Below are 144,179 nucleotides of genomic sequence, written 5' to 3' on the forward strand. Positions count from 1 at the left end.
TCACTACGCATCACGTTGGTGGAGACCGCAGCTGTCCGGGTCCGATCGACGCCCCTGTGGGAACCAGGTGAGCGTAACAGAACACATAGCCTATCTACATGGCTAAATCCCTTTCTCCACTTGCAGGAGAATACTTCTACGGGTCCAGCAGACAAGATTAGGCGGGCCAGTCCAGACTGTCATCCCTTCACTACGCATCACGTTGGTGGAGACCGCAGCTGTCCGGGTCCGATCGACGCCCCTGTGGGAACCAGGTGAGCGTAACAGAACACAAAGCCTATCTACAAATCCCCACCCGGGTGTAATGGAGACCTCAGAAACCGACCAACTAGATCAATTGTTAGGAGAACTTAGGGCAGAAGTGCACTCCGCGCGCCCAGAAACTAATGCCCTCAGGAGAGAACTGATTGTGTCAAAGGAGCGCACTGATGATCTTGCCAGACAACTGCTGCAAAACCAAGCCGGGCAAACACCACTACCTGGACTTGGGGGGAATTCAACCCCCGTTTCATCGAGCGGCCCGGTGCAAGTGGTTCTACCAAGGAGCATTCCTTTAGCTCCACCCGAACGCTCTGCTGGGGACCCGAAAAGGTTCACCGTGGTCATGAACCAATGCCGCTTGCAATTTTTATGCAGACCAGGAGCTTTTCCAAACGACCAAGCCAAAGTAGCCTTTGTATTGTCATACCTTAGTGGCAGCGCAGCTGATTGGTCAATTCCATTAGTCAACCAGGATGACCCTCTTCTTCGGGATTTTCAGGGTTTTCAATTGAGCATGGAAAGACTATTCGCCAGACATTCACAGGGACAGGCCCTGGATAACAAACTTCTATCCCTACGACAAGGAAACCAGGACCTGCTAACTTATATCGCAACCTTCAATAGGTTGGTGGTGGAAACCGGATGGCCAGAGGTAAAGCGAATTACATTATTTCATCGTGGACTTCAGGGTGAACTCAAAGATGTTTTGGCCCAAGTTGTGAACCCACCTCATGATTGCGCAGAATATATGGACTTAGTGGTCCAGCTAGACCACCGACTTCAGAATAGAAAAGCTGATCGAGCTAAGTTCGAGAATCGGGTATTGGTTAAACCCAATGTTACTCCCAAAGGAACAGATGCATCAAAACCAATGCAGATCGGGGGGGTGGTTAAGGGACCCTTAACTCAAAAAGAAAGAGAAAGGAGACGACAGATGCAGTTGTGTCTGTACTGTGGTGCCTCAGGACATTTTCTACGGTAATGCCCTATAAAACCATCCAAGAAAGTAGTCGGAGTTGCTGATAGAAATCAAACAGAGCCTGATTCGGGAAACGACCATGCCCGACAAGCGTAGAGGTCCGCTTGCCGAGTTTAAAGAAGGACATTCAGACCTCGCACCTAATCATACCAATGGTCCTTATTGATCCAAGGCAGCCATCACGTATGCACGCATTTAGGGCATACATTGATAGCGGGCCGTAGGAAACTATGTGGACCACGAATTGGCTTCTAGGACGAATCTACCTCTCTCCAAAAAGACCACTTCGGATGTTATCACCACAGTCGATGGAACTGAAATTGCCTCTGGGTCTGTAACTCATTCCACCACAGAGATGACACTTTGGGTCAAGATGGGCATCGAGAGACTATTGTGTTTAACTTAATCAAAGCCCCGCAGTTCCAAATAATACTGGGGATACCTTAGTTGGAAACACATAATCCTTGTATTGATTGGCGAGAGACGAGAGTAACCTTCCCGGAGTGTGCACACACCTGTTACCCAGAAAAAACCTTGAACAAAAGCCTGGCCACAGTCGCTAATCCAGTCATGCAGTTACCTCAGGAATATTAAGAATTCCAGGATGTTTTCCAAAAAGAACAGGCAAACACCTTACCACCTCATAGATCATACGATTGTCAAATCGACCTCATACCCGGTGCACAACCTCCATGCAGTAGGATCTACGCCCTTACGGAACCCGAAAACCGTCATCTACGACAATACTTGGACCAATACCTTGCTAATGGCTTCATTCGTCCATCTAAGTCTCCCGCATCTTCAGCTTTATTCTTCGTGCCCAAAAAGGAAGGTGACCTCAGAACGTGCATAGACTACTGGGCATTAAACCAGATCACGGTGAAGAACCGATATCCATTGCCTCTGATCCCCGAACTACTAGACCAAGTAAAGGATGCTTGCATCTACACTAAATTAGATCTCCGAGGGGAATATCATCTGGTGCGTGTAAAGAAGGGCGACGAATGGAAGACTGCTTTTCGCACCAAGTACGGATTATTCAAATATCAGGTGATGCCCTTCGGGTTGTGCAATGCAACAGCAGCCTTCCAGTATTTTATGAACGATGTCCTTCGTGAACTCATTGACGTCTGTGTTGTTGTATACATAGACGATATTCTAGTGTACTCCTCCTCAGAATCAGACCATGTTAAGCACGTTCGTGCAGTCCTTGAGAAACTACGCCAGCACAAGTTATATGCAAAATTGGAAAAATGTTTTTTTTCATGCTACAGAAGTTGAATTCCTTGGATTTATCCTGACTCCAAAAGGAGTCCGAATGGACTCTCGAAAGGTGGACGCAATTCTCAAGTGGCCATCACCCAGTTCAGTTAAAGGGGTGCAAAGCATGCTTGGATTTGCTCATTTCTACCACAGATTTATTCCTGACTTCTCATATGTTGTACACCCCATCACAGCACTTTTGCAAAAAAACAAACGCTTCTTGTGGACCGAAGAGGATGAAAAAGCCTTCCAAGAACTGAAATTGAAATTCACGTCGGCACCTGTCTTAAAGCATCCGCGCCCTGAGCTCCCATACATAGTTGAAACCGATGCATCCAGTTTAGCCATGGGGGCTGTCCTGTACCAGAAGGATCCGGAAACCGGTCAACTTCATCCAGTAGCATTTTGGTCCAGAAAATTCTCGGCCCCCGAATGAAACTATGCGGTTACCGATAAAGAGTTGTTAGCCATCAAATCCACCTTCAAGGCTTGGCGGCATTATCTTCTCGGTGCCAGGCATACCATTACTGTAATCACTGATCACAGGAACTTGCAGTATTTAAAAACAGCCAAGGCCCAATCATCGTGTCAACTTCGATGGGCCTTATTCCTTGCCGAATTCCATTTCGTGACCACTTATCGACCAGGTTGTAAGAATGGTAAGGCAGACGCTTTATCCTGAATTGGGATGGGAGAAGCATATTCGAACCCGGAACCGGTGCCTATAATTCCTGAACAAAGAATTCTTGGGATAACTACTCTACAGACCTTAGAAGATATTCATTTAAAGATCCAACAACTTTTCGATTCAGCAGCCCTGCAGGACTGGGTTAAAAAGGGCCCAGATTATTCAGTTGTCAATGACCTACCTTACTATCAAGGGCGTCTATTTCTATCACACAAGGAACTACAAGAACAAGTCATCTCCAATTACCATGAAGCTCTTATGGAAGGGCACCCAGGTATTGCAAAAACTGAAGCTAAAATTAAAAGACAATTCTGGTGGCCCACCTGGCGAAAAGATGTAAAGTCATTTTTACTGTTTTGTGGCATCTGCGCCCAGAACAAAAGTCAAAAGAAGAAACCAGCTGGTCTTTTACAACCTTTAGATATTCCACCCACACCATGGCACACTTTGTCTTTAGACTTTATTACAGATCTACCGCCATGTAATGGATTCAACACCATTCTAGTTATTGTGGATCTTTTTTCCAAGATGGACCACTTTATTCCTTTAAAAGGATTACCTTCTGCTTCAATCTTGGCCAAGGAATTTCTCGAAAATATTGTTCGAATACATAGATTTCCTTCCGTATTGATCTCTGACCGAGGTAGTCAGTTCATTTCGCAATTTTGGCAGAAGTATTGTCAAATGGCACAAATCGACGTAAGGTTATCAACCAGTCACCATCCCCAAACCGATGGTCAGACGGAGAGAACCAACCAGACTCTTGAACAATACCTACGTTGTATGCTCCACCAAACCGAAAGTAATTGGAAGGACATTTTATGGATTTCTGAATACGCATACAATAACTCTGTACATTCAGGAACCGGACAAAGCCCCTTTTATACCATATATGGACATCATCCTCGAACCCCAGAACTCGATTTGCCCCAGCATTTAGAAATGCCGGCAGTAACTCATCTGCATTCTACTATTACACAAGCTTTTAAAGAGGCAACAAAACATTTGAAACAAGCAAAAGAGAAATACAAGAAAAATGCTGATCGACATAGAAGTGAGACCCCACCATATCGAATCGGAGACCAAGTTTGGCTGGCTACAAGACATATACCTCTGAAAGGAACTCAGACTTTTAATCCTAGATATTTGGGACCTTACACCATTAAGGCCATCATCAATCCGGTGGCCGTCAAATTAGACTTACCCTCTAATATGCGGATTCATCCTGTCTTTCATGTTTCACTTCTAAAACCAATTCAACCCGGGACAAGATTACCCAAACCACCTGACCCCATCCTAATAGATGGAGAACCTGAATTCGAGGTAAAAAACATCCTGGACTCTAAAATGGTTAAATCAAGACTTTTTTATTTAATCGACTGGAAGGGTTACGGACTACAAGAAAGGTCATGGGAACCTAGTGACCACGTTCATGCTCCTCGATTGGTGAAAAAATTCCATCGGGATTTCCCAGACAAGCCAGGGCCAAGGGGAAGAACAACTTTAGGAGGGGCCTTGGGGGGGAGTGCTGTCATGATGCCTACCCCCGGGCATCCGGATCGAGTCCATCAGCCCCGGGAGCAGGCATCCAGATACTCATTAAAACCACAACAGCCCCGGCTGGGGGCTGTTTGGATTCAGTCCTGGCGCCTTAGACGCCAGGCTCATCATAGAAATCAGTCCTGGCGCCATAGGTGCCAGGCTCATAGACTTTACTTACCTTATGCAGACCATGCTGCAAATGAGTCCAAGCCAACGTGAGGCCTGGATGGGACTATTTTATTACAGGGACTATTTTTTTACTCGGGTGTGGTTCTGGGGAACTTCTTACCTGAGACTACTTTGCAGGCTATTTAAACCACGCCCGAACAGCAGCTCATGCTTCGTGTTATTCTGCATCCAGCAGCGTAACGCTCACCGAGTCTGCAAGTCAGCATCCAGTCTTCTGCCACGCCCGCCTCGAATCCGGAGCTCCTAGACAAAAGGAAAAGAAAGGAGAAGAGGTTAGATCACGGACATTATTTGATTCCTTACCTGATTCCGGACCCAGCACATCTCGGAGCCTGGAAAGGACATTATTTCAGCACATGTCGCTTCGCCAGCAGCAGCGCCGCTTTATACTCACTAGTCCACCGCATCTTTCAACTCGGCGCTGCCTCCATCATTTTCTTCGTCGAAACCCAGCACCTGGGGGGAAAACAAAAGGAATAACAAGGTGAGCCGGTAAAACCGACAAAGACAATCTCTTGCCACCATAGGCTTACCTGCTTTACCACCAGAGGTATTATCCTTTAATTCGCCGCATCTTTCTATGCCGCACCTATAAAGGGAGAGGAAACAGCAAGTTAAACTCATGCAACTTTTACCGGACAGTGTTTGGTAATACAGACTCTTACCTGAACGCCATCAGCTGCCTCCAGGCAATATTCTTTTGGACCCAGCTGCAACCTAACGAGGGAATGGAACAAGAGTGAACATCGGACATATTGAACTCTTTGAACTTTATAGACACTGGAGTCAATATTCCTCCGGAACTCCTCCAGTACCTTCAAACCAGTGAAGTAACTGGTATCTACGCGCCCCTGCTTGCCATGCAGGATGGAGAGCTCATCATTTAAAAACATAAGGTGAGGTTACCAAGAGGGGATATCGGAGGTGATTAGTGGGGAGAACGAGAACAGTTGAGGGGGGCCATCACTAAAGTCCACGGGTGGCTAAATCCCTTTCTCCACTTGCAGGAGAATACTTCTACGAGTCCAGCAGACAAGATTAGGCGGGCCAGTCCAGACTGTCATCTCTTCACTACGCATCACGTTGGTGGAGACCGCAGCTGTCCGGGTCCGATCGACGCCCTTGTGGGAACCAGGTGAGCGTAACAGCCTGCCCATCAAAGGTTTCTCAGGTTTGCGATGGGCAAGGATCATTTCCAGTTCTGGACCTTGCTCTTCGGTCTGAAGTCGGCTCCATGAGTCTTCAGCAAGGTTCTGGGGCTGGTCGTCACCACTCTGCTCCTCCCCGGGATTTAGGTATTCCCATACCTCGATGACTGGCTCCTGAAGGCTCGGTCAAGGGTTCTTCTGCTGCGACAGCTGGAGTCTACTTGTGCTCTGCTGACCTCGCTGGGGTTTCTCATAAACCGGACAAAGTCTAATCTGCAGCCATCACAGGATCTTCTGTTCACTGGGGTCAGGTTTTGGACTGCTGGGGGCATGTTCTTCTTCCCCTTGTCGACACTTGCCAGAGACTTTCTTCAAGCTCAGGGGTACATGGCGGCGTGTTTCTTCCTTGTTCCCTGAGCAAGACTTCATCTACGTCCCCTGTTGCTCCATACCTACAGGTTCTGGAAGGAGTCGTCTCTGGACTTTGAGGCTCCTATCCTTGATGGTCCCTCCCTCAGGGTCCAGCTTTGTTGGTGGCTGCACCTGCCCAATCTGTTGTTAGGGTCCCCGCTTTGTTCGCCCGCTCCGATCATTGTTACCACAGACGCCAGCCTGGTGGAGTGGGGGACAGTGGCCCTGGGTCGGGAGCTGCAAGAGAAGTGGTCCCGGGGGGAAGCAGCCAGATCCTCCAACTGGAGGGAGCTCTTAGCGGTCAAGGATCTGAAGTCCTTTTGCCCAGTCTCTGCTCGGACAATACTGCCACTGTGGCGTGCATCAATCGCCAGGGAAGCTCTTGGTCTCGGGGGTCTCTTGCTCTTCTCCTCTGTACTTGGGCGGAGTCTCATCTTCTGTCGCTGTCTGCTTGTCACATCAGGGGCAGTGGGTGCTGCGAGAGGGGGTCTTTCTGAGGGTCTGCAGGATTCTGGAGACTCCTTGGGTGGATTTGTTTGCCTCTCCCCTGTCTGCGAAGGTCCCCCAGTTTTTCTCCCGTTTCCCCTCTCAGTTGGCATGGGGGGTGGATGCTTTGACCTCCCTGTGGCTGCTCGGGCTCCTGTATGCCTTTCTGCCCCTCCCTCTCATTCAGAAGCTGTTGCAGCGCATCTGGGACTCTCGGGCGGTGGTGATCTTCGTTGCTCCGTTTTGGCCTTGCAGGTGCTGGTTTCCCCTTCTCCTGGACTTGGCTGTCTCCCCCATGTTGCCTCTGGCTGGGAGTCTGGATCTGGTGGTGGGCCCCTTACGGGTGGAAGGTCGCAAGAACTTGGTCTGGGTGGCTTGGAAGCTGAAAGGGCGAGCCTCCTTTCTGGTGGGCTCTCTGATGAGGTGGTTTCTCACATTCAGGGGGACCGGCGTCCTTCTACCATGAGGTCCTATGAGAGGCACTGGGGACACTTCATCTCCTGGTGTCTGAGTCATGGTGGTTCCTCCTCCTTGAATTCTGGGGCTCCTGTGCTGCAGTTTCTTCCGGATGGGTTTAACTTGGGTCTCTCTGTCTCCACCCTGAGGGCTCTGTGGGCTGTGATTCGCGCCTTTAGGGGTCCGGCTGTGGGTGGTCACTCCTTGGTGGGTCACCTTCTCTGGAGTTTTTCTCTTACTCTGCCTGTCCTTGTTTCTGGGTTGCCCTCCTGAGATCACCCGCTGGCCCTTCAGACTCTGCTGTCTTCTTCTTTTGAGCCTTTGTCTGAAGTTTCCCTTCGGGTCCTCACGTTGAAAGTGGTTTTCTCTGATGGCTATCACTTCAGCGTGGCGGTTGGGGGAGCTTGGTGCCCTCTCTTGCAAAGCACCCTACCTGGTGGTTTCCCCCAATGCATTGTTTCTTAAGGGCCACCCGTCCTTTCTTCCTAAGGTGGTTTCTAAGTTTCATCTTGCGCAGGAGATTGTTCTTCCTTCCTTTTTCCCCTCTCACTCCTCCCCAGAGGAGGTTCATTGGGCTGCTCTTGATGTGCGGCAGGCGGTTCTGCTCTATTTGGAACGCACTAGGGCTTTTCGTTCCTCCCCTAGCCTCTTTGTTACCTTTGGGGGGCGGTCCCCAGGTGGAAGGTTTCTGTGCCCACCATCAGCCGTTGGCTCCGTGATGCTATCGATTTGGCCTACTCATCTGTGGGGTCTCCCCTTCCGTCTGGTGTGCAGTGCAGGTCCACGAGGGGGGTGGCTGCGTCCTAGGCTGAGGCCTGCAGTGTTCCTATCTAAGACATTTGCTGTGCCGCAACCTGGACTGATCCAGACACTTTCATTAACCACTACCATTTGAATCTGCTTCACCGGGAGGCGCAGGCCTTTGGGGCAGCGGTATTGTGTGTGATGCTCCTGTGAAATACGTTGTTGCTGCTTTCTGTATATGTGTATTTCAATAAATCGGTGTTGGTCGGGTTGCATTTTCCTTTTGGTGTTTTTCTTTGCGCTCGGCCTTTTCTCTCTGGAGTTGGCACGCCTCATTGATAAGTGTTGGGACGAGGAAGAGTGGACTTGGAGGTAATGCTCAGATTACTTACCGGTAATCTTCATTACTTCTAGTCCTTCTCTTCCTCGTCCCAGCACGAGTTTCCCACCTCACCCTTACCCGTGTTGAATGGGCCTATTGGGCAGTGTTACGTACTATTGGGTCTTGGGTGTTATGTCCTGGTCTGGGGGCACCCAGACCTGGTCATTCCTTAGCTGGGGGCATCCAGCTACAAACATGGCGCCGTCACGCAGGCGACTTCCGTGGCAGGGATCACCCTGCATACGTCAGGTGCACCCAACGTGACATCCAGGCTGGGGGCACCCAGCCAACAGCTACAAGACTGGGGGCACCCAGTCAGCCCATGAGCACACAGGCTCACATGTGGCTTGGGGGCAGCCAGGCCGACAGTTGCAGCAGATGCCGGTGTTGCCCAGCAGGGGCACCGGCTAGTGCCAGGTGGAGTTGCCCAGCAGGGGTTCCACTGGCATGGCAGGCAGTCAGGGCAGACAGAGTTGCCAAGCAGGTGCCCCGTCATGGTGGGGGGACTGGGGGAGCCAGGCCCTCTGTCAGCTACGCAGCACCAGCAGGGTGCTACTAAATAATGGCACAGGACACCAGGGCTGCATACTCAGGACTGAATGAGCGGGAACCCGCTGATACCTTTTTATTAAGAAGGTCACGTGGCTACTGTCACAAGCTCCTGGGAGATACCATGCTCCCAGGAGGGTTGATACACAACATCTCCTTTTCCCTGGGGAACAACAAAAATGACAAACATCAGTGGAGATGAGAACACATCGTAAACATCAATGCTTTGGCCAGGAAGTGCAAACACGGAACACAGAAATCTTACAAATGAGGTCACAATCAGCATGTACCCATATTAGGGTGTGTGGCATGTTGGAGGTTTCACCACATTCACAAAGGACCCTTTATTAACCTGGGTGATTGAGGTCTCACGTCACTGAATGGCACCAATGAGAGCTCATGGCACCACATAAAGCATTCTACACAAAGCGGATGTTCACAGCTTTACATTGCCCACCTTACACACTTTGGAGTTGCGGGAGACCAGTATGTGTTTTACACCAATTACAGCTCAGGACAGTCACACCACAGTCCAAGGGCTGGCAAAGCCGCACCTGGGGAGTCCCAGTGGCCAAAATCGGCCAAGTCCACATACCTTGGGAGCCACCCATGGCAGGGTGCTGGTGATGGACGACAGGCCCTTATTACACTTCTCTTCCCACCTGGGGCAGATGGCAGGGAGACACTGGTGGCATGGTGTCTGGGCGACCGGTGTAAGAAGGGCGCACAAGCACTCTTGAGAGTTGCAACCCTTTCTCTCTCCATTCTTCTTTTCCCTTTGACAAGTCACCACCACTGGGCCTGGGAATCAATTCAGGGCCTGTCCTGGGTACATGTGGGCAGCGCCGGCATAGAGCGCACACTTATTCCTTTTTTCTTTCTTATTTAGCTCCCAGCGGAGCAGAAATAGCACTCACCGCCAGTTGCCCTGGTCCAGCATGAACCGGTGCATATGTATTATAATGCACCAACACGGAGCAAGCTCAAACACCAAAGAAAAATTGTCCCCCTCCACCCTGGAGCACTTCTATTTTAATCGTGCTCCTGCATGGAGCACAGGCCTTTCACCGCCGGGCCCAGGATCACAGCGGGGGCTTGGGCGGTGGCACCACTCGGAACGGTGTTGCCGATCTCTTCTTCCTTTTTACGTTGCCCCGGCCCGGATCGGAGCACAACTCGCCGCCTGCAGGGGGTAAGGGGCATCTCGCCTCTCCCATGGACACGGAGGGTCCATACTTCGGGGCCTCTTGGTTGTTGCGGCGGAGGCCGCTGAGCATCCTCACGGGGGGGCTCTGCCTCCCCATATCTGTGGCCGACGCCGCCTCCAAACCATTGCGGCTGATGCCGCAGGGCAGTCTACCTCCCCACAGGGGGTGGGGCGTGCAGCTCACGCCCTGCCAGTAGCAGGGATGGCCCAGCGACTCCTCTCTTCCTGGTGGCGGGGCGTGGGGGGGCAGCATTCCCCTCTTCTATGCGGCAGGTGTCGCTGCTTCATTTTTTCGCTGCCAGAGCCACTTCACCAATTGTTGGCCCACAAGGGTGAGGTGGGAAACTCGTGCCCTCCTGGGAGCATGGTATCTCCCAGGAGCTTGTGACAGAAGCCATGCGACCTTCTTAATAAAAAGGTATGTGCGGCGCGGGCCAGCTGACATTTCCCTTCTTCTTCATGGGCGTAGGGGGACCTCCTCACCTCCATGGCAGATGCCGTCTCCATCTACGTGTGGCGGGGGAGGGGCATCTTCATGGCGGGGGTCAGCTCCTCCTCCCGATGGTGAGGGGCATGGGGGGCCCTTTCTTCCTTTTCGCCAATGTTATGTCCTGGTCTGGGGGCACCCAGACCTGGTCAATCCTTAGCTTGGGGCACCCAGCTAGACACATGCTGCCGTCACGCAGCGGGCTTCCGTGGCAGGGATCACCCTGCATACGTCAGGGGCACCCGACGTGACATCCAGGCTGGGGGCACCCAGCCAACAGCTACAAGACTGGGGGCACCTGGTCAGTCCATGAGCATACAGGCTCAAACGTGGCCTCTGTGCACCCAGGCTGACCGTTGCAGCAGACGCCGGTGTTGCCCAGCAGGGGCACCGGCTAGTGCCAGGTGGAGTTGCCCAGAAGGGGCTCCACTGGCATGGCAGGCAGTCAGGGTAGATGGAGTTGCCCAGCAGAGGCCCCGTCACAGTGGAGGGCCTGGGGGAGCAGGGTGTTGCTAAATAATGACACAGGACACCAGGGCTGCATACTCAGGACTGAATGAGCGGGAAGCCATAGCTCTAAACTCACACGCTTTTGGCGGGTGTCACCCGCCTTGTAAACAGATGACTCACCCGCCAAGCCTGCTGCACGCCCATTCATTTCAATGGGCCTCTCACCCGCCAAAAACAAAATCGGGTGGTTGCGATCTATGGGGAAGCCACTCATACCTTTTTATTAAGAAGATCACATGGCTACTGTCACAAGCTCCTGGGAGATACCATGCTCCCAGGAGGGCACAAGTTTCCTACCTCACCCTTACCCGTGTTGAATGGGCCTATTGGGCAGTGTTACGTACTGTTGGGTCTTGGGGAAGGTGGGCTGTTATGCCCGGAGGTGGGAAGTGGAGGGGCAGGGCCTGTAGAAATTTGAAGTAGAAAGAGGGTTCCTGTGTGGAGGTAGGACACCTCTTTGCTAAGTGCCAGGAGGAGGAAGAGAAGGACTACATACTTGCCAACCCTACAGATTTAGGCAGTAGGCTACTGCTTTTTAAGCAGTCCTACAGTCTAGATTTCAGTGACAGATCCTACTGCTTTTTATAGTGGCAAGTAATTTATGTGACTATAAGGCAAGCTCCAGGACAAAGGATGCAATACATTAATTAGTCTGTCTGTACAGTGGACTGGTAGGTGATTACTTTGATTGGGCTCAGACCAATCCACTGACCTGACAGCTACGTGACTATCCTGCACTCTGGCCAGGACAACCCTTGGGTGAACCACCAGCGAAGGCAAGTGGCAGAGTGTAACACCTTCACACAACATCTGCCTATCAGACTAAAGGGGGTATCAGTCACCATGTCATTCAGTGTTCAACTTGCAATAAATATGTACTGCCTGGGCTGCTGCTACAGAGCAGTGGCAAACGTTGCCCACCAGCTCTGTGTAATTACCTTCTGTGAAGTTAGGTAATTGAATTTGGTGTTAAGTTACCATTCAGAATTATACATTTTTAACATTTGAACATCTTTCCATATTGTGCTGTTTGATGGGTTGTGTATTTTATAATACTTCAATGGTGCCAACAATGTATGTTATGTATTTTCCCGTGATGTCATTGTTATGGGAATTAATTTTTGAAACTTCAAAAATACTACATCTTTTTGGTCACAGAATGTTGGCAAATTATGGGACTAGGAGTAATGAAGATTACTGGTAAGTAATCCGAGCAATAACGTTGAAAGCCACCTTTCCTGTTCAATATCACTGCTAATTTACATAGCATTTGCCTGAAGAGGAACAGATTCTAAAATACAATTTCTATGCAATGTGTAGATAGCACATGTGAAGGAAATATAATTTGTGTCACCCATTCCCTCCCGCCCTTACTCTTAAAATTCGTAAAAGCACAGAGGAAGGCCATGTTTGGTTGTAACTACAGCTGGCTGTATAGGAAGCTGAAGGATTCCAATGCTGCTTCTTCCACTAGCACACATCCTAATCACTTTCAGGTGGAATGTTAGCCCTCCAGTTCTTTATTAGAACTCGGGGTTGCATGGCTAATAATGTGACGTAAGAGGGCGTGGAAGCGAGTAGGACTTGCGTTGCATGTAACGTAACGTGTGGGTCACGTGAGGTTGAGGGCTCGTTCCCATGTCCTTTCCTCTAATGGGAACTAGCATTAGTAACAGTAGAGGCACGAGGAAAAAGATAAAAAAGGGTTCCGGGTGCGTCTGTTGAAGGTGAGGACTAGTACGATTAGTTGGAATGGTGTTGTACGTAATGCTGATGGTTTCTACTCGGTTTCCCAGCCATAAATGAATTATCCCATATGGTGACAGTGTTTTTAGGACGTGCTTGGCTGGCTGTTTAGTCTAGCCATATGCCGACGTGTCGCTCTCTGCATGCCAATGCTGCTGTGTCCGTGGTGCCGTCATATAATGCATATGCCTCGCATACAATAGCTACCGTGTGCTGGCCACAGCTTTCTTGCAGCTGAACCTAGAAATGTGTTTGCTTCCCAAATGTTTACATTAACAGTAATGTCAATACACCCATGACGGATTTTAAAAAGGGGTCCATACCTGCCTGAGTTTCACAAACCTTCACATTTGTTGTTTCGCTTGCAAACCTGAAGTAACACCATCTCATACAACTAATGCGTTCAAATGTTACATAAAGCTTGCTTGTCATAAATCAAACATATTGGAAATCCATATGTAGACTGTTATGTTGGGAGAATCTCAGCTCTGTTTGTTTGTTTTATTACTTGTATTGTGTACCAGACCTGTGGGTATCAGGGCGCGTTGCATAAGATAACTTACGGCTTAGTTACACATTGTCAAAAATTACACATAGATTACAATTTAATTACAACCTCAAGACAGGTCGTGTACATAGAAGTTATTGAGGAGAGAGGTAGCGTAAAACCTAAGGAGGCAGATGAAACAATACATATGATAACATTGACAATACAAGAACATGCATGCAAGAATAAAGATGAGCCAGAGATGGTCAAAAGTTGGCTGGGGTGGTTAGGTGGACGTGAGCGAGTAGAGTATACTGTGAGTAGGCACTCTACTATAGTTCAGATGGAGGAGAAAGAGAAAAACGGGGGCAAGGCATTACTTGACAGAATCTTTGAACCATTGTAGAGAGTTACATGACTCACTCACGTTCTGTGCCTTGCTGCGGTCACGCAGGCTTTGTTGATGTTTGAGTGAGCTGCCACGTGACCGGAGAAGGCAGTTAGAGACAGAGGCCCTCATTATGAGTCAGGCGGTGGACCATGGTGCTATTAGCACCATGGTCCATGCCGGACTCCGGCATGGTGGATGGCGGAATTACCGCCCCATTCCAAGGTGAGGGGGGGCGGTAATTCCCCATTTGCCCTTCCCTATTCCCATTTTTGCCCCATAGGGCATAATGGGAATGGGGAAAGGCGCTAAGTACGGTGCCGCAAATTGCGGCACCGTACTTGGCGCCAAGGTCACTTTGCGGCATGGGTTTTAACGCCTGCAAAAAGCAGGCCTTAAAACCCGGGACCTCTTAATCAGGCGTTAAGGGTTAACAGCTCCGACTGCGCCGTTAAACCCTTAACGCCTGACTTGTAATGAGGGCCAGAGTGATCAAAGTAGGTGTTGGCTCCATGGGGGCTCCTTGAAATAAAGAAAATCAAACTTACTTGGCTCGGTGCGACTTCTTCACATTGGCGACGAGGACAACCAGGAGCCAGCCACGGGAGTACGAGCGGCGAGGACACGCTGCACTCGAAGCGGACGAGGAGGTAGAGGAGCCGTGGGGCAACATACGCCTTGGCACGGTACCCTGATCGGACGCAGCTGATTGGGGCAGCGGCGCCAGCAGAGTCGAGTGGCGCTGCAGGGGGATAGTCTTCCCCGCTTCCAGCGTGAGGGAGGCAATATCGTTCTGGTTTTGGACCCACCCACTCCAGCTCCCATTGGATGTCAAGGTGAGGAGCAGGAAGGGGATAGAGTCGGGAGCACCAGAGGGGGAGGTCCACTCAAAGTTTTGGCGAACCGCTTCTCATTGGATGAGGGAGAAGCAGGACAGGCACAATTGTTAGGCAAAACAAGCTCAGATGCCAGACAAAACTGGTTTAACTTGAACAGGCCAAAGAAAAAGCCTCTGCAGATTGCAATTGTGGAAGAAAGGACTCAATTGGTGCAAGGACTAGTGGGCTGTAAATAAAGAGTAGTTTTGCTGTCCCCCACAGTACTTAAGTATTTTCAACAAAAATGGCTGCAGTGAGCATGTCCCCACCACTGCCTTTTCTGTCCGAGCCGGGCATTCCGCCAGTCAGGTGGGACAGATGGAAAAGGCTGTTTGACACCTACCTGATTGCTATAGGAGGGGATAAGTTTGCTCCGGCAAGGAAAGAGGCAATTCTGCTCCACAATCTGGGAACAGAAGGTAGAAGCGTTTATGATGGTCTACCGGAACCTCCGCAACAGGGGCAAGGGGACTTGGATCAATTTTCGGTGGCTGGGACAAAGTTGGAAATCTATTTTGAAGCTAAAAAGAACATTACATTTGAGAGACACAAGTTTTTTCAGAGGGCGCAGGATCATCAGGAGCCAGTAGAGAACTTCATTGCAGCCTTAAGGTCGCTTAGTCACACGTGTGAGTTTGGACAACTAACAGATTTGCTTATTCGGGACCAATTGGTCCGATGTACCAATAATATGAACATACAGGAGAGGTTGTTTTCAAAGGATGTGTCACTGGAGACAGCTGTGGAAACGGCAAGAGGTATGGAACAGTCAGACAAGTACATGTCATCTATGAAAGGAGAAAAGCAGGAAGGTGAAGTGGCTGCTGTGAGAGGATCTCGCAGGGGAATTCCTAATAAGGAAGTTAAATGCTACAAGTGTGAGAGCAATCGCCACTCCTCAGCAACACAAGAAGTGAAAACAGCCTGTCTCTTGCGCCCACCAAACACAGTGCACTCAACGTTCCTCCTGCGTTCCAGCAGAGCACGCTGGAAGGCATGTTCCAAAGAAGGCAACGTGACCTCAGTTGCGCGTTCGGCCCCTCCTCCAGACGCACGTCCGCCTTCCAGCTTTTCCTGTAATACGTGTGACGCAGGCTCAATCCTGAGCACCCCACGATAACACGTTACATCATCACAATAGTCCCACACACCGTACCGTTCACATGTCTGGCGCCCCTCCATAGTATAGGACCATCGGGAACCCGCCGCACTGAAATACGCGAGACATCGGCCTTAGATACGGGCACCTCCAGTTCCACCCCAGGCCCAACACAATTAAGGGCCATTCTCTGCCCGACAGCTGGACCACCCGGCCTCCAGCTGAGGGCACAGGGCCAGTCCCACGACCCAACAGCAGTACTCAATCACCGCCGTCAACAACCGGCTCACACCTAAACGGGTAACTTGCCCAGATACTCCCCCGCCTGCTGCCTGAACTCCACAAGGGAACACAGCAAACACTGCCTGAAACACTGAGCAGCACGGCAGGAGTACGCGCACACCGACAGTGTGCCACCAGGATCCCACAGTTGCCTTGGGGCAGGCGTCCTCGCCTGCGCTGCACACCGATCCGTGTACCGACAAGGCACTACTGTTCAGCACCACCCGGCATTGCTGAAAAGACACCTTAGGACCAGGTGAAACGGCTCTGGACCCTGGACTTCCTGACGCTTTAATACTGGACATGAATTCACCGGAGGGCAATGTTTTCTGGTTCTGGACTGTCCCCTCCGCGACAGGCATCCCATCCTCGTCGCCAGTGTAATAACTTGAAGGCTGAAGAACACCCGGACCAGCAGGTAAGTTATTAGGAAGGTTTATTGTAGTTCAATTGCCAGGAACAACATTGGCATGTCCTTTCCAAGCCAGCATACCTCCAACTGCCAAGCATAGGATGCAGCTTCTGATCACAACACACCCAACACTCCACTCACACTGACCTCACCACATTCCATGTACAGTGATGTCATCACTTCATCCAAGATATATTACAACAAAGTGCAAAAAGAAGGGACATTTCGTGAGAGTCTGTCGAGAATCTGGGCAGGTACAAAACATCGAGTCTGGCGGAAGAGTACCTGAACAAGACGAGAATTTGGCGATATTACAAAACATCCAGGCCAAACATGTGCTGGAAGTATCAGAGGTTTCAATCAAAGGAGGTGCACCAACGGATGTGTTCATGGTCAACGGTAGAGTGGTAACAATGAAGGTGGACAGTTGTTCGCCTTGGACCCTCATGTCGAAGGCAATGTTTGAGGGTTGCATGCAGGGTGATGTCAGAGTATTGGAGGAACACGGAATTGAACCGTATGCGTATGGCAATGTGAGAATTGGAGTTTTGGGGAAGTTCCAAGCTTCCATTAAATACAAGGGGAGAAGCTGTGATTCAGAAGTGTATGTTACTGAAGAAGGTTTGTCTCTCCTGGGGTGGGATGAACAGCGTAAATTGGGAATCAGGATACAAGCAAGTGCTGAAGAACCTGATGCTGTGGCTGAGCTGAGCGACAAATGGGAGAGGGAGTATCCGATGGTGTTTCAAGAGGAGTTAGGATGCTGAAGGGATTTGAACATGATATACGGTTAAAGGTTGGTGCCAGTCCTAAGGTGCACAAGATGAGGCCAGTGCCTCACGATCTGAGTGAGAAACTTAGATTGGAAATTGAGTCATTATTGCAGAAAGGAATTATAGAGAAGAGCGAGAGTTCAGAGTGGTTGTCACCGGTGGTGGTCGCTGCAAAGTCAAATGGAGGCATTAGACTCTGTGTAGATCTGCGGGACCTCAATAGGAACATTCTAATAGATAGACATCCCTTGCCAATAATTGGTGACAAGTTGTCTGTGCTTAATGATGCCACAGTCTTTTCAGTGGTTGATCTTTCCCAGGCGTATCATCAGATTCCCCTGAAGGAGGACTGTCAACATTTGACAGCATTTATAACAGTATTTGGAACATTTAGGTATTGCAGAATGCCATTTGTGCTTGCTTCGGCGGCGGCCGAATTCCAAAGGGCGATGGAGACTGTAATGAATGGAGTAAATAACATTATTGTGTTTCAAGATGATATATTAATATATGCAAGCTCCATGAGGGAACATGATGCGATCCTGAGACAAGTGTTAGGCGGATTGAGCAAGGCTGGACTGACTGTGAGAAGAAGCAAATGTAAGATTGCTGTTGACAGGGTGGAATATCTGGGGCCTGAGATTGACAAGAAGGGGGTGAGACCTAAAAGAGATTTGGGGAGGTGGTGAAAGGTGCCCCCGTGCCAGTGGATAAAGATCAAGTGAGATCATTTTTGGTGTTAGCCGAATATTATCATAGATTCGTGAAGGATTTTATCAAAGTGTCCATACCACTCAGAATGATGCTCAAGAAGGGTGCAAGGTTTGAATGGACTTCAGAGTGTGATGCTGCTTTTGAGTGCATTAAGCAGGCGGTAAGCGAAGCACCGTCAATTGGTAGGTTTGACCCCAAAGATAAGATTGTCTTGGTAGTGGATGCGTGCATGTTTGGTTTGGGTGCGACTTTGGTACTATTGTATATTCAGAGACAACACAGAAAGAGTCATTGCATTTGCCTCTAGGGCACTCGGAGGTGCAGATTGTAAGTACTCTGTTATCGAAAGAGAAACGTTAGCAATGTTCTGGGCCGTCAGTCATTTTAAATATTGTGGGGGAGAAGATTCATTGTCGGGTCGGATCACAAACCCATGATTACATTTTTTGAAAGCTCCTGGGCTATGGGCTCCCCTAGGATAAGTAGGTGGGGCTTAGGTCTGCAAAATGATAACTTTGTGAGTTATCTGCCCGGGAAGAGGAATGTGGTGGCAGATTGCCTGTCCAGGCTGCCAGTTGGAAATACTCTAGTAGACAGGAATGAGAAGGATGTAGAGGAGGAGTCGGTGGTAGCAAAGTTGCAAGGGGCTATTAGTCGGGAAAAGTGGGCACAGGTAGAGGATTCGGATTCAGACCTCAAATTGATCAAAATGTGGACTGTGATGGGATGGCCGGACAAGAAGGAGCTAGATAGAAAATTCAATGTGTGGTGGGAGATTAAGGAAGAGATGAATTTGTATGAAGACAGGTTAAGGAGGGGTCGATGTGTAGTTCCCCCATAATCTCTCAGATCCATGTTGGTAGAACTTGCGCATCAGGGACACCCTGGGGAAGGAGCCATGAAAAGGAAATTAAGGCAGAGCTATTGGTGGCCAGGGATTGACATGTGGGCGGAGAGGTATGTCAAGAATTGTATGGCCTGTCAGACTTGTGACAAGAGCAGAGTTGTAAGAGAAACTCCATTAGTTCCCAATATCATACCTGACCAGCCTTGGACTAAGTTGGCGGTGGACGTTATGGGTCTGGTTGCGGGTTTGGGTGAAGGCTTAAGATTTTGTTTGTTGTAGTAGACTTTCACTCTAAATGGTTTGAGTGGGAGGCTGTTAAAGAAGTAACAGCCAGGGAGTTGATTATGTTCCTAGAGAAAATATTCCTTAAAGAAGGAGTACCCGCTGAAATTGTATCGGATAATGAGTACAGTTTGTGTCTGAGGCCATGAGAAAGTTCCTTGTTGGTTATGGAATAACACACACTAGAACAGCACTGTATAATCCCAAAGCTAATGGTCTTGTTGAGAGAGAGTTGAGAGGGGGGTTTGCAGATGGCAATGAGTTTGAGACAACCTTGGAGGGAAGTGTTGAGTATGCTAACTTGGAACTACGTAACTACACCACATTCAGTGACGGGAGTTTCTCCATTTGTGTCCATGAAAGGTAGAGAGCCTGGGACAAGGCTCTGCCCAGGATGGCTAGGAATGGCCAGAGTTGTTCAAGTAGATCGGGATCGCATTATGAGGCTTATTAGCTTGAGTAAGGAAAGAAACAAGGAGTTGTTTGATGCCAGGATGTGTGTGAAAGATCGAGAGTGGAAGGTTGGGGAGATGGTATATGTTAAAAACCCTAGGTTGGTGAATAAATGTGTGGAAAGTAAGTTCCTTGGTCCGATGAAGATATGTACAGTAGAAAACAGTGTGGTCAAAAGGAAGGTTGGTAAGAGTGGTAGATGTGAAAGAAGATTCTGAGAAAGCAGCAGTGCGAAGTGAAAATAGTAATGCCGGTGTGGGGGCAGGAGAAGACTTGAATGGGGAAAGTTCTCATAGAACAAGATCAAAACCTGTGTGGATGATGGATTTTGAGTGTCAAGCTTACCTGGCTCGGTGCGACTTCTTCACAACCATTTTATGAGGTTCTGACAGAATTTTGTGTAGGGTTGATCTACACGCAGAAGATGGGGTAGAAAGTTCCATAGTTGGGGTGCCTTGACCGGAAAACTGCGACCCCCGACTCTAGAGAGTTTAAATCTTGGGACTGAAAGACAGTTAGTACTGGATAATCTGGTGAGTCTCTCTGTAAAATAGCGAGGTGCAGCATTATTCAAACATTTGTCGGTAAGAGAAGCAACTTTAAGCTGTATTTTGTCGTATGTTGACAGCCAGTTGTTGGATCTTCTAATTTTGGAGATATGTTCTCTCCTAGCAATTCCAAGAGCGGCTCCAAGAGCATTGTTTTGGTGGAATTGGATTCTTTTGATGGTCTCCTTGTAAGCTCCAATGTACATTGAGTTGCAGTCTGTTGAAGCAGGAGCCCTGGTACGTTACACCGGCCCGCTCAGGCCTACATACATCCACACAGCAAAAGGAAGACACAACCGTTAGGTAGAGTGCATAAACCCGGACCAGTGTGAAACGCGCAGTTCCGGTGATTCCTTTATTTCTGCCCCTGCGCGTGACCCGGTCTCCCGCGATAAACTTGACATCACATTCCTCCCAAACTTAGAATGCTTTTCTTTTTCCGACAACAAACAGTAACATTGTCATAGTCTATTCTAGTCTCTTACGAGCACGTGATAAACACCTTGTACGACATACCCTTGGAGGCGAGATGATGGTCGTGGCTTCTCCCTCCAATTGTAGCAGAGCTGGGTTCTCTCCGTCTCTTCCCCTCGAGAGGTCTCTGGTCGGGCGTCGTCCAGGCGGGGTGTCGGTTCACGGGATTCTTGGGGTGCGTCGTTCTCCTCGGCCGGCCTCGGGGTCTTGGGTCGATCTGGTGATTTTGGTTCTTCTCTTGGGCTCCTTGGCCCTTCTTGCCACATTGCCGCTGGGACCTTTCGGAAGTGGGAAATGTTTCTAGTCACGGTTTCACTCCCCTTGGTGGCTGTGATCATGCTGTGGTTTGTTTTGCTTAGTGTCCACGGTCGGGACCCGAACTTTAGCGACCTCTTCTTGCGCGGAGCCCGGTTCTTGACCAGCACTGTGTCTCCTGGCTGCACATCCCAGAGGCTGGCTCGTCGGGTGTGGCTCTCCTGTTCGTTTCGCATGATCTGTTTTGCCTCTCTGAGGGGAATGTCTGGATCTGGGGCTACCCAGTTTGGGTGTACTGGCAGTTCCGCTTGGATCGGCACCCCAAACATGAGGGCTGCAGAGCTGATGCCGTTTGATGAGTGTGGGGTCTGGCGGTGAATCATCAGGAATTGGTACACGGCAGTTAGCCGCGAGTGGTTGCGTTTCTTTGCGATGCGGATCACTTTATTCAGCGATCCCATAAAACGTTCGGCGTCCCTATTGGCTTGTGGCCAGTACGGGGTGATCCTCTTGTGCCGTATGTTAAGGTCTTGGAAGAACTGCCGAAGTTCTTGACCAGTAAACGGAGGGCCGTTGTCGCTCTTGATTTTGGTTGGAATTCCGTGTGTTCAGAATATTTTCTCAAGTGCCAGGATCATTGTCTCTGCGTTGGTGGACGCTACATGTTCGACCTCGGGATAGCAACTGAATTCGTCCACTAGGACCAGCAGGTATCCTTCTCCCACGATGGTGTAGTAGTCTTTGCTGACAGACTCCCACCTTTTGTTGCTCCTTGGTACACTGATGATTGGCTCTGCGGTTGCAGGTTTCCTTGTGGATTGGCAGGCTGCACAAGATTCTATGATGTCCATTACCCGCTGTTGCATGTGGGGCATCCACATTCGGGACCTCAAGTATGAGGTTGTCTTGACGATCTCTTGGTGCCCACTGTGGGCTAGCTTGAGCGCTCTATCTTCCAGCTCTATTGGTAATACATTCGGTGTCCTTTTAGTATTGCACCTTCAGGGGCTACGGTGAGCTTCTGGCGGATCCCAAATATGGCTTGTAGTTTCTCCTGGGCCGGCTTTGTGCGCTGGGCCGCCATGGCCAAGAAATTATTCCAGTTCCCGGTCTGGATGGCTTGTGTGGTTCGAGTCAAGATGGTATCTGCCTTGGTCTCGTCCACCACTTCTTGCGGTGTCAGGGTCCGCGATCGGGCGCAAGCGACGACGTGACACACGTGTTCGTCCGTCTCTGCGGCGTGTTGCCTCTCTTGTTCTGTAGCGGGTGGCGGGATAGATAGGCAGCAGGGTTATCAGCCCCGGCCCGATACTCGACCTTGATTTTGTAGGGCTGAAGTTGTAGCATCCATTTCTCAATTCATGCTGGGGGATGTGGTACGGAGCCCTTGAAGATGGAGATGAGGGGTTTGTGATCTGAGAACACCTTTGCTGTTTTGCCTAGTAAGTATACCTTAAAGTGTCTGCACCCCCCCAGAGGATTGCTAGCGCCTCCTTCTCAATATGCGCATAGTTCTGTTCGGTCTTGGTCAATGCACGGCTGGCATAAGCGATGGGCTACACATTGCCTTCTTTGTCAATTTGAGTTAGTACGGCCCATAGGCCCACCGGGCTTACATCAACAAGGAATTCAGTGTCCCTTTTGATGTCAAAGAAAGCCATCGTTGTGGAGGTGGACAGGGAGTCCTTGATTTGCTGGAACGCTTGCTGGTGTAGAGATGACCATTCCCACTTCTGGTCTTTCTTTGTGAGTTTGCAGAGGGGGCTCGCTAAGGTAGCAAGTTCCGGGATAAACCTAGCACAATACGTTGCCATGTCAATAAAACTTAGTATTTTTGTGGCAGATTGTGGGGGCTTTGGTGCTTTTTGATGTCATTCACATTCACCGGATCAGGTGACATGCCTTTGGAATTACAGATGTAGCCAAAGAAACGGAGTTCTTCTTCGCCAAACTCACATTTTTCTGCATTGAGTGAGAGTCCTGCGTCTTCGAGCCGCTGCAATACTGCCGCTAGGCGTTCATGATGTTCTCTGCTGCTTGCTCCGTATACAATGATGTTGTCACTGATGTTTGTCATCCCTTCCAGGCCGTTCAGGACCTTCATGTTGAAACTCCTCGGCGGCCGATGATATTCCAAAGTTCAGGCGTTTGTATCTCCTCAGGCCAAGGTGGGAGGAGAATGTGGTGATGAATGTCGACTCCTTCGCTAGTCAGAGTTGGTGATATCCCGACCAGTCTAGTTTACTGAACAGTGTGACGCCTGTCATCAATGGTTGGTGTGATGTGCTGCCCTCTCCCGATTGCTGCATTCGGGAGCCTCATATCAATGCTGATTCTCACAGCATTCGGTTGCTTGGGCTTTTGTGCCACCACCATGGGGGACACCCACAGAGTTGGTCCTGAAGTTATTTCTATGATGCCGGCCTTCTCTAGCTTTGCAAGTTCTCTTTCAACGGCCTCACATTTCGACGTCCTCCCTCATGTGAAAGGGTACTCGGCGATGTCGCACGGCTTTGGGTTCAATGGTGGGGTCAACGTACAGCTTGATAGACCTGTCTTTCAGGCAGCCGATGCCCTGAAACACTTGGTGATGTTTTCTTAGTAGGTCGTCGATCTCGGTATGTTGAATGCTGAACACAAAGTGAAGCAGCTGTAGTTTTTCAGCGGTCCTGCAGTTTAGGAGAGTCTCACAGCCAGCGTCAACTACGTAGATTCTTGTTCGGCAGGCTGTGTTGTTGTGAGATATGTCAGACCGCAAGGCATAAATTAGTTTTCAAAAATTGATTAGCAGAGTTTGCTAATTAAAATGTTTTTGATTAGCAAACAGACCCATTTGATTAGCAATGTTGTACTAATAATGTTAATGTCACGGGATGTTATTTGTACCCAAGACATGAAATGAGCAACAATACAGCAGTTTTGCTTACTACATTTGTGAGAGGAGTCAGGCCTTGCAAATTCTTTAAGCTTCAGCTAGACCTGCAGTTCGGGTAACTTAGTTTACCTATTCAACCTAACAGAAATGCACTCGAACCATAGCAACGGAAGACAACACATTTATAATGCGATTTCTGTAAAATGGTACATGTCACTACAAACCCACTTTGTTTGGCACACTGCTGACACCCAAAGCCCAGCCATGCACAGTGAAACTTTTATTTGACATTTACCACAAACAAAGTAGATGTTAAAAGTTTGAAACATTTCTTATAAATGCTACTCGCCCTTCATAAAATCTACTCGACTGAGTGGGCGAAACGACTTAGTCATAGATGAGTGTTTGTAAAATGTAAAAGGTTAGCTGCATGACTGGACACAAATAAATAGATATGATAAAAAAAGCTTGGAAAAAAGTTTGGCCAGCTGTCTCCTGCAGGTGGTATATAATGCAATCGCAAAGCAAAATGAGCTCAAGATGCTAACTACAGTGTATGGTATTGAAGTAGCTCTACAGACTGAATGGAACTATTGATCACTACTTTGCATAACCATTTAGTTCGCTTTGTATATTTATTATGTAAGGTCAAAGAAAGACTAAGCAGAGTGGATTGCGTAGCAGGCAGAGAACTGGCTAAACTAGGTGGAATATTGTAGTTTGTGGTCATCTCACTTTCAGGGTACCTGGTATAAAGCAACTGGGTGATAATCGAGAATGTCAAGGAGTATGCGTTCGATCATGGGTTGAGCACCAGTTGCAAGATTTAGATTTGTAACCTGTAGGTCACAGAACTAGGTTTACCATCAAAAGCATTTGATCATGTGATAATGTACATTTTCAAAGGTTCACTATTCAACATGATGCGTCTTCCCCCAAAAAAATTACATTTAGTAACAACTTACATTTCAGGAATGTAATTGCATGACTGGCTTTTTAAAGGATATAAAGTTGACACATGCTTGTCTTTGCCAGACAGAATATATATTTTGGAAGCTTAGTCAAATTATCATCCCGATTACATCTGGTTTGCAATTATTTGGAGAAAAAAAATCTTGCACTCCTACACATGCATTTGGCACTTAAGAGTGGAGGAGAGAATTACTGCTGCACTTTCCCTCCATTAGCACTTGAAGTGAACAGTGCAAAGAGGGTGAAGAGAGCACTGATGCAGGAGAGGAATGCAGGGCGAGCTGTGCTTTCATTGAAGAGGGCAACTTAAATGGCTAACTTTGCTACACAAGTGTTCATTTGATTAGCAAAACTACAGCATTGCATAGCAAATTGCTATGCAACACTGCTTATTTTATGCCTTGGGACCAGAAGGATCCTTGCAGCGGTTTCTTGCAACCATAGGTGCAAAGTCGTACCTTCCTGTCTTGGAGCGTCGGCCTCGGGCTGAGCTTGCTGAAAGACATCCTTGGCATTACGTTGACGGTTGCTCCTGTGTTGATGACCACTTTCATTGGTTTTCCATCTGACATAACGGTACAGGAGGACCTCTTCCGTTGTTTGGACTTCTGAGGTTCTACCGCAGAGATGAGTTGCACCGGTGTACCTTCTTGCTTGCTTGCTTTCTTTCGTCTTTGTCGCGCTTGTCGGGTGAGACGCTATCGTCGCTTTCATCTCTTTCCCTGCTGGCTGGTGATCTTTGCGCGTGGTCTATGGCTCTTGCCCTTTCTTTTCGGCTCGGTTGGCGATGGGTTTCCCATGGGGTGGATTTTCTTTGGTGCTCCTGTGGTTGTTGTGGCGCCTGCTCTCGGTCTCTTCCGCCTGGTGGATGCAGACAGACGGCAGCGTAGTGATTGAGGCGGTTGCACTTCCGGCATGTCGAACCCCATGTGTGACACGACTCCCCTCAGTGCCATGGGCCTCCACACCATTTGCAGGAGCTCTCTCGCCATTGAGGTATGTAATGCCGGGATGGGTTAGAGCCCTTGCTCCCGGTTGCTCTGGCGTCTCTTGATGGCAGCCACTTCCTCGCTTTTCTGGGGGTTGTCTACCGGTAGATGTTGGATCGCGGCTTCGATCACAGCCACTTGGTCGTCTGTGCGTTCACAAACGTCCCATTTCAAGGATGCGGGATAGCGCTATGTACTTTTCTGACAAACGGGCTCTCCTCAGCTTCTCTGACGAGATCTCGTTTATGATTTGGAATCGGATTGCAAATTCTTTGATGGGGGAAATTCACATCCTACCGCCATCTCCCACAGTCGTGCATGGAAATTGCCCACTATCTCGCTCTCGCGTTGTCTGGCCATGCAAAAGTGGAATCTCTCGTAGTCTGGATTGAGATTGGGCTTAAACTTGTTAGTCAGCGCAGCTTTGGCGGTGTCATAATCATCTGCATTGCCGTTGTTGGGAGCGTGTTGAAAAGGCCTAGTGTCGCCACGCAATGTTCAGCAGGAGGAATGTGTGCTTTCTTCTGTCTGTAACGCTTTCCCTGGCTTCGTGGTGCAGCTCGAATTGTTGTAACCAGATGCCCCAGCGGATAGCGGCACACATGGCAAATGGTGCCATGAGGATGGTCAGTGCCGGGTCTGGGCGATCTGGGTTGGGGTTGATGCTCCTTCTGTCCGATGGGCTAGCTCCAGCTCTCGTTGGACTCACATTTGTGCTGGACATGGCGATGCTTGAGTGATGCTCGGTGAGCGGATTGCTTTTTCACAGGATTTGGGTGCCCGACTCTCCAGTGCATGGGTGAGCATGTGCTGGTTGGTTGACTTGCAGGCGGTACCCAGCGGTGCTTCAGCTTGCATGGGATGTAGAGTGTAGCACTATATGGTGTGTTTTGGCAGAGTGAAACATCCGCTTATGGGTGGTGTCCTCAAACCATAGGGATACTGTGCCCAGATTTATGGTGATGCTTTGTACTGCTTGGAAATGCTGCTCACGCGTGTTAGGCTCAACTGGTATCCAAAGGGGCGCCACACGATGCTGGATGGTTGGTTGTGCACTATCCTGGACCTTCTCTGCTTCGTTATGTGCCTGGCAGTGGGTAGCGCCTTAGGTTTTTATGCGTAGAACTCTCCGTCCTGCTTCTCTGTGCAGGGGCGTGTTGTGGGTGCGGGCATTCCATTGGACCTAGTTTCTTCACTGGTCTGTAGGCCCTTGTGTTGGGTCCAGACCGGCTGTGACTCTGACTCTGCTTGCTGTCTTTAGGTAAGTAATCGTGTCTTTCAGTTTCTAATCTGTCTTTCTACTCCCTTCGTTTGTCCTTCTTTTTGATGTTGCCTTTTTCCACTATGCTATTCCTCTAATGTCTTTTTGTTTCCGCAGGGATGGTTGCGGTTAGTCTTTGACTATGCTCTGGGTGAAAATGAGCTTGCAGCGCCGGGCGGCGAACATTACGGGTGAATGTTGATGCGCGGAGAGCGGCGCTGTTTGTTTGGAATTATTGCCTGAGTTGCTAACCTGTATTCTCTTCCTCTTTCTTCATGCAGGTTGTGGTGATGTTCCGGAGTGGTGAGCGAGCGAAGCGCGGAATCTTTTCAGGATCCGCTGCTTACCCATGTAAGTGCTATTAATAATGCTGTCCTTGTTTCTTCACCTTTGCAGGTTTTGGTGAGATCCAGCGTGGCGGGCGAGGCAAATGAAGCGCAGGATGGATTCAGGATCCGTTGCTTACTCAGGTAAATGTGGTTCTTGATGCTGTTCTTGTTCTTCCAGGTCGGTGATGGCATCCGGATCGATGGCTTCAGGAACAGGCCGGAGACAAGCAGGTAAGCAGAAGCTGGACACAGTGAGCGTTACGCTTCAGGAGTGCAGAATAACACGAAGCGTGTATTCCAGTTTGGTCGTGGCTTATATAACCAGCCACACCTGAAGGCCTGACCACACCCAAAACACTGGTCTGCATAGTTCAGTTCTAAGAACTGAGCTGTGTTACAGGCCTCCATGTTGGTTTGAGATCCAAACTGGTACTTGCCCTATTCCTGATAATGAGCCTGGCGCCAGGGCTGACTCCACGTGTTCCTATGATGGTGTTTAAAGGCCCTTGGGGCCACTGTTAAAGGCTGTAGTCCCACTGTTGCCAGGGGGTTGTTATACCTGAGGGGGTTAGGGTCATGGATCGTGACCGCACGAGAGAAATTGAATGTACGTGTTTTGGCACGTTGAAGGAGCCTTGATACTGCGCTCGCATGCATTCGTGAAAAGCAGTGTGGTTACTTTACTTCTGTTTCTGAATCTTGTTAATCTGTGTACGATATACAGGCTCTTGATATGCAATGTATGGTTTGTTCAGAATGTTCTATGAGTGCCGTAGCGTGTGGTCCGTGGTATGCTGGGCGCTGCTGCGGGCAGTCACGTGTGCGGAGAAAATATTCGGAACGTTGGGCCTCTGCTTCCGATTTCCCTCTAGGCTGTGTTTGATGTGGGTTGTGCCCCCCGGTGCTTACTGGAGCGATGAGATTGGTCTAAGAATGTTCACGGGGAAAAGTTCCTCCCCTGGCCGTGATGCGCGGTGTGGGCCGCGTTAACTGCTTCCACAGTTTGGATGGCACACGTTGTGGGCCTCCGCCCTCGGCGCCAGTGTTCTGTTGGGAGACTCTCAGCTCCGTTGAAGCAGGAGCACTGGTACCTCACACTGGCCCGCTCGGACCAACATACATCCACACAGCAAAAGGAAGACACAACTAGGTACAGTGCATAATCCCGGACCGGCGCGAAACTCGCAGTTCCGGTGATACCTTTATTTCCGGCCCCTGCACGTGACCCGGTCTCCCGCGATACATGTGACATCACATAGACGTATCAATTTGATGTAAAATAACAAGAATCGGGTGTTCTGCACGTCTTCAAACCTCTAGACTGCACAGAACGCGTGCCTCGATGGATGATGAACACAAAGCATATTCTGACAAGTAGGCACCGGTGTTTGCTTAGCTTAATCGGCGACATAAGATTGTTCGCTTTACTTATTTTCCGTAGTTGATTGTTCAAATAGGTCTTACAAAGTGAGACTTCAAATTGCAGTGATTTTATCTTGATCGTTTTACAAACTATGCTATTTAAATTTGGCATAGTTGCAGTAAGTTAACAATGCCATGACAGAATTCCATGTTTGAATAAAAGCAAGGTGTTTTAAACACCTATGCATAAATCTAAAAAAAATGAATAATCTTGGAGCTAAACGTTATTTTTAAACGTTACTCTTGTGTTATTCTTTGTTAAGCATGTGGAAGAAAGCAATGCACACAGTAGTCAGTACCAAGATTGGGTGGAGTATTCATTGTAGTGCAAGCTTGTTATCTTGGCCAAACAGTCCACCTATAGCTTTTGTGCTGGAATCAAGGGGAACAATTGAAAACCGAATGTATCGATGCAGATCAGCCTTGTGTTCTTGAGAAAACACTATATTCTAAGATCATATATTTTGAAACTTGACACAATACTGTGAAGAAGCTATTCTTCCTGTGAGGATTCCTCCTCCTCCACCTCACTCACCATTGCACAGTGACATGTTTCTGTGACTTAATCTACCCCTGCATTCTCTTACATATATAGCATAACATTTACCATTGTACTCCCGAGTTACACCTCCTACACTGTAGGGGCTTCATGTCAGAAGGATACACTTCTAGCACTCTTTTCAAACCTACATTTTGTAATGTTTACGTTGGTTAATATTCAAGCCGGTAAAATATCTCAGCAGGTAGAGCACTCGCTGCTCTGATCTGTGGACGCACTTTCGAATCCCGGCAAGGCCAATTCAGCCTTTCATCCTTCTGAGGTCGATAAATGAGTACCAAGTTTGTTTGGGATGATGCATGTATGTAAATAGGTTCTATATACACCGCTTTGGCAAATGCGCTAAATACTGCACGGGAACAAGGAGGGGCTTTGATTCAAAGAGCCGAAAAAGGTTTTACAGTGTTGGTACTTTCCCGCTTTTATATAGCTGGTCTCGCTGCTAAAGTAATTTTAACATTCCTGTCTTACCAAGTGAAGGGGGCATAAGGAGGAGCGTTTTGGACAAATTGGGCAAAGTTGGCACACTTTTTGCTGCATGGTTTAATGTAAAAAAAAAGGGGTAGACTTTCATCGCGCATTGCGGGCGTTACTGTGTTGGCTGTTTCTCTAATCCTACTTGCTGCCCGAGCTCAATTTTATCTGCCATTTGCACTGGGGCTAACATTTCACCAGTGCAATGGATTCCCCTTCCCGTTCTAGCAACCCCCCGTACCCTCTCACCCCATATCACAGCCTCCTTTTAGACTTAGCACTGTACTCTTTGCACCTAGGTGCCTATAAATACAAAATGCAAATAACAGTAAACTCTCAACTTGTTTTTATTAGTGTTTGTTTCATTAGACCCTAAGCATCAATTCCAAAAGAAATGACCAAAAAAAGAAAATCCTACAAATGTACATACATTAAGTAGTAAAAGTTAAAGTTCATTTTAAATAAGTCCTCCCATATTAGTGTATCCACTCCTAAAATGCATACATGAATTAACATTCCAACATTCATAGTTCGTATTTAAAATTGAACCTTTAAGGCAAACACATCCTATGCATTTTTCAGACAATGGCCTCTCAAACATTTCATTAGTGAGCACACCAGAGACTCATTTTCATCATGACATTATTCACAATGTTAATTTGTAGGAGTATTGCTAAAATGATCAATCCAACAAGCTACTCATCTTTAAAAAGTGCAAATCTTAATGTTATGGAATAATCCTGGCCCATAGGACTTCTTTCAAGACAAATGAAGGATCATGGTTATGATATGATATGATATGATAAGGCATTTGTAACGCGCCCATACACAAGTGTTTCAAGGCGCGACGAGGCAGGGGGGGGGAACAAGGGGAGACAGACAACGATCTTACTAGGCCAGGTGTCATTCAGATCGCGCAAGTGCAAGGGTAGAGGGGAAGGGAAAAGTGCATGGGGGAAAGGGAGAGGGGAAAGTGCAGTACAGGGTTATTAGCATACAGCATACAGGATAAATAACAAGGGCCAGCTGGTGGCAAGTGCGAGGTAAGTGCAGACAAGTGCTGGGAAGGGGGGCTGTATGGATACAGACACAGTCCCGTAGTGCAGGGGTTGCCGTGGAGGCAGTGCAGGGAGAGTGGCTGGGCTGAGAACGGTGAATGGCCCAGTTGCAGATTCAGTGCAGTTTCAGTAGTATTAGCAGGGGAGAGGGGGAGAGAAAGCGGAGGCAAAGAGGAAGGTTTTGAGGTGCTTCCGGAACCAGAGGTGGTTCTCCTCAAGTTTCAGGGAGGTAGGAAGGCTGTTCCAGAGGGAGGCCCCTGCAGTGGAAAGAGATCTGCCCCAAACTCGTTGTTTGGAGAAGCGGCTGACCCTGAGGGAGTTGGAGGCGGATGAGCGAAGAGCTCGAGAAGGAAGATATTTAGGAAGAGAGAGTTGAAGGTATTTTGGCCCAAGGCCCCAGACGGCCTTGTGGACAATGCAGAGGGTTTTGAACTTGATCCTCGCAGTCACTGGGAGCCAGTGTAGTGATTTCAGTCCTGGAGAGATACGGTCCCTGGGCTTGAGGCCAAGGACAAGTCTTGCAGTCCTGTTCTGGATGAGTTGCAAAGGGCGGAGAGTAGAGGCGGGCAGATTAAGATGGAGGCTGTTACAGTAGTCCAGCTAAGAGAGAACCAGGGCACTAGAGACAGTGAGCTTCTGGGGGAAGGAGAGGAAAGGAAGGATACCACTGAGGAGGTGTAGCTGGTAGTGTGACTTCTTAGATACGTCGGATATGTGAGGAGAGAAGGAGAGTGTGGAGTCTGGTCATGTCAGACGGAACAGGAGTTCAAAGGAACCCAATCCCAGAACCTGCTTGCACTGCTCGGAGAGCCAACAGTCCGAGGACCACTTACCCCAAACCGGAAAGGGCGCCAGAGTCTTTCACCCACCAGAAAGCTGTGGTCGTCAGGACTTTGGAGGGGGGTACGCTGGTATGGCGGCTCTAGGTGTGAACAATATTCTCGAAACTTAGGAAAAAACCTGGTTGTGTCACCCGTCAAGGCTAAGTGTTTTTTTCTCTTTAATTGGATTGCCCAGTGTTCGGAGACCTTCGTGAACGTGTTTCTTGCCACACGCGACCACTCTGACACAATGTATCCTCAGCTTTTCCCCGTTCTTCAGTAATTGACAAGAAAGGGGTTGGAGACTTTTGAAACCATGCCTATTAAAGCACGTGACCTCCCTGATACAAAGTATTCACACACTCGTGCACCGGGTTTCCCATTAATTCATTAGAAACTCATTGTTTGTTCCAATTCTTATTGCAGCGCGGATCACACAGCCTTCTGGTTTTAGTGTTAGGGCTACAACCCTTCAGAGACCCCTCTAGTGGTTCTCTCGCACAGGGGAACAAGCACTTCAAGCAACGAGTAAAAGGGCAGCCTTCCTTCACGGCTTGCCTCACCGTGCTCGGCCAGCTCGGCCAGCTCCAGGGAGTCCCAGCTCCCCTGCCACGCTTCCATGGACCGCCCCTGTCCTTGGTCCCCAGCACCTCGGTGTCCTGCTCCTGCTTGCACTGGCCTCCTTGCTGCTTCACCTGTTGCTCTCACAGTTGCTTCTCCTGTCGCTCTCTCTTCCACTGTGCAGGTCTCCTTTTATACACCTGCAGTCCTTTGGACAGGATGCCGGTGTGAATGCTCAATTAACCCTGCCTGACCACAATCAAGGGGACATTCCTGACCTTCACAGATCTTAGCAGGCATGTTCCTCGTCCCAGTACCAAAGTGGTAAAAGAGCATAGTCTTCATTGCTCTTAGTTGCTTCTTCCTTGTACTGTCAGGGTTTATAGGTGGGGAAACCAAGGTAGCTGACTTACAATGACCTCTAAAGGTCGGGGAAGGGTTGGGTTGATCATCAGTAGGGAATGGGGATACCATGTCTCGCCTGCGGGCCCCCTATTCTTTCTCATCCTCCTTCTGTATTTTTGATTGTCATTTCTCCTGATGTTATTTTGACCGCAGGGAATGGGATAACAATATCCTACAATGGGTTCAGGGACTAAGGGTTCATCATGAAATGGAAAAGGGGAAATACTGTGTCTCACCCGAGTACACTACATTCCCATTCCCCAAGAGCTATCCACCCAAGTGATTCTGCCCCCCCCCCCCCACTTGGCTTCTTTGCCCTCTGGGTCAGGATCCAAGACTGATGGCCTTTCGCTGGCCACCTGCGCAGAGGATCCCAGGGGAATAGTTGTGAGGACGACCTCAAGTTTCTCACAATACACAGTTGAAACATGCTATGGTAATGCGATTCCAGGGTGGGTAAGATTTCCCGGCACAGTCCCTGATAGAGGCCAACATTAACAGTGACCTAAAAGGGCTATTTCGTCATTATAAAGTTATCCTCAACTTCCAGCTTCATTCCTTTTTAAAGCTGAAGCAGAAATGGGAAGATGTGGGTACACTGGTACTGGAAGATTGTCAGCAAGCCTTGATGTCCCTGCTTGAGAACCATCTCAGCTCAACCTGTACTAGTCCAATTGAAAATTCTTCACATGGTTTACTATGCATGTGATCTTTCTCTTTTTAAATGTGGTTGGGCCGTGACGCCAAACTGTTTATGCTGGCGAGCCTCCAAGGGCACTTTTTACCACATACTTTGGCAGTGCCTGTTAATCCAAAACTTCTCGAGTGCTATTTGTCAATGATATTCGGGCAGGAACTACTAGCCCTTGCTCTGAAAAGGTCTGTTGGGTATTTGGGGTGGTTCTGATAACTCTCGTTATGACAAACCAGTCCCATCTACCGCAGTAGCCCTGGCAAAATCGCAATGTTGTGGAGAGCACGTAAATCCCACACTGTCCAAATGGGAAAGAAATCTGGATAACTGCATGTTAATGGAGGAGCGGATAGGTAGATCATGGGGTTGTCTACAGAAATATGGGAACGTATGGGACACGTGGGTTGCTAACGGTTGCATCGTGTGAGCTTCGAGATGGGTCTTGTGAGTCTGTTTGTTCTGTAGGAATTGGATGCAATTTTGTTCCGGGTGTAGGTTGCTAATGACTATTCTGGCTACTTTGTCCCACCTATGTTATTGTTACTTTGTTTTGCATACAAATTCAATAAAGACATATTTTGAAAAAGTGCCAAAGCCATAACAAAGTATCGGTAACACAGATGGTGGCTCTGAGTACTATCACTTTCATGAGTGTACAGGGCTGGAATGATGCACTTTGACCTAGCTGGCTTGAGGTTATTAGCACCCCTGCCCTCCTCCAAAAGTGGTATTTTTATGTAATATTGAAAATCATATCCATGTCAGGCAAGGGCCATCTTGTCCACCAGAAGTTGACAATTGGCATACCTGCCACAACACCATAGTACATACTTAGTCTCAGGCTATGACTTTCCTTTCACATCGTGACCTTTTTGATTTATGAAACACGTGAACTTCTTGCAGAGCAAATGATGGGTCAATCATGTGGATCATACAATATATACGGCACTCTCCCCTCTGCAACACCGACTGCACCCATTTACACAGAGCCTTGCACTGAAAACACGTTTTCAGAACCTTTATATCATATCTATTTTTATTTTTTTGTATTTGATTTAATTATCATAAAAAAACATTTTTACAAAAGTCCCTAAAAGAAAATCTCTATATTCCAATCACTTCACCTAGGTCGCTATTTCATGTGGCTTCATATCTATCAGACCAGTCTGTCTAAAGAAGGCAACAACTGCTATCACCCATTTCGTTTTTTCTCCTCCAATAAGGCGGGCCCACCATTCTAGTACGTCAAGGGTATAAGCATTGTCCATGAGGTGACTCAGCCAAGAATGTCTTTCTCTCTTCTCTCCCGGGCTCAGTAACAAGAGGTGTTTGGTGGTTTCCACCTGATTGGGCATCTAGCAAAAGCGTCAGGAATTAGACTTCGCAAGACCTCTTATAGCTCGGATTTCATTAGTATTCATTAAATTCAGTCAGATCCTTAAAAAACTTTGCCAGAGGTGTTGGTTAGGAAATTTCAATAAGTAGAACAGGATTTCATTAAGTTTTTTGTGTCTGGAGGGGGATGTCTTTGGTGATCTTGTATCCTTCTGCCTCCTCCAAGGTTTCAATCCAGTCCAGTTCGAGTAAATTTTTATTCACGTTGTCTGGGTTCTGGATTAGTTCTTCCTCTGTGCTACCAATTCGCTCTAGGATGGTCCTGTTTTTTTTTTGTCTCCATCCACTGAGCATTATGTTGTTTGTGTCCTCCATTTCAGTTTTGATGAGTTTGAAGAGAAATTTACAGGGCACCTCTATGGTTTTCCTGTATAACATCAGGACATTCCTTCCGACAATTGCTTTGACAGAAGTTGTACCTAGTTCTCTACGAATTAGCGCCATTGACGTTGATTGAGGCAGGGTCAGAACACGTCTCCAGAACTGTCCTTACAATTTCTTCCAAATTGTATCTGGAAGGAGGGGCATGGCTTCAGCTCCATAAGTTAGACTAGGTACTATTTTAGCTTTGAAGAAGTCATTTGTAGGTTTTAAAGAGAAGCGACCACATTTCCGATTGACAACTTTAGACTGTGCTACCAGGGAAGGAATTTTCCCCTCCAGGAATTCCTGCATTGGATGTTCACTCTTGCTATTATTTAGAATTATTCCTAGGCATTGGAAGCTTTTTACCGTCTCCAGTTGGCTTCCTTTGGCGTAATGTTTTAGAGACTTCTGTACGGATGCACACTTACTGAGCGTCATGCTTTTTGTTTTAGCCTTGTTTAGTTCCAAGTTGTTGTCCTTTAAATAGGCGATAAGATTGGACAATTGCCTTTGGAGGCCCACTGATGTCTGGTCAATTAGAATGATGATATCGGCATAAAGGACTCTAGGGATTGCAGAATTGCATATTGTATGGGGGAATGTGCTCAGCCCAATCTACGTGTCCATATAGTCCGCTGTATAAGAATTATACAAAGCCGGGGCTAGAGGGCACCCCTGTTTGACTCTACTGCCATTGGACAGTAGGCTGGCTTCATTCAATCTCACTCTCATAGATGTTGAAGTATAAAGTGATTTGATGGGTCCAAGGACGGATTTTGGTCAATTATGATGGTTCAGTTGGTCCCATTCATTTTTCTCTGACCCGGTCAAAGGCCTGGACCAGGTCAACGAATACCAAATGTACAGCGGGTTTTCCTTCCAAGACCTTAGACTTCAAGGCACTCAACAGCAAGATGTTGGCTGTGGTATCCATACCCTTCACGAAGCCGGCCTGTAAAGGATCAAAATAGTTTGATTGTTGTGTCCATTTTTGAAAAATTTCCAAGGCGAAAGAGCCGAAGACTTTTCCTAGAGTATCCAACAGCGCTATGGGCCGTTAATGTCCTGGGTCATCTCCTGCCCCTTTCTTGTAAATTGGAACCACACAGGCTTTTGTCCAAGATATTGGAATCTTGCACACTTCGATGCATTTCTCGAAGACTCCTCTAGCAAATTCTGCCCAGGCTTCCAGATGTTTTTTTAATTCCAAGTTTGTAATCCCATCTGGGCCGGCCGTCCTGCAGTTGTTTAATTTCTTAATCTTATAAGTGATGGTTGCAATGTCAGTAGGGATCTCGCATCTACTTTGATTTTTGTTCTGGATCGGGGAAGACCTTCCCATTGGTTTTTTTATATAAGTCTGTGAAGTAAGTGACCCATGCGTGATCTGCCACATTATTCTGCAAGCTTGTATTGACGACTTTGGCACATGTTCTAATCAGTGCCCAAAAATCCTGTGACCTCTTCCCACTCAGGGTCCGAAGCATCCGTTCAGCGTCGGCTTGATAATATATCTATTTGTGTCCATTCATGCAGCTAACCTTTACATTTTACAGACACACATCTCACTAATGTCTCACATCAGCAGTACACAACGATGCTGTATTGGTGCTCATTTTATGTCTTGGGTACAAATAACCTCTGGTGACATTACAAATATTAGTACAAAATTGCTAATCAAATATGTGTACTTGCTAATCAAGAAATGTTGAATTAGCAAACTCTGCTAATCAAGTTTTGAAAACAAATGTGTGCCTTCATAAGAATGTGATTGAAATTGTATTTCTTTGAAAGGAAAGATTTTCCCATAAACGTTCAAAATTATTAAAAACATAAACCGGATCGTTTTCTTTTTGTTGTAGAAATGCATGACGCCCTATAGTTAACTTCACGATCCACAGCCCCCACCTCTAGCTGCCTGTGAGGTAAAGCAACAGCAAGCCATGTCAACCCCAGGGTACGAAGGCTAACATGTGTTGGCGACAGAAACAACTGGATGGATGTTTTTCAAAATGTTCAGGGTATTAAGACAAAAAAGAAGCTAAGTATGCATACATTATAAGGAATTGGATGTTAAGTAACGCACGTTGGAGGGGCATCTGCATGCCACTTAGTCGTTTAGGTTAGAACGAAGTAGACTACAAAAGTAGGTTTACTATCAGGTGGCAACACCTGAGAAATATAAATAATATTTGTGACAATTCCAATGAGTTGTAGGGGAACAAAATTGTATCATCTGTCCGGAACCCCCCAATACCAGTCGTGGGCCTTTTTTTAAGAAGTCATTAGTATTAAATGACGATTTAGTTCCAATTGGCCAATACCAGAGTGCATTAAAAATATACAGAAGACTGATCTTAATTTTAAAGACATTGATGCTTCTTTCACTTTTCTCATCAGTTTCTTGGTCTTATAATAATAAATCTGGTGGTGATGTCAGAGGGTGTCCTCAGACCCTGTCGGCTGCAGCCATTTTGTATAATCTTTGTTCTCAAACAGTGCAGCACTGATGGGTTCAGTTACGGAATCTGTACTATATTTCAGAAACTCAAAGTACATCCTTAAGATCATTGCCAGATGTTTTTGACTGCACTTTTGTGACAACTTGACAAACGCTTGCAAAACCATCGTTTTATTTTTGAGTAGTTAGAATATGACAAGAAATGCCACAGTTGGATAGGCCATGGGAAATTCACAACATTTCCCAGAAAGCAGTGTCGGGCCTCTTCTGTCTTTGTCTTTTAGATGCTTTCTGATTTTTGACTACGTTTTCCAGAAAGCAATGCCGTGAATCTTTTCTCTCAGGATGTCTTATGGATGCTTTGATACTTTGACTGCGTTGTATAGAATCCAGCCTTTGAATTTTTTTTTTTTTTAAACAACTTTTGGTTTTTATTTAACACTTTGGTACTTGAAAACAAATTCTCGGAATTCAGTGTCTGAGCTCTCCATTCAGTCTTTAAGACGCAATGGTACTTTGACCATATTTCCCGACATGCAGTGTCAGGGCCAAAATCATGCACTTTTCATCTTGCAGGTCTTTCTTCCACTTGGCCTTATCCTTGGGTACGCACAGTAGCCCTCATGGATCTCATGATGGCATCTCCAGCATGTCTTCTCTGGCGATGCAATCTCCTTGATTCTCTGACTTCTTGCCACATCTATGTCTCAAATCCTCAACCCGCATTTGTGAGTAGTCTCTTGACTTGCTTTTGCTGATCCCATTGGGCTACTGGTTTTTGTCCTCCTTATTCCCCAGCATTCTGAAAGTTTTCAATAACCTGGTATCGGGGCAGAAGTTTTTAAAACCTCAGGTCACCATCTTGAATGTCATGGCTAAAGACTATTTCTCTTTGTAGCTGTTAGCTGAGAGATGGCTGTTCTCTCTTCTCCTGGTTTACTGGGGGTGACTGGCTGTGTTTCCGCTTCCACCTCCGTTGGAGTCAAAACTTGCACTGGTAATCCAGTAGGGACAATACTACGGCTGGGCTCAAAGGCTTGTCTCTCCTCATATAGGCTCATCATGTGGTTTACCCAGTTAGTTTCTGGTATAGCCCCTTGAAGATGGTTTTGGTTAGTGGGCCGTGCATCGTCCATTAGTTCCCAGAACCTTTTCATGTGCCTACTCTTGATTGCCTGTAGCAATGAATCCCACAGGTCATTTTGATATTCACGTTTTTTCCCTTTGTCATTTTTCCTTGTGACCCACAGTGGTACTTTCCCTCCGGCCCTCACCACTTTAGCCTGTCTAATCAGGGCCCCCTTGGCCCTTCGGCACTCTGCATCATACCAGGGATTAGTGCGTACAGATTGGGGCTTAATGGTCTTCACCGGCTTGGGGGAGAAAAAGCCTCCCAAAGTTCTCTCCAGATCTTCGTTATCTCATGATTGCAATTTTCATGGTCTACAGTCGCTCAGGTGGATCTGAAAATGAAGGAGGGTTTGGAAGGGTTGGTTAGTAGGACAGGGCGAGATGGTGCAATAGAGATTTTGCTGTGCTGTTGGTAGCTTCAATAAGGAAAAACTGGTCACTGTGTATTGGGTTTGCTTCTAGATGGTATGGGGTTGGTGTTCTTTTGGAGTGTGGGTCTATACAAGATTGTTTTGTGTCTGTGGCGTAGTGCTGGAGATTTAGTGTGTTTGGTTCAGTGTGATTCTGGACCGGGTGTGCCGTTTGCATTGTGATTTCAGGTTTGTGCTGTGGTAGTGGTATGTATGTGGTGGGTTGGTGGTGGAGCCGTGTTTTTTTTTTTTTTTAGGAAAGTTGAAGGTTTTAGTAGGGTTAGTTATGAGGGAGGTCTGTGTGATATTGTAGGTTGGACTGTTTCAGTAAGGCTGAATTCCTTATTTCGTGGTTGGCGATATTATGCTGCCCTTTTGTTGTGCCAATCCAGATAGTTTGGGTTTTACAATGGTTTGTGGCGTTTGTTGCCACATTGATTTTGCCATATAGTTGGGGTTCATCATTTTTCGCTTAAAAGGTGGTGGCCGTAGGTTGCTTTGTCTTATAGTTAGGGCTATGGTGCCACAGTAATGTTTGACTCACAGTGCCAAGGTCAGTTCAAACTCATTTGTGGTGCTTTAGAGCCCCAATTACCTTTGGTCTTAGATGATACTTTAATATAATTAGTTTTGCACTACAGTGAACTTTGTGTTTTAGCTCAAATATGGTGCTTTGATGACAAATTGGCACTTAAGCACCTCAGTTAAATTTGGCTAACAGGGTTCACATAGCTTTGTCTCAGATGTGTCTGTATAGCTGCATTTGGTTTTGGCCAATGGGTATGAGGATGCATAGTTTTGGCTCATCAATATATTTTTCTCCTCAGTTACGCTTTGGTGCCATAATTGGTTGTATCTCCCCGGTGGCGCTTTGTCACCAGACTTTGAGAAGGATATTGCGCTAGATGTATGTTATATGGCATGCAACAGCCATTGCGAAATCATCAGGGACGTGGCTCGGGCCAGGGAAGTACAGGGGTGCTTCACCTTTCTACATGGGCACTGCTCCTTTGGCTGTTCAGGTTGCCTTCCTGGTCTATTTGACGCTTTGTAGGAAGTATGCATAGCCAAAGATATTCCCTCTAACAAAGGCAAAGCTCTTCACTTTGGCTGTGTTTGTTCTTGTTTCTAGAAACATTACTTCATTTTTCATACTCTAGATTATTGGAATGTACATCCGTAGAAGTTTTTATGTTCACCAACATGCAACACGTTTGAGCATTTGTGATTTATTCTATAGCCCAAGCAATGGTCATAGTTTTTTATATGCTCTGATCCTCCGCTTATCACAATATTTGTGATGAGCTTCATGCGCCGGCCCCTCAAAAATGTGCATATCGGTTGGCCACCAGGGGGCGCACGGATGGTATCGCTCTCCGTGTAGGCTCCGCGCAAGGGTCCTGAAAAGTGGGTTGATCCCCCACCACGAGACCCCCATCTGATAATTCATCGATGAAAACCAGCATCGGAAGTGTCCAGGCACCACCCGGAGAAAACCCGAAGCAAAACGGAACCTTTTTTGTGGAGAAAACTCCCCATGCGCCACACGCAGCACGAAGGCTGGAGGGGCCTGCGTGCCTCTTCCATACGCAGAGCCGTGATGCGCGCGGCACCGGGGAGAGCGCTCCAATCCACATCGCAGCTGGGGCCCACTCTAAAGATAGGTGGAAAGAACCGCAGTGCTCTGAGTACCGGAGATACGGGAGGAGGCCCTGGGCAGGTTTCTCCAGGCAGCAGAGGGCTGAGGGTTGGGCCCCTGTTTTTCAGGGTGTGTGCCCTTCTCGGCCCCCCACTCGAACCCTGAGGCTTACCAAAACGAAGTACACTGAGCATTGGGCCTCGGCTAGGCCGTGCGCATGAGGGTGGCCTGAAGAGGCTGTGCGTGGACTCCTCTCCTTGAGGGACCCGAATTGAAGGGTCAATACACCGAGCGAACGAGAACATTGGATATTGGATTCTCACAGGACATCCTGCTTTCGCACATAAGCTCATATCTTTCAAGCTCCCACTCTGGCGGGGCTGACCTCTGGCGCATTGTTGAAACCTACCCACTTCATCGACGGGGTCCCGCCGCCCATGAACCATAAGGACAGATTGGCAAAATACAAGTTCACACCAACCCACGAAACACTGAAGTCCCCCATTGACCTTAAGATGTCGACTGTTGGGTCTGAGGCCGCGGCAACCAAAGCGGATGTCGCTGATCTACTCGCGGAGATGCGAAGCATGAGGGCAGACATAGACAGCAAAATCGGCAAAATTTACACAGAGAATGGACAAAATGGAGGACAGGCTGGAGCAGGTCGAACATAATCAAACCTCCTTGAATACGTTGGAAGCCCAAATGGACCACCGCATTGCGGAAGTAGAACACAAGGAAGAGGCATTACGCCTAAAGGTTGACGATCTTGAAAACAGGGAATGCCGTAATAACATACGTGTCTTCGGCATCCCCGAAAAGGAAGGAGAATCCGATTCAGACCTGAAACAGACCCTGCACGCCATCCTGAAGCTCCTTTTTAAGGATGAGACCGGGAATGAACCCAAACTTGATCGCATCCACAGAGCCGCAGGCAGGCCAGGAGGTCCGCGTTCGGTCCTGGCTAGGTTTCACAACTATGCGGACAGAGCCAGGATTTTAGATAAAGCCAGACACGCCTCGTTGCTAACTCTCGGCGATGCTACCATCTCGCTTTACCAAGACCTATCATCGCTCACGCTCGCAATGAGGAAGAACTGCTCCCTGATTACGAAAATGCTGAAGGATAAAGGCACCAGGTATCTGTGGGGTTATCCGTTCTCACTCACCTTTGAGTGGGAGAGTTCAACAGTGAAACTGGTTTCGGAAAAGGACATTATCTGACATGTTGGGTACCCAGGAGGAGGGCCCCTCCCATGGAGAGTCGAGGAGGGAGGAAGGTGAATGGCACACTAAGGGCCCGCGGCGCAGACGGATCCAAGGCTCCAGGAAATTTCGGAGAATGAACAATTCACAGGACATGGAACACAAATCGGGCCACCAAACTGGCATGGTAGGCCGCTGGGGGCAAACAAATTCTGTGGTGAGGGATCCGGTTGAAGCTGGTTGATTGGGCGCTGCCCGAGGCAGAGAGAAGCGATGAGGGTGCGTTACACTGAAAGGTTCATGTATAACTTACACCAATGATGTGCCTGATTCTTTGGTCGCACCTTTAGACTCCAATGTGTTACTCGTTTCGTGCGAATGGTGAACTTGACCATGTATGTTTAGGATGCCCAGAAAGAAATACGAGGTAACACTTATGCTGGAACGATGCCTTTGGGGGTCGGAGTTCTTGTTTTTTGGTTTGTTGATAAGTTAGGAGCACATGGTTGGGGGCTCACTGTTATTGATGCCTATATTAAGATAGGACCGCTTGTTTTGCGGTCTCCACTGGTGGTCCGAGACCGACTGGGTGATGTTAACCCGGACGGGTCGGGCGCCGAACGTAGGGCAGGGGAGGGTGGGGTGGGTGGGAAACACATACTTTGTCACAACACAGACCTGAGGGGCACGAAAACACAATCTGGATACATAAAGGGACATTATACGTACTGGACGGGTCAGTTTTTGTCCTCCGAAGGACTAACTGAGACCCATTCTGAGGAATACGAACCACACACTGCAACATCAAACATGACACGGGCCATGAAGCAGACAAACTGGCTGCTTACACACTTACCCAAAGCTCAAGATGGCACATACACCCTATAAGGACACGTGACACATTTGCACACTCAATGTCAAGGGTTTGAACTCCCCCACAAAGAGATCCATGGTTGCGAGGGAATTTAGGAGATCAAATATAGATATTCTATTCCTCCAAGAAACGCGATATTGAAAGATTGAGGAGAGAGTGATCCCAGCAGGTATCTCGAAAAAAGCGGGAGTGGGGGATCCTGATCCGCAAAGGCCTCCGGATGACAATTCTTGAGACATGGATGGACAGGGAGGAGGAGGGCTCTCATAGTCGTGGGAAACATACGGGGCACAACAGTCACCCTTGCTACGCTTTATGCGCCCAACCAAGGGCAAAATAGGTTCCTCCACAAAATCTGTGAGAAGGTTTTCGGCATGACCAGGGGACACATAGTTCTCGGTGGGGATTTTAACACGTGGATGGACTGTTCAAGGGATAGACAAACTAAAGCTGATGTAGCAGATCCACCCAACACACGGAACGAGGCGGACATTAAACTAACCCTTAATCTTTATGGTCTCGTGGACTGGTGGCGCCATTTGCACCCGACGGACAGAGCCTTCACCTTCCACTCCCTACCCCATGACACGCTCACGTGTATCGACTACATCTTCCTCTCAGATGGCCTCTTGCGCACATTGCAAGCGGCAACTATATACCCCTCTGCTTGGACGTTTCATGATATGGTTATGGTGGATATACTTTGGAACGACCTGGCCCCCCGGAATACCAAATGGAGATGTAATGACTCCTTATGGGCTGACTCGGTCTTCAAGGAAGCTCTGGAAACCGAGATCGAGCAGTTCTTCGCTTCTAATGACACAGGGGAGGTAGGGAAGACATCCGTATGGGAGGCAGGCAAGGCAACTTGGAGGGGGGTGCTTATAAGGGAAGGGGCCCAAAAAAAACGAGAACGCGCCTTGATAGAGAAGGGCATTAGGGAAAGGCTCTGTAAGGCCCAGAGCCTGGCACAGTCCTACCCATCTGAAAGACCCAAGTAAATTGCAGAAGCTAAACTACTCAGAGGAGTTGAAAATACTTATCGCGGGCAAAACTGCCCAGACCCTACAATACCTCAAACAAAAATATTATGAGAAGGGCGACAAGGCGGATGCCCTCTTGGCGGCTCGTCTCCGTGCACAGAAGGCGGAGAGATGGGTTGAACTTATCGAAAGGACTGACGGCACCCTCATGGACACGACAGTGACTTCCCCCGAGGACGTACAAGAAGCATTTGCATTCTTTTATGATGATCTATGTAAGTGATCCCCCTCCTCCCGTGGGAAGCATAGACACGTACCTCAAGGAGGTGCAGATCCCCTCGCTCACACGCACGAAGGCCGATTCCCCAGACATGTCAGTCACAGAGGAGGAAGTTGTAGAAGCCATAAAGCGCTTGAAGACAAGTAAAGCCCCAGGAGATGATGGATTCACGCCCGGTTTCTACAAGATATTCTCCACTCTCATTGCCCCCTTTCTTGCATCCCTGTTCAACCACATCTTCGACACAGGTCACGCTCCTCCATCTTTCTCTCAGGCCCTCCTTGCAGTCATTCCGAAGGAGGATAGAGATCCTAAATACTGTAGCTCCTATCGTCCCATTTCTCTCCTCAATATCGACGCTAAGATTTATGCCAGGGTCATTGCGACCCGGCTTGAAACGCACCTCCCTAGGTTAATACATTCTGACCAAGTTGGCTTCGTTCTTGGGAGACAGGGCACAGACACTATGAGAAAAACACTTCGCTTACTCCACGAGGCACATGGTATGGGAGGGGACCCATCACTTTTGTCGTTAGATGCCGAGAAGGCCTTTGATAGGGTCTCATGGGAATTTCTGGAACAGGTATTGGTCTCGAACGGGTTAGGGCCAAAACTCCGCCACACCATCAAAGCGCTGTACACCTCCCCCACCACTTCAGTAGTGGTGAATGGAGGTTATTCACAATGGTTTCCACTGGAAAGGGGGACGAGGCAGGGCTGCCCACTGTCAGCAATATTATTTCTAATGTCCCTTGAACCGTTAGCTCAAAAATTGAGACACGATAGCAGAGCCAAAGGTATCGCAGTAGGTGATCGAGAATACAAACATGCCGATGATATCTTATTACACTTAACTGATCCCTTGGATTCGGTCCCGGCCGCGCTTGAAATAATTGAAGAATATGGTCAGTTTGCCGGCCTGAAAATTAACACACTGAAATCTGTCCTCCTCCTGATTGACAGAAGTAGAGACTCTGAGGTCGAACGCTTTGTCCCCCTAGGAGTAAAAGTCAGTCTCACCACGCTCCGATACTTGGGTATTAATGCTACCCGGGACCTAGGATCCCTATATGAAGCCAATTTCCCACCACTGTCACCCTTCAAAAAGATATTCAAAGATGGTCCAAGCTCACCATCTCTTGGCTGGGCCGTTTAAATGCCATAAAAATGGTGATCCTCCCTAAAATACTATATTTGTTCCAAATGCTTCCCATCAAAATGCCCCCAGAATACTTCACAAACACGAGAAAATTGCTACTCGCCTTCTTGTGGCACGGCCAAAAGCCTAGAATTCCGAGGTCCTTGCTCCAGCTTCGAAAAGATAATGCAGGGGTACGCCTGCCGGACATCGAAACATACTATAGAGCGGCCCAACTCCGGGTCCTCCTTCCACATGTCAGGCAGCAGTCAGAGCCACAGTGGATAGCCCTGGATAACTATCACCTCCGTTCCTTTATTTTGGGCGAATGGCTATGGGTGCCTGGGTCCCAATTACGTAATAGCATCAAATCTCATCCCATTATAGGTGCAATATGGGCAATATGGAAACCAGGCAAGAAAATGGTTGGAGTTACGACATGGCCCTCTCCACTGGGTCACATATGGTTCCCGGGGATCCGGGATGCAATCCCGGAACCTGGAAGCTTTGAGACCTGGTACCAGGCGGGCCTAGAAAGGGCAGGTCAACTATGGAGAAATGGCTCTTTTATAACCATTCAGGAGTTTCAGGAGACGCTTGGCATAGGCCCGCTCTCGGGTTTCCTGTACATGAGACTCAAGGGGGTATTGACAAGGCCGATATGGAAAGAACAATTGTAGAGGCACCTTACCCCATTCGAGAGAATTCTTGACACATGCATGGGCTCCAGAGGTTTGATAAGTGCAATGTACCTGGCATTGATTGAGGTCGATATTACACCCTCCCTGACACTCTAGGCAGATGGGAATCGGATATGGGTAGACAAATTTCACAGAAGTTATGGCTTCAAATATGCAGACGGACGGCAAAATCATCTATATCTTGTCAGTATAAACTACATGCTATCAAGTTAATGTATAGATGGCAATATGACCCAACCCAGCTTGCCAAAATGTATCAAGGAGTAAGGCCATACTGCTGGAGGGGCTGCGGGAAGCGGGCTGATTATTGGCATATGCGGTGGGGATGTGCAGTGGTCCAAGCCAATTGGTCAAAGGTGCTGTCATGATGCCTGCCCCCGGAAGACCAGACCAGGCCCAGCAGCCCCGGAAGCAGGCATCATGCCACTTGGAGCATGCCCAAAAGCCCCAGTTAGGGGCTGTTTGGGTGCGGTCCTGGCGCCTATGGCGCCAGGCTCATTATTGATAACTTGCCTGAAGCAGACCATGCTGCATACTCACCTGAGGCAGACCATGCTGCATGAAGACTCAAGCCAAATGAGGCTTAGGAGGGACTATTTTACTGAAGGGAATATTTTGTTACTTGGGTGGGGCTGTGGAAGAATACTTACCTGGATCTTCTTCCAAGGCTATTTAAACCACGCCCTGACAGCCACACGTGCTTCGCGTTATTCTGCTTGCTGCAGCGTAACGCTCACCGTGTTTTCAGCAGCTCCATTCTTCAGCCACGCCCGCTTCAGTCCTGGGACTCCTGAAACAAGAAGAAAAGAAGGATAAAGGTTAGAACAGGAGTTTTAACTTTAATCCTTACCTGAATCCTGATCCATTTCGCCACGGAACTGAAAGACAGAAGTCTTTGAAGCATTGCTTCGCATTCCTACGGCGCCGCGCTGAACTCGCCTGCTTGGCGGTACTTCAGCATTCCATCACGCTCTCTCCATCTCGCGGCTGCCCTCCGACACCTAAGGAGACAAAGACAGCAAGGTGAGCAAGGGGACTCTCTAAGGCTATACAAGCTACCCCCAAGGACTTACCTGATTTACCACGGGAGGTACTCCCCTCATCTCGGGTCGGCGCAGTCAACTCTGCTTCATCGCCGTACCCCGGCCCCTAAGGGGAGAAAGCAAAGACAATACCAGTTACCCCCCACAAAACTTACCTGATTTACCACGGGGGTCTCACCTCATCTCAGGTCGGCACAGTCAACTCTGCTTCATCGCCGTACCCCAGCCCCTAAGGGGAAAACCACAATAGACTTACCTGAATCTTACCAAGTGCCATTTGGAAATCTTCAAGTGGATTAATCGGCAACCTGCAAGGAATCGGACAGAGTGAAGATCAGACATTTGAACTCTTATGAACAATTGGACTTTAGAGTCAATACTGGAACTCACCAATTCCTCTACGCCAGTGAAGTAACTGGTCATCAACGCGCCCCTGCGGTCGACGCAGGTTGGAGAGCTCATCCTTCCAAACCATCAGGTGAGACTAAGGAGGGGACATCAAGAGTGATCTGTGGGAAGACAACGGGAGTGGGGAAGGCGGGTTGACACTCAATTCCACGGGTGGTTAATTCCTCTTCTCCTTTGCAGAAGAATATTCTTGCGAGCCAGACAAACTAGGCTGAGCGGGCGAGTCCAGTCAGTCATCTCGGCGCTACACGTCACGCTGGTGGAAACAACAGCGGCCCAGTTCCGGTCGACGCCCCCGTGGGAACCAGGTGAGCGTAACAGGTTCTTAGCTAGATTAGGGACCTAGAAGATGTCGAAAGAGAAACAACCACTGCTGATTTTGTTCGGTTTGATTGAAACGGAGGACACGATCATGAAAGCACCCAAAATGGTGTTAGGTCTGTTGATGGCTGCACGAGCCTCTCTAACCATGGTATGGAAAAGAGCCACACTCCCTAGCAAGACTGAGTGGCTGGGTGTTGCTCTGAGTATTTACAGAATGGAAAACCTGACTGCAGCCTTACATGGAGATCGTACCAATGTTGAGAACGCATGGTCAGAATTTTGTGCTACATATGTCACGTGAAAAGAATGTGTGCAAAACACTGCCGAATTTTTTTGTCATTTTAGTCAATTGCTGTTGGAGCCTGTCATGCCAGGGTCATGTGTTATGCTGTGCACACTTGCCTTATGTCATGTGTATATTAGCGGTTCTTTGGTAATGTTTAAATTTGTTTTCAATCCCCGGACGGTGACATGTGAAGAGGGGAGGGGGGCGGGGTAAAGAAAGTGAGTTTTGTTGACGTTATTGGTTAATTATTTGATTCCAAGAGACTTTATACGCTCGATATGAAAATGTTACTTGCTGTGAACAATCTTTTTCTTTCGACTCAATGTTGGAATTTGAATGTAATTGTCTGTCGAACTTTTACAAAACCAATAAAATTGAAATTTTATAAAAATGTGCATGTCTCAGTAAGCCGACCGGGTGTAGATGCGCAGGTATCGAAATTAGTATTTGTTGAACACCAGCAGCAGAAAGTAGTTCCTGGGTATTAACAATATCTGTTAGGCAGGAGCTATCTCTGGGGAACCGGGAGCCAGTCTCTACAAAACAGCAAATCCAATATGTGCGCAAGATTTAACATCTTAACCTTTTCTTCATTACATATTATACAATATTCTTTAGATGTCCCTTATTCTTCTTTAAAAACATTCCCGATCCTACACAGTTAATATTTTTTAGCTATCTGTGTATTGCAACACTTGCATGTAAATAGTAGCTCTTGGTAGCCATTCGTTTCAAGCTAACCAGACTCCCCTTTGCACTTTTTCCCTTGGTTTTTTTCCCATATTGACTACTGTTCATTTTTCGTCTCGGTTCCCTATAACTCTTCTGTTTGTCTCCTTTTTTCTTTACCCCCCCCCCACCCACTCATCGTGTTGCCTATTATCCTCCCTGCTTTCCAATTTCACTACTTCCCTTTGACTCTCGTCTTTTGTATCACTTTCTCTTGATTGTCTTCAAATGCACTCATGGTCTGGCCCTGCCCTACCTCTCTTCCCTGCTCACGTTCTATGTCCCTTATGTTCTCAGAATCTATTTCTCTTAACTGTTCCTAAGCCCCCCTGTGCCTCATCTCTTTTCTGCTCTTTCTGTTCTGGTTCCTAAGCATTGGAATGCTCTTCCCCTCGCTCTTCCTCTTCTCTTCGCATTTTCCAAACAAATCTTAAACTCTACCTTCTTTTGTTTCTTAAAAACTCTACTCATTTTGATTTGTAGCATTCTTTATTGTGCAGCTCCTTTGGCGAAAGGCGCTTTATAAATTTGATAAATTACAAATATAACCAGGAGCTAAATATATCCCAGCTCCTGGCAATTTCTTACCCTACTCTGTTATTGGCAACAGTTTGCCTATCATTTGGCACCTGGGAAAGAAGGCATATCTTTCACTTAGAACCTCAGCCTTGTTGCCAAAGGGCATTTGTAAATTCTCAGCTTGCATGTGGCAATTGTCCATAAATGCTTAAGCCTGTTTCCTTTTCATCATCTTCAAAGTCACTACCCCCATATGATCTTAAATAAACTTAAACTGAGTCTAACCAATGCTCCCAACAGTATTGTGTTCACTGCTACCGGGAGGTTCGCTGTGGCTTTGAAACTATGTTTTGTTTGCCTTGTTGTCCTGCATGCTCCGTATTGATCTGGAGCTGCCTTTCAAAGATGACTGTTCATTTTTGCCTGCACTGGAGTGCTGGGCTTGGTGCTGCTGGGAGTCCTTGATTGGTTGGCGCACGTAACATCAGGGCCAATGGGAAGGCTGGCAGGCTTGGCTGGCCCTCCTCACAAGGCCCACTCCTGGCCCTCCCCACTCTTTCCTCCACTACTCTTTCTACCTGATGGGGCTGCTGGAGCGGCTTCAGCCTTCTCCTCCACCTAACCTTCTCTTCGCTCCCTGCACTACGATCTTGGACACTTTGGAAGGTAAGCCCTTAACCATTGGGCCACATCAAGATGCACACGTGGGCGCTGTGAAACAGACCTTTCTGTAATTAACATTGCCTGCATAGGCATGTGCTAAATCTTCAAATTACAGACTCTGGAAGCCTAAAATTGCTTTGTTTCGTTTGCTTTGTTGTCCTGCATGCTCCGTATTCGTTTTTGCCTGCACTGGAGTGCTGGGCTTGGTGCTGCTGGGGGTCCTTGATTGGTTGGCGCACGTAACATCAGGGCCAATGCGAAGGCCGGTAGGCTTGGCCGGCCCTCCTCACAAGGCCCCCCCCCCCCCCTGGTCGTCAGTGAGTGGGTATGATTCGAAACCCCCCCCACCCCCCTTGGTCACCAGTGAGTGTGTATGCATCCCCCACCCCCCCTTGGTCGCAGTGAGTGTGTATGCAGCCCCCTCCCCTTGGTCACCATTGAGTGTGTATGCATCTCGCCCCCTCACCTAGGTTGCATGGTTGCTCACATGAACCCCTACTGGCCCCCACCCAGTCCAGCGGGGCGAGGTTTGTCAGTTTGAGGGCTTCAGGGACCTGACTACATGCATGTGAGTAGTCGCCGCCATACATCATTATCATCGCTCCTTTGCTGATGCCAGCTGATTTAAAACTATATATCTGTATGTACTTGCCACCTGCAATATGGGATTGGCCGAGTGATTGTATATGTAGAATTCTCAACTTGTTAGTATGAAGAGTGATAATCTGTAATGGCAGCTGTCTCCATGTACTTTACTTCTTTATGACCAGCTAACATGCGTAGTTTGCCGTCATGCAACATGTGGCTGGCACCATGCATTTGCTCACTGACTAAGACCCTGCATATATATGTATTGCTGCCACCATGCAACATGTGGCTGGCACCATATATGTGCCATCTGACTTTGACCCTGTATATGTATGTAGTTGCCACTATGCAATATGTGGCTGCCACCATGTAGCTGCCCACTATGACCCTATATATGTATTAATGTTGTAACTGTAAGCACTTTTGTTTTCTATCACTGTAACATTTCAATTTAAAGCGCCTTGGTACCCCAGGGTTTGGGCGCTATATAAGAACCATAAATAAATAAACTGGGACAGTGCTCTAAAAGAATATATGTGAATGGTATAAAGCGGTTAGGTGTTGCTAACAAGTCAAGTGGACTTTGAGGGACCTATGTAAATTATTTAATTAAAGAAAAAAAGGTTGGAAAACGACCTTTGTCCCTAAAACTAAGAGGGGTTCCCCTCCCGCTAAAGAAACTAATGAAAATGCCAGGAAGCCTGAAACTAAAAATAGTCGGTCCCTGTCGTGTCCGAAGAAAACATACTTGTGCCCCTAACACTAATATACTGCTATAACTGTGCAAGGAATGTCTTGAATTCAGATAAACAATGTTCTGTGTGTTCTTATTAAGCAGAAAAGTCTCCAGGTTCGCTGGTTAAAAAGTGATGCAAAATAATGTCCTATGCTAGGGCAAAGTTTCCTTCCCGTAGGTTTATTATTCTTCCAAGATGCTGGAAAGAACAAAAATAATTATCTCTTGTATTCACAATCCTTAAATCCCCCTAACTTGGCATGCTCCTCTACCAAGTATAGGTTTCACTTTATCAGTTCCAGAGTCTTTGTTCCCCGGGTTTCTAATCTTCTAGGTGGGAACCAGTCAGACTCGCAAAGGTGATCCTCACAAAATATCTTTTCCACTGGGTCCCAGACTTGCACAGGTTTGTTGTCCCTTTGTTCAATCTCCTGCCAAGTATGCAACTCCAGGGTCCTAGACCCTCTGCTTTTTGTTTGCTTATTTGGGTCCAGGTCCCAGACTCTCACACGTTCATTGCCCTTTGGTTCACACTCCAGCCAAGTATGCCACTGAGTCCCAGACCCTCTTCTTCCAACTCCAGCTTCCCTGAACCTCCACCAACACATTCTGGTAAACCTGTGCACCTGTTCTATCTCTCTTGACCAGTACCGCCATTTCCCCAGCTCTTGTGTTGCTCATTGAGGCTCCTGCAGTACCTTGTTGAATGGTGGGGTCTGCAGCGGTTCTGCAGGTGTTCTGTGGTTACATGTCCTGCTGCAAGCGCCTTGCTGGTGCCGGGGTCGCCAGCGGCTTGCTGGTGCCGGGGTCACCTGGAGGTAAGTATCGGCAACAACCCTATTGGTCCTTCTTGCTCGGTTTTTCTTCCCCTCGTTTGGTGGATTCCCATTCAACTTCTCTCTCCCTGCCCTATGCAGGTGTCCCACTGTTCGTTCTCCTTGAGCTTCACAGCTGAGCTCCTTTTTGAACTCCAACACAGGCCAGTTATGTTCATTCAGACCCCGGATATTGCGAAAAAGACTAGACGGCTCACTTTATTTCCTCAGAGTGAACCTCCTTGTCCCAATACTGGTTTTCCACTCTGAGGCAGGAAACTCAGTATTCTCTAATAGGTGAATAACCTTGTCACTAACCTTGAAAAAGAGTATATTGGTTCTGCCTTCATAGGGGGAGGAAGGGATTTGGTATCTGAGAGGAGACTGGGTGCATTAAAGCGGAAGAATACTGCGTTCTCTGAGAACAATCAACCCCAATTCCACATGGGGCTTCCCTTACCATGGGATCCTCCCTCGGTGCACCACCCCCAGGGGGGATTATTGTACCGTGGACGCACCTCCTAGGCCCTGTGGGAAAGCTCTCGCCCCTAGGGAAGAAGGTAGGATGTCCTCTGATTCGTCAAATACCATTCACCTTATGCTGCTGACTTCTTCATCTCCAATCATGAAACTGGACAAAATGTCTATATTACCTTGCTCTTTACATTTCCGGTGTTCTAGACGGAAGCAATATGGTTGGAGATCAAGAAACCAGAGCATATATCTGGGTTTAGTGTCTTTATGGAGGCTCATCCAAGTTAGGGGAGAATGATCCGTCAATAGCTGAACTTCCTACCCGTGAAGTATCCCACTGCCTATTTTATGGCTAAAGCCTCCATTTCGATTGTCGCTTAATTCCTCTGCCTGGGGAACAGCTTCCTACTGATGTATAGTATTCGTTGCTTTATTCCCACATATTCCGGCGATTGAACTAGCTCCTAGGCCAACCGTTGAGGCAGCTGCTTGAAGGATACATTCCTTAGTGAAGTTGGGCACTTTGAGTACCAGGGCACTGCAAAGGATATGTTTTAAAGTGTTGAAACAGGCTTTGCCAGTTTTATCCCATTTAAACTTTTGGGGTTCAGCGTGTTTTAATTTATCAGTAAGACATGCAGTGATGGAAGAATAGTTTTGAATGTTGAATTTCTATCGTATTCAACCATATCGAGAAAAGCTCTCGAGTCTCGTTTGATTTTGGGTACTGTGGCTTCCTGTACTGATCTTACTTTCTCGGTTTGAGGCTGCAGAAGTCATTTACCAACGACAACAAAATCCTAAACAGCGGACTGGCACAAATGGCACTTTATTGGACCTTCCCTTTTTAGAGCTCTGGTAACCTTGTAGAGGTGTAACACATGTTCGTCCCAGGTGTTACTTTGAATAACTATGTCATCCAAGCAGGCCTCCCAAAATCCAGAGAACGATCTTGGGACTTGATCCATTGATCTCTGAAAGGTTGTGGGTACCCTGTGAAGACCAAATGGGAGAACTTTGAATTGAAATAGTATGAGAGGAGTGGAGAAGGCAGTCTTTTTCTCGGTCCGAGGGATTGTGCAGAGGAACTTTGCAGATCCTAGTCGATCGATAAGTTTGTCTATCCTTGCGATAGGGTAGCTGTCGAGCTGGGATTATGCATTTAACTTTCTAAAGTCCATACAGAATCTCCAGGACTGATCCACTTCACTATGACTATGGGCGGGGCCACCTGTGATGGCTTTGTAATATTAGAAGCTAACATTTTGTCCACTTCCTATCGGACTATTTCTCTATGGGCCTCTGGAATCAGTAAGGTTTTAAATCAACTTTTATCATGAGGGGTAAGGATATGATGAAGAAAAAAAATATCTCCCCTCCCGGGTTCACTGTTAAAAACATCAGGGAATTGCTTTAGTAGAGTTTGCATATCCTGTTTCCTACTGGATGGTAAATCAGTAGGCAATAAACTGATTTCTTCGGCTTCATCAGTCAGGAGACTGGTCATCACCACTTAGTTGTCTCAGCTGGGTCCTCCCTCCATTCTTTTAGTAGATTGATGTGATAAACCTGAGTTTTGGCCCGTCTATCTGGTTGTGATACCCTATAATTACAGGGTCCCGTTTTTTTCTAAAACTTCATAAGGGCCTTGCCAGCAATAAAGCATTTTCTCTTCAGATGTGGGCAAAAGCACTAAAACATTTTGACCAAACGGGCAACTGTGGTCTTGTCTTTTTTTCTTGGTATTTATTTAGGTGGGTGTGAACTATGGACCTTACTACGGCCATGTGTTCCTTTAGACGTTGTGCAGTCTGAGACAAAGATAACATGGCCTCCTCCCATTCTTCCGACGTTTCCCTAAGCATTTCAAGAACATCTCTTGGGTCCCGTCCATACAACAGTTTGAATGGAGAGAATCTTAGAGAAGCGTGAGGGGTCTTTTGGCTAGCAAATGGGGCCTGGAGTACCATAGGTTGCCAGTTTTTCCCATCCGCTTAAACCAACTTTTTGAGAATAGTTTTGAATTGTTCCACTAGCCCATCTGTTCGTGGGCGATAAAACGAAGTTCTAAGAGTCTTCATTTGTAGAACCTATTTTGCCTCGCCCATCATTCGACTCATGAAAGTGGTTCACTGATCAGTAAGGATCTCTTTGGGAAACCCTAGACAACAAGGCAAGTAGATGCTTTAGAATTTGTTGTGTAGCGTTGGACCTTATGGGTATCTGGTAGATTACGATTACCAGGTGTGAGGGTCTAGGAGTAAGAGACGGACACAAAGGTGGCATGTTTATTGGCAAAGACATTTATTAATATCCAAAATGGGGGACTGGAGGAAATCCTATCCAGCTCTACTGCTAAGAGGGGTTTCCCTGCCACAGCAGAATTAGCTAATGAAACTGTGTCCGAATGTCCAAAGTAAAGTTTGCTGCCCTGTGTCTAAATCCTAACCTGTCCCTCACATGCTAAACTCAGTATAGCATGAAAAAAGAAATGTCTCTTTGACTGCCGACCTGCAGCCCGACTTTGCAGTTCCAAAAGGGTGTAGAAAACAAACAAATGTGCCACAAGACTCAAGGGGTTGTCTCCCTTTCACCAAAGTCTTTCCAGTTTCCAACTCCGTATCTGTGTCTTTAATAGATGCAAAAGAGTATTTATCTTTCCTTGATAGACCTGACTCCCAGGTCCTGCAATAAGGAAGAATGGCCTAGTCACCTTGACCGAGCCGGTTTGAGGGTCACAGACTCTAGTCTCAGCCTTGGCGCACTGTCCTGCCAGGTAGGATATTCCACGTTACTGGTTTCACAGTTTTGTCTCTCAGTATTTGCTTTCACCCAGAGCCTTGGTTTACTCTCCTGCCAAGGTCTTTGAGCGTTTCTTGTACATACAACCTCTGTATTCCTCTTATTTGTAACTTTGGGTATTCTACCCTTTTCTTGGTCCCAGGCCCCCTCCACATGATGTTTTCTCGGTTTAATCTTTCTTCCACAGCCTTGGTTTACTCTTCTGCCAAGGTCTGTACTTGTCACTGATGTTTGCCCAGTTCGTATTCCCCTTTTTTTCTATTCGGGGTATGCTTTGCTTATGTGGGTCCCAGACCCCCTTCACTTGCTTAGATACCATGTTTGTTCTTTGTTGGATTTATTTGTGCCTGCAGCGTGAGTGAAACTACACATGCCATCATTCCTACAGTGGCTGCTGGCCCAATTGGAGCATTTTGAGCTGTAATAATTCCAGGTGTGGAATGCTGAAGGAATGCACGCAAAACGCATCGCCATGATCCTGCAGACCGGAAGATGGATCCTGTTCAAGAGCTGGATGCCGTTGTGCCTGTCACAGGCTTGGACATGTCAATTTCCACTGGACAATAATATAGTAAGTGCAGATTTTGTCAGTCTTTAATCTTTTAATGACGGTAGCACCTGCCCGTATGCATTGGGGCAACAATAGGGTTGCCCACCAACCATTACGACTCCTGCAGTTGGTGACTGCTCCAAAATTACTAAATACCTTTTGGCACGCTCAATGAGCGAATCTGAGCCACACAATACTACCATCAGATGTGATGTTTACTTGCCTCCTATCTGAGTTGTTTTGGAAGCAAGTTGACAGGCTCTATTATATGCTTGGACATCGATCAGCCCTCTGCGCAGGGGTGCTTGGATGCAACTCTTATAGCTAATCATCAAACTAACTCTTTTGAGACTGTGATCGGTGATATCTTGGACAAATGTAGTGCGATTAGATAGTGAATGCGCACACGGCCATGTTATCTAGGTTGTGCTACATCGGTAGAGCTGTCACAAACGTTGCTTGCCCAATTGATATGCGAATTGAAGAGCCAGCTTCGCAACTGCAGTTTTTAACACCCAGCCTGAGCTATTGGGTTTGAGGGAGAAGAAGGGGGTGGGGGCGTTCTGAATTGTGGCCTTGCTATTGTACCTGTTGCTGAATCTATGTTGACTGATGTTGCTGTTGTCCGTGAGCTTCAACTCGACGACCCACTGCCTTGTATCACTGGTTTGGGTCCAAGTGTCAATCCGTTGGGAGGGCGTGGCAAACGCAATCCCGAGCCCAGATCTGATTTAGGGGGCTGTTTAATTGGCTATGGCCTGATGTCCCGGCAGATCTGGGGTAGCCGGTCTGCCAATAATGACCTTTCTTCTATATCTGCTACTACTAAAACTAAACCTAGGAAAAGGAGAGGGCTTGTCAAAAGAAATAAAGCAACCATCATCTTATCGGTTCCATGTGATTTCAACGAACGAAAACAGGAATAACGAAAACATTTTGGTCCAAAACCCCCAACCCGTTTTATTCCCTTAGCCCACCCATATATATATATAATTTGCAGAAGGAGAAAAAGATTCAATTTCTCCCAAGGGGGATAGCACTCACAGCAGTGCAGAGAACGCCGGTAAAAGAACACTTCCTTCGTAAAACCCAAAGATTAATGCATCATCGAGTCTGTTTGGTTTCCAGTTTTATTAGGCATCTGCCAACAATTAAAAGAACACGGTACAACACGTTTCACTGCTAGCTCGCAGGTTGTTCACGTACAAGTGAATGCTTAAACATCCGTGTATATATGCAAACATTCGGCCAGTCTCTATGGTCCGTGGTACGAATTGTCCTTTTTCGCTTTCTAGTTTTACCTTGTAGATTGCTTTGGTAAGATTTAGGTACAACACGACGGCCATTTTGAAGATAGCCTAGGTTTCCTTATTGCAATATTGATATTGGCTTTTGACACTGTAAAATGTATACCGTCCAGAATAAAAGACAGGTGATTTAACAGGTAATTAAGATTCTAGGTATGTTACTAGTTCCCAATTATATAATAATCATCAATTGTATCTGAGTGAACCCGGGTAAGGATTCTATAAACCACAGAATACAATGAAGCGAGGATTGCACACTCCCATCTGCAAGAACCATGCTTTGGATGTAAATTGCAAAAATATTTCTTTGACTAGCCAATGCAAACCCTGAGTTAGCCTAAGTAAAGAATGCTATTAGGTATTCTGTACCAATTGAATAGGAGGCGAACCTCAGTAATGAACAGCTCATTACTAGAAAATTGACTAATCGGCCATATTCTAGAATGCATGTTTATAACTTAGGGAATGTAAGCAGAGTAGTTAAAGTGCATAGTGCTCTAAAGTGCTGAAGTGCATCTTTAGCTATATAAAGCAATGAGATTAAAGTGCATAGTGCTTTAAAATACATGGTTACAAAAAAATGCATTTTATGTTGACAAATCTAAAATATGCATAGTTCTAAAACATTACTCCCCCCAACCCCATGGGTTGACTGTGATATGGTGTAAGCCTAAAAATCTCAAACGGTCCAATTTACCCTGATGTACATCCTTGAAGTGAACTGCCATTGGATAGGAAGGGTCAGAGTTTTTTATGGCTCGCATGTGTTGTAAAATTCTCAGTTTAAGTTTGCCAATGGTACTTCCGATGTACCAGAGGTTGCAAGGGCATAGGAGTCCATAAACCACAAACTCTGTATTGCATGTGATGTGACTCTGCAGTTTAACCAATTGTCCTGTGACTGGATGTGTGTAATTAGTTCTATTCAGGGCAAACTTACATGCTTTGCATTTAGTACATTCATAAAAACCACTAGGGTTAGTGTTGAGCCAAGAACTGTTCGAGATTTTGCATGGGGGGGGGGGCAAGAAGCTGCTGACCAATGAGTCTTTGATGGAAAGAGACTTTCTTATGGTGATGTTGATACGTTCTTTGAGGACACTTCATCTGATTGCAAAATATGCCAGTGTCGATGCAGTATTTTTCAGATGACGTTGGCATGGGTTCCGTACGTAAGAATAAGCCTTGTTTCGTCATTTTGTTTGTCTTTCTCTGGTATGCTATTTGACGAGAGCAGAGTAGTTGGATTGAGGTTTCGGGCTTTCAGATAGGCTCTCTCAAGAATGGCTTTGGGGTATCTCTGTTTGGCAAAGTTAGCAGCAGTAAATCTACATTCTTGGTCAAAATTTTCCACTGTGCTGCAATTTCGTTGCATTCTGACGAATTCACCATAAGGAATACTCCATTTTAGCGACTTGGGATGGTTATTAGTGGTGAAAAGTGGCATATTGGAAGTGGTGGGTTTGCGATGCAATTCAGTGATGATCTCTCTTTGGTTTGTCTTGACCACTACATCCAAGAAGACAAGCTGTTTTCGACTATGGGTCTCTGTGAATTTCAGGTTGAGATTGTTCACATTTAAGGTTTTGACAAAGTCGAGCCAATCATTTTCTTCACCATTCCAGAGAATAAAAAGATCATCAATAAACCTAAGCCATAGGATTACTCGGTTGGTGTGCTGGGTATTATGTTCTGTCCATACTTGAATTTCTCCCACCACCCCATTGTCAAGTTTGCGTAGGATGGAGCAAAACTTGTGCTCATGGCAGTTCCTCTGACTTGATTATAGAATTCATTATCAAACAAAAAGACGTTAGTGAGGCAAATCTCTATCATTTCAATTATCATTTCTCCATGTGAAAGATAATTTAGTGATCTAGTATTAAGAAAATATTTACAGGCTTTCTTGCCATCTTCATGCTGTACAGAGGTATATAGTGAAACAACTTCTAACGTGGCAAACATGTAATTTTCTTCCCAGGCTATTCCATCGATTTTTGCTGAGGAAATCTTTAGTATCTCGCATATACGATGGTAGGGTTAATACGAGCGGTAAAAGAGTTTGATCCACATATTTCAAAATGTTTTCTAGAGATGCTCCATTATGAGTTACGATTGGGCGACCTGGGGGATGAGTAGAATGTTTATGGATCTTAGGGAGAAAATAGATGGTCGGTATATTGGGAAATTGGTTGAAAAGGAATCTGCAGTCATCCTCGTCCAAAAGGCCCAAATTGGACCATTTCTTGAGGAGGCACTCCACCTTCTGTTTTATTCTCTGTTGGGTTTTCCTCAAGTTTTTCATAGCAACTGATGTCCAGTAGCTGTCTTTGTGCTTCCTTAACATCTGTTCGGTTTTGGATGACAATGTTGGTGCCTCTCTGATGCTTTGATTATGATATTACTGACTCTTTGTAGATCTTTCAAAGTTTGTCTTTTGAAGGAAAAATTAGTTTTCATTTTGATAGGTTTAAATCTTGCCTTTTGGAGTTCATGAATGACCAAGTCTTGAAAAGCTTCTATTTTCCCACCGGGCTGGAACAACGGATTAAACCGTGATTTGGCTTTCAGTTTGCTTTTCATGGGCCAGTCCGTCTCTATTTCTAGGGAGATATCCGGAGTACCTTCCTCTGAGTTTCCCATGGATTCTAATTCAGCCAAATCTAATAGAGCATCAACATCTTCAATGATTACTGCTGTTTTGCCTTGATGGATTTCTTTAGGTTTGCTTTTGGGTGGGTTCAAAATGAAAAAAAAATGTTGTCTTTTTTTACGCATGTATTTACCTGGTTTCTGCATAATCATATGAGGAAGTTGGACAAAAGTTAAACCCATACTGTAAGACTTTAATTTGGTCCGCATTGAGGGTATAGTTCGACAGATTGCTGTTGTCAGTATTAATGATGATCTTCATTTTGGTGTTTTCTTGCCAGAGCGCGTTCTTGGATTCCCATCTGACTCGGTGCTGCTTGCTCCTTTGTCCCCTCCTTGTTTTCCTTTTCCTCCTCGTCCTTGTGCTTTTCCACGTCCTTTGCCTGTGAATTTATTTGGGTTGCTGCAACCATCTAGCCCCAGCATCCTCATTTCTTCAAAAAAAAAATTGGGTTTTTTTGGAGCATTTTCATTTTCGTTTTCACTGGTGGATATTTCTGATTCTGATGTCGTGGCTACCTCGCTGGATATTGGGGCTATGCTTTCATTGCTTTGATTAATTTTGCTGAACAAGTTTTTTCTCAAGTGGTCGAATCGGCGAGCAAAGGTGTATACTCTTCCCTTCTCATAATCGTCTTTGTCGCGAAGGAATTTTCTTTGTTTTCGTTGTTTAATTTCTTCCTCATAGGTCTTAAGACCCACTTCAATGTTGGTTCTTAATTTGTTGCCCTCTTCGCTTGCTGGTATTTGGGACAATTGCTCGTTGATTTCTTCCATTTTTGTTAAGAGTTTTTTCTCTATCTTTACGTGCATACTTGATCAATATATTAAAAAACTGTCCTGAACATACATTCGTTGAATCTCCCCCCTCCCTTAACATTTCCGGGTCTTGTTCGTCGAAAGATGGCGAGATTAGGATTCTGAGGCCACGTGGAATTCTTGCAACATCCAAATAATTTTGGAGTGAATGTTCCTCCCACCATTTACTTACTACTTTTTTCTGAAGTTTCTCCAATGTCTTTAGTAGGCTAATTCATTTTTATCCACAGTACTGTCTCCGCTGTATTGGATATAGGTGCACTAGCATGCAGTGCTTCACAAAATAAAGTCTGTGCTTGTTCAAGTCGTGTCTTTTCTCTGTCAGACTGTGATGACATTTTTTGGAAAAAATGCACTGGAATGGACTGCCTTGGTAGATTAAAGTCCAGTCAATATTGACCAGATCAACTTGAAGGATGAACAGCAAAGTTCAGGCGTTCTCCAAACACTGCTAAATACACATTACATAAATGTGTAATTGTCCACAGAAGCGCATACGGACGTGAATGCAAAGATACGCAGGGAGCAAAAGAGAAAGTCTTACCGCAGTCACAGAAATCTGCGTCTATCCTCCGATATGCGCGGATGCCTCCGCTGCTGCAGACCTCAAAAGCTGCACCCGCTTCACTTTGCATTCGACTGTAAACATCCGGAATCTGGAGCGTTGTAAAGGTAGTCCGTTGATGACTCGGTACTCCTTTCGCATCGCAGTTAGGAACGGTGCACATCCAGCGCCTGTCACGGGGCGCAACGTGTATTTGCAGAAGGAGAAAAAGATTCAATTTCTCCCAAGGGGGATAGCACTCACAGCAGTGCAGAGAACGCCGGTAAAAGAACACTTCCTTCGTAAAACCCAAAGATTAATGCAGCATCGAGTCTGTTTGGTTTCCAGTTTTATTAGGCATCTGCCAACAATTAAAAGAACACGGTACAACACGTTTCACTGCTAGCTCGCAGCTTGTTCACGTACAAGTGAATGCTTAAACATCCGTGTATATATGCAAACATTCGGCCAGTCTCTATGGTCCGTGGTACGAATTGTCCTTTTTCGCTTTCTAGTTTTACCTTGTAGATTGCTTTGGTAAGCTTTAGGTACAACATGGCGGCCATTTTGAAGATAAGCCTAGGTTTCCTTATTGCAATGTTGGTATTGGCTTTTGACACTGCAAAATGTATACCGTCCAGAGTAACAGACAGGTGATTTAACAGGTAATTCAGATTCTAGGTATGTTACTAGTTCCCAATTATATAATAATTGATTATCAATTGTATCTGAGTGAACCCGGGTAAGGATTCTATAAACCACAGAATACAATGAAGCGAGGATTGCACACTCCCATCTGCAAGAACCAAGCTTTGGATGTAAATTGCAAAAATATTGCTTTGAATAGCCAATGCAAACCCTGAGTTAGCCTAAGTAAAGAATGCTATTATGTATATTCTGTACCAATTGAATAGGAGGCGAACCTCAGTAATAAACAGCTCATTACTAGAAAATTGAATATATTTGAAATTAAAAATGTGTTAGGGTTGTTGTATCACTGTATACCATCTTATCTACGTTGTACAATCCCAAGGTCTTATATCAGCCACGTAAGCGCAAAAGAATGTCCCGTTAAGTGGCTGTAGACAATTCTGTTATTATTGAAGATATGTACTTTGTTTGAATCACCTTTTTGGAGGCTATTGAAACACCCTTGGATGGTACATATCCCACCTTTGAATTTGTAAAATGCTGCTGCCACAAGCCTATAATCATCACATCCTTGGTTGGGTCGGTGGTTGCATCTAACCATCACCCCAACCACGGTCATTTTGGGATTGAGCAACGTAATACTTCTGATTGACTCCCCTAACTTGAATGGCCTGAATAATACCAGCTAAGGGTCTGAAGGTGGGAATCATGTTCAGACTATCAAGATTCAAAGTTTGTTTCCAAATTCTGATGTACTCACATTGAATCGCTCCTTATTTTTGGAACTTTGCAATTATGTGCCTCAACTCAGGGTCCTACATTCTGCAGATCAGAAATGAAGCTTGGATTCCGGACTGTCCTGGTCCCGCTACAATGTATGTGCACTTTCACGGGGACTTGCTGGTTAATTTTGTTGCTGCGGCTTAAGAGGGTTTCATTGGTCTTGTGTATTTTTGTAGCATCATTTGCCTCTTAGAGAATGGGGGGGCTTGTTCACTCAGTCCCATCCTCTTCTCATAGCCTTTGTGTAAGTCCGTGTACCCCTCCCGTTGAAAGCATTAAAGAGCACTCTTTAAAAAAAAAAAAAAAACGTACTCGGCGGCCTGATGAAAACGTTCCCATGACCTATTTTGATTTAACACGCTGTCAGCCCATGCAGATAGCCGCTAATGGCAAGGAAGATGGGTGTGAGGGGTCACAAATGAAAGCCGGACACAGTTGTCCTGTTTATGGTTAAAGATTTTATTCAACTGAAAATGGGTTGGGGAAAATGCCTCTCTGACCCTATTCTACAGAGGACTTTCCCCCTACCTAAAAAAACTAAAACTAAGGATCTGTCTGTGTCAGGGTGTCGGAAACTAAAAAGGCGCCCTTGTGTCCAAAACATCCTATTCTGACACTCGCACTATAAATAAAATAGGAAAGTGAGCAAGGTAATGTCTTCAACTTGATATTGGCAAAAAGTGTTCATAAATGAAATGTAGAATTACTCCAACGAAAATGTTCTCTATGGTGGAAAGACCTTGGATCCAGAGGATGGTTTCCTTCGCCTGGATTCTTAAATGGGATGGCAATGTCTCTTTTTTATTGACATATCTTTTGTGTCTCTCCTTGATTCACAATACTCCCGTTAAGCGGCAAGTTCTGTGGCAGTCTTTCTTTAACACACATTTCTTCTTTGTCTAACAAACACTGTCCTTTAACATTTCTTGTAGGTTGGCAAAAACGCCTGGTATACTCCCCTGCCAGGATTTCTCATGGGTTTTACAGTTCCTCTTTATCACCAAAACTGGATATACCGTTCTTGGTTTGGTATATCTGTTTGGTTCAATGTCCATTCAAACTTTTCGCCACACTTGCATTTCATGCATTTATGTTATTGGGGCTTGGATCTGCACTTTGCCTCTTCTGCATTCAAGCAATCTCTTGTTTCTGTATTAGCAATCTCATATGATTCAAATTGCCGTTGGTGCGGTTGCCAAAATGCCTGGGGTCCCCACTTGCTTTGGGCTGACTCACTGGCTCTCTGTAGCATCTTTGGTCTTGTTCGCTCTGCCACTCGCTTCCCACTCTGGGTTGTGCAGACGTCCTTCTGGCTTCCTTCGCAGCTCCGCTGTCACACACCTACTTCCCCTCAGGTCCCAGTAAGCAGAACGCTGCCTTTTCGAGCTGCCGAGCACCCAGGAACTCTCTCACTGCTCCAAGCGTCTCCACAGCATGTCCTGCTTGCACACTGCGCATCTCCTTTGCTGGCAAACTCCACTGCTCCGCCACACCACATGTCTACAGCGTTCGCAACCTTCTGTAGAGGACCCAACGTCTTCTCCTGCACTGCCACCCATCATAGTGCGGTTGCTATCTTTAAATGTCTGGCGCACAGGTGGATGCAAGGAGTTTGTTAATCAACTAGCAAGCACATTGAGCTTGAGGCTCCTCTTACTTTGTACCAGCTCCTTCATCCTCCTCGTCTCAGTACTTGGGTGGTTGTGGGAGCTCAAGGCAGTGGTTGTCATTGGATGTACAGTATTTGGGTAATCTCCCTCAATGGTTTTACTTAAAAGAACAGTTTCACATAAAGATGAACCACAAGCAAAAAGTTTTGTTGGAGCTTTTATCCTTCGGGTAATAAGTGGGAGTTAGACCTAAAGAATGCTCGGAAGGGGAAACATACACATGGGCTCTTCTCCATGGGTAACGTGGGGGATACCCTGCCTTATCCAATGAAGCCATGACATCTCCCCGGTAGTTGTCTCCTTCCATGTGATCCTCCCTCATATAGCCGCCCCCAGGGTCAGGATCCAGTAGCAGTTGCCAGCCCCTGTCCCCATAGGTGGAGATCACCACAGGGGAACAAATGCGGACTCCACTGTATTCATCACATAAGGCAGTTACCTATTGTAATAATTCTGGTGTAGGGTGAACCAGCTCGGTGGAGGATTGGTCCTCGTTGTCCACTTTCCTCTTTGGCAATCCCAATAGGTATTCCTAATTCTCCCTGCAAGATCTTATCATGGAACACCAGAGGCCACTCTGTTTATTTGTATAGCGCTCGGACCCAGGGGTATATGGGCGCTCAAGGATATGGTTACAGGACAAAGGTAAATACATTGGAACAGGTGTGCAGAATTTATACAATCTACAAAATAGTTATTGCAGATGGCAATCAGACAATGTAATATGTCGTTATACATTTATATAATAAGTACACAGAGATACGGGAGCTATAGAAGCTAGTATCGACGGACGCAGGGTGGTAGTGGGTGAGTGCTGGTATGTGTGTGAGGTGTCCCGAAGGACCTGAGGTGGTGGTAGTTTTTATTCAGTAGCCAGGTGATAACCTGGGTTCTGAATGGTTGAAAGGTGGGGATGGATTTGATGTCCATTGGAAGTGTATTCCAGAGTTGGGCGGCTAGAACCGGGAAACTAGTTCCGCCGGCTCTTTTTAGGGTGCATTTGGTCATGTTGATTTGTTTGGAGAGGTTAGTGTTGGTGTCTAGATAGAAACCGAGGGTTTTTACACTTTTCGCTATAGGTATATTATTACCATCAATAATTAAGCTATTATAGCTGGGCTTGAGTTTCAGGATGGTGTTGGATCTTGGATGGCCTGTTTAATGACAGCATTACTGGAGACTTGGAATACTGCAGAGATTATTTTGGAGTGTAGTGTTAGGATACAGACTACTGCGGGACCGATTGGGCACCCGAAAGGGAGATTGTTAATTACTTGTCCCTCGGTTTGCACATTGGTTAATTTGAATGTGGACTCTGAATACATTCTGGCCGGAATTCTGGGGTGGGACACGTTGGAGCTGATGAGCGGGAGTTGTTTGATCAAAAACATTTATGACCTGCTGGCCTCGATATACACTGAACATATTTGTGAAAAGGTGACAAACCTAATAACTCGTTTTGGTGGCCTGAGCCCAATTAGCCTTATGTTTCATTTTTAATCCCAGAATTAATTTGACTGAGGTACTGCCCTTGGCAGAATTGAAGCAAACTAAATATAAAAAGAAGGGTAGGGACTGGTCACAGTGTCTTACTGTCCTAAAACATTACATGTGAAATGCTAGGTGCAGGTCTGACTGTCCCGGCAATTACACAAGAGTTGCATCTAATGCGGTAAGCACTAGATTATATCTTCATGAACCTAACACTATTGGCTGAGGTGATTGAGCTCTGGATCATTCACTGTGAGGAGAGTGATCACTTCCTATTGTTGGGGATGTTGAATACCAATCCTCCCTGTCTATTACGTGTTATTGAACATTTCCCTCGCTTGCAGCTGATCAACGCAAATAACCGGCTAGTCTGGAATGATCAGAAATTGATTATTGCAAATAACTTTACCCTGTCTTATCCTTTAAATGACTTATTTGGCCCTGAGTTATGGCATGAGACGAGCGCTAATCTTGCTGGCAGAGATCATTACATTTGTCGTTCAGGCCAGTACATATAGGCTTGAGGCGATAATGTTTCCTAAAAGGTTTGATGTTCATGTTAGAAATGCAAAAAGACAATTGCGTCAAGATTTGAGGTCTATTGTCAACAGTCTTGGTGAATCTAAGGGGTTGGGAGAACAGCTAGGCGTACGGAAATGCGCTTACCATTCTTGGGTGGGTTGAGGGCTTACCAGTTACAAATTAAGCATAAAAAGCGTGGCAATTTAACGAACGGCAACAAAGTATTTTGGGTACTTGCCCGTTAGAAGACTAAAACGAAGTGCATCACTTCAGATGTTGGTAAGAAAGATTGGCAGGGCTTCCTGCGAACTAGCAATGGAAAGAAATCTAATGACCTTGTTCGATTTATCTGGGAACCGTCACTTGAGAGTTCAAGTTGACTGCGTATGAGATTAGTAAAATGATTTCCACTCTTAAGTGGCACTCTTTTCGAGCACCCGGTCCCGATGGCCTTGGTAATGCTTTATTAAGGTTAAATCCGAATTTGTGGGGTGACCTGCTGCACAACCCTTTTAAACTCATTTCTGAAATTAACACACTCCCTAGCACGTAGCAAGAAAGCATTATAGTTCAGATTCATAAAAAGTGCAGTAGATCTGACCCAGCAAATTACCGTCTTCTAGCGATGGATGTTACATTGAAGGTATTTGCGCGGGTCCTGCTGTCAGAACTTGATAGTTGGCCCATGGAAAACAACATTGTTCCTATATTTTAGACAGGGTTCACACGTGGAGCTGGAACACTCACTAACTTGTTGACCTTGATGAATGTGGTATGATATACATGGAGAAGTGCAAAAATGACTAGGTTCTGTGCTTTACTTGGATTTCAGTGCTGCGTTTGCTGCGGTCCCAGGAGCAAAGTTGTAGAGGAAACTACTGGACTGGGTTATCACGCAAGGCCTCTTAAGAATGCTAGTGGCCTTTTATTCTAACAATTCTGTTAGGGTGAGACTGAATGGCTTTGGTGGCACAAGCGATCCAGTCAAAACCCACATTGGTCTTAAGCAGGGGTGCATTCTTGCACCCCTGTCATTTAACTTATATTTGAGTGACCTTTCAGAGGCTCACAGGAGTCGGTCGTCTGCGCCGTCCAGACTGGGGATGCATAAAATTCCCTAGCTGGGTTACGCGGATGACCTCATCCTTGACTTGACTCAGCGGGGTCTACAGAGCACTTTTGATTGCTTAGTCCAGTATTGTGCCATTAATGGACTGAGGATCAATTTGGCTAAAACTAAATCTGTACTTCAGTGCTCCAGTCTCGCTTTTGTATCACTCTGGGTTTAATTGAGTACAACAAGTTGGCACATAGAGAGTGCGCTAGAGAGCCACCCAAGATGGCGGCCTCCCTGTGAGCTCCGTGAAGCTCCCCCGAGATCCTGATCAATCGCAGCCATCGTGATGGTGATATGAAGCCCTAACGCCAGCACCATTTAGACCAAGCGTTTCCGAACCCAAATCTGCGTTTAATCTGCTAGTTATCGAACACCTCGCCTCTAAACACACAGCGGAAAGAACCCCCCGCCCCTCTTGCAGGCCTGAAGACGCGGCCTCTGCTCGGGCGCGGAGGGCCGGGGGCACGGGAGGGCAGCCGGCTGGGAGGAGCCTGCCTCCCGATTGCAAAATCCGAGCGGCGCCCACTTCAGGATAAGATCCGAGACCGCTGGATGGGCCCCGCGGTCACCGCTGCAGCCAGGTGCAGCCTGAGAAGAGCGAGCGGCCCAACACCGGCACCAGGAAGAACGTAGAGGCAACTGGCCGTGACCCGCAGGAGCCCAGGTATGAGCGTCCTGCGCTCCCTTAGGCCACAAACACACGCACGGCAGGCGGGCTGAATATCCCGATCTCTCCCGTGCGACAAGCAAGCAAGCGACACAAGTCTCGAGGCTGCATCGGCCCGGAAGCCCGTTCCCTAAGCAGGTGAGCTGCGGAGGGGGCCCCGAGGCGTGACACCGGTGCACACGTCGGAGGGGTCAGCGAGGAATACTCTGCAGCGTGCGGCTCCTCCGGACTCGAGCAACGAAATATAGCGGGGAGGCCTGGTGGCCCTGGAGTTACTGAGGTACTATATACAGTCTGGAGTCCCGAAAATCTGCCTTGACGCCTCCGGGGACACAGCCGGCCCTGTCCACAACAAGAATGGGGAAAACCGATAGATCACAGAGAAAGCTGACCTTTGAAAGCTGCTCCTCCACCAAAACGGGGCCCCCCAACAGTGGATCGCAATCCCCCACCCAGGACCCACCGCATGACGTAGAAGCGACGCAGGACTTCGACATCAGGGAAATACTACTCGATCTTGAAGCCGGCATAGGTGGACTGGGAAGCAAACTGGATACACTCTCCTCCAAAGTAGACCAGCTCCAACACCGGTTGGACAAGCACGCTGACCGGCTGGATGCAGTCGAGCAGAGGGTCTCCGACCTCGACGACGGGCGTCAGCCCTGACGACCAGAGTGTCCTCACTCAAGTCACAAATGGGAGTGGTCATGGCCAAAAATGAGGAATTTGAATGTTGCTCCCGGCGCAATAACATAAGGATTGTCGTAGTCAGGGAGCACCAACCTCCTTCCAAGATGGAGGACCACTTGGAGAAGCTCTGCACTGACTTGTTTGGCCCTGAGATCCTGTCCAAGCTTTTTGTAGTTGAAAGAGCCCACAGAATCCCCAACTCAAGACCTATCCCGGGAGCGAACCCGCGTCCCATCATAGCTAAGCTACTAAACTATAAGGATTGTGACGCAATCCTCAGGGCCGCAAGGGACAAAGGGGACCTACTATACGAGGGAGACAAGAGACAGTTCTTCCCTGACTTTTCGCAAGCAGTCCAGACGCAGACACGGTCGTTCACAGCTGTGAAACGCAGGCTGCAAGAAAACCAAATCCAATATTCAATGATATTCCCGGCAAAACTTTGCATCCAATTCGAGGGAAAAACTCAGTAACTCAGTTTTTTAGCACACCTGAAGAAACCAGCGACTACCTGGATCGCACTGGCTGCAGACCAGCCCAAAATAATGGTCTCCCACAAAGGGGACACCGACCAAGAAGAGACCTGCCATAACGTTGCCTCCAGATGCAAAAACGAATCAAGGCTTCCATTTCTCCATCGATGCAATAAATTCACCATCACAAAATAAAAGCGTAACAGTGGGATGGAGCAAACCTCCTCTTGGAGGGCTACCAGCGCCCCTTGCACAGCAATGTTGACAGTTTGTTTTATTAGGGACTGTTCGTCATGGGCCAGTTGGGGGTTGACCACTCAAGGGAAGGATACGAGTTCAGTGCGGCCGCCTTATACCCCGCACTCGCATTCAACAAACAATCACGCTACACGAAGCAGTCCGATCAGAAGCCAAGTACTCCAGTCACTCATACGGATCAAGCAATCAGTCGCAATATCCGGACCTGTCAAACATGAACTCACCAGATCTCTCCGATGACAGTGCCAACACTTAAAGTCGCCACCTGGAACATCCGTGGGGGCAATTAACCAGGGAAAGCAAGGAGAATCTTCCAGTACCTCCGCAGACACAAAATCAACATTGCCATACTGCAGGAAACCCACCTCTTGCCACAGTCGGAACTGCACTGGGCCAAATCCTGGGGCTGTCACAGGTATTTCTCATCGTACTCTTCCTATGCCAGGGGAGTCGCAATCTTAATAGAGAAGAGAACGAACTTTCGTGTAATTGATTCGTAGAAAGACTCTGAGGGGAGAGCTCTACTGGTGAGCGGGATAATCGCAGGAAAGGAAGTAATAATTGTGAACTCCTACGCACCAAATACTGACAGCCCAAACAACTTTAACTGGGTGATGTCCCAACTAGGAAAGACCAACGCAGCAACCATTATATGGGGAGCGGACCTTAACACACCAATTGATCCCAGACTTGAGAAATCCCACAACACAGCGGGGAATCCGTCCAAAGCCAGCGCTCAAGTTCGGGATATCTGCCAGTCTTTTGGCCTATCCGACACCTGGAGGCACCACAACCGAGACTCGAAGGGCTACACATTTTACTCCGCCGTCCATAACACTAGCTCCCTAATTGATTACATCTTGGCGTCCACACACAGCCCATTCGAATGGGGGACGAGTCAAATTTTGCCACGCACCTTGTCTGACCACTCAATGGTCACTCTCGAGGTCTCCCTAGCGAACACAGCAGTTCCCGGCCTTAACTGGAGATTCAAACCAGGCACACTTGCCGATGCAGTTTTCGCAGATGAACTGCGCAAAGAATTAATGGCCTTCATCGAGACAAACGAAGGCTCTGTTGACTCGCCCGGTACCATCTGGGAAGCTCTAAAGTGCTTTGTCCGTGGCATATGCCTAGCTAAAGAAAATGGCTCATTAAAACGGATCCGCAAAGAGTTATTGGACAGTGAACAACGTCTGAAGACACTAGAGCTCCAGGTCCTCAAGACCCCAAACCCGCACACCCAAGCCAAACTAAAGGAAGAACTTCTGAAGTTCAAGGAAACGGCTGAACGAGAGATACAATTCTTGGGTCGCGGTCGCCAGGTCCGACAATATGGGGGAAGGACAGAATCCAGGCGCTTTGTTAACCCGGCTGCTGTCGATGGACAGAACCCTGACTCGAGTTGAATGTGTTAAAGACGATCAAGGGCAGCGAGTGTACACGGAGGGGGACATTGCTCTCACATTTCGTAACTTCTATCAGAACTGTACAGCTCCACAGGTATCTCAGATCCCAAAGCTATAGATGGGTATCTCGACGACACCCAGCTGTACTGGGTGGAGACAGACCTGCGAGAACCTCTGAACGCACCGCTGACTAGGAAATTCTAGAAGCAATAAAATCCCTCCCAAACTCGAAAGCACCAGGCCCAGAAGGGCTCATTGGAGAATTCTGTTATGCTCACCTGGCTCCCACAGAGGCGTCGATCTGAACTGGACAGCTACGGACTGGACTGGCCCACCTAGCTTAGTTTGCTTGGCCCGTAGGAATATTCTTCTGTAAATGGAGAAACGGAATTAACCACCCGTGGGGTTGAGCGTAAATCCCCCCACCCCCGCTGTTCTCCCCACAGATCACCTTTGATGTCCAATCTTATAGTCTCACCTGATGGTATGAAAAGATGAGCTCTCCATCCTGCATTGAGCGCAGGGGCGCGTTGAGAACCAGTTGCTTCACTGGCTCGAAGAAATTGGTGAGTTCCAGAAAAATATTGACTCCGAAAAATGTGTAGTTCGTAAGAGTTCACATGTCAGGTGTGGAGAGAAAATATGAAGTTCGGGGAATAATGCCTCCGGCGGTAAAAAGCGTGTGCTGCTCTTCGGGCGTGGTTTAAATAGCCACCAAAGTAGTCCCAGGTAAGTATTCCTCCCCAGCCCCACCAGAGTAAAAAATAGTCCCTTCCAAGCCTCATTTGGCTTGGAGCTCTGCAGCATGGTCTGCATCAGGTAAGCTTGCAGCATGGTCTGCATCAGGTAAGTTCTACTCTGAGCCTGGCGCCTATGGCGCCAGGACTGACTCTCCATATGAGCCTGGCACCATTGGTGCCAGGACTGCACCCAAACAGCCCCTAGCAGGGGTTTTTGGGCTTGCTCAAAATAACTTGATGCCTGCTTTCGGGGTTGCTGGACCTGGTCTGGTTCCCCGGCGGTAGGCATCATGACAAATTCTACAAAGCCCACGCGACCATCCTCGCCCGACTCCTGCTTCGCGTTTATAGAGAAGCAATCGAACGTGGAAGCCTTCCCCCCACACTGCGCGAAGCCAACGTTATGGTGCTGCACAAAGCCGGCAAACCCGCAGATGACTGCGCATCCTACAGGCTGATCTCCTTAATCAACCTGGACAATAAAATCCTAGCCAAAATACTCGCATCACGGCTCCTCCCTCTCATGCCGGAACAGGTGATTGGAGACCAAGCCGGATTCATCCCAAGTCGCAGCGCCACATATGGCATCAGGAGACTGTTCGGGGTCATCGAGGCCGTATATCCAACGCTACAAGCAATTGCTGTAATGCTCAATGGCGAGAAGGCGTTTGACTCTAGAATGGCCATTCATGATGGCGGCGCTTAGGCAAATGGGCTTCGGCAGTTTCTTTATCAAGTTAGTATCTCTGCTATAGAACGACCCACGGTCATATGTCACTATAGGAAACATTAGATCCACGAGCATATCATTAGAGCCGGAACACGACAGGGATGCCCGCTTTCGGCCCTGATATTCGCCCTTATGGAACCCCTGGCATCGAGATTACGAGAAAACCACCTGCACCGAGGTATTAAACTGGGCCCCCACAGGTTGATTGTCTCTCTCTATGCTGATGACGTCGTATTGTTCGTCAGTGACCCCCAAGAGAATCTTAACCCTGTAATGCGCGAAGTGATAACATTTGGCCAAATGTCAGGTCTCAAAATTAATCATTCCAAATCGGTAGTATTCCCCTTGACTCCCAATACAACTGAATTTATTGATGATCATGGTTTTAAATGGGAGCACTCAAAGGTGTGCTATTTGGGTATTTACATGTCACGTAACCATCATGAGATCTATAAAGATAATTATGTTGCCACATTAAACTCCCTGCAGGAACGCATACACAGGTGGAAATCGCTACCACTAACGCTTTGGGGTAGAACGTCCTTGACTAAAATGGTCGTTCTTCCTAAGCTTCTGTACCTATTCATAAACATCCCACTACTCCTCCCAAAATCCTTTCTCCAGAAAGTCAAGTCGGCAGTCCTAGAGCTAATATGGGCGGGTAAACCGGCTTGTGTCGCGTACAACACACTAGTTCTACCGACGTCGAAAGGTCGTCTAGTGCTCCCAGACATGGAAAAATACTATTGGGCGGCCCAGGCGCACTTCCTGAGCTTCTGGTATATGACTCACTTTGTTCGCCCACACGTGCAGGTGGAACGAGCCCTGGCCTCGCCCAACCTGCTAAGTGCTGTCATAAGTCAGATCCCAGTTCCATACAGCACGCTCAACACAGTCTTGTCTACATATGCAATCTGGAAAAAGATGGCGGCCAAATACGGTGTAGACGTAAGATTCTTCCCACTATTGCCTATCAGATTTATTCCTGGCATCCCCCTCACGAATGAAAAAGTATTCCTGATATGGGCTGACAAGGTTGATGTCCACTCCTTCGGAGACCTGTTCCCAGTGGGCACCACCTTTTTAACCCCACAAATGGCCAAAGATAGGGGCGGAGACACTTTCCTGCATGTATTCCTTAACTTTAGACTACGCCACACCTTACACAAAATATTCCTCTTATTTCCCAAACAACCCCCTACATGGGAGTTATTGCATAACACAATTCAGGCGCGGGGGGGGGGGGGGAGGTTAGTCTCGTTGTTATATAAATCCCTGGTGGTCGACCTTGGGGAAACCCAACCCTAAAACACGGCTCAAATGGGAAACTGCCATTCAGGAGACAATACCCACGGAGAACTGGTCCTATATCCTATGTCAAACTCAAAAGGTCGCACTAAACACTCGCTATAAACTAATACACTTCAATTTTGTACACCAAACATATTATACCCCAGTTAAAAAACACAAGCTTCACCCAGAAACGTCGCCCCAATGCGATAGATGCCCGGCGGCCCAGGCGGACTTCCTCCACCTAGCGTGGGACTGTCCTGGAATAAGGCGTTTCTGGGACTCGGTTTTGCAAACAATTGCCGACATCAAAGGCAAACAGGTGACCCCACTAACACTGGGGCCCCTACTAGGTCTCACTAAATACCTTCAACCCGCAGCACGTAAATTAGCATCCCTTCTTCTGGTGCTGGCCAAAAGGAGGATCGCCATGTCATGGAGCCGAGGCCCACTACCCAAATTAGAAGTCTGGAAAAAAGATATAACATACTGCCAGGACGTGGAAAACGAATTTATAAGAACCCTACCAGTGCATGCACGCCCCCTGACATTTGGGGACCATATATTGCATACCTGCTAAATTGTAATGAATCTTCTGACTCCGATTCAACTAGTACCTGAAAGGAGATTATGAAACTAAGATCCTCAACACTCCACTGAATTTTTAAAATATCGGACTATGATGAAAGACTGTTTCAGACTTTTCGTTTTGTGGGGGAGGGAGGGGAGGCGGCCTCGAAGGGGAACTCGGGATTGGGTAATGTTGTGTTATTTCTCTTCCTTCTACCTTCCCTACCTTTCCTCTCATGCCCCCCTCTTTTCCCCTCTTCCCCTTTCCAATGGTTTCGACAGAGCTCCATGTTGGTGCGTTTGTATTCAAAAATAAAGTTATTTTTAAAAAAAACAAGTTGGCACATATGAATAAACCTGTTCATCTTCCCAGTAATTGGAGAATTATGGGAGTTCCTAGATGATGTTACAACACATGGGATTGGAATAGTTCTGGTTACTGGTTTAACAATAAGGGACCTTGGAAGAAAGAGGTCTTATGTTGGAGCGGTGTGAGTAAGTGTCATGGTTGTGCGTTTGGTCATAAAAATAAGGTGGTGGTTCACTTCTCCCACCAGTAAGAACACATATCGGATTGCATGCTACGAAGGTCTGGGGCATCGGAGGGTCTTGGGCATAAGGGCGTCTTCCTCATGGGAAAGGGGAGATACCGTGTCTCGTCCAGTGAAGTCAGGTAATCTCCCCCGTATCTGTCTCCTCCCATATGAAACCACCCCCCATGGTCAGGATCAAGTGGCGGCTGCCTTCCGCTGGCCACATGGGAGGAGGTCACCTCTGGGGAAATCTGTGATTACTCTACTGGATTCATCACAGATCCCCTAACTACAACTTAGATGCCATATTCAGCGCCACAAACCTTCTAGCCACTCTTCCCACTCCGCAATCTGGGCAGATCACTCTGCAATCTTCTTCTCCCTGCCAACTTCCCCTCCCGCCCTCTCCCAGGTCCATGTCTCGCCATTGCCAACCGCTGTCCCCTCACCCCACTCTGAAATAGTCATCATCAACTCGCCCCCCGTGCACACTCTCCAGAAACGACCTCCTTCCTTCAAACTCATTGATCACTGGCTCTCCATTGCCCTCAACCCCCACACCCCTCTTCAACAAAACTGACCTCTGTGACAGGGCCCCACCCACCACTCGCCTCCATAAAAACTCTCAAGCACAAACAGGAACAGACTTGGAGAACCAACCCCACTCTCAAAACAAAACCTCCTTTGCACGACTGACAAGGGCCTACCGGTCAGAAATTAGAAAAGCCAAAAAAACTTCTATGGGAACAGAATCTTGAATACTCTCAACCCAAGCAAGGAACTGCACAGAGTAGTTTATGAATGAAAGTCTCAATTTTGCTCAACCCCTCCCCCTCTTAACTGTCGATCCCAATGCAACGTCTTGTGCAAACACTTTCACAACATCGCTATCGATGGACACAGTGCCATTCTTTCTAAAATAGCAATGATGCCCCTGGCCCTGCCCCCCCAGTCCCAATTCCCTCGCGATTCCAGCCTTCTCCTCTTCCCCATCTCGCACTAGGATCTCGTCACGTTCCTAGGACAAAGCAGCCAGTCAGGCACTGCTTGGGAACCCATGCTCATCCACACTCCTCAAGAACATCCTGACATCGACCTGTGCAGGCAGCATTGCAAGGCCAATCCTTAACCAATCCCTCACCTCAGGAATCTTCCTGAAAGCCTTCTAAACCTCCTATTTCAAACCCATGCTCGACCCACTCATTCCCCAGAACTACCGGCCCATTTCCAACACCCGCTTTATTGCCAAACTCGTGGACCGCACTGCATACGAGCAGCTCTGCCACTTCATCATAAGCCAACAACCTTCTTGACCTAGCCTAATCAGGCTTCAGACCCCTCAGAGGAATTGAGTGCTCCATGGTGTCTGTTTGGAATGACTTAAAAAGAACTGAGGACGTGGAAGTATGCACAGTGCGCATCCTTCTTGACCTTTTGGCTGCCTTAGATACCATTGACCACACCATACTCCTAGGCAGACTTCACTCCTTAGGAATCCAGGACACAGCTCTCACATGCTTCTCTGCCCTTTCACCTCCACCTCTCGCCCAGTGCCGAAAGGGGTTCTGCAGGGAGCATCCCTATCCATCTTAGCCCTCTCCCTGCACTCATTCATTCCCATAATCTCATCTATTACAACTATGCAGATGCCACTCAGATTATTCTCCCAATCTCATCATGCCTCTCTGTTATTGACCACTGGATGACGCCAAACACCCCCTCCTCAAACTTGGAAAAACAGAAATCCTAGTATCCTGCAAACCCTCCCCAGCCCCCAACCCCCAACAACTTCCACTTCAGTGAAAAACCTTGGATGCACGCTGGACTCAAATCTGTCCATCTCCCAACACATCAACTAGGTATACAGAACTTGCTTCTTCTACCTATGCAACCTTGGGCAAATCTTCCCGTACCTCACCTACCCACACTGAATCTCTGCCATCCTCAACATCATCCTCTCCTGCTTAGATTATGCAAACTGCCTTTATCTAGGCGCACCGGCTTTCCACTTCAGGAAACGCCAAAGAATCCAAAAGGCTGATATGATATGGCATTTGTAACGTCCCTATACACAAGTGTTTCAAGGCGCTGCATCCAGTCTCCTCATTGGTTCACCATGAGAACTTATTAGCCCCGCACTCCGTCCTACACTCGCTCCCTATTGGTCGAAGGACTAACTTTTAAAGTCATGTGCATCACTCACCGTGCCATCCACAACACTGGCGCCAAATTCCTCCAGGATATACTCATAACTACCAACCCACCAGAAACCTCGGCTCCGGCACATCGCTTCTCCTCATTATCCCCCGTTGCAACTCCACCAGATCGGAAGGATGCTCTTTCTCCATCCAAGCTCCTACCATCTGGAACACTCTCCCACTCCACATCTGCCGCATTGACAACCACCTCACATTCAGAAAGGCCCTCAAGGCTTGGCTATTCCCTCCTACCACATCCTGAATCCTTCCTCCCTCTGCAGTCCCATGACTGTCCTCCTACACAAGCACTGGCCCAGACTCCGAAACATCCACAGTTCGCGTTGCAGCAGATGCCGGCTGCTTTCGTGGAAGCCCGTCCTGCTAACCCCAACCAATTCCACTCTCGCACATCAGCCCCCCGGACTTCCTTCACTTCTAATTGGTACGCCCTGGTTACCAGACAACACCTCACAATGTGATGGTAGCATGTATGTTACCATTGAAAGGTTCTGGACAACTGGTCATGCTTCAAAATATGCGCTGGGGTCACATGCTAACACCCACCTCAGGTGAATACCTAAAGGCCCTGTACTGGTAGATCCTCGCGTATTGATTATCAAAGGGGCTTGCCCAAAACACAAAGAATGCTCGATTAGATGGATCACTGGAGGTAGCAAATGAGGTGCGCCTAGTTGGAGTATGGGGATAGAATATGATCTGCACTGAGATGGATTGTCCTATCTGATATCAAAGGGACTTGTCCAAGCACTCGGAATGCTCAATTCAGTGGTTCACTGGAGTTAGAATTAGGTGTGCCTAGTTCGATTTGGGGACAGGATACAAGGCATACATTTGTGTGTTTTTAAAAAATTGATCAGCAGAGTTTGCTAATTAAAATTTTCTTGATTAGCTGTTCTTGATTAGCAAACAAACCTATTTGATTAGCAATGTTGTACTTATGTTGTTATTGCCACTAGAGTGTCACCAGGCATTTTTAATGTCACCAGAAGTTATTTGTACCCAAGACATAAAATATGCACCAAAACAGTTTTTTTAATCGTTGAAGTAAGACATTAACTTAGTTTACCTACTCGACCGAACCGAAATGCACTTGACCCATGGCAAAGGATGACAACAAATGTAAATGTGCTTTCTGTAAAATGGTGCATAGCCCCACTATTTTTGAGTCACTGCTGCCACCCAGAGGCCAGCCATGCATATGGAAACGTTTATTTGGCATTTACTGCATAAAAGTAAATGTTTATATAAAAAAAATGTCAAACATCCCCTCCAAATGGTACCCAGCCTTCATAAAATCTACTCTACTATGCAAGTGGGTGAAAAGACTTTGCTGGCCCTGGAGGAGGGGCTGTAAAATGTAAAAGATTTGCTACACGGGTGGACACACAAAAATAAATTGATATGAAAAAAATAATCTCAAAACAGTCTGGCCAGCTCTCTCCCGCAGGAGCGAATATATAAGACAATCATAATCATAGAGTAAAGGGAGCTCTGGAGGCTATCTACAGTGTATGGTATTGCAGTAGATCTGTACATGTATGGACTCAAGGAAACTATTGATCACTACTTTGTGTAAACATCTAGTTTGTGCATTCATAATGTAAAAGGAAAGAAATTCAGAGTAAGCAGAGTGGATGATGTAGCAGGCAGAGAACTGGCAAACTAGGTGGAATATTGTAGTTTCACTTTCAGGGTATCTAGTATAAAGCAAAAGGGTCATGAGATAGAATGTCAAGTCAAAGAGTATGGGAATCGGCTTGTGGGTTTCACCAGAAGAATGCAACCAGCAGGTCAAAGAACTAAGTTTGCCATAAAAAGTATTTGGCGTGTGATCATGTACATATTTCTCGGGGAGTGGAAGTGGGACACTGACTGGTGAGATGCGGTACCCCCCTTCTTATAACACCTTTTCCCCAGCCTACCACATAGGGTGCACAAACACTCTACCCCCCCACTCCGCAGCCCCCTTTTCAGACGCAAACACTTTCACGTATCATGAAGGGCGACAAACTAACACTCGAGCCATTTACCTGACCTGTCCCAACACCAGGGTCAGGCAAAGTCAGGCAATTGACCAGAACCGCACACACCTACGGCCCTTCCCCACAGCGAGTTGAAGCACAAGAGCGCAATACGAGCAAGGCAGACCGCACGAGAGAGCTAACTCAGCATGGCAATTCAAGAGGAGAAAGACAGCGCAAACCGAGAGGGTGACCAGGAGAGAAGCAACCTTGCCCTTTCCGACCAAGGCCTGTGAAACCTCCGCAGAAGGAATCATAAGACAGCGAACAAAAGCCAGCATGTGTTGCAGCAGGTGTCAACGGTACACGAGACACCCCTCCGCTGATAACTAAGTTGGGGAGAGACGCTTGTCTCCGTGGTACCAACCTTGATTCCAAAGAGCAGGAAAGCCAAGCTGTTGATCACAGCCTGTGAGTTGAGGGGAGAGCTGATAAAAAAACCAAACTCTGTTGAACGAAAAGTAGCAAATGGCTAATTGAACTGTGGAAGCATAAAGAGCTGTTGTTGCTAAAAGGGGGGAAAACCAGAAGGAAGAGTTGGGCACCACGTGGGTGCTCACTCAGGAAATCTCTGGGCGATTAGCCAATAGTTGAAACCATCAGTACCAGAAGGCCTTGGCAAAGGCAAAAAAGGGGGTCAAAGTGGTTATACAGAGGTCCAGTAAAATCCTCTGTCCAGTTGAGACTTTGACCGACAGAAGATTGTGAAACTAAGGGAAGTGAATCCTGCATCATAAGAACTGATTGAGAGCATGTGCGATTGACAAAGTTGGCAAGAGTGAACCCGAAGCAGACATTCTGATAAACAGGGGGCAAAGTCTAAAGTCCTGATATACAGTGTGTTGACTAGTGAAAACGGCCGAGGGATGTCAAGAGTAAACTGTTCAAAAAGACAGTAAGATTCATGAATATCACAGAAGAGATTGTTTTGAGAAGCCGTAGTGAACCCGGGTGAGGGAAGCTAATATTGAGAAGAGTCCGAGCCCGGAAGAGGGGGGACCCAGTGGTGGAAAAGGCATCACCCAATGTACATGTGAAAAGGAACTTTTTATTTATTGTTTTGGCTACGTCTGGTCCACGGAGGCAACAGACTTTTTGGTAAAAAAGAGACTTAACCATCGAGAGCCCTGATTGCTAAGAACGGAACTGTTGGCTCGTGCTGGGGAACCTCAAGCGTGTGCTGTGCTCCAAAATCCTAACTTGTCCCGTGCTGAAAATGTGAGGAAGGGAGACCCCATCTGCTGCTTGCCGGCTTATTATTTGACAACACTTCCTGCTTTCTTACGAACATCCCACACTTCTTTTTGTATTTAGCATAAGGATTGGAAATAGGTTTTTTAGGATAGGCCCTTTTATTTGACAGACACCCCTAGGACTGCCTTATTCTTTGATGGTTCAAGCTTGCTCCCATCTTAGATTTAGGTATCGATTAGGCGTTTTTCCAACCTAACTATACAGTTAATAAACAACCCTTGAACTGTGATCACTTGTGTCTGTCTTTACTGTTGCTACCATGAGTTCCTTACACCACCCTGACCAATGTCATAATCTATTCTCAAGGGATATGTAGATTGTATAATGTCTTTCTCGCTCTCTCTGAGACGAGGGTCCGAGTGGGCCAATATGGGTGCAGTCCATTTCCAGTTTACAACTGAAACCATTATCAAGGCTCAGTTTACTGAAAGCTGTTGCCACGAGATCCCTTCGTTAAGACCCTTTACATGAGTTCCAAGCCTATAAATCGAGTGCTGTTCTCTCATGACCAACCTATTTTGAATGTCCCTTCCCCGTGGTGGAGTAATTACTGTCCATTCTCCTGTTGGAAAACGCATGACATTGGAGCGTGTTCCTTCCTAGTCTGTATACAAAATGTATGTTCTACGATCCGTTTCCTCATAGGTCATGCCCACGTACTGTAGGTTGCAAGGGCAATTTATCAGGTAAATTATATTGGGTGTATTACAGTTTGTAAAATGTTTCTTTACCCAGGGTGTGTGCCAGCCTATGCCAATACTAGTACTCGTGATGTCTGTTACAGACAGAATAGGACCCCCAGGAACTATGTCCCAGAACCCATGGAAGTGCCCCATAGTGTTTGTGTGTCTTCTGTACGATTATTGCCTGAATATGAGCGTACCAAGGTGTTGCGCAAGTTCTTCTGTCATTTAATTGCAAACCTCCAATTGAACTGTACCCACATTCGGAATTGGCCACAGTTTCTTGTGTTTTTAAAAAACAATTTTTATCTGATTCCTCATGGGTGAATACACTGCAGTAATGTGTTGTTCTGATCTACCACTTGGATGCAAGTGTGACTGACCGCAGGATGTTTCATGCTCTCTTATAAACAAGCCTGAAAGGTTTCTTGAGATATCCTAATTTCTGTAGTTGGGTGGTCAATTTCTGGGCTTGAAGATCAAATTCTTCTAGGTCAGAACAGTTGCGCATGTGGCGGAAATATTGACTAAATAGTAACTCTGAATCAGAAAAAAAGGCAAGAGCCTGGAAAGTACCCAACAATGCAAAAGTACTTGTCTGGGGTTGCTCTTTGTATCGTAGGTCAAAGGAGATTTACTTGAATTTCAGGCTGCAGTGCACTGCTCTTGTTTGTTTGTTTGTTTGTTTGTTTATTTTATTTATATTGCGCACCTGACCCAGAGGTAATTGGGCGCTAGAGGATAGTAATGGTTACATGGCATAGTATAGACAGTTGTGTACATGAATACAGTTTGAGCATTCAAGGACAAATTACAGTGGTACATATATACATATTAACATTATACATAGGTCATAGCAGAAGTATAGGATGGATGACACATACTAGTTGTGCAGACCACCTAGCGGTCAATGGTATCAAGAGCTGTTATGTTCCGTTTTGTTGAGTATCCATGTGATAACATGGCTTCTGAATTTGTTGAAGGTTTGAATGGTCTGAATATTCTGAGGGAGAGTGTTCCAAAGCTGGGCGGCTAATACCAGGAAGCTAGAGCCTCCGCCTCTTTTTAGATTGTATCTGGGCACCGCCAGACATGGTATGTTGGATGATCTTGTGATTCTGTTGGATACCTTCCATGTGAATTTATCTGTGAGATGGGGGGGCTTGGTGGTTAAGCGCTTTGTGAGTGAGGCAGATAGTTTTTAGGTAAATTTTGTTATGTATAGAGAGCCACCTGTCGTGCTTTCTAGTTTCTGATATGTGCTCTCTTTTGGGAATATTCAACAATGCTCTGAGCGCGTTGTTTTGCATGATCTGGAGTTTATTTAAGATGGTTTTGTTTGCTCCTAGATAAAGGCTGTTGCAATAATCCAATCTAGATTGTATGAGCGCTCTCGCCAGAGTAAGGCAGCTGTTGGGGGATAGTAGATTTCTACCGGCTCTGAACAACTTGCCTGTGTAGGCTGTGGCCATGTTAATCTACTTACTTAGGTTAGACTGGGCATCGAGGTAGAAACCTAAAGTTTTTACATGTTTGGCAATGGGTATACTGTTCCCATCGATGATGATATTTGTGTAATGAGGACTTAATTTGAGATGGTTATTAGATGATCCGACTAGGAGTAATTCTGTCTTATCATCATTCAGGCATAGGCCATGTGTGGCCATCCATGCCTGAATGATGATGCAGACTTTGTTAATCCGCGCAACGTCTATATCATAGGTTCCTGAAAGGGGTAGGAGTATCTGGGTGTCATCCGCATAATTTGTGTAAGTGAAACCCAAACGGTCCAGTTTGTCAATAGTGGCTTTGTAAAAATGTTGTACAAAGTGGGCGGGACGCAGGATCCTTGAGGGACTCCGCAGGTGATGGGGATGGGGTCAGCAGCTGCTGAAGGTGAGAACACGTGCATAGTTTTGTTAGCGAGGATAGATTGGATCCAGGCAACTGCAGAACTGGAGAAGTGGGACCCTGAGGATAGGTGGTTACAAAGTATGGAGTGATCCACCAGATCAAAAGCCGCAGAGAGGTCAAGAAGAAGTAGGATGGCCATCTTTCCTTTGTCTTTTAGTTCATCGATCTGGCTTTTGAGGTCGACAAGTGCGGTTTCTGTTCCATGCTGGGGTCTGAAGCCAGATTGACGGGTACCGAGTAATTTGTGAGCTTCAAGATAATCTTGTATTTGCAAGTAGGCTATTTTGTCCAAAATTTTCAGTAGAAAGGGGACTGTTGTAATTGGTCTGTAGTTAGTGGGTATAGCCGGGTCAAGGGTCTGTTTTATTAATAGTGGTAAGACCCAAGACTGTTTGAGATAGCTAGGAACGGAGTTGTTAGAGAAGGAGGAGTTTACAAGTTTAGTAATGAATGGGGCAAGGTCTCTAGCTGCATCTTTTATAATCCGGGCTGGGCAGCTATTGCCCTTACAGTTAGATGGTTTAAGGGATGCAATGATTTTGTGGACTTCAGGAATGGTGACTTTTTTTAATGTGAAACCTGAGTTAACGTGGGGGGTAGAGGTAGGTGCTGGTGTAATGACTGTTAGTTGGGATCTTTTGTCGGCTATTTTGGTCTGCAGTCCTTTAATTTTATTGGAAAGGGCATTTTGAATGCTGGTGCATCAGGTTTTATCCTTAGTGCATGTATCTGGCGGTGGGTTGGGGTTCTCTAGTTCTCTTAGGATGTTGAATAATTCTTTAGTACTGGAGCTGGCTTGGGCTATTCTGTCGTCATAGGTTTCTTTTTTAGCCTGGATTATCTTATTTTTGTAGGTGGCAGTGATAATGGCAAGGTTAGTTTTGTTTTCGGGTGTAGGGGTTGATTTCCAACGTGATTCCCATTTTCTTTTTTCAGTACGGAGTGTTTTTAGCTCAGGAGTGAACCACGAATTAAGATGGGCTTTGGGTTTGCTTTTTCGTAGTTTTAGCGGGGCAATAGCATCAATGGCTTTAGTCATGGTCTCATTGTAGATGTTAGAGTGTTAGTATCATTGGTGTCTGGTAGGGCGTTGAGTAGGGGGGCTACCAAAGGAACTAGGGCATCTGCAGTGATACGTTTATTCCTTGTGAGGCAAGGGGGAGCAATGATGGGTATTTTCTTTTCCAGGTTTTTGATATGCAATTCAAAGGTGATAAGGTGGTGGTCTGGCCATACTAGTGGAGTCGGATCTAGTAGGGTGATGGTACAATTGAGAACCGCAACCCAGTCAAGTATCCTTCCTTTTTCGTGGGTAGGTTTGGTGCTAATTTGAGTATAGCCTTGTTCTAGTAGTGCAGAGGCTAGAGAGATGGCGTGTGGGTCGCTAGTGTCCTTGTAACCGAGGTTGAAATCTCCTAAAATGATATTTTGTGCTGTGGGTTTGGTGGTGTCGGCTGCAAGGGCTGTGATATCTTCTTCAAAGGACCCAAGGGTCCCGGAGGCCTGTAAATGATGTGTAGTGTGATAGTGCTGTTAGGTGAGGTTTGTAACTTAACTGAGAGGAGTTCACATGATGCTAGCGACGTAGGGGTGGCTGGTCCTATATTGAGAGTGGCTTTAAAGATGATCGCTATTCCTCCTCCGCGAGCCGTGGGTCTGTCTACACGGAGAATGGAGTAATTATCTGGGACGGCTAGGGCAATAGAAGGGCCTGCTGCCTCATGCAGCCAAGTTTCTGTCATTACAAGGAAGTCAAGGTTATTGTTCACAATAATGTCGGCAATCTCAGTTGCGTGTGCTACCAATGACCTGACATTCAGTAATGCTCCCTTAATGGGCTTTGTTTGTGGGTCCTTCATTGGTAGACTGGGGCTAATATCCCCTAGGTTGTTCAGTGGGGCTGTACACCTTTTCTTATTGCGCCTTCAATTATTTTCAGTGCATCCAGGGCGATCTGAGCGTATGAGTTTATGGGTATATTCTACTGCTGAGTGCCTGCTGGATGGTAGTCTGCTGGTTAGTCTCTCGTTACGCTTAGAGATGTCAGGAGGGGAGGCGGTTGAGACTATAGGCACAGGGGGCAACTTATCATGTGTAGTGCACATAGTGGAGGTTGGATGTAGTTTGGTTGTGATTGGTGTGGGAAAAGGGGGTAGTGTGGGAAGGAATGGTGTGGGGCAGGGGATAGGGTGGTGACGAGGACATCTCAGTCTACCTAACCCTTCATCAAACTTAATGTAATGACCTCTAGTGCAGGGGGTTGCAGATGGTATAATGCAGAATGGGAACATAGTTAAAGTTAGCAGTGTCTGCATTCTATTATGATAATGGGCAACTTTAGCGTGAGCTTATTGATACTAGGTAATTAGCAAGGCACAAGTGTACTGCAACCTAGATTCGAAATTTGGCAGATGGGGCATAATCAACATGCAGTCGGCCTACCATTGATGGCAGTAAGGCGCTAAGCACAAGTATACCGCTGGGTTAGACTAGGCTAAAGTGCACGGAGTAGGTGCAAAATCGGGTGAGGCTTGATGAACATTAGTTTGGGCTAATTCAAAAGCATAAACGGGGCACACCTAGAATCAAATTTAGCAATGGGAGCCAGAATGGCGCTAAATCAAAAGCATAAACAGGGCAGATGAGCAGGATCAGATGGATATGCTAATTGGTTTCCTCTTGTATGGTATTGAGAGCTTGATTGAGGACCCGGTGAGAGTGGTGAAGCCTCTCGAACAAGTAATCTTAGATTTTGTTCTTTCCCCATAGGCTTCCCACATTGTTGTACAGTCCCCATGTTTACCAAAGCAAAACGAAACAAACTGCTACTTGTATATGATGGTTTAACTGGATTTTTCGGGATCAAAGACTTAGTGCTATGGGTTCAGGAATAGAATTGGAGGAATACTAGCTAACTACCAGACTCTAGCAGCACGAATAAGTGTTAAAGGAAATTCCTCTAGAAAACTAAGTAATAATGCAGTAAATGTCAAGAGATCAACACAAAATATATCCCTTTTCTAATGACGACCCATAGTGCATAACGAACTCTGAACCAGTAGTGGAAGACTTGTACATGTATGCTGTGAAGGACAGATTCACAATTAATAAAAGTAGTTCAGATCTAACCCATGTAATAACTATTTCCACCAATGTTGAAAAGGTGCTGTACAACTGAAAAAGCTTTCGGTTAGCATAACTAGCCAATATGAGAGGCTACTGCCACCACTGAAAGAAATTGAGAAAGATTTCATTTCCAGAAATGGAAGCGGTTATACAGCCATTAAGAGGACCATATTTCCGATGCTTATTTTTAGACTTCATTGTACAAATCCCCAAAGGGATCTTGAAAGACTGGAGTAGTGTATTTGTATTCATTATCGCAATACAAAAAGTCAAGAATGGAAGCACACCTTCAATCTCTTGGCAACTGCAGCCCGCCACCAAAAACATTGGCTATTCATGGATCATGCAGCGGCGGTGGCGGGAAACCTCTTTCTGGTCTTTGTTTTTTGGAATCCATTGCACTCCTCAGTCTATATCGAATCTCATGCAACATCCCACTACTGAAAATGTCACTCTCTCTCTGAAACGAGTGTTTCGTACGTTTTGCCCCTTTGCCCCGGATTATATATTTTAACCATGACTTTAATCTGGCTGTAGGATGGAAGATGGAAGGGTGCAGTAGGATTTGCCACATATTTTGAGGGGGTCAAAGACGGAATCTTTCCATCAATGTAAAAACGATTTTTCCATTTAGGACGTGCATATGCTCGATTTATCTTCAGACACACCGATATACATGGTCCAAAATGACAAACCATCATTTTGCCTGTGTGAACTACCCTTTCACTGATGGTTCTGGGGGGCAAGAAGTAGATTTCTCCATGGGAGATGTGAATATCACCACATAAATGTGTATATTGGGTTACATGCGTTTTAGGAGCTATTCCTAGGAATAATTGTAGTGTTCTATCACTTCTCTTGTGCTCTTACAGTGTGACATGGCGGAGGAGCCGAATGAGGAGAGGGGTCTGGCAGCCGTGAAGTTTGAGCTGGAGAAGGAGACTGAGCTGCGCTTTGAGGTGGATGCTGCACAGTCTGTTCAGCTGGAGCTGCTCTCTGGCATGGCAGAAATCTACGGCACCGAGTTGACCCGCAACAAGCGCTTCATCTTCGACGCTGGCTGCAAAGTGGCTGTCTTCACCTGGCATGGCTGCACTGTCCAGTTGAGTGGTGAGCCAGAGGTGGCCTACATCTCCAAGGACACACCCATGCTCCTCTACCTGAACACCCACACTGCCCTGGAGCAGATGCGCAGGCTGGCAGAGAAGGAGGATGAGCGTGGGCCTCGTGTCATGGTGGTTGGCCCCACTGATGTTGGCAAGTCTACAGTCTGCCGGCTGTTGCTCAACTATGCTGTGCGGGTGGGGCGACGTCCTACCTACGTGGAGCTGGATGTGGGGCAGGGCAGCGTCTCGATCCCTGGCACCATGGGTGCCTTGTACATTGAGCGTCCTGCTGATGTAGAGGAAGGATTCTCTGTGCAGGCACCACTGGTCTACCACTTCGGCTCCACCACCCCCGGCACCAACATCAAGCTCTATAACAAGGTGAGCAACACTCGTACTCTGCTGGGGTAGGTGCTTCCCGGCAGTCTTATTAGTGTGGGAAGTCCGTATCTGTTAGTTTCCAATCCCTCTTGGTGTGTCTGTCACTAATTTATCTGTTCATCTCCTTATTATTTTTTTTTTCAGTTCAATCTAAGACTGCCTTCCAATGAAAGGCTGGAGAGTGGCTAACTATTACTCTGGAAGTAAATTGTGCTATGTGCAAACAATATGGGCCCAACTTATTTCTTTCCTATGTGTTTCTTGTTCTCAATTACTTTGTTTTCTACTCTTGCAATCCCCAGTTTTATGCATTTTGCCTTTCTTGTTAGACTCACCTTCCACTATCTCCGACCCGGTCTGTCTTTTACCTTATCCGCCAAAAGTATTTCTAGAGCATTTATATCGAGTGTGGTCATTTCTGGTATTTATTTGATTCTGGATAGCAGCTCCTTCCAATATATTTGTGATCTGGGGACAGCACCTATGAAGAAGCATCAACAGAACATTCCGAATTCTTTAGTGAAGTTCAATAGTTTCTTTTACTATAATGGGGTGGGTTGAGGTTCACTCCTGTCTGGTGTAAGGCAATCCAAAAATACTTGTGCTAAGTGGATAGGATAGCTCAGCGGCAGCGTGCGCGTCTTGGAAGCAAGACGACACAAAGCAGCAACAGGTTCGATCCCCGGGTCCGCGCTTAGAAACCTCCGGGTGTTTAAGCGCGTTATAAATACGTAACTAAGACAAAAAAACACAATTACGCAACTAAGAAAAACAATTCCTGTAACAGCGCCTCGATGCCTGCGGGCTGTGTGAGCGCTTTATAAATGTAAATAAATAAATAAATAAATAAATAGTCAGTAATGATTAACTGTGAACAGTGCAAGTGAGTATCTGTCCTGTTGGTGTCTTGATTGTTTGCCTAAGAGCAGGGTTCCGGCCAGCGAGCACAGTCAGTCATCCAGAATCCTGCTACTGTCATTCACCATGAGCCTCAAAATATCTTTTGAGACGGTATGGCTGTTCGACTTGTTGGCCATGCTACTATGTAGCCTCTGTGGTGGGTGGATGTAGGGCTGTTGTATCAGGGGGTGCCCCAGAGTGGCAAATTGTGGAGCATACTCACTACACTCTTACTTCCTAACTGCTCTCTATATGCGGTGCAACATCACCCTCTGAAATTAGGAGACATGAAGACCTGGGATTCAAATATGTGCTCTGGGCAATCCCTTATACCTCCACCAATTAGCACATCCTTGTTCCCCTGAGTCTATCTTAGTCCTAACAGAGGGCCACACAGCATGCCTATGCCACACACGCAGTAAATTGCCTTGATTACCACATTGCCTATAGCGTAATGGGAAGCTAACTGGGCAAATCTTACTTGGTCTACAGGGGTCCATGTACCATCGTGGATAGAACGTATATATTTTCTTTGCGGTGCACCTGGATAATCAAGGGAGTTTAAAATTAAGACTTGATGAGCAGGAGCTAAAACTAGCTCCTGGATGTTGGGCATCGCCAAGCAAGCAGGAGCTACCGCTGGGGAACCCAAGAATGAGTGAACTGCGCACTGCAAATGTAACTTTAGATTTGTCTTGTAGATGTGTCCTCATTCTCCTTTATTTACGTTCTCAAACACTCAGGTAATGTCCCATCATCTGCATATTTGGAAGGCACCAGTTGATCCAGGGAGCCAAAAGTAGCTCAAGAAATCTGTTGGTTTTAAGGTAACCATGCTTGCTTCGGGCAGATGCAAGAGCTAAATAGCTCCCATCAATTTCAAACCCTGTATCCGGGCGGGAGGGTGCAACAATTCAAGTAGCAAACTATTAGCCACTATAAAGTCACCTGCCACCTCAATGCTGAAGATACACACAGCACTCAGTTTCTTACTCGCCATGAGTCAAAAGACTTGTTAGTGGCGAGTGTAAATGTTGCAACATGCTGCAATTTAGATTTTTTATTTTTACATTTTTAAAGTGGTCACACAGCCCACGGGCATCGAGGTGCTGTTACAGGATTTTATTTATTTATTTTATTTGTTTTTTTAGTTGCATATTTATACTGCGCTTAAAAACCCATAGGTTTCTAAGCGCGGACCCGGGGATCGAACCTGTGTTGCTTCGTGTCGTCTAGCTGCCAAGGCGCACACGTTGCCGCTGAGCTATCCTCATTTTTGCTCAATCTGCTTGATTGGACTATTATAATTGATTTCAATGTATTTTATAATTTATGTTGGTGTTTTTATGTACATTTGAGAGTACAAAATAAATTCTTAATGTGATAAAACCTTGTTGTGGAGGAAAGATATACTAACTAGTATTAATAAAAGGTTAATCAACTTGTCGCCAACCTATTAAACAAAAAAGATATTTGGACGAAGACAGGGGTAGTCTGCTTTCCTCCCAAAAACTTTTAAATTTATATGCATATTTACAAATCTGCTGCAGAGTTTCTTAGAATAATTTGGTCCCCAACGCCTCCTCCATTTCCACTTGTATTTTAGATTGTTATTCCATTAGTCTATCACAGTGTGCGCATCACCACCATAGTGGCAGTAAAGTGCCAAGCCTTGTCCATGTAGAAGTGAATAATGGCCCGGCATAGGGCGCCGGCCTTACTCTGGTCTTTGGGGTGAAAGGTGGCAGCCTCAAGGAGAGCAGGAAAGGGGGAGAGTGTGAAGTCAGGTGCCTCTTATACCTGTTAAACAGTTTGTGTATATAGACTTTTCTTTTTATATCCTGCTTCTTCAGTTCATATCTGTTTCAGGCTAGCCAATTTTTGAGAGAGCCTTCCTAGTTAATTATTGTTGCCACCATGTGGTAAAATAGATGGCTGTTGAGAAGATAGTTAAAAGAAGCAGTAGATTTTGTTTATGGCTTAATGGTCCAGGTCACGTTTAATTGAACGCATCAATGTAGTGGGAGACTGCATTTCAAATGGCAAGTTTTGACGCTGGGTTTTGGAAAAATTTTAATATTTAACATGTTTTATATTTGTTAATAAATTATGACCTATTGTTAGCTAGGGGTGTTACGGTATTAGTTTTATGACGGTACAATAACCTTCTTGCCAAATGACGGTATATCATGGTTATCGCGATATAGCAGGTGGAGTTAACTAATCTAACAAATATTTTCTAAAAGGTCATAAATTGTCAGATTTATCATCACAAACAAAACCAGGCACCCAGTGGCAGAATTGGGCTTTTCAACATACTTTCCACTGAAATGCCACCCCTTGATTCCACCAAACACAAACACACGTGTGGAGAGGAGGGGGGTGGGGGCGAGCCCTGCTGCGACTGGCAAAGCAAACTGAATAGCTTTTCTTAAGTGGTCATTTAGGCTTTTAGCTCCCCCACTGGCTACTGGTGAAGATGAACATGTTGCCATCTCGATAACCTGCATGTCACAGATCAAAGGAGTCTGATGGTAGTATACGCTTGTGCGCATGCACACGCACTCTATCTTTACGTTACAGCCTTTAGTTTACTTGCGGGCCAAAAGGTGTTCAGTAATCACAGACATGTTACCCTTTGGTATGGCAACAAGGAATACCCACAGAGATGAGTACATTTCGCAGTGTGACTTATATGTACATTCAATGATAGAACCAGGGAAATCCCCATTTTCATATGTTTATAAAACATTATCCATTATAAATATATAAACCCCAAAGCCTCCAACCCAAAGTAAACCATTTTCCTTCTTGGCACTGTATTTATTCTTCCTATTGCTAACATATTGATTTTGTGTCAGGCACGTGTGGTTTATGGAATGGCATTAAAAACTGCTCCAACTGAAACTACTTGGCAGACGGCACATCCAACAGTGCAAGACCACGCAGCACTTGCTTACTTCAGCCTTTCCAAATTAGATTGAAAAGCAACAGTATACCGGTATAAACAATGTGACGGTTATTATTGTTCAATTAAGTGGTTCACGGTATCTTTAACGGTATGCCTTAATACCGTTACATCCCTATTGTTAGCACTAATTATTAGGTTACCAGTTACTTTGTATTGAAGCCTTTTCTTCTATTGTATGCCACTGCCTACTGTGTCTCCAAACACTGTGGCACAGACAAGTTATCCTCTCACGAAGCCGAAAATACTACTGCTTTACGCCAACAATACTTATTCTGCAGTTCAAAACGCTATATCACACCACAGGAATTTGTTAATGCATGTTCTGACACATTAAGCCTCAGATGCTATTTGGAAGACAGTCTTAAACTCCAGGATAACTTCTGTGTCTACGGATAGTGACCACAGCTCTTTTTACACTGTGGTAACATGGGCTTGCTGTTACCCAATTAATAGACCAAACTTAAGCAACACAGGATCATGCTGACTAATATGTTATAGATTGCTAAACCTTCCTCTCCAAATCCACAGTTGAAATGTACTACCAGGAACACAAACCTCACAACTAAGAATTAATCCATCTTAAGATTCAAATGTTTTGTGTAATTTATTTAAGGTCATCCATAATTTTTCTATGTGCATGCTCCTAAAACACAGATATAACTTTTGATGACCCAGCTCAGCTTAAAACTCTTCATTCTTATTAATCCAAATAATTATTATAGACCACTTCTGTACCTCAAGAATCTTTAGCATTTTAACCTGCTTAGACGTTTTCAGCACAACTTGGACCTCTAGTCATTATCGCGACTAGCCCTATGATGCAGGTGACGCACCTAGACGTTCCACACTTATTTTTGACACTCATTCACTATAGAACCTCTGAGTGATGCAATAAACATTTCCAAGCCATCCCTTCCATGATCTCTTCCTTCAAAAATATGAAGACGAGGCATAAATTAGTTTTCAAAAATTGATTAGCAGAGTTTGCTAATTAAAATGTTTTTGATTAGCAAACAGACCCATTTGATTAGCAATGTTGTACTAATATTGTTAATGTCACCGGATGTTATTTGTACCCAAGACATGAAATGAGCAACAATACAGCAGTTTTGCTTACTACATTTGTGAGAGGAGTCAGGCCTTGCAAATTCTTTAAACTTCAGCTAGACCTGCAGGTCGGGTAACTTAGTTTACCTATTCAACCTAAGAGAAATGCACTCGACCCATAGCAACGGAAGACAACACATTTATAATGCGATTTCTGTAAAATGGTGCATGTCACTACAAACCCACTTTGTTTGGCACACTGCTGACACCCAAAGCCCACCCATGCACAGTGAAACTTTTATTTGACATTTACTACAAACAAAGTAGATGTTAAATAAAAGTTTGAAACATCTCTTGTAAATGCTACTCACCCTTCATAAAATCTACTCGACTGAGTGGGCGAAACGACTTAGTCATAGATGAGTGTTTGTAAAATGTAAAAGGTTAGCTGCATGACTGGACACAAATAAATAGATATGATAAAAAAAGCTTGGAAAAAAGTTTGGCCAGCTGTCTCCTGCAGGTGGTATATAATGCAATCGTAAAGCAAAATGAGCTCCAGATGCTAACTACAGTGTATGGTATTGCAGTAGATCTAGACCGAATGGAACTATTGATCACTACTTTGCGTAACCATTTAGTTCGCTTTGTATATTTATTATGTAAAGTCAAAGAAAGACTAAGCAGAGTGGATTGCGTAGCAGGCAGAGAACTGGCCAAACTAGGTGGAATATTGTAGTTTGTGGTCATCTCGCTTTCAGGGTACCTGGTATAAAGCAACTGGGTGATAATCGAGAATGTCAAGGAGTATGCGTTCGATCATGGGTTGAGCACCAGTTGCAAGATGTATGCAACCTGCAAGTTACAGAACTAGGTTTACCATCAAAAGCATTTGATCATGTGATAATGTACATTTTCAAAGGTTCACTATTCAACATGATGCGTCTTCCCCCAAAAAAATTACATTTAGTAACAACTTAGATTTCAGGATTGTAATTGCATGACTGGCTTTTTAAAGGATATAAAGTTGACACATACTTGTCTTTGCCAGACAGAATATATATTTAGGAAGCTTAATCAAATTATCATCCCGATTACATCTGGTTTGCAATTATTTGGAGAAAAAAAATCTTGCACTCCTACACATGCATTTGGCACTTAAGAGTGGAGGAGAGAATTACTGCTGCACTTTCCCTCCATTAGCACTTGAAGTGAACAGTGCAAAGAGGGTGAAGAGAGCACTGACGGCAGGAGAGGAATGCAGGGCGAGCTGTGCTTACATTGAAGAGGGCAACTTAAATAGCTAACTTTGCTACACAAGTGTTCATTTGATTAGCAAAACTACAGCATTGCATAGCAAATTGCTATGCGACACTGCTTATTTTATGCCTTGGAAGGACAAGGAGCCGGCACAAAACAAATGTTATAACCTATTTTTTGAAAAGTTTATATGTGTTGGTGCAGCGTCAAGAGCTCGAAACTTCGCCTTAGGTACATAATTGTGTCAAGCATGAGTTGAGGAAACCTTCAATTTGAACTATTCACAGTTGGCACAGAAACACTCCAGATTATCGAACAGTACATGGGATTTTCTTTTTGGTTTGAAAGTCCTAGGGCTGTCCCTCTTTCTTTCGTCTTCCCAGGAACCTCCTCCCTTGCCCAGGCGTCTACAACCCTTGGTTAGTTCTACTGAATGGTAACCCCCTACTGTCTTCTCTTCTCCTGTGTGTGGCTTTCCTATAAGTAGGCTAACTGTTCCTAATCTAGCAATAGCTTAGTGCTCTAAAGGAAGTTAGGTCAGTGCCTTGCACTTGCTCTTGTATTCAGGCTAGAACAGTCACACCCACTCATGTTCTCTCCACTACTCTTTCTACCACTCCCCTCAACTTACTCCACCCACCAAGTCTTCATCCTTCCAGTCGTTAACTTCTCCTACTCTCTGTTGTAACCACTCCTCCTGATTCGCCAACTGTTGTCACTTCTCCCCAGGGGTGAGCCCTTTCCTATGAAGCTAGGGAGGTGCGGCCGCTACCCAATAGTCCCCCTAGGGGTGGTTTAATACAGGACCACCTCATGGGGTCGGACTCGCCCTCTGGAGATAAGTATGACCACCTTGGGTACAACCTGTTTGTACAACATCACACCCCCACATTGCTTAGACCCCCCCCTAAATTTCAAACCACTATATTGAAAGTAAGGTAATGTATTTCTATAATACCTGGGGTACAGCAAAGACATAAAATACTAGGAGGAGGAAGTGCACAGAAAACATGAGTAATACTGACTGTTAGTACTGAGATGAGGTGGTTCACAGGAGGCATGAGGATTACCAAGGAACCATTGACAACAGGTGTTGACCTTACGCTGCAGCGGAGTAAGCCCTAAAAAGTGGAAAGTGAAGAAGGACTTGGTGTCTTCCCTCCTCGTTGGAAAACCCGGGAGTTTCAAAGTCTGCACTCAACCCAAAGAGGGGGCTCTCCAGAGGATGCTGGCGAGTGGTTGAGGAAGTCCGTAACTGGATTTGCATCGGCAGGACCGAGCCCAGCGGGAAGCAGGCTAGGCAGTGGCAGGACTTCCAGGAGGAGGTGGACCGTGCGGTCCCCTAACTGTGCCAAGACTGCAAGGAGCCACAACACTCTGGGTTGCTGCAGAAGCAGTAATGAAGCAGACGGATGCGGGAAGGAGACCGACCCAAGGCTGTGCAAGCAAATCCCAGAAAATTACGGGAAGCACGTGCAGAGCGGTAGGGACGTGGAGGTGGTGGGAGGTGGGTAGTGAGGTCTCCGCTTCATACCGGTGCAAGCGTAAAGGCCTATCCGAGCGCTATCAAAGGTCTGGGACACCAACAGAAGAGACCCAAGCATCTGAGGAAATCTTCCTCGTACCAGTGGCAGAGGCAAGCCCACTGACCACCAGGGAAGTGTCTGGGACCCCAATATAAGTAAAACGAGCATCAGAGGAAACCATCCTCACTGCAGTGGCAGGGATAAGCCCACTGGCGATCAGAGAAGGGTCTGGGACCCTAACACCACTGAAGCAGGCATCCAAGGCAATCTTCCTTGTTGCAATGGCAGAGATCAGTCCACTGGAATTCAGAGAAGGGCTTGCGACTTTGCTGATATAGTGAAACAGTGCCAAGATAAAACCCAAGTTGGCAAGAATCTCTCTCCGAGAGAAGGGAGCCATTCTCATGGTGAGAAAACAGAGTCCTTTCAAGTACACTGAAGAGACGCCAGGGGAAGGGAGTCATTCCCCTGGCCTTTTTGTGAACTATATTGGAGAGTGCAGACCAGTACCAGGAGAAGGGAGCCATTCTCCTGGTTCAGGAAGTTAACTGTACACAATGCTGGAACTGCAAGCAAGGGGAAGGGAACCTTTTTGCAAGAGAACATTTTCGGAATGCCCCCGCCCATACCCCACCCCCTGCCTTCAAATTCGGCATTTTGTGATTCAGCATTTTTTGCCGCGAAACTATGGGGCGATGGCGATTATCTATAGGAATTCTCCAGCTGTCTTGTTTTTTCTTTTTCTATTAGGTCTTCCCTGTGCTCTAATGACTTCAATACAGAGTCATACAGCCTCCCTGTGAGGGTTGTTTAATCTCAGGACCCAACTTGTCACCACACTCATTGACCAACTGAAGTGCCATGTCTCCTATCTAGGCTTGTTTAATAATGGTCGATTAAGTACAGTAATCCTCCTTGCTCTCATCCACTCGTCACAGTCCTTACTAAATCAAGGCTGCCTGCCTTCCTAGACAGAAGCCAACAAAGTTGCAAAACATTTGCTGAATTTCCCCTACTCCCTAAGAGTATAAAGCCCCATCTCTCCTTGTCCTCTGCCTGTGTTTTTCTGTCTCCCTGCAGCGACCAACGAAGAGGCTGGGACCAGGATGTTGCCAGTTACATTCTTAAGAAAGGTAAGAATGGGTTCAGAGGAGGTTGTGCTGTTGCAAACATCAACCGCTATGCTTCCCGCCCTCCCCCACCTTTGTGCTGTCTGGTTTGGGGGGGGGGGGGAGGGTGTATTTCCTACCCCCTAAACCCAATATAGGATTCTCTGTTGCGGGCTGTACAAAAGGAAAATATTAATGTTCACAGTTTATGAGATCACACGATGAAGGACTTTAAGGGTAAAACAGTGCCACATATTCGTCATTCTATTGGGTTCACTGTGGGTCACACATTGAAAAGCAAGCCATATAGCCACACCACACAACCTCACCTGATGCTGGGAGGTTGCAAATCTGGCTTTAAATCATTTGGTTGCTGGTGGTAGCCTTCAACCATGGCAAACCAACCACAAGAATATTTAAAAAACGGTGTGTAAGGGTCCATTTACAGGTTAAAATGGGCTCAGAAATGTCCCGTAAATTCTAACTGCAGTACAAGAATGCAGCACAGACACTACAAACTGAATAACTTTGTGGATGCTGTCAGCAGGTCACATACGGTAGAAGGTTAATCCATCAGTATTGAGCTTTGCACAGACACTGTTTTTCCTCCGTTTTCTGTTTGCAGTGCATTCAGGCAATGAGTGCTGCCTCCTAGTTTTGAAACACTAAGAGACACAGACAGTGGATTGCCAGGCTTAACGATGTACAGCTGGCTGTGGTCGTGCAGCATTATGGTCCTGCAACCAGACCTTTTTAACACATTTTAAATAAACTCCAGTCATAATAATTGTTTCTATTCAGAGCCAGCAAGTACCTTGTCTAAGGTGAAACATAGTACTCTCAATTCTCCCTGGAAATAACTAATGGGAGAATCTTTTTAGGCTTAAGTTTGTTTCTGAAGAGCACATACTATAGCTTCCATACCAATGCAAATGGAGTTGCAGGTTAAGCTTAATAGCCTAGACAAGTGATTTTGCTTACTCTGAACTCGAGGAAGTGGTTGGAGTCAAGGAAATGGTTGACCAAGTACATAGAGGAACTAGTGAAATCTCTGCAAATTAAAAGGAAGTTCATATTAACAGTTTCATGCATGGGCAAACTGCAAGGCATGGTATGACACTAACACAAGGGTTGCACGTTTTCAAAACCTTTTAGATTCTTGGGGTTTAGAGAAGCTCCTATTTTGCCCTATAGCTACGATGGGAGTAGTCTCTACCATCAAATAATAAGGAAAACACAGTCCTAGTCAGTATTTGTCAAATCAAAATGGCCTATACTAACAAAACCCAATTCCTGCATTATCTCTCATACAAAAAGTGTGTAATGGGGATATGCAAAGGAATATCAGTGTTCTCCAGCATGGGGTCTGGCGTGGATTCACATGCTTATGAATATTCCCTGTTAGGCTGGGAATCCTCGGTAAAAGAAAACAGTTTCCACACTCAAACTGTCTTCCTCTAAACCAATCACTGTCCTCTGGGGCATACTGCCACCGTCCAATGAAAGTCCTCTCCGTAAGCCCCGCCTTTGGCGCCATCTTCAGATTTTTACTGCATGCATCAGTGTTAGTCCTCAAGTTGCTGTCGGAGCTATTTGAATGTTTTTTTTCAAGTTTTCCAACGATAAAAGTTCAGTTTTTGTTCCGAAGAGCCCGTGTGCTCTTTTCCTCATCTGCCGGCAACAGCGACCCATTGTTGGTGAAGTTCTGCACCCCTCAATGGCGAAGATTCATCAAAGATTCTAGAAGGCCATCTTGGGCCTACTTCACGCCCTCTGACCATGTCGAAGGAGAAGCTGGGAAGGTCCCGCTTAAGGCCCTGCACCATATGCGGGCTACAGAATGTGTTTGTGGAAGCAAGCACCTACAATGCCTCTACTGCCTACACCTGGACCATAAGGTGGTAGAGTGTGAGCTATGCCTAGGTTTATCTAAGAAGACGACGAAAGACAGGCCTAGTAGACTGGGGGCATGGCTTAACTCAAACAAGTCCTCTGACCCATGCTTCGCGGAGGGTCATGCCTCATCCAGGACCAGCCGGTCCGAGGAGCAGTCTTCTAAGTCCTTTGAGGTTGCCCCATCCGTGGGGTCCAAGATAAGGCCAAGATCCGCAAGTCCGGGTCCACTGGGTTCGCCGTTGATGCAGGTCCCAAGTTGGATAGGTTGCGTTCAGCATCACCATCCGCCTCCATTGCCAGCCTACCGTCGAGCACCTCTTCAAAAAGGAAGTCACCCACCCCAGCTAAGCTGCAGGAGAAATCCAATAAGCGAAGGACAGAGGAGAAAAAGGCTGTGCAGCCCTAGCAGGCTCAACCAGGGCAGACAAAGTCCTTGTCGACAGCTGCTACTACCACTGCAGCTACGGGTGCTGATCCTGCAAGGATGGCTCCCTCAGCTCAATGTCCCTGACACCACGGTGCAATACTACCGCAGAGTCCTTGGCAAAGACTGCAGGCTCTCCAGATGGTCTAAAGGTACTGGCCCAGGTCCCAGTTCAGAACCCTCAGGGAGGAAAGGGGGGGGTGTAGAGGCAAGGAGGCCCCGAAACAGTCCTCGCAGGTCGCCGCTCAAACTGTGGAGGTGTCGTCCACGGACGACGAGGATCAAGAGTCAATGCATACGGTCCATCAGGATGAGGATGGTGGCGCAGGGGCGAGTTTTCCTTATTTGCCTGCTCAGCCGAGGGACATTTCATTGGACATCCTGTCAACTCTCCACACCTTGGTGTCAGAGATCCAGCTCAGAATGTAACCGGCACTGATACCTGCAGTGCCCCAGGCCCTTGATCAGCCTCCGTCTAAAAAGAGGAAGCATCACCTGATGTCCCAATATCAACCTCCTCCACCGCCTCAGGCCCCTACCCCCCCTGTCGGGCCCAGAGATGGGGACGGATACTGGCACAAGCCCGGATGAAGACCTAGTCCCAGCAGACAATAAATCACCACATTTGGATGCTCCTCACAGGGTTTCCCCACCGGATGAGGTGGGATCGTTCCACTCCATGATCGCCAGGGTTTCCGAACTATTTCAGCTGGTGCCTGAGGAAAACGAGGAGGGCTTCTTGTACCAAAGGTGAGAGGCCAAAAGGAAGACTATCATGGCTGTGCCTTTTCTGGACGACATTTGGGAGGAGGACCTGTCACTCATATGGCTCCAGCTAAGCGGGATAGGCTGGAAAAGAAGTATAGGGTGCCGGCACCAAAGTGCCTGAGGTCGCAACCGTCGCCGGATTCGTTAGTGTCAGCGGCTGCAAGGAAATGGTGGGCTAACCCGTCCTCATTGTCAGTCCCTCTGGACAGCGAGGGGAAAAATGACGGGCACCATGGGGAAGAAGGTGATTTAAACTGCGGCGTCCCCAATGAAGGTGGCCAACGCCCTGGCGATCCTAGGCAGGTATGACGGAATTGTGGTACAAGCTAGGACTGATCCCCGAGTTCTTCCCCAATGATAAGCAGATGGAAGCCCTCTTCCCGCAGGGGCCTGTTTCTGTACGCGTTCCCTCCGTTCCCTCTCCTGCTACTAGTCCTCAACACACTCGGTGTCAATGCAAGATGATGCTCATCGCCCCGGCGTGGCTGAGGCAGATTTAGTGTCCGGGCCTTCAGTCAAGTTGCCAGTGGTTCGGATCTGCTCACCAGAGAGGGAGGCACAATCCTTCATCACGACCCAGGATCGCTGAACCTGAAGGCTTGGCTCCTGCACCTTCAGCCTTAGAGTTTAGAGGTTATGAGTTGCCAGGGGACTGCAGGGAGGTCCTCGCCAGGGCGTCGTCGACTTTGAAGTGCTAAGCCCATAAGTGGAATTGTTTCGCTATGTGATGCCGCTCGCAGAAGGTTACCCCTCTGAGGGTCACGGCTCCCCAGAGCCTGCCATATTTGCTGTCCCTGGCAAAAGCTGGACTGGCTCATGCATCCATCAAGGTTCATCTGGCGGCCATCACCTGCTAGACCAGGTCCCCAGGGAGATTCCAGCTGTGATCCTACAGACACATCAAGGAGTTCCTCAAAGATATTTTCCGATCCTTCCCGCTGGTGAAGGCTCCGGCCCCAGCATGGGAACTCAACGTGGTTCTGACAGGGATCATTGGGGCTGCCTTCGAGCCTATGCATCCAAACCCACTCAAGTTTCTCTCGTGGAAGACTGCTTTCCTTGTGGCCATCACCTCTGCCAGACATGTAGGTGAGATCCAGACCCTATCCTGCAAGCAACCGTACCTGACTTTCCACGAATCAAGGGTGGTACTGCGTATGCGCCGCTCTTTCATGCCGAAGGTTCTGTCGGAATTCCACCTCAACAAGCCTTTGGTGTTACCTGTTTTCTTCACAAAATCTTTGACGCCAGACGTTGCTCATGCCTTGAAGTTCTACGTGACGCGCATGAAGAGTTTTCGCAAGACTTGGCAATTGTTTGTGAACTTTGGTCCTGTGAACCATTGGCAGGCCTTGTTCAAGGCTTCCATTTCAAGATTGCTCTCCGGCTGCATCATGCACTGCCATCGGTTGGCGAACTGACCGCTGCCCGGCCGTCCGAGAGCCCACCAGAGCGATCGCTGCAACAATGGCATTCATGTCTGGTGTGCCCCTGCTAGACATCTGCAGGGCTGCTACATGGGGTGACCCTATTCCAGTGGTAAGAGTTAATTGCTTCTGTTGAGCCTCGTCACTGCCCGTGGTTGTGTTTTGTTGTATTGCAGTGTATTTGTTATTCATGAGCATGTGAATCCATGCCAGACCCATGCTGGAGAACAATAGTTACAGCTAAGTAACTTGAACCTTATAACATAAAGGATCAAAGTGACTGAGTTGGCTCTCCTCCCCACGTTGGACAGCATGGAGAAAGGTGGCCCCCATAGACAGGATGACGCACTCTGGCTCAGGTTCTCAAAACAAAGGCATTTCAAAACATGGATCGAGGCCTTCCTGACCTTACATGTTAAAGTAATTTATTCCAGCATTCCAAAAGTTCTTTCACAGTTCAACAAAAAGCTCACGTAGGTCTCCCTCCGTCGGGCTCAGACCTTTAAATCAACAAATACCTGATTCAACTCAGAGCTCACTCAGCCGGGCTCGGACCTCACAATCACAGGACTTGCAGGGTTTCCCATCCCCAAGCTTAATGCACATTCGTTGGGGGAAGGGAACACCTATCTTATCACCCTTTCCGGTCTCTCTGTCAGACTCGGACCCTTTTCTGATGTCAAAGAATTTCGAATGTGCGAGGCCTTCACCATAGACCTCCAGAGGACCTTTTTGACTTTCTTCTCAGCTCACACTCTTATGTTATTTGCCCCAGTGTCTCATGGTATTGGTAGTTCAATATTATAAGCACAAAAGTTCAAAAAAATCTTTCTCTTCAAGCATTCACCTTTTCACTTCCCCTTTTGCCGGGCTTAATCTTGACCATTATACATTTCGGAGTTAGTTAACTTTGTTGCTTTCTAACAAAACATTTCACATTTGGGGAGACTTTCGAGTGGGCTGCTTCCTTTCGCGGGACCACACTGCTATCTGGATCACTGATTTAAAATGATTAACCACTTAAAAGTTCATCACTGGCTAGCTTTCTTTCGCTTCTCATGAGCATGTGCGCAACCTTCACTTGTGGGGGATACACTGTTGCAGCTTCAGTCTTCACTTGACACACACTGGTCTTTCAACAACTCACCGGTTGTGCGCGTTCCTTTCTTGTCTCTGCGGCTTTAATTCACGAGTCAAGGTTAATACCACAGGCATGGCCTTGCCTCCCTAACTCTGTCGCTCACCAGGGAGGTTCGCTGGTGTCCTTGAAATACAATGCAGGTTTCTTCTTATTTTATTTATTTGTTTCTATAGCGCCGAAGCCTGCAGGCATCGGGGCGCATTACATGAAGACGAGGACAACATGAAGTGATGGGACAGAAGGGCAGGACTACAGGTCCTGGGTAGATTATTTTACATGTTCTTTAGTGATTCTTCAGTGTTGCAGACAAAATTCTTGTCTGCAATTTTGCGCTCTCCGCGTCTCCCTCTGGGTTTCCTGGAAGCAACGACCTTCTGTATGGATCTTCTTCAGGGTTTTCCTACCCTTTGCTCTAATCCCTCAATCGGTAGTCTTGCTCCAGTAGATTTGCCTTCACCCCGGATGTTCTGCTCCTTCTTGTTTTCTACCGTGCTCAGTGTCTCTATGTTCTGCCTTTTTTCTGTGTGGGGAGAGCTAATGGGTATCAGATGTATGTGATTAAAGTCAAGTGCCTGACTTTGCCTCACCCGATTAGCGGGATATGTCCAATGAGATATATAAGTGTTAGCCTCCTTACTCTGTCGCCGTCTTCCTCGGCCCATTGTATTGAAGGGGGGGTGGGATGGGGGCGTTGGTGGATCCTATAAACTAGGAAAGGGCATGGGTACAGGAAAGTGGGAATACTGCGTCTCACCCCCACTCCCAGAAGACCCCTCACCCAGGTAATTATCCCGCACTGGGGATATAACTATATATATATATATATATATATATATATATATATATATATATATATATATATATATATATATATATATATATATATATATATATATATATATATATATATATATATATATACAATGTTTTTTTTTTCTTCTTCTCACAGAAAGCCAACATGGGCTATTTCTTGGGTGCCCAACACTTTCAGTGGCATTCTTCCAAATCGTCCAGTGCAAACCTTGTTTTACCAATTCCTGTCCCCTCAGGGACTCCATAATCTACAAAGCAATTTAAAAAAATGTGGCCAATAAAGTTCTAAACCCATGCTTAACAAGTCCTTTGCCTCAGATTAATCCATAAACTAAGACAAGTGTTCCAATTATTTACCAACAAGGGTTCATAAACCCTGTTCTACAAATCCCAGCACTAAGCTGAACTTGCTTATGAGACGTCTCTCCAAGCATTTACTCTGGCTCGACTCTCCCTTTTGGTCTTCCTGTTCTTGCATACATCTAGAAGTCACACAGGTCTCAGGCTCCTTAGACGTCTGCTTGGCTTCACCTCAGCCTCTCTGTCCTCTGCCTTATGTTTCAGCATTCATCATTGCAGTGTTGGATTTCTTGCCAACCTCTGGTACCTCTGTTTACCAGAAAGGTCTCTACTAGATATCTGCATTTGAGGCAGGTATTTTCCAGACCTCTGGGCTTTTGACAATCAAAGGTAACAGTTTTTTACAACCTGGATTCCTCCTATTCACTTGATCAGTATACCCCCCCCCCGGCCTTGTTTCTCAGAGTTTACTTGGATAGGTCTCTGCATTCCCTTGGTTAGATCTCACCACAAATTTCTTTCTCAGCATTCACTTGGGTCACATCACAATCTATGGTATGCTTCATACCCTTGTCGGTGTCTGGTTATTTTGTAGTCTCCCCCAAGCAAGGTAGCCACCATGCTGGGTGACGGTCTCACTGCCTCTGTCAGAAGTAGCAAGGAACATATCCTTCTGTTCCTGGTCTGCTGTGGATTCTATTCCAACGCCCCCTCCACGGGCCTCACCCAGTCTTTTATATTACTTTAGTGGTCTCTTTACTTCTAATGGCTTCTGGGGTTGGTTCAGGCTGCTAATTTCTTTTCTTGAGGTTTTGGGGTGGGGTCTCTCGTGTGGTTTCCCTTAACAGATTTTTCATTTGTTAAAATGAGTCTCTGCATAATGGTTAATTTTTTACTTCATCTCACCTGGCCTTTCCGAGTTGTAATGTTGGCACTACCTTTCACGTGTTGCCCTTCCACATCACTGTGCAACTAACATGCTGCCTTCTCTGTGCCTGAATTTGTGCCGTGTCTCGTTTCAGCATTCTGGTTGAGTTTGTTTGGGAACTCTTGCCAGGAGAATCAAACTGTGTGTTTGCAACAAAATGTGGACTTTTTCAGACACCATTTTAATTTGTTCATCAGGTGGTCTTTGTGGTACTCCCGTTTAGGAATTTTGGTTTTTGTGGTTCACCCCCTCATAAAAATGAATGGGGAGTTTGGCCAACTAAACACAGTGGTTGTTGCTGGTTTTATGGAGAGATGTGGGAGTGGGCACCACCCTATTATGAAAAGGTTATAATATAGAGAAATAGGTACTGTGAAATGTATCAGCAATTTTGAAGAGCACTGCAGACTTCCAAAAGGCACCATTGTCATATATAACCATAAAATGAGACTGAAGTATGTTGGCTCCAGTGCTGTGTGCTCACAATCTAGGAGTACTAAAACTGCCCCAAGAGACCATATAAAGGAAAAACTCAGAACAATTTCATATTGTAAAATAGATATAATGTAAATAAATCATATAATGTATTTATAGAGGAGAGCAGATATCATGGCCAATGCATTTCGGACATCCCAGTGTGCATGATCAGGGCACATCTACATAACAGAATCCAGTATGACAAGACACAAGTAGAAGAAAGGAAAACAAAAGGTCAGTCATGTTGCTGGTTTTGTCTCCTTCTCTGCGGACTCTCTCCATGATGGCAACCTGCATCACTGGCAAAATCAACCTAGAGTACTAGGCAACACATGACATCACATTTTCTGCACCCGATACTTTGCTTGAATGGCTGATTCTGACATTCTCGTTCCTCAAATTGTTTTCTAGGTCTTGGCATTGGAACTGGACCTGGTCATCATGTTTTGATTGTTTGCAGTTCATTCTCAAGAGCTGTGATTGAAGGGCATTGATATGGTTCTCAGTTGAATCAAACATTCCAAAAGAGAGCAGGGATGTTCTTGATTTCATGTATTGTGGCAACGAGTTTGGTTCTTAGGTTTGCTAACTAGTACCTGAGAACTTCGAAGTCCTGGTAAAGATTTTGAGAGGTTGTCCAGAGAGCTTCTTTGTAAGAAGCGTTCCTTGTGGGGCTCACCTGCATTGTCTTCCATATTTTTGTCATCTCTTTTGACCGGCCTTAGTTGTGTTTGGAGCGTACCGGGCTGTACAAAAATTCCTGCATTGGTTTCTGATGAGGCTTGCGTTGCAGGTAACAAATTTACCACTATGGCAAGGCAATCGACCCGCCAGTCATCCCGTCATCCTTTCCAGCATGCAGGATCTGGGGTATTCAGTGTCCTCCTGTCTCAGTTCTTGATTTACATGGGATTCCCTTTGGGCTTTTTTTGTGATAACCTGTCATGCCAACAGTCAACCTTTCTTTTAAGTCCCTTCCGTCACTGTACTTGGGGCTGTCAGTGGCAGGAAACCAGCGTAAGCGGGTTTAAACAACTAGAGAGGGTGCAGTGCTGGGCTCTTGGTGCACCCTTGCTGCGCAAGTCATTTTAGGCCTGTTTTGTGGTCGCCACAGACAAAGGGATGGCCAGAACCAAAAATGCCAGGAGTAGGGCTTAACACATGCATTACTATTTTCTATTTCTATTTCTATGTGTTTATACAAATGCTGTAAATTTGATATGATTTTGATTTGGGTATTTGTAACGCGCTCGAAACAGAATAAACCCTATAATGACGCAGATTACTTTTACTGAACGTATCTAGGATTGTAATGGTATCCCATTCCATTCATGTGTAGGATAATTATATCCGTAGGACACAATCATTTTAAGGGGCTGGCTAGATTTATTTAAACAAATAAGTTTTAAAGGCTTTACGAAAAAGACACAGGGACTCCATAATCCTAAATTCCCTCGGTAGGCTGTTCCAAAGTCTAGGACCAAAGACCGAGAATCTTCTGTCCCCTCTTGAAACAAATGTAGATGAGAGGATGACTATGAGAGCCTGGTGCTTAGATCAGAAGCATCTAGACGGTTGGTACCGCTCCAGTTTGTCTTTTAAGGAGTCTGGTGCTGAATCATTCAAACATTTGAATACTAGACAGGCTGTCTTGAACTTGATGCGGTCGTCAAGCGATAGCCAGTGAAGTGAACGGCGTGATGAGGATACATGAGAGGATTTGCTTAACCCACAAACCAACCTAACCGCTGCATTTTTGCAGCCTTTGCAGTCTACTAAGATGTTTTTTTGGGATACCCACCAGTTGGCTGTTATATGGCTGTTATAATAATCTAGGTGGCCATTTGTGAGGGCTCCCACCACTATAGCATGATCGCCTTCTGGAATATATGGGAGAGTTTGTTGGAGGAGTCTCAAGGAATAAAAGGGAGTTTTCACCTTGGATCCCACCTGACTCTCACTCCAAGATTTAAATGCAGCCTAAATTCTTAACTTTGGTCGAGAATTAATCTCCCAATAACTTGGGGAGTGGCTGATTTTTTAAAATAATAGAGCGATGCTGCTGCATTCAATTGCAATTGATTGGAAGCCATCCATTCGCTAATCTCCTGAAGGCAATCGCCAATTTTAGCAAGAGATTCCTCGACCTTATCAACTGTAATAAAAATGTGAGTGTTGTCAGCATATGCTTGGAAACATATTCCATGACGTCTCAAAATTTCCATAATCAAACGAAGATGTAGGTTGGAGAGAAGTGGCGATAATGATGAGCCCTGTGGAACACCACAGTCCACAATACATGGGTCTGACGGAAAGACTTATAATCTTAACACATTGTTGGCGATGTTGAAGAAAGGATCTGAACCATCGAATGGCCTGCTCAGAGACCCTCCTAACTGTCCTCAACCTCTCTAAAAGAATTGTATGGTTGACCGTACCAAAGGCGGCTTGCCCTGATCCGCCACCTTCAAAAGTTCATCATATACTGCCAACAGAGCTGTCTCTGTACTGAACTTTGGATGAAACCCTGACTGCAAGGGGTCTAGAAAAAGTTCCTCTTCAACAAATGCTTGCAGTTGTTGAGTCACTACTTTCTCCAATATCTTCCCCAGCCATGGAATACCGGCAATCGGGCGATAATTTTGGAGACCCGGTGGTTCCAAGTTGGATTTTTTTAAGAGACGGGTCAGTGCTGCGAGGATTAAGTTCAAAACCCTCTGCATTGTCCACAAGGCCTTCTGGGGCCTGGGGCCTAAATACCTTCAACTCTCTCTTCCTAAATATCTTCCTTCACGAGCCCTTCGCTCATCCGTCTCCAACTCCCTCATGGTCAGCCGCTTCTTGAAGCAACGAGCTGGGGGTAGATCTCTCTCCGCAGCAGGGGCCTCCCTCTGGAACAGCCTTCCTGCCTCCCTGAAACTTGAGGAGAACCATCTCGGGTTCCGGAAGCACCTCAAAACCTTCCTCTTCGCTTCTGCCTTCTCTCTCCCTCTCCCCTGCTAAACCTGCTTAACTCCCCACTGAATTTCTGCACTAAACCTGCATCTGGGCCACTCTCAGCGACCTTGGTCAGGGCCCAGCCACTCTCCACTTGCACTGCCTCCCTGGCTCCCCCTGCACTGTGGGACTGTCACTGTATCCCTACAGCCCCCCTCCCAGCACTTGCTCTGCACTTACCTCGCACTTGCCACCAGCTGGCCCTTTTATTTATTTTTTTATTTTTTACGCTACTTACCTTGTACTGCACTTTCCCCCCCCCCACCTCCCCCCCCCAGCACTTTCTCCTTTTCCCCTTACCTCTGCACTTGCGCGATCTGAATGACACCTGGCCTAGTAGGATCGTTTGTCTGTCTTCCCCTTGTTTCCCTCCCTCCCTGCCTCGTCGCGCCTTGAAACACTTGTGTATAGGCGCGTTACAAATACCATATCATATCATACATCTGGCACTGATCCTTGATCTAGTGATTTATTTACAAAAGTAGTGACAAACGGGGCAATTTCCTCAGCCATGCACTTTGCTGCAACTGCTGGTAGGGGCAATAGGCAGTCATTAGTAGGTTTCAACTTTTTTAACATTACGTGTATATTGTCTACTGTCACGTGGTGAAAATTTAAGTAAAGCTGGCTGTATCCCTGGTGAAGCCAAAACTGAAATGCAGCTATCGCTAGTCTAGGTCACAACACAGATGTAGGTAGATGAAATCACCCTGTGACCAAAATGGGAGCATAAAAGGCACTCTGTCCCAGGTGCCACGTAGGCTACCACATAATGGCACATCCAATAGATTTGCAGTGGCAGATGGACTTTAGTAGATGTCCCCACGAAAATAAGGTCAACAGGAAAAAGCAAAACGTTTAAGGGTTTCATGAAATGGGACGGCATAAACCCCAAACATGGCATTGTTTCCTAACCAGAGTTATTAAACCTCCTTAATTCAGATTGATACTCTCATCAATGGGTCTCTAGCCCACCTAGGGCAATGTGTAGAATGGCTTTGCTTTTCTTTTGGGCCTCCCTATGTACAGCTTTGGCGTATTTTCTGGAACTGGCCTCGAAGTGGTATTATGTCCTGTATTGTTGATGGCGGTGTGTATGTACATAATTCTTCCATGGTATGACCCTGCCTGCACACTACTTTTGTTTGAATTTTTAAAAATTGGGTCCAGCATGTTCTTTACTTTTGTGAAGGTGAGACTAAATTCCCTACCTTCAGGTCCAACTTGGGTCCTTCCTCTCCACTATCTTTTTCTCTACCTGTGGTGTACCCCAGGGGTCTAACCTCCCTCCCTGGCTGTTCAATCAATACCTGGCACTCCTTGCCCACTGCATCGCTGCTCTCTGCCCCAACTTTCAGTGCTATGCGGATGGAACCCCGCTCATTTTCAGGCTACCCTCTGCCGCCTCCTCCTCTCCTTCCCTTATCTCTGTCTGTCTGCTATCCAGGAATGGTGTGCCGCTAATGACCTCTGCCTTAATGCCAGTAAGACTGAGATTTTCCTCATCGACACACCCGCTCCCTCTTTCCCTGTAGCTCTCTGGCCGGCCTCTCTTTGCACTCTTCCTGCTCCCACCTGCAAGGTTAAAAACCTCGGGGTCATCTTTGACTCCACACACTCCTTCTCACCTCACATCTCTGACGTCTCTTAAGAAGTCACACTACCAACTGCACCTCCTCAGAGGTATTCTTCCTTTCCTCTCCTTCCCCCAGAAGCTCACTTTCTCCAGAGCTCTGGTTCTCTCTAGGCTGGACGATTGCAACAGCCTTTTTCTAAATCTGCCTGCTTCTACTCTCCGCCCTCTGCAACTTATCCAGAACAGGACTGCAAGACTTGTCCTTGGCCTCAAGCCCCGGGATTGTATCTCTCCAGGACTGAAATCTCTGCACTGGCTCCCAGTGGCTGCGAGGATTAAGTTCAAAACCCTCTGCATCGTCTACAAGGCCTTCTGGGGCCTGGGGCCTCAATACCTTCAACTCTCACTTCCTAAATATCTTCCTTCTCGAGCTCTTCGCTCATCCGCCTCCAACTCCCTCAGGGTCAGTCGCTTCTCCAAGCAACAAGTTGGTGGTAGATCTTTCTTCGGCTTGTGCCTTCCTCTGGAACAGCCTCCCTTAAACTTGAGGAGAACCATCTCCGGTTCTGGAAGCACCTCCAAAACCTTTCTCTTTGCTTCTGCCTTTTCTCCTCCTCTCCTCTGCTGACAACCTGGCTGTAACCGGAACTGCACTGGCTACCTGGACACCTTCTGATCTTGGGCCCAGCTCCCTCCCCCGCCAGCGTCCCACACCTCCACTGCCCACCTTGCAACCCCCGCACTTGTGGACTGTTTCTGTATCCCTACACTCCCCCTACCATCCCTTGACACCTGATGTATGCACTTACCCCTGCACTTGCCACTTCTGGGCCGTTACTTATTGTTATTATCTTTTTCCATGTACTGCACTGTCCCTGCCCCCTTCCCATGCACTTGCGAGATCTGAATGACACCTGGCCTAATAGGATCGCTGTCCGTCCTCCCTTTGTTTCCCTCCCTTGCCTCGTCGCGCCTTGAAACACTTGTCATATCATACCTCTAGCGTAATGTTCTTGAAGAGATTTGTGTGATGCAGACATTTGAATGAGCAGCAGTGAATAGCAGGATCTTGTGTCGTGATTGAATCAGCCAGTGTGTTGTATGATAGGTGTCCTAACGTGTGTGGTGAATCAGTTTTATGAGCTTGTAACATCCTGTGTGTTATGGTGGGGAATCCAGTATGTCTTTTTTTTGTTAACTGAAGGAGTATGTTTTGAATGCTCAGTTTCTTTTCACCTTTCTCGTCCAATTCCCCAACTTCTATTCCTCCTAGTTTTCAGTGGGCTTCACATTTCTCTCCCTCGTCCTTTCTTGTTGGCTTTGTGATCATCATTATTATTATATATTTTTTGTACTTTCTCCAATGTTCTCATTTTCTGCTTCAGACAATAGATGTGTTGTTTTTCTCTTCCAGTCAGTGTCACTTTTTTACCTCCCCCTTTTACCAAGGTTGGCAGAAATTGATCATTTGAATTTATGCTCCGCAGATCACGTCGCGGCTGGCAGAGGTCTTCAATCAACGCTGTGAGGTGAACCGCAGGGCATCAGTGAGTGGCTGTGTTATGAACACCTGTGGATGGGTGAAGGGCTCTGGATACCAGGCCCTAGTGCATGCTGCATCTGCCTTCGAGGTGGATGTAGTGGTGGTGCTGGATCAGGAACGCATCTACAATGAGCTTAAGAGGGACCTGCCCCATTTTGTTCGCACTGTGCTCCTTCCTAAATCCGGTGGGGTGGTGGAACGCTCTAAAGACTTCCGCCGTGAGTGCCGCGATGAACGCATCCGAGAGTACTTCTATGGCTATCGTGGCAGTTTCTACCCCCATGCATACGATGTGCGCTTTTCAGATGTCAAGATCTACAAGGTAGGTGCGCCCACAATCCCAGACTCCTGCCTACCACTAGGTATGTCACAGGAGGACAATCAGCTAAAACTTGTGCCAGTCACACCAGGCCGTGACATGGTGCACCATTTACTGAGTGTTAGCACGGCCGACAGCACAGAGGAGAACATAGCCGAGACCAGCGTGGCTGGCTTTATTGTAGTGACCAGCGTGGACCCTGAGCGGCAGATCTTTACTGTGCTTTCACCTGCTCCCCGCCCTCTGCCCAAGAGCATCTTGCTCATCATGGACATCCGATTTATGGATCTGAAGTAGGAGACGGAGACCAAGCATGCACCAGAATAACAACTCGGCCTTTACAGTAGTCTGCTGGTTGAAGAAAGTGTGTTAATCTAATGCTCTTCATACATGACTGACTTTTGTGGATTCCAAAGGCTTTGAAGTATTGCTTTCACTGCACGCCAGACTGTTGAGATTTTATTAAACATTTTTTACTTGGTTTCCTCAGACGTGAATTTTTAGGCATACATTGAGAATGAGAGCAAGGTGCTTTTTTGGCCTTTGTGGAACTGTACATTGGATGTAGTGCTATTTTTATATCACACTGCACTCTTGACAGCATTGAGCTATCTGCACCCCCCTCCCTTTACTCTTCTTACACTTTGGGCTGGCTCAAAATACTGCAAATATCACAATTGAGCTGGCGTGTGATACATGACTGCTGTTTATGAAAACTACAAGCAGCCGAGCAGTGACATTCTGCTAAAATGCATTTTTGGAGTTATTTTTTGTAGATTTTTAATTAAAATATTTTGGATCTTTTTGCCTTGAATTTATTTAATTGATTTGTTTATTCACCTATAACGATCAATGATGTTACTGCAGTGTACAAGGTCACTCCTTGCCCTAATATCAAAAATAATGTGGGGTCCAAGGTTGCTCTGAGTCCTGTAAACTTTGCAGGAACACAGGTCATTAAATCAAATTTGGGACAGTATGGGATATGGGTGATGTAAGCAGGAATACATTTCATACATGCTCTTGGCGTTCAAGAGCTCCCAGCCTACCTTAACCTAAGTAGTGTGGCCCACCTCCTTAATGAAGTGAAAGACAGCTCCCAGCAGTATTGGTGGTAACGGGCCATACCAGTGAACAGGAGCTGCCTCCAAACTTCTCAGTAATGGAATATGTTCATCGTAATTCATCAACTGACAATAATCGGCGGCTTCAATGAATCTCAGGAAAGCCTTTAAAATAAATGATACAAATATTCCCTGCCCTTTTTTAAATTACTTAATACAAACAGGAACATGGGTTTCGCAGAGGAACTGTAACTTTTCTCTTACAGTTGAAAGCCAGGGGGCAGGCACCCTTGATGCCCTGCTCTACCTCAGACCCACCTGCATTTTTAACTTGTGAGAAGATCCGTAATCAGGCTTTTAGTTGGTCCTGAGGTGCAGTTCTTTTCTGTGCATGTGCGTTAACATGTTTCCTGAAAGCTATAGGGTCTTTTTTACTATCTTTCTGTGCACAATTTTTTGCTCCACCTTTTCACTAAGCTGAAACAGCGAGATGGGGTTAGATTTATGGATCACAAGGATTGTGGGATTTCTGGAACACACTACTCAAATTATATATTGGTTGCAAATTCCTACTTGTTAACCTTTTTGCTGCTGGGTGCATAGGTGCAGCACCGCTGTGCATGTCACTTTTTGTCTGGGGAACTCGCAGGGCTTGGATTTGAGTGACTCCTGATCTTAGATTACTCTTCCTCTGATCTTAGTTTATGCCTCCTCCTCCGCTGATCTTTGTTTATGCCTCCTCCGCTGATCTTTGTTACGTCTCCTCCTCTGATATGATATGATATGATATGGTATTTGTAACGCGCCTATACACAAGTGTTTCAAGGCGCGACGAGGCAGGGAGGGAGGGAAACAAGGGGAAGACGGACAAACGATCCTACTAGGCCAGGTGTCATTCAGATCGTGCAAGTGCAGAGGTAAGGGGAAAAGGAGAAAGTGCAGGGGGAGGAGGTGGGGGGAAAAGTGCAGTACAAGGTAAGTGGCGTAATAAAATAATAAATGATAATAAATAAAAAGGGCCAGCTGGTGGCAAGTGCGAGGTAAGTGCAGAGCAAGTGCTGGGTAGGGGGCTGTAGGGATACAGTGACAGTCCCACAGTGCAGGGGGAGCCAGGGGGGCAGTGCAAGTGGAGAGTGGCTGGGCCCTGGACCGAGGTCGCTGAGAGTGGCCCAGATGCAGGTTAAGTGTAGAATTTAGTGGGGAGTTAAGCAGGTTTAGCAGGGGAGAGGGAGAGAGAAGGCAGAAGCGAAGAGGAAGGTTTTGAGGTGCTTCCGGAACCGGAGATGGTTCTCCTCAAGTTTCAGGGAGGCAGGCAGGCTGTTCCAGAGGGAGGCCCCTGCTGCGGAGAGAGATCTACCCCCAGCACGTTGCTTCGAGAAGCGGCTGACCATGAGGGAGTTGGAGACGGATGAGCGAAGGGCTCGTGAAGGAAGATATTTAGGAAGAGAGAGTTGAAGGTATTTAGGCCCCAGGCCCCAGAAGGCCTTGTGGACAATGCAGAGGGTTTTGAACTTAATCCTCGCAGCCACTGGGAGCCAGTGAAGAGATTTCAGTCCTGGAGAGATACGGTCCCTGGGCTTGAGGCCAAGGACAAGTCTCGCAGTTCTGTTCTGGATAAGTTGCAGAGGGCGGAGAGTGGAGGCAGGGAGATTAAGATAGAGGCTGTTACAGTAGTCCAGCCTTGAGAGAACCAGGGCTCGGGAGACAGTGAGCTTCTGGGGGAAGGAGAGGAAGGGAAGAATACCTCTGAGGAGGTGCAGCTGGTAGTGTGATTTCTTAGAGACATCAGATATATGAGGAGAGAAGGAGAGTGTGGAGTCGAAGATGACCCCGAGGTTTTTAGCCTTGCAGGTAGGGGCAGGAAGGGGGCCAAGGGAGGCCGGCCAGAGAGCTGCAGGGAAGGAGGGAGTGGGTGCGCCGATGAGTAGAATCTCAGTCTTACTGGCGTTAAGGCAGAGGTCATTGGCGGCACACCATTCCTGGATAGCAGACAGACAGTCGGAGATGAGGGAAGGAGAGGAGGAGGCCGAGGGTAGCCTGAAAATGAGCTGGGTATCGTCCGCATAGCACTGGAAGTGGGGGCAGAGGGCGGCGATGCGGTGGGCAAGGAGTGCCAGATACTGGTTGAAAAGCCAGGGAGAGAGGTTGGATCCCTGGGGGACACCACAGGTGGAGAAAAAGATGTCAGAGAGGAAGGAGCCCATTTGGACCTGGGAGGGTCGACCGGAGAGGAAAGAGGTCAGCCATGCCAGAGCCTGACCAGTGATACCCAGGTTATCACGGAGACGGTTGAGCAGGATGGCATGGTTGACAGTGTCAAAGGCAGAGGAGAGATCGAGCAGAATGAGAACACAGGGAGTGTTGGAATCGAGGTTCAGGAGCAGGTCCTCACGGATGTTCAGGAGAGCAGTTTCCGTGCTTCTGGCCGCTCTGAAGCCGGATTGATGGTCATGAAGATTACCAACAGATTCAGCATGGAGGTTAAGCTGGGAGATGGCCAGTTTCTCCAGGAGCTTGCCCAGGAAGGGAGTAATGGAGATTGGGCGATAGTTGGCCGGGCAGGAGGGGTCGGAAGAGGGTTTCTTGAGGAGGGGGTGCACAAGGGAGTGCTTGAGGGGGGATGGGAAGACTCCAGAGGCGAATGAGTGGTTGCAAAAGTCAGCCAGGGCAGGAGCCAGGGAGACGATGTGGTCCTTGATGGTTTTGAAGGAACAGGGGTGAACCTGTTTAGACGAGGCTTTCATAGATCGGACTTGTCTGGAAACCTCGTCAGCAGAAAAAGGTGGAAATGAAGAGAAGGAGGGCGGAGGGGCGGCTGCAAGAGAGCAAGAGGAAGAGCCGGGAAAAGAGGGAGGGAGGAGAGGGGAGGAGAGTGAGGACAGGATGTCCTGAGTTTTTGAGATGAAGTGCGAGGCCAGTGCAGTGCAGAGGGCCTGGGAGGGGACAGGAGAGGTAGAGACTGCAGCAGGGTTGGCCAGCTCCTTGCAGATTTTAAAGAGTTCGGCCGAGTTGTTTGATGCCTCAGAGATGCGGGCTTGGATAAGGGCTCTCTTCTTAGTGAGAACGGAGAGCCGGTATTGCCTTTGGAGCAGGCGGCAGGCCAGTTTGTCAGAGGATGAACATGAAGCACGCCATTTCCTCTCTGCCACCCTGCACTTGCGTTTTAGGGTGACGAGATCCGAGTCGTACCAGGAATTACATTTGGCTTTGGGCTTCAGGCGGATTCTCATGACGGGGGCAAGGATATCGAGAGTATCAGATATAGAGGAATAGAGCATGGAGAGGGCTGTGTCGGGGTGGGAGTCAGCCGAGGGGGGAGGAGGGGGCGAGAAGGTGGCAGCGAAAGCCTCAACTGACACGCGCTTCATGGGTCGGATGACCGAGAAGGTGGGTGGCAGTGAAGAGGGTGGCTTTGCCTGTGGGGTAGGGAGGGAGAGGTGGGAGGATAGAAGAAAGTGATCGCTCCAGGAGAGAGGAGTGGAGAGAGGGAGGGAGAGGGGAAGGTCAGAAGAGATCAGAGCATCAAGAGTGTGCCCTGCAGAGTGAGTAGGGCCAGAAGGGAGAATAGAGAGTGAGAGAGAGTTGCAGAGTTCGCGAAAGAGACCAGTGGGGGGACAGGAGGCATCAAGGTGGATGTTGAAGTCACCGAGAAAGAGGAGTTGGGTGGTTGAGGACAGGAGTGAGGAGGAGAGATCAGCCCACTCAGAGAGGAAGGAGGAAATTTGACCAGGAGGCCGATAGATAGTAGCCACGGTAAGGGAATGGCTAGGAGAGAGAGAGAGTCGGCAGACGAGACATTCAAAGGAGGAGTAGGTCTGCGTAGGAGTGACAGTGGCAGGAATCCACTCAGGGAAGATAAGGGCAACGCCACCCCCTGAACGGTTGGGCCTGGGCACGGAGAGGATCTTGTAGCCGTCAGGTAGGAGTGTGTCGAAGCTGGTGGCAGAGCTGGCAGTGAACCAAGTCTCAGTGAGACCGAGGACGTCGAGGTCCAGTTCCTCAAGAAGGCGACAGATATCAGAGGAGTGCTTGATGGCAGAGCGAGAATTTAGAGTGGCAATGTGGAGAAGGTTGCCACCCTTGAAAAACTTCCGGGGAGGGGTACAGATCAGAGGTACACCCTGCGGAGGTGTTAGAGAAGGAGTTGAAGAGGGAGCAAGGGAGGGGGCAGGGAGGGAGGGGGGAGGCAAGGTAGCTGAGGATAGAGGAGGGGGGACAGCGGGAGAGGAGAGGAAGTTGATGAGGCATGGGAAGCGTCTATCAAAGAGGTGAAGGTTGGCCTGGGGGCCTTGGACCAAGACGGTCCCGTTAGCATAGACATTAATGATGGCTTTAGAGGAGTGGAAAGGGGCCAAGAGGACATCCCAACGGGTGCCACCATTAATGGGAGAGGTGGAGAAAGGAGAGAGCACAGCGACCATGTGAAGGGTCCATAGGTCAGGTGAAGGTACGAAGAAGAGAATGTCAGTGAGAGTTTCCTTGGAGCAGGCGCTCGTGTAGGTGTCAGCGATAGGGAGGCATGGGTTGGAGACCAGGATGTCCTTTTTAAACTTTTTCCTACCGGATTTAGTGAGGAGAGCAGGATAGTCAATGGAGAAGCAGTTAGAGTAGATAGGCGAGATGGAGAGCACCATGGAGTAGGAGGGGAGGCGAACGACACGAGTATGCAGACAGGAAGTGAGTGGAGGGCACTAGTTTAACACAGTGAAGAGCAAACAGTAATGCGTAGTGGGTCAGGGCCACCTAAGTTTGAGATTCCTGCGAGAGGAGAGAACACCCTAGTTTACCGGGAAATTGGAATAGGGGGGCGAGGCCCTCTGATATCGTTGTTTACACCCTGTCCTCTGATCTTTGTTTATGCCTCCTCCTTGTTTACTCCTCCGCTGATCTGTGTTTACGCCTCCTTGTTTACGCCTCCTCTGCTGATCTGTGTTTACGCCTCCTCTGCTGATCTGTGTTTACGCCTCCTGCTGATCTGTGTTTACGCCTCCTCTGCTGATCTGTGTTTACGTCTCCTCTGCTGATCTGTGTTTGCGCCTCCTCCTCTGATCTGTGTTTGCGCCTCCGATTTCTTTGAACTCAGTCATTCTTTAGTCATTCACTGTCCCTCATAGTGCTGCGCTTCTTCTGTGGCAGGACCAGTCACCCAGTCTGTCATTTATGATATGGCATTTGTAACGTGCCTATACACAAGTGTTTCAAGGCGCGACGAGGCAAGGGGGGGGGGGACAAAGGGAGACAGACAACGATCCTACTAAGCCAGGTGTCATTCAAATCGTGCAAGGGTAGAGGGGAAAGGGAGAAGTGCAAGGGGGAAAGGGAGAGGGGAAAGTGCATTACAGGGTCAATAGCATACAGGAAATAACAAGGGCCAACTAGTGGCAGTGCGAGTAAGTGCAGATGAGTGCTGGGAAGGGGGGGCTGTGGGATACACACAGTCCCGTAGTGCAGGTGGTGCCAGGGAGGCAGTGCAGGGGAGAGTGGCTGGGCCAAGGACCGAGAACGGCGAGTGGCCCAGTTGTGTCATGTATTTCTTTCTTGGCCTTTGCTAAGTCCCACTAACTACTCGTATTGTCAGCATCTGGGGTTGAACCCCAAGACTGCCTACCAGGTACCCTCACCTGGTGACCCTTGTGTCTTCCTATTGGGCTCAAGCAAATACACATGCCGTATGACCCAAGGAATTTGTGGGCTTCCCCCTCCTGGTGGTAATAAGGAAAATGTGCTGGTGGGTCTTCAACTGTTTTCATCTTCACCAATGTATAATATTTTTGAGGATCGAGTTTCTAGGTTTGCCTCTTGCTTCTGTCCCATCAGTCTTCCACCCCTCTCCGTCATTTCCCTCCCTGTCTCATTTTGTCTACTTTCCCATTGCATCTCTGATTTTCTACTTTCCGGATCCCCTCTGCCTTTTCTGCTTCCCTTTTCTCCTTTCCAACTCCCCTGCTCTTGCTCTTTTCCTCCTCCTCCTCTCCACGTCTCTCGCCTCACTCTCTCCTCCACTTGCTCATCTCTTGGCTCACTAGTCTCCTCTTTCGCTCTCTTCCTCTTCTCCTTCACTGCAACACCATGCTCTAATCTGCACCTGACTCCCACTCCCCTTCATGACGTTACCCTTTTACAGCACAACAGGCCAGGTTGAGTAATGATCTCGTTGCAATGAGCTATGATAGTGAGTTGCTAGTGGCTTGTGACTGGGTACAGCATGCCTGGTCTACCGATTCCTGGGCTTTCTTGTACTGGCTAGTGGACAGCCCTGTGACTCCACTAGCCAAGGTCACAGAACGTGTCCTTTTTGTTGGAATAATTTGGCCACTGCCTCGGGCTCCTGCAATTTCCGTGAGGGCAGCTGCTTCCTTCTTTGCAGGCCACTGGAATCACTGTCCCTCTACCAAGTACTTCTCCGACACCCACAGCAGTTGGTCTGCAACCCACTTTCCTTTATTCCTAGCTCTGTCTTCACCACTACACTGGCTTTTTAGATTTATTTTAAAGCCAGTGTAGTGGTGAAGACAGAGCAGTAAGCCAAAGAGATTTCCAACTCTTACGACTGCTCCTACACACAAGACATGGGATATGGTAGTGGGAGCTGAGAGATTTTTATTGTTCCCCCCGCCCCTTCTTCCCTCATAGGTCATCCAATCCCCTAGCCTCCATCATGCATCTTCCTCTCACTGCCTATTGCAGGGTGCCCCCTAAAACCTACAGGTTAGGGTCAAGTCATGGCTGACAATGTTGTGCTCTTTGGGAAATCTGTGTCTTCTAGCCTTTCCCAGTTGGAGTGGCACTTTGAATCCATATGACCCTCTGCATGCAATCCCTTAACTTGGCTTGGAAGAGCTCATCGACCACCCTTAGATGTGGGCTAGTAAGTTGCCTGCTTCTCCACTGGACGAAGTGTGCGATGTTGGTTTACTCACTTTTTTCCAGCTTTCACACTTAGTGATTTGAAGTGCTTAGAAAATAGCTAATTGCTGGTGAACAAAGTGAAAGAAAGGTTATTTTGTTGGGTAGACCAAGTGCTCTAACCCACATCGCCAAGCGCATCACGCTTATCAAGTATATTACCTCTTCCCAGTCTTTTATTTATTTATTTTTTTACGTTTGTATAGTGCAGATGCAGCCCTTGGGCATCGCAGCGCTGTTACTTGTTGTTAGCTTAGTTACAGAAAGGAGCATTTTTCCTTTGGGTCAGAAATACATTTGGGTTGGGTGTGGGCAGTGATTGGGAGAAGAGCAGTGTTTTTACTGACTTGCGGAATGCCAAATGGGAGATTTCTCCACAAAGGGGAGTTGGTAGGGCGTTCCATTGCATAGCTGCCAGGTATGGGAAGAGATGGGTTGGACTCTCTCTGAAAGGTAGGGAGGGGCAGTTTGGTGGATGCACTTGTGTGTCAGGGCAAGGGCTTTAAAGATTACTCTCTCTTTGACTGGGAGCCAGTGAGCCTGTTTCCTGGCGGCCGTGATGTGCTCTTTTCGGGATGCCTATGGCTGCACGCAGGGCATTGTTTTGAATCGCCTGTAGCTTAGCCATGTTTTTTTTGGATGTTCCTAAGAAAAGGGCATTGCAATAATCCAGACTCGAACCAGTAATCGCTTGTGCAATGGTGATGCAATTTTCTTCGGAGAGGAAAGGTCTGGCTGAGGTCATGAGTTTTGCGTGGTAGGCCTGGTCATTGTTAGGTTAGCGTCAAGGTAGACTCCCACTGTTTTTACTGAGTTTGCAACTGGGATTCTGATACAGTCTGAAGTGGCTAACCTTAGGGCCTAGGTTCTTGAGTGTTTCGTTGGAGCCTACTAGGAGCAGCTCGGTTTTGTCAGAGTTCAAGCAGAGACCGTTTACTGCCATCCATGCTTGGATGGTGTTCTAGGTATTGTTAGTGTCATACTCTCCTGTCAGGGTAAGGAGGATCTGGGTATAATCGGCGTAGTTGGTATACAAGATACCCAGTGAGTCAAGAATGAGGAAAAGGGGGCGTATAAATATATTGTAGAGGGTAGGTGAGAAGGATGACCCTAGTGGTACACCGCAGAAAATGATGGTCGGCGAGGCAGAGGTTGTCAAAAAAGACTTGCATGGTTGTTCTTTGCAGGAAAGACGAGATCCATGTGAAGGCGCTTGGTGAGAATTTGGCTGTGACAGACAGGTGGTGGCATAGGACCTTGTGATCAACAAGATCGAACGCCACTGAGAGATCGAGGAGGAGGAGAGCAGGTTTACCTGCATCTCTTGCATCGTCCATCTGTCTTTTTAGGTCGAGTAGAGCAGTTTCCGTCCCGTGCCCTGGCTGAAAACCTGACTGACGCACCCAAGGAGTTTGTTCTTTTCAATGAATTGTTGCACTTGTAGGTATGCTGCTTTATCCAGTATTTTAAGCAGAAAGGGCACTTTGATGATGGGCCTGTAGTTATTGGGTGAGGATGGGTCCAGGGTAGGTTTTTTTTTAATGAGAGGGCGGAACCACGCTTCCTTGAGGCAGGAAGGGACTTTACCAGTAGCAAAGGACGCGTTCACGAATGCTGTTAGGAAGGGGGTGAGAGAGCTGGCGCATTCTTTGCTAATTGTAGCAGGGCAGGTGTCTCCTTTGCAGTTAGACGGCTTAATGGATTTCATGATATTGAGCATGGCTGTTTCTTCAATTTTCTTTAAGAATGATGTGGAGGTGACTGGGGGTGGTGGTAATGCCGTAGTAGGGGGAGGCATAGTCTTCAGGGTATGCCTGGTTGTTCGGATTTTATTTTGGAGTGTGATGAGCTTGCCGATCGTGGCCGATTGGATTTATTCGCACCAAGTCTTGTCTTTGGTGAAATTCTGTGACACGTCCCTAAAGATAGAGAAGATCTTTTTAGTATTTGATTGGGCTTCCAAGATCTTAGTTTCAAAGGAGATGGCTTTAGCCCTGATGAGTGCATGTTTGTACTCTTTTTGCACATGTTTTAAAGTCAAGATTTGCTTTATCCGTTTGGGTGGTTTGCCATAGTGATAGGGATGCATGTTACTTGGATCGTAGTGCCAGAAGGTCAGTTGTGAACCATGCATTGGTGTGGCTGGTAGGTTTAGCCTGTTGTGGTTTTAGTGGCGTGATTAAAAACGAATATGTATTGTCGATTCATGAGAATTTGTCACTTCTCACGGGGGGCTGGGCTTTCCCTGTGAGGTTAGGGAGTTGAGCTTGCTATGCAATACCCTCCATACAGGCAAGCAGAACATCACCGGAAGAACCTCCACCCCAACTCCCAAAATGGGAGGTAAAATGACTCTTTCTGATGAGGAACTCCCTTAACCACCTAACATCAATACATCTTCAAGAATATCTAATGAAAGCAGACATGAACACACTAGAATGTGTTATTGCCAATCAAGCCCTCTGTTTATACCTCTGAAGAAAGAATTGGAGGGTACTGAGGCAAAGAAAATCATTGGAGGAATACAGAGGGTAATGCAAACTGAGAAACAGGACTTTGATGCTGCGTCGAGGAAGTCCCACAGCAGCACATAAAACTTTTAGGCGGCAACCGTGAAGGAGAGAGAAGCCCCAGGTTTTGAATCAGCTGTGAGAGGAACGCTGAATGAAACCTGGACATGAGGCATCCGATGAGAACAGCACGAGTACATTCTCTGATGTGTGGCATTGCAGAAGAGAGGGGACGCGAGAGGCTGAGCTAGAGGCAAGGCATCCTGAGCAGCTGACCAGTAGTGACATGACTGTGTCACAGTGGACCTGGAGGTCCATGAACAACTCTGATACCACTTCCCATAGATGGGTGCAGAGCAAGCTAATCGACAGAGGAACGAAGCAGCAAGAAGCCAACCTGACATCCAAAGGAGAAGGTCCATCCTGTCAAAAAGCCTGGTTACGTAAACCAGGTAACTGGGAAAGCAGGAGACCCGGAGGTGGACCAATGATTGTCCCCATCAAGACTAAGTGTCAATTGTATATAAGGAGAGTGAGAATCATAATGGAAATGCTCAAACAAGTTTCAGTCAGGACAAAGTGACAAGAGTTTATGAAAATAATCGTTACTGGAACACTCATACTCATCCCAATTCAGACAACGTTTAAAGGGCATATAAGGAGAGTGAGAATTGGAACACTTCTACCCGTCCCAGTCAAAATATTGATAGTAACTGGAAAACAAGAGAAGCAATATTTGAATCCTCAAAGTCCACCAAGTCAAGAGACATGGGGAACATTTAATAGAGTAAATCTTAAGTTGGCAAGAAAGAGAAAGGAATAGTACCAAATGGAAGTGAAACAAAAAAGGAAAGAATACGTGAGTTAAAGAGATCGTTGAGCCATTGAAGAACCCAGAATTTGAATTGTACGATTTGATAAAAACAGTCACTAAGAACTATCTGAAGATAGACTATTGAACTGAACCTGGTGAAATAACCACCTCACAGGAGAAGGGAGTGCTTCTCTACTTTAGTTCTAAATAGTGATGGGATCAGAATAGGTTAGTTTTGGACAGCGGACAGAATTGGTTTTGGCCTCTCCCTGATGACTGACGAGCACCCTAGTTAGTTAGGCAGGGAACATTCATAGTCTACAGAGAGTTGGGAGTTTCAACCTTTTCTTTAATAAAAGTAACAGTGAGTTGGAAAACCGGAGTCTGTTCTTCTGACTCACCACAATACATAAAATGTGGACCCGTTGTCTTTGTCAAATGTTATGTTATCTTGCATTTGTATAGTGCCTCCTGCCATAGTTTATTGCTTCAAAACGCTTTGCCTGTCAGAGAGGCAAAGGAGGCGTACGATAGAACATTCCGTAGTGGTAGGTAGAAGCAAAGTCGGTTAGATTGTTGGGTGAGGGTGTGGGATAGATAAGTTGCACAGGAAGGCATGAGAAGGAAAAGGTAGTATGTATTGTAGGACTCAAACTATATTCTATTGGGGTGCAGCGACCAAGAGGAGAGTGTTTTCTGAGCAAAAGGGATATGTCTGAAAATGACTCACTTCATGGTGAGCCTGGGCATGTTAAAGCCATGCCCCAGACAACACGGACAGCTTACTTCTCACAGCCCCCAACAACATTTGGGAGGGGTTGCATGTCAAAAAAAAAGGAACTGATTTTGTCGTCCCCTTTGTCAACTGCTGTCACATTGTCTAAGTGTGATCATTCAGAGTTACTTTAAAATTCTGAAAACATTTATTTTGTCAGTAGTTGAACCAGTAAATGCCATGCATTTTGCAAATGTCAATAAAGCTGAAAAAGGACTGCAGTTAAGAGTATCTGATGATTCATTCTTATCAAGACCACCAGATTTAAAATTACAAGAACACAAGGTAACTAATATGCAGTTGTGGTGACAGTGCACCTAATTGCATTGTTTTAAAAACTAGGAATTAAATGCTTCAACAGGATTTTAAAAAGCAGAAGTAAATATTACAACATAAAGTCAAATTACTCTTTTTTTACCGAATTGGCAGCACTTGACACTTTTAACCACAAACCCGAGGCCTTTCCATGCTTCATCTGGTAGCTGAGCAAGTTTTTAGAAGAGAACTATCACTTTGAAGTAGATACAATGTAATATAAATGTCTTCTTTCTTCTGAAAATGTTTTCAGATTTTTTTTTCTCCAGAATTAAAATATAGAGTAGGTGGCCACCAGGGGGCGCAGACGATGTGATTGTCTTTTTATCCAGCTCCTCACCTCGTGGGCTGAAAAACGTGGTGGGCCCCCTGGATCGCCCTCTGAAAGTTGTGCGGCCCACCCCCCAATATCGTGGCAGTAGTCATGGGGCTCCTCCCGGTCCAGCTCCGGTCTTCCTAGACCGCAGGGAGGTGGAGAAATCCCCAAAGACGGTGGAGGCGTGTCGGGGCAGCCCTGGTGGGCGGCCCTAGAATGTGTGGCAAAGAGGGAGGGACTGGGACCAACGCCCCACAGCGAGGTGCGGAGAGCAGCAGCCGGGCCCCACGACTGGCGGGAGATGTCCCAGACACTCCCGACACCTTCCAGACGGAAGAGTGCCGGCCTTCAGGAAGAACAACACGGTGAAAAGGTGAGGCTCACCGCACCGGAGCAGGCCCCCCTGCTCACCTCCCAATGGCACCAGAACTACAGTGCGGGAGCACCAGGGCCTGCCCTCCCACCCCCGGTGGTGCGCCTGGACCACGTGGGCCAGAGGAACCCAGAGGGGTAGGACAAACAGTCCCGGGCCCTGGGGACTAAATAATAAGACTTGCAGGGTCACGGATGTGATCACCAGCTGGACCGGTGGAGAACCGGCAGTGGCCAGGCGAAAACACGGTTTTGTGGGGGCACTCCCCCCTCAGGCTACTGGCCTGCACAGTGAGCACACTGGGGGCAGAGAACCCTGAGGCCCCTGTGGAGGGCACGACAGCCTGGAACAGCAAACGCGGAGAAGCGGACAAGGTGCAGCACGAGTGCTTAGTGGAGTGCAGACCAGGGAGGAGGGGCCCAACAGAGGAACACAACAAAGCCCGTAGTGAACAAGGCAACTGGGCCTGGAGAGCCTACCAAATAGAAGACGCTACCCAGGGTGGAAAGCAGTGGTTGTAAGGAGGGAACAACCTCGACTTACCGTCCTGGAGAGAGAGGCAGGAATTCAATACTTGTAACATAAGGCACTAGCAAGCAGTGCCTTTCAAAGCCAGGGCAGTTAGGACTCACCCAGACTGTGCACGTCAACGGGGGAGTGGACCCTGACGCAGGCCCTGACTCAGAGGTCGGGGGGGGGGGTAACTCAGCACTGTCCCCCGAGTAGAGGCGGGGCACGCCACCCCAGTGAGGCCTCGGGAGTGGACTGTTCAGCAGGAGCACAGAGGAGGGAAGACCCGGAAGAGACAGGCCAAGTGTGGCCAGTCAGGAGGGTAGGCCGAAGTGAGTGAGTCTGGGAGGGAGCAAGAAAGATCGCCATAGAAAGGGGCCATCGCTGGTGCGCCTTCTGTGGCCCGCTCCCTGCACTTGCACCAGCAATGGGCGCAGAGGCACACCACAGGGACATCCGGTATTGGTGAGGGCCCCCAAAACTGATCGGGGGTGTGCCCGCCACATGGGAAATGTATCCTGTGAGCCCTAGTGGAAGAGGAAGACGCCTCCACTGCCAAGGGAAGGACGAATGGGGTGAGCCAGTGAGGAAAATCAGGAGTCGACCATAACCTATCCCACAGGGTCTTGGACTCATCGGGAGAACCTTCCGAAGCTGAGGGCTCCCATGAAGAGTGTCTGGGGCGTTTACCCGTGTTGAAAGAGTCAAACAACATAAACAACTCCCTCACACATTAGGGAGGTCAGGGATGGACAGAACCCATCCCCCGCTGGAGTAAGGTGAGGGAGGGGACCCCGAACCCCTGGCTAATCGCACAAGGCATCAATAGCTGGAGAAAGCTGAATGAGCTGGAGGGGGATACTCCAGGAGTTTCGCTACCAGAAATTCACAGAAAACCAGAGTACTCCGGACTCGGGCAAAATGATAGATCAACCAGCGGACCGAGTGGAGGACTCCATTTCCACGAAAAAAGACATTGCTACAATATTACAGGAAATAAGAGAAATGCGAGCGGACATTGGACATAGGCTCGAGAAAATGGACTAGAGAGTAGACAAAGTAGAAGACCGTTTCCAGGAATTGGAAGCCAAACAAACATTGGTCGACATCCTGGAAACACAGATGGACGCCAGATTGTCCGCCCTGGAAAAGGATGAGGAGAGGGCCCTACAGATGGACGATTTCGAGAACAGGGAAAGGAGAAACAACCTATGGTTTTTCGGCCTGCCGGAGGCAGAGGGGGGGAACAGAATGGGAGATATGTGGAATGGTCAAGGATGTGATCTGCCTCCTGTTTGGGAATGACACGACGACAGATCCCACTATTGATGGGGCCCATAGGGCGGGAGGCTGAGCCGGAGGGCCTCGCTCCGTCCTCGTCTGCTTCCACTACTATGCTGAAAAGGTGAAAATCCTGGAGGAAGCCAGAAAGACCCATAACATCACGTACAACAATGCAACAGTACCGGTTTTTCAGGACCTTTCCGCATTCACCTTGGCTTTACGACAGATGTGCGACCACTGCCGTCATTTCTACGGGAGAGGGGAATCTGCTACCGGTGGGGTTACTCCTTCTCGCTCTCATTTGAGTACATGGGCCAACGACTGCGTCTGGTAACCGAGGATGATATCAAAGGGGCCATCCAGGAGTATGTGGACACCGCGGAGGAAGGGAGACAGCCGACCGGGGCAGGGACGAAAGGGATGAGTGGGCGAGGGTCGGTGAAAGACAAAGGATCCCAGAACTGAACACTCCCTCACCTCCCCATGGGGAAGGCCGGGAGGCTCCACCGACTGAGGGAGGATATGGTCAGGGCGATGGTGAAAATATGGCTGTGAACTAATTGGTGCAATTTCCCAACCGGTGGCAAGTACAGAAGGGTAAACCGCGGAGGGGGAGAGACTGCACTGTAGCAGGCATTGAGGGGGTGTGGGGTGGCAGGAGGGGAGGGGAACAACCAGGGGGGCTCTTCCCACGCAGTGCTTATAAGAAGCAGCCCTGAGGAGGCGGGCCTTCTGGTGGTCCAGTCAAGTACCAAGAATGGTCGTACTTTTTGACTGGGCACCGTGGGAGGGGGGAGTAGTGGGGATGGGACAGGGGCGTTAACGGGGAAAGAGGAGCAGTTGGGGTTAGGCTCCTCGTGGGGGGAAAGGGGATGGAGCAGCATGGGGAGGGGTGTTGGTGGTTCTAAGTATGCAACATGGTTTGAGTTCAGGCAGATGGCCGGTGGTGAAAGGGGGAGACGGGGACTTATCAGGAAGGAAGAAGGGGGTCGGGGTGAGGAATGAGCGCCCGAATGGATGAACACCTGCCAGACCTGGAAATAGGCCATTTAAACGTCGGGGGAATGAACTCACCAACAACATCTCGCCTAAGTAGAGAATTCAGGCGAGTTAAATTGGACCTGCTATTTCTGCAGGAGACTTGCGCTACGATACCCCAGGGATAGGGGGAGGGGGAGGGGCCTTCCAGCAATACTATGAGAAGCTATATAGATCTGATTTCGACGGGGATGAGACCCGTATAGAAGAGTTATTTGATAAATTGCCCATACCAGGTTTGACACAGGAAAGCGCAGAAAAACTCGAGGCCCTGATACAAGTTCAGGCAATAAAAGCGATGAATGGAGATATAATACCAGGGGAGGATGGGTTCATGGTGATATTCTTTAAACTTTATTGGTCCACCCTGGCCCCCTACCTGGCTAGGGTCTTTAACGCGGTCCTGGAAGGGCACCGCCTCCCTGAGACAATGATGGGAGCCACCATAGTGGTGTTGCCGAGTGGGGAAAGACCCAACAGAGTGCTCCTACTGCCCAATCTCCCTTTTGAACACATGTCAAAATTCTAGCGAAGGTGCTCGGTAAGAGAATGGAAGGGATTATGCATACACTGGTTCATGGAGACCAGGTAGGGTTTATCAAAGGGCGCCAGGGATCGGATAACATATGCAAGACCATCAATCTCATGCACTTCGCGCAGGGATCCAAACTTAATGCCAGCCTTCTGTCACTGGACTCGGAAAAAGCCTTCGACAGAGTGGAATGGAGGTATATGATGGCACTTCTACGGAAAATGGGATTTGGGGAGCACATGAGAGATTGGGTAGGGGCTTTGTTTAGGGCTCCCACAGCGAAAATGCAGGTGAATGGGGTACTATCGGCCTCCTTTTGCCTGATGAGAGGTACGAGACAGGGATGCCTCCTATGCCCTGTAATTTATGCCCTCACGATGGAGCCTCTGGCGATAGCGGTGAGAAACCACCCCGGAATCTGAGGGATTCGTAGGGGTCAGGTCGAATTGAAACTCTCCCTATTTGCGGACAATATATTGGAATACTTTGTTGATGCCCCAGTGTCGCTCCCGGCCCTGCTCTCCCTTATTGATGCTTTTGGGGCCTTTTCAGGCTTAAGGGTGAATACATCTAAGTCTATGTTGCTGCCTATCCAAGCAGTTGACCCAGTCCTAGACCCAGTGAACTCCTTTCTAGGTGTCCTAGTTGTGAAAATAGCAATCCAATACCTGGTGCAGGTTCCCAGGAACCTCTCTGCGTTGGTGGCAACCAACTTTGACCCGCTGCTGTCCACCATTAAATCGGACATGATCCGGTTGGGCAAGGTGATACTAACGGGGTATGGGCGCATGACGGCGTTTAAGATGAATGTACTACCGAGACTCCTGTACTTCTTTACCACCCTCCCCGCAAAGGTACTGGAGGCAACCTTCAAAGAACTCCAGTCAGCAACACAAGAATTCATATGGCAGGGTAAGACTCCAAGAACTAAGCAATCTATGCTAACCCTCCCCCGGGAGGAGGGGTGCTTCGGCCTCCCGGATTTTCGCTTATACCATAGAGTAGCCGAGTTTAGGGTGCTATTGGAACATATGCGGGAGGCGATGGGGACATATTGGACTTACCTAGAAGATATGGACGCACACTGTAAGGGACTTGCTATGGGCACCTCACAGGGATATTCCGAAAAGGCTACTTGATCACCCCACGTTAGGAGTGTTATGGTCCCTGTGTAGGGGGCAAAAAACTACAGAGCATATAACAACTTGGCCCTCCCCAATGGTCTCGCTCTGGGGTCCTGTGATAAGCTTGGGAGACAAGGGGTTCCGCAATTCACAAGAGTGGTCAGACACAGGGCTGGAAAGGGCGGGACAGCTGTTTCAAGAGGGAGAGTTCTGACCGTACGAGGCAGTAGTAGAGATGCATATTTGGTGGCACTGCCTGCGGGTCCAGGCGCATTGGGTGGATGGCAGAGGTCATAGGGGAAACAATTCCGAAGGACCCCCTGCAGATATTATTGGGGATCCCAACGAGAGAGGCAGAGGTGTACAGGTACCCCAGAATGTGGGAGACGATGCTATGGGCGGGGAGGGTGGCGCTTGCACAGAAATGGAAAAGTGTGGCAACCCCAAGCAAGAATGAGTGGTTGATCAAATTGAAAAGTATGTTCCTCATGGACAAGCTGACAGTGATGGTGAATGACAAGGTGGGCGTGTTTAGGACTGCCTGGGATGGAGTCCAACAGAAATGGGGATGGGATGTGCATTAGTGGAGGGGGGAGTTTGGTGCTATCCTGGAGAGGGAAGGGAGGGTGAGCAGGAGCAACGAGAAACAGGATGGGGAGTCCCCTGGAGCGGAAAGGGACTGGTTGGTGGGCTCAAGGAGGAGCAGAGGGCCCTTGACGGGACTATAGCCGAAGGAGACCATCGCCTGATAGGCCAAATAGGGAGCCGAAAATTGGGAAGTAACATCTTTGGAAGGAGGACCCAACTCAATGTGAAGGAACGCCGTTCTGCTTGAACTGAATACACAAGATACCACCATTGTTTGTTGTCTGTTTAAGGGTGGGTGGAGGGAGGGGAAAGGTGTTGCCCGAAGCGACCAGCCAAGGTATAATGGGACATGTAACTGTGGTCCCGGTGTTGAATGTTCAAATGCTAAAAAAACTTTAAAAAAAGATGGAGTACATTCACACGACAAAAACCTTTTCCTCCTATACACTGAGTAAACAAATGGTAGCAATTAGATTAAACTCATATACCCTCCTCAGGACGCAGTGTAGATCAATGTCCATTTAAGAGTGTCTTCTCCTGCGTGGGCAAGTGAGTGACTAAGTGAAGCAGTTTGGCAGCTGAGGCGTTTCATCTTTTTAGCAACACAAAGCAGCGAGTGGAAAAAGACTGGGCTCCTGCAGACTGAGCTCTTAGTTTTGCCTGCTGAATTGCGAAGCCTTGGATTGCTTAAAGTGCAGGTAGCACGTGAGCACGTGCATGGACAAGTGAGTGACTAAGTGAAGCTGTTTTTTTTCTCTCCAGGAAGTACCCTGGGGCATGGTCGATAATCCATCGGAGTGTGGAGATATACATTACCTGCTCAACATAAGATTCACGAGTCCCGGTAGGCACTAGGAGACTCTCAAGAACGTCAGACAAAACCATAGTGAAACAGATGTTCGAGATGGCTAGAGACCTTCTTTTACCGGAGTCACTGGGTGAGTAGAATAATCGCTATTACGCAGGACCAGGCATCTGTACCCAAAGCTAGAGACACAAAAATCACTTCAATTCAGCTGCGTGTAAAAGGGGGTGCTCTTTTAGGGGAGTGAGGGGGGGGGGGGTTTGATTTCAGGAACACTTTGTTAGGGAGAATTCTCTGTTAAGGCTAATGTCCCAAACCTAGTGAGTCCCCCAGCAGCTTTGCTGGATTTTTGGGGTTTATTTTTTTCTCCTGCTAAGAGTGAGACTCTTTTTCTCCCACTCTTGGACATGATTTGAGATATCCTTTGACTTTGTATGTGTTTTATGGGCTATGGGGTCTTTTACTCCATAGGGCTTCATGTGTTTTTGGTATATGTGTTACACAGCACCCTCCGTGCCGTAACACAGGGGTGTCATAGTGACCCCCAAACATAGACTTCGTACCCTGGGACTGACTACTGTCTCCCAGGGCATGTAAAGTCACCATTGGCTTTACTAGTCCTACATTGTGAACAGAACCGGTACAAACCATCATATTGTGGGCGTACTGGTAGGGGTAATTCGATTGCCCCTGGGTCTGTTGTTCGAGGGGGCACTGTCCAGTCCCCCCTGAGCGAGTTTTGGCTGGTGGCAGTGGATACTACTTTTTATATTCAACCGCGAATATATCTATGGGATTTTCCCATTGTTCGAGGCTAATACTTTTTAACATAGCCTCAAACATACTGCCGGTTTATTTATTTAATATTAATTCACCGGTTGGTATTTTTTGCCAGAACTCGGTTCCAAAATGGCGTTTGTATTCGCTTCTGTGACTCCAACCCAAGTCGAGCCCTTTGTTCCACTTTTTGGCGGGCTTCTCCACAGAAGCCTCCAAAAGTGGTGCCACACTGTCTGGGTACCACAGGGGGCGTGGGAGGGGGTTTAGGCACCCTGGACTGTTTCCTCGGGAACTCAAGTCGTACTCTTGTGTGATTGGCCCAGTGGTGAGCCGCCCGGCTCACCACTTAGCATGTTTGAGTGACAGCTAGGACTGATGAATGGGGGTTTTCTGCATAAAAGCAGGGCTTTGGGGACTGGGACTTCAGACGTCGCACACAGGACCAAAGAATCCGAAGAGGGAGAAGCTGGGCCGACCTGCAACTACGAAACCACCGGTGGAGCCCTGCTGAACCGACGGACCACTTCTTCAAACGACAGAGGAGATCTTCATCCCGAAGAGTCTTCTTCCTTTGACTGGTGGAGATAACCAGTTTGCCCACATTTTCGCCTTCACGGATCATCTCGTGGCCACCTTGCTGCCTGTGCCAAGCACCCCGGCAACCGGGATACCACGGTTTTCCACTAACGCGAATAAAAGGGTAGTACCTTTTAACCGGAGAACTCCGTGGCTGGTTTCTTCCCTGGCAGTGCAACGACCTTCAGCTTTCCTCCACGTCGAGACCATCTCTTCCTCTGGATGATGCCGCGACTTGCACCCGCTGCCAGGAATAACTGCCCCCGCTGGAGGATTCTCTCCACTTTCAAGGTACTGTATCCGCCTGGCCTCCCTCGCAACGGTCTGTGTGGGGTGTCTCTTAAATCCTCAACTTACCACTTGGTTGGCCGTAGGCTGGCTAACTGAACTTTTCTGAGCTCAACTGATTCATTTTTAAACTCTCTGCAAGACTCTCCAAGCCTATTAAACTGTGTGATCTTGGGCGCATTGGTGTTCTACTATCTCCAAGAGGGAGCCTGGCCTCTGAACGTTTTGCTCACAAGTAGACTGACTTTCCTGCCTTGCTGAGTGCTTCTAAAGTATTGTGTTGTGTGCTGTTTCTAATTTCTGCCTTTTCCCTCCCTTTTTCTTAACTTATTGGAGTGCCATCTTTAGTTAAGCGCTCACCTCTGTCTGGAAATAAGTGGTGTTAACTAAGACTTGTCTAATAAGGGATGTATATATATTAATAGTGACTGTGTTTTTGAACTTGCTTACAATAATAGTGCTAGTGTTTCTAAGTGTGTCTTTAAATAAATAATTATATACTTGATACCAAAGCTCTGGTCAGTGTTTGCTTGTGCTACTGTATTTTGGTACCTATCTTGTATACTCTATATACTCTCTAACTCTTCTTGAGAGAAGTCTGGCTGCTCAGCCACATCTACCAGGTAAATCTGGGTGGTACAAACTGCTACCAATTGGGTTTACTGCCAACACCTGTAGTCTTAAGCCTTTTGCAGTGGTCCCTAAGGGAACTGCACAGGTTTCTGCCTAACACACTTCTGCGTTTTCTGGATGAAAATATGCTAAAAACTCTAGCTGCACACAAAGGCTCGAGGGAGCCTTAAGGTGGGGGAAGTAATCACACACCCTCCATTTATTTTGAAGTGGATGAAGATATCTTACCTCAACATATTGCATGTTTCCACGCAAAGACCTGCACAATGTAGGAGATCCGCCCCCCTCGCCTATAAATCGGCAAATCCCTGAAAGTCAGAATAATGTTCAAACGGCATTAGTTGCCCTTACCTACGTTTTATCAACATTCGTCTCCTTGATTGAAAATATTAAATCCATAATGTGAAATGCATACTAATTTACTGTTCTGAAACCTTGATGGTCGTGCAGATTATGTGATCCCTCCGTCCCCAAGTACCTCACAGGCAGAATGTAATCGCTGCCTGTAAAGTCTTTGCGGCCACAGGTGAGTGGTAGGTCGTCAAGGTGGAACCAGGAACTGCCGAAGAGACCCCTTGACCGCTGAAAGGCAATAGGCAAGTAATCAAGCAGTGCAAAAATGGCAAACTGAATATACAGGTGACATAAACACTGCTTACCTAAGGATGCGTATGAACTGGCAATGAAGGAGTAGAGGGGACTTGGCACCAGGTAGGAAATATGAAAGGGGGTCTTAAATGACAACCAGCGGACAGGTGTTATGTTGCAGTCTGGTAGGAGCCAATAAAGTGACGAACCATGGAAACACACACACCAGGATCAAAGGGAGTCAATCCACGTGGTATCCGTTGAAGCAAAATCCGTAGGGAAAACCATAAAGCAAAGTCCGAGGTCAGTAGGAGGAAGGCAATTGAAAAGTCCAAGGCGACGTAACAGTTCAGGGGGCAGAGTCCAGAAACCATTCCAAAAGAGGTCCGTAGTCGTAGGTTCCAAAAATCCAGTAGAAGTCAAAGCGCCACGCAGTACTTGAATAAGCAGCTGAGAAGCACCGTTTCCGAGTTCTCAGCGGGCTTTAAGCAAAACAGCAGCAGTCACATGACAGACCCACAAAGCCACGGTCGACGTGCAGGAGAGTCACGCGATACTGGCTGCTGATCACGTGACAACTAGTCCGTCTTTCCGTGACGATTGCGTCGATAGCGGCGCCAGAGGAAAGGGTACCTCCATTTCAGTTGCCAGAGGAGGGAGGGTTGGTAAACGCCTGAACTACCAAACATACTGGTAGGGAACTGTTGCCTTTGCCTGTGGAATCGTGTGTGAGCATGTGAGTGTTTGGGGTTCTGTTGGGTTGCGAGTGACTGCGGGTTGCTCCTTGCATCAGTGTGCACCCTGGTGGACGTGACAGAGCCCCCCCCCCTCCTCAAAGTCCCACGACCCCGTGGGCTGGAGGGATTGTCCCTATGAAAACGGGAAATCAGCAGAGGGGCTTGGACATCACAGGAAGGAACCCAGGAGCGATCCTCAGGACCGTAACCCAACCAATCCACTAGATACATGAGCCTACCCCTGTGCAATCGGGAACCCAGAATAGCACTAATCTCGTAGACATCCGGGGAAGACACAGAGACAGGGGCAGGCGGTACAAGGAGACGGGTAGGAGCAGGGCAAGGCTTGAGTAAGGAAGTGTGGAAAACAGGGTGGATACGCCAGGAGGGAGGAATAGAGAGGCGATAAGCCACGGGGTTCAGAACCTTGGCGACCCGGTAAGGGCCAACAAAACGAGGCAGTAGTTTGCGACAGCCGGGATTACGAAGATGACATGTTGACAGCCAGACACGGTCGCCCACAGGGTAAGTAGGGGCTTCCGACCGTTTGTTGTCCGCCTTGGCTTTCATTGCTGTCTGGGCCTTACGTAAATGGACAAGGGTCTGGGCATGTATGGTAACTAGATCCCGGGCACAGGCGTTGGCAGCAGGGGTTGCGGAGGCAAACTCGGGAAGAGATAGTGTACGCGGATGTTGGCCGTACAATGGGTAGAATGGGGAAAAGCCAGTAGATGAATGCTGTGAATTGTTGTAGGCAAATTCTGCAAGATGGAGTAAATGAAGCCAGGAGTCCTGATATTGGAGGGTCAAGCATCGTAAATATTGTTCAAGGGCCTGGTTTACTCTTTCGGTCTGACCATCACTCTCTGGGTGGTAAGCTGAGGAGTAGTGTGAATCAATACCCAGGAGTTTAGTAAGTGCCTGCCAAAACCGGGACGTGAATTGTGTGCCTGAGATTATGACCTGCGGTAGACCAAACAGACAAAAAAGGGACTCAAAAAACAACCGGGCTAGGGTTAGAGCCGATGGTATCCCGGTACAGGGTATAAAACGGGCCATTTTTGTAAAGGAATCAACTACAACCCAGATTGTATCATAACCTGGTCTGCGGGGCAGGTCTGTGATGAGGTCCATAGTAACTGTATGCCAGGGCTTGGGAGGAATAGGCAAAGGGTGGAGTAAGCCTAACGGACGACCCCTACGTGATTTACTTTGTGCACATATCGAACATGTGTTTACATAGTGTTCGACGTCACGCCTCATTGACGGCCACCAACACCAACGTTGCAATAGTTCTAAGGTACGATGTTGTTCCGGGTGACCGTTGATGGCGGCATCATGGGACCATGCAAGCGCCTGGTTTCGTACCTCACAAGAGGGAAGAAACAGTTTCCCTTGGATGAAAGGCAATCCTGACTGAAGTACCACATCCCATTCTGTCAAAGCATTCGGGTGATCGGAAACCCATTGTTTAATGATGGAGATCATGGGAGGGGACGGGGTACACACACAAATGACATGGCCTGTGTCTAGTATGGTATCAGGAAACTGAGACAGGGAATCCCCCCCCCAGGAGAGCGAGAGAGAGCATCCGCTTTACCATGGGTAATGCCAGGTCTGTGCTTCACCACAAAGTCGTAGGCTGCAAAGAACAAGTGCCAATAGACCTGTCTACTGTTTGAACATTTTAGGCTGGCCAGATCCTGCAGTTTCTTGTGGTCGGTGTAGACCACTGTCTGATGCTTAGCCCACATAAGATGGTGTCGACATATTTGAAGTGCGTACTTGATGGCTAGTAATTCTTTTTCAATGACCGTATAATGGGACTCTGCTGATGTCCATTTTCGTGAATATGTATGCCACCGGATGCAGGCGACCGGTGGTCGGGCAAGGCTGTGATAGAACGGCCCCCATGGCAAAGGAGGATGCATCAGCTTCTAGGATAAACGGGAGGTCCGGGTTAGGGTGTTGTAGGACAGGGGCCGTGGTGAACCTGGCTTTAAGTGTTTCAAAGGCGTGCTGTTGCTCATGCGACCAAGAAAACGGAACAAGAGGACTAGTCAAGGCTGTAAGCGGGGATACAATTGATGAAAAACCGGCGATAAATCGACGGTAAAAGTTGGCGAAACCAAGAAAAGTTTGAAGCTGTTTTAGGGTAGATGGGACGGGCCATTCAGTGATCGCACGGACCTTGGACCGGTTCATGGACAGGCCACCAGGTGTTATGTGGAAGCCCAGAAAATCCACCTCATTGGTATGAAAGATGCATTTTTCTGGTTTGGCAAACAGGTGGTTACTTTTTAGGCGGGATAACACTTCCTTGACATGGAGTATATGTTCCTCCAGAGATGACGAAAAGACCAAGATGTCATCCAAATAGATCACTACATAGACATCAAGGATATCTGTGAATATTTCGTTGACAAAACGCTGGAATGTCGCAGGGGCGTTACAAAGCCCGAAGGGCATTACCAGGTATTCGAATAAACCCTGTCGGGAACAGAATGCCGTCTTCCACTCGTCTCCCTGACGTATACGGACCAGGTTGTAAGCACCCCGCAGGTCTAGTTTGGTGAAGACAGTCGCCCGTGACAACCCGTCCAGCAGCGTGGAGATGAGTGGAATCGGATATCTGTTCTTAATGGTAATGGTATTCAATCGTCTATAATCGACACAAGGGCGTAAATCCCCTTCTCTTTTAGGCACAAAGAAGATGGGGCTAGCAGCAGGGGAACAAGAGGGTCTGATATGACCTAACTTTAGTGCTTGCTGGATGTATTCTTTCAAAACCTTCTCCTCGGACTGTGACATGGAATAAAACCCTATCCTTTGGAATCATAGCATTCGGTACCAAATCTATGGGGCAATCATAAGGTCTGTGTGGTGGCAAACCTTCGGATGTGGCTTTACCGAAGACCGTTAAGTATTTGTGATATTCGATGGGAATGCTGGTCATCACTGCCCCCACGGTGTGTGCTGTGGGGACATCAGGTGTACTGTCAGCAATATGGGAAGCGGCCATAGCGTCGAGGAGACTGGCGGGAGAGGTGGTCGAATCGGGTTCCGATAAACAGAAATGTTGGCAAATGTCCGATTCGAAAACCACCTGTCCTGTTCCCCAATTGATTTAAAGGGTTGTGTTGTCTCAACCAGGTAATCCCCAATATTATACCAAACTGTGGAGTAGTAATGAGGTCAAAGGACATGGTTTCTTTGTGGATATCTTGGATTACTACTTCTAATGGTGCGGTTTGGTGGATAATTGGACCAGAAACAAGAGTGGTCCCATCCACCGCTTGCACGGGTTCTGGATGCGTTTTCTTAATCAGTGGTAGATTGAGCCGTTGTGCTAGTGAGATGTCAATGAAGCACCCAGAGGCTCCGGAGTCAATCACTAAGTGTACTGGGTGGGTGATTTCCTTGGTGGGTTTTAGTATTGCTTGGACTACTATGGGTCTAATGGGACCAAAAGCTGGTTCAACGGGGGTTGTGGAAGTGCTCGTCCGTGCCCCCGATGTTAAGGGCGAGCCTTCTGAAAACCCGTAGTTTTATTTTTAGGTCGGCGGGGGCATTCTTTCACATAATGCCCATTTATCCCGCAGTAAAAACAGGTGTTGTCCGTCCTCCTGCGTTCCCGTTCGACCTGAGTTATGGGACTCCGAATCCCGCCTATTTGCATGGGTTCTGAAGTAGTGGTTGCAGGTGCCAGGCTTAGAGAGGATTGATTGAAATGACCAGCCTCGGTATTGCGCTCAGTCTTATGGGCGTCCACCTGAAGGGTTAGATCGACTAGGTCTGAAAAGACAGAGGGAATGGATGGTACCACAGACAATGTGTCTTTCATTGCATTACTAAGACCTCTGTAAAACACTACCGCCTTTTTTTCTTCAGGCCATGAGGTTTCCGCGGAAAGTTGATTGAAGCGAGTGATGTATTCAATCAGTGATTGTCTACCTTGCGTAAGGTCCAGGAGTTCTAGATCTCGAGATTGGGCTTTATACTACTTGGTGTCGAACACCTTTGCCATCTCTGTGACTAGGAGATCGAAATCATACAAAGCAGGATGATTGTTTTCCATGAACGGGTTGGCACAGGTCGCCGCTACACCAGACAAATGGCAGAGAAGAAAGGCAGCCTTAGTCACTGAATCGGGGAAAGCCTGAGGTTTACATAAGAAGTGTAACTTGCACTGGTTGATGAAAGTGCGATATTTCTGGGGGTCACCCTGGTATCTTTCAGGAGCCGCAAGTGGAAATGAGGTCGAAAGGAAGACTGGGGTAGGTGTTGTGGGTGGTGGCAGGATTTAAGGGCCAGGGTCACCTAATTCCGCATCTGCGGGTAACGGGTGGTGTGCACTTTGCAGAGTGTCAAGACAATGGTGAATCGCGGCTGTGGCTGCGGCCATGTCGGTCCTAAGAGCCGCAACCGCCTGCATTAAAGCGGTCACAGGGTCCCCGGCAGAGGGATCCATAATCTGGATGACCAAGAGGCTTCTCAGTCTGTTCTGAAACCTTGATGTCGTGCAGATTATGTGATACCTCCGTCCCCAAGTACCTCACAGGCAGAATGTAATCACTGCCTGTGAAGTCTTTGCGGCCACAGGTGAGTGGTAGGTCGTCAAGGTGGAACCAGGAACTGCCGAAGAGACCCCTTGAATGCTGAAAGGCAATAGGCAAGTAATCAAGCAGTGCAAAAATGGCAAACTGAATATACAGGTGACATAAACACTGCTTACCTAAGGATGCGTATGAACTGGCAATGAAGGAGTAGAGGGGACTTGGCACCAGGTAGGAAATATGAAAGGGGGTCTTAAATGACAACCAGCGGACAGGTGTTATGTTGCAGTCTGGTAGGAGCCAATACAGTGACGAACCATGGAAACACACACCCCATGATCAACGGGAGTCAATCCACGTGGTATCCGTTGAAGCAAAATCTGTAGGGAAAACCATAAAGCAAAGTCCGAGGTGAGTAGGAGGAAGGCAATCGAAAAGTCCAAGGCGACGTAACAGTTCAGGGGGCAGAGTCCAGAAACAATTCCAAAAGAGGTCCGTAGTCGTAGGTTCCGAAAATCCAGTAGAAGTCAAAGCGCCACGCAGTACTTGAATAAGGAGCTGAGAAGCACCGTTTCCGAGTTCTCAGCGGGCTTTAAGCAAAACAGCAGCAGTCACATGACAGACCCACGAAGCCACGGTCGACGTGCAGGAGAGTCACGTGATACTGGCTGCTGATCACGTGACAACTAGTCAGTCTTGCCGTGACAATTGCGTTGATAGCGGCGCCAGAGGAAAGGGTACCTCCATTTCAGTTGCCAGAGGGATGGAGGGTCGGTAAACGCCTGAACTACCAAACGTACTGGTAGGGAACCGTTGCCTTTGCCTGTGGAATCGTGTGTGAGCATGTGAGTGTTTGGGGTTCTGTTGGGTTGCGAGTGACTGCGGGTTGCTCCTTGCATCAGTGTGCACCCTGGTGGACGTGACATTTACTGAGTTTTGTTCAAGGAAACTGGAAGGCGTAGCAAAGAAGCCGATTTAAAAGCGCTACTCCAATTGCACCCGACATCATAGAGTTCAGATTTTTCTCAGGCCATATTATTTCTACAGAATTCTGTTAGTCAGCCTTTACTGGTAGGAAGAGGGGCTCAGGAGTGTTTAGAGATTCCAGCAGAATCAGTGGATCTGATTGTGATCTCAGGAACAGACATGGTGAACAATCGAAATAAAGAAGTAAGAACTCCAGTTAAAACTAAGAATGACGAAGCTTTAAGGAAAGCACAGGAGCTGTTGTGTAAAAAAGCCTCTAAAAAGCATAAAAATATCTGTCGCAAATTGGAAAGAAATAAAATCCAAGAACGAGAAAGTAATGAACAACAGGAGATCCTCGCAAACATTTTTGAGGAAATTGCTCTATTCCTGAAACCTTCATAAATGGAAAAAAAGGGAACAAGTCGTCATTGACCGTTTCTCTGAGAGAGATGATCCATTGGCTTGTAAATATCCTTAGGTTGGACAGAGTTGGAAGGTCCAATTATCTAACATGTACAAAGAAAAGGTTCCCAACATATTGCTGCAATTTACAGCAAAGATACTACTCAGTCGAATAAAAAAATAAAGGTTGCGGTGAATAATTTTTCATCCGACTTCCTTCAAAAAGGAAAGAACAGAACAAACTGTGGACCCGTATTTAAATTGGGTTCACATACCAGAAATTTACAAATGGCGCTCACAAAGTGGTACTAAATAAATAATCAGTCCATACTAATGCAATTTTTTCAAAAACAACAATACTCATATTTATTCTGAATATTTTAGCATACAAACATATGTTGTCAGTAATGAATCATTATACATACATTGATACATAAAATCAGTTCTAAATACTGAAAACCAAGATGTACACATAGAGGGAAGAAAGGGGGAAAAAATTGGAAAAAGAGAAAAGAAGAAAAACAAATCAAACATGCGTGTTCAAAGAATGAGTCAAACAAGCAAAAGAACACTGTCATGTGTATCTACAAACATTGAATAATTGTGAAATATCATAAGTTCATCATGTACATTACATAATTGAAGAACCCTATGTGAATAAGGGTTGAGACTGTACCAAAGAGTGGGACAATGGACCACTATTGTCAGCCCAACATACATCTAAAACTAACTGCGGGTTGGAAGGTCCAATTATGACACCAAAACCGATGTCCACTGAAATGAAGACTGCAGTGCCTCAATATGAGAAGGAAGTAACTGAGCTAAGGCGGCCTGCAATAGTACCTCTAGCTAATAAAGCATATGTCAGTTTGGCGGTACAAACCGACAGTAACTTGTCCCCTGGCCAGTTTTCTGGCGAATTAAGGCAAAAGAACAGGCCTTAAAACATCTCCCGGCATAGTTCAGGAAAAGAGCCTGAAGATAATCATTTTCTGAGTTCTGATAGATGGGCATTGAACCAGGAGGAAAGGAGTTACCATAGCATCATGGATTAGATGAATGGTGAATTCTTAACATTTTGGGAAACAATCTACATTTAGTATCTTGAGGGGTGTTGGTGGACCCAGCGAAATAACAGAGAAGCTATGGCGTGTCTTCGTCTGTCCGAAGCGCCTTGACCCCGAAGAACGGAAGAAATAACAAGCAGGTCTCCCTCTCCCTTGCTAAAGCAGCAGAATCAACTTCTGGTGGAGTGTGTTTAAAGAAGACCGATGGTTGCTACTCAATAGAATACATTTTTTGGCACTTGGTTTCCCGAAGTGCCAAATTTGCGAGCCATTTCTGAAAAAGGCATTGGGTGGAATTTATTGACCCAGTTCGCACAAATCTGGTCACTTTGGACATTGGCGAAAAGATTGTACCATCCTGCGAGAATCCCTCCCTCTAAGGGTTGCCAGACATTTTGTCGAAAAAAATTGGTCGACCAGACAAATGGTCGAACCAATTTGGTCGAAAACCAAATGGTCGAATTTTTTTATTTTTTTTATTTTAACCCTTTTTTTTTTTTTTTGGGGGGGGTCCCCCCCAAACCCCATTTTTTTCTCTAAAAACCCCTTTTTTAACTAAACGAAAACCCGAAAAATAAATATATAAATAAAAAAAAAATTCGACCATTTGGTTTTCGACCAAATTGCAGTCGACCAGTGTTTTTTCGACGAGTTGACTGGACACCCCCTCTAAGGTAGCTGGGATTTGATGTCACAGCCTATAGACCTACAAAAATGGGCAAGGAAATAAAGTATCAAGTATTATAGAGTTTGAGTGTGGGGAGAGAAATTGCTATAACAATTGGTCAATATGACATCATTGCGCTTTAACACACGATGATGCGACATGTTCACAACGATAAAGCTGCCATTTCTTTTCATTTTGCTGCAAAACTCGGAACGGAGATCACGAGTGGGGCGATCATACTCAGAATTCATTTTTCAGACCAATCGAGTAATACATTATCCCTCTCCCTTTTCTTGCCCCCATATACATCCTTATCCTCCATCCTGAATGGCGGCTCCATAACAGCTGCAGGACCGGAGGGCACAGACTCTTCATGGCATCAGTGAGCCCGCAGTGACAGAGGGAGAGACTTCAGCACGGAATGCCACCGCCCCTGATAGTGCTGAGATGAGGTGAGTGCCACCACGGAGCAGGACAGGTTGCAGGCCCTCACTGCGCAATGAGGGGACACCCAGGCCGCCACTGATAAATGACTCCTGAGGCACCCCACCACATTCTGAACAGTGCCTGTTGTGGGAAGCTCACTCTGAAGTGCCTCTGCGCTCCATCCATTACAGCCCCCTCACTGCTGCTCATCCAGGCCAGACCACAGGGGTTCAGGAACTAGCAGGCACTACGCAGGAGCAGCACTTTGGATTTTTTGGCCTTACAGAAAGCAGAGCTGAGGGGGTAAAGGGACCCCTGCAAGCAGTGGTCCAACCACGAAGCAGTGCAGTAGGAGGGACCAAACGGTGGACACTGTTGTCAGCGTTACTAGTGGGGCATTAAGGAAGACCTTACTGGCCAGAAATAGCACACACTCTAGGGCAAAACACAGCAAGAGAGTCAGCCCCACAGATTTCCAGCTAGTCTATGCCAGTCCACGCCATCCTTCGGCGTCCTCGGTGAGACACTCTGCTCTTTTTTTCACCATCCCTGCAATCCTGTAATAAGCTATGGGCTACCTAAGAATACTACAATTAGTGACGCAGACAGAACAATTACACCGCCTGACCACTGTGCAGCGCTTCTTTAGACACCAGGAAATGGATACCTGACCCATCCCCTGTAAATGTCATTCCTGAAACTACTCTGGAGCCATCACAAACTCACACAACCTCCAGGCCAGGACAACATCCGACCTTACAACGTCACATAAATGGAAACAAACCTAAAACCGAGACAACCATAGCAGCCTTGGTCTTAGACAAACAGAAAATCGCACCACTAAAAGAATTCCCTTCAGTGCAGTTAGCAAAGCTTCATTAGATAAAAATAGGCCTTCTGAACACCAGATCCATGAACAACCACGCCCAAAGCATCCATGATTACATTGTACAGGATGATCTCGACATATTATGTCTAACTGAGACTTGGCTGCAAGATCCCATTGTGTCATGATTCCTGCTCCTCATGTCCCCAGCCCTCCAAGATGTCAGGCTGGAGCCAGGCCACGATCACCTACATGGCCCTCAAGGGCCTCTCCATCCCTCCAAAGACCCACTTGGAGTCAGACTTGGCGCTTATGGCACCAGACTCACTCACTCCCATAGGATAACATTGGGGATTGGACTTGTATTGCTTTGATGGGGACAAGATGGATGCCCCCACATATTTCGGTTCCCAGAACTGCATGTGCAGTCTAGTCTTTTGGGTGTGGTTCAGCCCAGAGACACCTGGGAAACCCAGAGACTATTTAAGCCACGCCCAGGCTGAGAAACATGCTTTGTGTTTTCTGCACCTGCAGCATGACACTCAACGTGTTCGGAACGGTCTCCAGTAGGCCTGCATGTTTCTTCTGCGCTCCTTTCCTGCAAAAACACTGTTAGGAACAGCCTTACCTTGCGGCGCTTCTGCCCATCATTCATCGCTTCTTCTGTTCTGCGGGCATCTTCGGCGGTGTCATTCCCATCCCGGCACGCCGCTTCCTAGGGAAAAGAACAGAAAAAAGGCATTTAGTAAGCATTCAGCAAATCTTTGCTTATTTTTAAAGACTGTACGAGCTTCAAACGCTTACCTGAATCCCGGGAACTCTGTCTCCGGAACTTCTCTTGCATCTGCAAGAGGGAAAAAGCACTCCAGGTTAGCGTGGAAACATCTAGAGGCGCCGCATACCGCGCTTACTCACCGCATTTCTTCTTCATAACCGGCATCCACGCTGAAAACGTCGCGGCACCTAAAAGACACAGAAACAATACAATACAAATATGAAGGGGTTGCATCGCGCATTGCGCTCTCACTCAACTTCAGCGCTACTCATCTCAGCAGCATGTCGCCATCCCCGGACGCCGGCCATCATCTAAGGAAGGAAAGAAACGAAGTTAGAGAACTGTTCAAAAGACTCATTATACTTACCTTTCGGACTCTTGCCAGTGAAGTAACTAGGCAGCAACGAGCCCGCATCAATCAACGTGCCCCTGCGCTGAAAGCAGGACGTAGAGCACAATTTCCAAGAAAACCAGGTGAGCTGTGGATCAAAGGGAAGGGTTGGACCCCCGGGAAAGAAGGGGTTCAAGCTCACAGAGACCAATAGGGAGTTAAACTCTACCAATCCTGTGTTTCAAGCCCAGTCTCTAGTCGAGTAGACTCCAGAGAAGGGTTCAAGGTCGTAAGAGGTCAGAACAGGCTGAGTGACGTTCCCGTGGATACCAGGTGAGCGTTACACATTGGCCCTACCATCGACATTGCCGTTCCCCAAGGATAAACTATTCACTATAAAAACAGAGAAATAGGAAAGGGTGCTGAAGTGGCTATTATAGCCAAGCAAGATCTTAACCTATTCGCCTCACCTATCCATTGCATCAGATGTGAAACTCTCCTTCTCAAAATGATCCCAACAGAAAATAGTTAAATTGACATCATTGCAATCTACAGACGCCCATCACTGGCCTCTGACTTCAATGATGAATTGATACAGCTGCTAAATAACCTAAAAGGGCCCAATACAGGGACAATACTCCTAGGCGACTTAAATAGATGGAGAGGGAACATCAAAGACAA

General features: G+C 47.2%; 1 protein-coding gene across 1 annotated transcript; it reads left to right on the top strand.

The window, feature by feature from the left end:
• The first annotated feature begins 12,852 nt into the window (after nt 1-12,852).
• CLP1 (cleavage factor polyribonucleotide kinase subunit 1) lies at nt 12,853-111,737 on the top strand. Its single transcript, XM_069629024.1, has 3 exons — nt 12,853-13,029; nt 86,887-87,501; nt 110,549-111,737. Exons 2-3 carry the CDS (start codon nt 86,893-86,895, stop codon nt 111,218-111,220), a joined length of 1,281 nt encoding a protein of 426 aa, XP_069485125.1. The 5' UTR covers nt 12,853-13,029; nt 86,887-86,892; the 3' UTR covers nt 111,221-111,737.
• The last annotated feature ends 32,442 nt before the right edge of the window (nt 111,738-144,179 follow it).

The sequence above is a fragment of the Ambystoma mexicanum genome, chromosome 12 (assembly GCF_040938575.1).
Source record: "Ambystoma mexicanum isolate Mex_15411 chromosome 12, UKY_AmexF1_1, whole genome shotgun sequence".
In the NCBI taxonomy this organism is placed as follows: Eukaryota; Metazoa; Chordata; class Amphibia; order Caudata; family Ambystomatidae; genus Ambystoma; species Ambystoma mexicanum.

Bases quoted from the DNA above. Each gene is read 5' to 3' on its own strand.
- CLP1 (XM_069629024.1), top strand. From the start codon at position 86,893: ATGGCGGAGGAGCCGAATGAGGAGAGGGGTCTGGCAGCCGTGAAGTTT. The intron at 87,502-110,548 runs GTGAGCAACACT...TATGCTCCGCAG, and splicing joins ACATCAAGCTCTATAACAAG to ATCACGTCGCGGCTGGCAGA.